This window comes from Xiphophorus maculatus, chromosome 12 (assembly GCF_002775205.1).
Source record: "Xiphophorus maculatus strain JP 163 A chromosome 12, X_maculatus-5.0-male, whole genome shotgun sequence".
NCBI lineage: Eukaryota > Metazoa > Chordata > Actinopteri > Cyprinodontiformes > Poeciliidae > Xiphophorus > Xiphophorus maculatus.
The window spans coordinates 12,952,667-13,056,870 of NC_036454.1; the positions used below are offsets into that span (position 1 = coordinate 12,952,667).

The 104,204-nt window shown below is 37.9% G+C and overlaps 4 protein-coding genes across 10 annotated transcripts; 1 reads left to right on the forward strand and 3 right to left on the reverse strand.

The window, feature by feature from the left end:
• Positions 1 to 245: 245 nt before the first annotated feature.
• pgm5 (phosphoglucomutase 5) lies at positions 246 to 19,575 on the reverse strand. 3 transcript variants are annotated; one of them, XM_023344008.1, is made up of 12 exons: positions 19,473 to 19,568; positions 19,048 to 19,352; positions 15,829 to 15,991; positions 15,593 to 15,739; positions 15,350 to 15,475; positions 15,069 to 15,259; positions 14,205 to 14,359; positions 9,536 to 9,651; positions 6,019 to 6,154; positions 4,594 to 4,777; positions 1,098 to 1,235; positions 246 to 656 (listed from the first exon to the last, which is right to left on the reverse strand). In XM_023344008.1, exons 2-12 carry the CDS (start codon positions 19,303 to 19,305, stop codon positions 567 to 569), a joined length of 1,704 nt encoding a protein of 567 aa, XP_023199776.1. In that variant the 5' UTR covers positions 19,306 to 19,352; positions 19,473 to 19,568; the 3' UTR covers positions 246 to 566. The 3 variants fall into 3 exon arrangements, with proteins under 3 accessions (XP_023199776.1, XP_005794957.1, XP_023199777.1); XM_005794900.3 differs by having other exon boundaries at positions 19,048 to 19,570; XM_023344009.1 differs by lacking the exons at positions 246 to 656; positions 1,098 to 1,235 and adding an exon at positions 1,242 to 3,221 and having other exon boundaries at positions 19,048 to 19,575.
• Positions 19,576 to 21,753: 2,178 nt separating this feature from the next.
• LOC102228774 (forkhead box protein D5-A-like) lies at positions 21,754 to 24,558 on the reverse strand. Its single transcript, XM_005795036.2, has 2 exons — positions 24,501 to 24,558; positions 21,754 to 23,099 (listed from the first exon to the last, which is right to left on the reverse strand). The coding sequence occupies exons 1-2, from the start codon at positions 24,556 to 24,558 to the stop codon at positions 21,754 to 21,756; spliced, it is 1,404 nt and encodes a 467-aa protein (XP_005795093.2).
• A 95-nt stretch (positions 24,559 to 24,653) lies between these two features.
• Positions 24,654 to 39,435, reverse strand: LOC102238175 (COBW domain-containing protein 2-like). Of its 4 annotated transcripts, XM_023344244.1 has the most exons (17): positions 39,347 to 39,435; positions 38,893 to 39,005; positions 38,301 to 38,387; positions 37,536 to 37,632; positions 36,382 to 36,473; positions 34,508 to 34,567; positions 33,848 to 33,885; positions 32,363 to 32,409; positions 31,223 to 31,309; positions 31,076 to 31,120; positions 30,459 to 30,515; positions 28,620 to 28,671; positions 28,448 to 28,540; positions 26,528 to 26,596; positions 26,360 to 26,425; positions 26,127 to 26,253; positions 24,654 to 25,120 (listed from the first exon to the last, which is right to left on the reverse strand). In XM_023344244.1, the coding sequence occupies exons 2-17, from the start codon at positions 38,990 to 38,992 to the stop codon at positions 25,047 to 25,049; spliced, it is 1,191 nt and encodes a 396-aa protein (XP_023200012.1). In that variant the 5' UTR covers positions 38,993 to 39,005; positions 39,347 to 39,435; the 3' UTR covers positions 24,654 to 25,046. The 4 variants fall into 4 exon arrangements, 3 of the variants coding, with proteins under 3 accessions (XP_023200012.1, XP_023200013.1, XP_023200014.1); XM_023344245.1 differs by lacking the exon at positions 28,448 to 28,540; XR_002753635.1 differs by lacking the exons at positions 24,654 to 25,120; positions 26,127 to 26,253; positions 26,360 to 26,425; positions 28,448 to 28,540 and adding an exon at positions 27,239 to 27,334 and having other exon boundaries at positions 26,527 to 26,596.
• Positions 39,436 to 41,086: 1,651 nt separating this feature from the next.
• Positions 41,087 to 103,999, forward strand: dock8 (dedicator of cytokinesis 8). 2 transcript variants are annotated; one of them, XM_023343436.1, is made up of 48 exons: positions 41,087 to 41,370; positions 52,849 to 52,948; positions 58,566 to 58,741; positions 59,033 to 59,104; positions 59,220 to 59,328; positions 66,301 to 66,510; positions 66,802 to 66,887; positions 67,558 to 67,624; positions 70,307 to 70,456; positions 70,670 to 70,750; positions 70,913 to 71,078; positions 71,809 to 71,945; positions 72,207 to 72,300; positions 72,622 to 72,784; positions 73,366 to 73,483; positions 73,584 to 73,654; positions 74,101 to 74,245; positions 74,349 to 74,450; positions 74,794 to 74,889; positions 75,032 to 75,266; positions 75,411 to 75,575; positions 75,670 to 75,848; positions 76,641 to 76,733; positions 77,230 to 77,325; positions 78,321 to 78,470; positions 78,752 to 78,865; positions 78,988 to 79,143; positions 79,410 to 79,543; positions 80,346 to 80,509; positions 80,862 to 81,013; positions 82,568 to 82,750; positions 82,952 to 83,078; positions 83,437 to 83,524; positions 83,638 to 83,734; positions 84,789 to 84,923; positions 85,138 to 85,290; positions 88,840 to 88,998; positions 89,086 to 89,186; positions 90,361 to 90,553; positions 91,098 to 91,241; positions 92,464 to 92,595; positions 92,820 to 92,954; positions 93,318 to 93,407; positions 94,008 to 94,244; positions 95,412 to 95,555; positions 97,586 to 97,692; positions 101,816 to 101,986; positions 102,555 to 103,999. In XM_023343436.1, the coding sequence occupies exons 1-48, from the start codon at positions 41,318 to 41,320 to the stop codon at positions 102,604 to 102,606; spliced, it is 6,282 nt and encodes a 2,093-aa protein (XP_023199204.1). In that variant the 5' UTR covers positions 41,087 to 41,317; the 3' UTR covers positions 102,607 to 103,999. The 2 variants fall into 2 exon arrangements, with proteins under 2 accessions (XP_023199204.1, XP_023199205.1); XM_023343437.1 differs by lacking the exons at positions 41,087 to 41,370; positions 52,849 to 52,948 and adding an exon at positions 55,673 to 55,923.
• Positions 104,000 to 104,204: the final 205 nt, after the last annotated feature.

Consider the following 104,204-nt stretch of genomic DNA (forward strand, 5'->3'; position numbering starts at 1 on the left):
CAACAAGGAACTTTGAATATGATTTTATTTCCTTACAATCCGAATGTGCACAAAGGTTGATTTATGAGAAAGCTATAACTTTTCTTTCTCGTTTTGGTAAAGAAATTACTTATAATCTGTAATAACAAATTATATGTGCACTGTAAAATGTTCAATATTAGTAAAAGTTAAAAAGAAACAATCTTGTAAAATGAATAAGCTTCCACTGAGTAAGGTGTAATATAAAAAATCAAGAAACATTGATATTCTGTTGTCACTTTTGTGTTTATTGCTTTTATAGCTACCACTATGTAGCTACTGCATCATTTAAATTTGCTTCATGTTTATCAATATCTGACTTTTTATTGTGAACAAAAATGAACATAGATGTGCAGCTGTGACATTTTTGTCTTTGAGAGGCAAATTCCAGCACAAAAAAAAAATAAAAATTCTCGGGTTAATAACTGTTCCAAGCAAAGTGAAGCTGCAGAAATAAGTATAATTCATCAGTGTGGGCATGATAGATGCATATAACGTGTGTGTGGGCGTGGGCATGTGAGTGTGTATCTCCCTCATTCTCTTTTAACTCATGTGATGACGTTTGGGCCGCGCCGTCCTGTTCTCTCATGAATGTTGGAGATCTTCAGGGCGATGGCAATGAGAGGACCCAGCACCACCTGCAGAGAGAATAAAGCCCAAAGTAAATATGTAGGGAGATCATTGTTTCACTCTGAAATGAATTAAAGAAAGAAGCCTGGTTTTTATACCAACTAAACACCTCCAAACATTTCACAATACTGTTATTCCTCGGTGGTGGGAGCTTAACTCCTCTTCAACAAATGAATAAATAAAAAATGAGTAGCAAAATAAATAAATAAATAAATGGCAAATAAATCCATGGGTGATTTGTTTCTTATGCATGCATAATTCTTACTCTCTTAAATGTTAATGATCCATTCACGACAAAAACGTTCACAATCCTAAAGTCAAAACAAAAGGTTTTAATGAAGACAAAGTAGTTGTAAAGCGGTTTGCCCCTGTTCCAGGTTGCAGGTGAAAGCAGGAGGTGTGCGCAGGTCCTTCTGCGTGTGTAAACAGATAACACACAGCTCCCCTACCTGAGTCTCCCTGCTGTGTCTCTCAGGGTCTCTCTCAAAGCTCTCAGCATAAATGCGTATGGTGGCACCCGTCCCTCCACCGCTGCCGCTCATCCGAAACACAAGGCGGGAAGAGTCGGTGAAGATAATCCTTAAACCCTGGAATAAAATAATAATAATTAGAACCTTTTCATTATCTTTTTCCAATTAATTTAAATGAGTCTTTCTGACTAATATCTAAGTAATTTTCTTTGGTTAGCTACAGTATATAATTCAATTTACACAACATATATAAATAAATGCACTTTAACCAGGATTCCTTATATCTATTTTTACAGTTGCCTCCCTGATGTGCATTGGAAGCAAATTTCCTCTAGATGTCGCTGTCACTGTGCCGTTTGTTGGGAATGAGTCATTTTTAACCATGTTCAGCAGTTGAACACAGCAATATCCTAAAATGATATGGTCCTAAAAAAATTTCAACTATGATGCCAGATTTTTTGGAGCTACTGAACTAACTCCAGTTTTTTTTTCTTTCTTTTTTTTTTTTTGAGAAAAGAACATTCAGTGACCCGTAGTTTGTTGTCGTCATCTATTGAGCAAACAGGATTTTACTGTGATAGGTTAGTTAACCATTTCTCCTGCATAGTAACATAAACATAATAAGTTTACTTAAACCATTATATTTGAGAAAGAAAATTGTAAGGACTTCAACATTTGTTTCTGTGCTGATAAGTTTAACAACAGAATACCTTTATTTCATCTGTTAGTTTTTCAAAGATTTGTCAACAATATTCCCCACCTCAGGCATCAAAATGTAACAACAGTTCAGTTCAGTTTTATGGATTATTTTTAGAACAAAAGTCACATGGGCTCTCCAAGCAGTCAATGAGGGGAGAACATTTTAGACCCTTCGCTGATAAACAGAAACCTCTGGAAAACTCCAGTTCCTGTCCTTTATCATGACTCTGGATGTTAGGAGGGAAGTGGAAGCAAATGTTAAAAGAGAGTCAGTGATAATGAGAGATGTCCGCCTGTCTGTCTGTATCTGGGAGTGTGCCGGCTCATCTCTAACAATAGAGCAGCAGTTATCAGCGGGCCGTCAGACTAATGCTTGTTAAAAACACGATCTGCTGCAGTGCTCAGAGGCTACGTCTTTAAATGATGTGGATTTTTCAAAAGATATTCACACCCCATCAAGATTTTCCACATTTTGTCATGTTACAACCACATCTTTCAATGTGTTCAATTGGGATTTTATGTTTTTACGGACAAAATTTTGAGAAGTCTTCCCCACCTTACCCTGATACTATAAATAAAATCTAGTGCAACCAATTGTGTATGAAAACACCCTTCACCAGGCACAAAAATTGTAAATAAAGCCTACTTGTGTGTCATGTAATCTCAGTTTACATCTCAGAGGTTTGTTAGAGAACATTAGCGAACAAACAGCATCAGAAAGATCAAGGAACACAGCAGACATCTCAGGGAGAACGTTGTAGAGAAGTCTAAAGCTGGGTTAGGTAGAAAAAAAAACTAGCTTTGAACACTTCACAGAGCACTGCTCAGTCCAATATCTGAAAATGGAGAGAGTTTGGCACAGAAGCACACATACCCAGACAAGGCTGTCCACCCAATTGACAACTCTAACTAATGCATGCTATGACTTAAGAGGCAGGACAAAAAATCTAGTTGTTGAAAGAAAGTCAGTGTTCTCTGCTTTTAGTACCCATGTAGCTACAATGATTTGCTGAGAGATTTTGCAACCTTATGGTGATTAACTTAAAACATCAGGTGAACAACTACAAATCAAGTAAACATAAAAAAAAGCTGACCCGTGTAATGCAAATGCTTTCATCTAAGACAAGTTGATTATAAATTTATCTTTTGAAGAAAAGTGGAGATGAGAACTGAAAGATGAACATGTCGGTGCCACATTTCCCAAAAACAGACAGCTGATCTAGGGGCTTAAATCCATCCATTCTCTGTCTGATATGCAGACAATGCCAGATGAATTCAGTAGCCAACAACAGAAATGCTGCCATGCAACTGCAGTGTAAATCCTCCAAGCATTGTCTGGCACATTTCTGTTCGAATGCGTTTGTCTCTGCGCGCCTACTTCCTCCCCCCTCTGTGATGGAGACCCTGCAAGAGAGACAACAGCTGATATAATTTTGTCTTGGGAGGAATGTGAGTCATTAGGGGGTGACTGGGTTGCTGGGGATTTACCATTTCGGGGTGACTGACTAACTAGTGGCAAGACCTGCTGTATCCATACTGAGATGTGCTTTTGCTTTTGAAACCCTAAACTGAAAAGCTCAGAGTGTGTGCGTGCATGTGGGTTGACAATATTCTTGTTGGGAGGAACTAAACCTGCTGAAAGGAGATTGAGTAAATACTAGTTGTTGTAACATTAGTTTCTAAGAAATAAAAATGATCACACCTTTGTTTGCGTAATAAGAAAGGGAAAAGTAGATTGTGAAAACTTGAAAGACAGCAAGTGAGTTAAAAGGGTTGTGACAGGAAGGTTGTACTAAGCAAACATGTTACCAGTGTGTGTGGAGACCTAAACTGTATGCTGTGTGTATATAGACGAGTTTATGATTTAAAACTAAAGATAAGACGTGCATATCCAAACAAAGCCTCGCAGTGGGTGGTCTGTAGGGTGGGAAGGGCAAGTGTGAGACCTTCTTGGTCCCATTTAGATTTTTTAAGATGCTTTTTAAACATTTTATCTTGTTTCTCAAAAACCTTACCAGTATATACACAAACTTCATCAAATGTGGTCGAGTTGTGTATTATGAATGCAATTTTCATTTCACTTTCCACTTTTTATTTCTATGTTTTCAACATGCAGTTTGTGTCCCTTTTTAGTGACACTTTCATTGAAAAATGATTTTTGAATGAACAACCTTTGCAACTGGATTTATGTTTTCATTGTATAAAACATGAAAACATAAAGTCACCGATTTTCTTGAGTTTTAAAAGTTTTTGTATGAAAGAAATGCTGCCAATTCACATTTTAAAGTTCATGAAATACGTCAATAAAGAACTTTATTTATTTATTTTCAAAAGGGGTTAAAAAGTTAGAAAATATATTATTGCTTATTTAAGATGAGAACAGAAGTTAATAATGGCATTCACAAAATGCACTTTCTGTGGCTGTCTTTAAAAGAGCCTTATTTGTATCCATTACAACCACTGATGGGTCAACCGAATAATACTGTTTAGATTTTCATTATGGCAACTGTTAGGGTGGGATATATTAGGCCGTATCCAGTGAAAACCAGATGATAACTGCTACGTTTTTTCCCCTTTGTTACATATAAATATTGTGTATTTTACCAAAGACTACCTAAGGTTTTAATAAAACATTATTTGTTTTAACATTTTTGGGAGTTTTTTTTTTTTTTTTGTAGTTTGCAACTTTTTACAGTTTACATTTCTTCAGTCCTCAATTTTATCTCAACTTATTTTTTCATGCGACATCCTACATCTGGAGCTGTCTCACACTGACCTGGTTCCGAGCGACTGTCCCATCCACTGGGTCAATGTACTCAAAGTTCTCTGCCTTCTCCACGCTGTAGACATGATCTCCAACAGCAAACTTCTGATTGCTGAAAGCCTTGTCTGAGATTACGGTCTCTAGATCCCTCATCAGGTAAAAGGCTGCACGTGGGTCCAAGCCTTCATAGTCAAACCTGAAAATCACAAACAGACAAATGGACACATATATTCAAATGAGACATCGCTAGGCTCGGGGGGCTGAAAAAACTGAATTCTCAGAAATGATTAATGAGGGTGAATGACTTATATTTTTTTCCAAATGCTGACAGATGTTTTAAAAATCATGATCATGCATGGCCCTTATCCTAACTCATTTGTCCTTGCCATTTATGTCTTGTGGGAAATATTCATCAGTTTATAAAAACCTTCTGTGGGAATATGCAGAACAAAGCTAGAGCAACTATCACTGGGAACGCTTTCTGCACAAACTGTCACAGGGGAAAGGGTGAAATAAGGACAAATTACATCCAAGTGAGATGTTGGCCTACAGTACTTAATTACTGTAGGCCAACAGACTGGTAGGAGAATGGAAAGCATGGTTACTTAAAAAAAAGGGATGACAGGGGCTTTGGTAGTGAGCTTGGCCGAGCAATTCTGTTTTAAGTCAGAGATCATGTTATCAATAGCAACCAAAAATCAAGATTTTTAGCTATAATTTTAAACATCAGCAAATCAGCTTAGCATGCTGCTATTAAAATAGCCTTGGAAAAGCAAGAAAATGGCTGACATACTAGAATTATCTGATTAAAAAGCATACTGTGAGCTAACAGAATTAAGTTATGCTATGTGCTATGCTAACATCAACTAATATCCTTTTACTAAACCAACAGAACCCTATATTCCATCATTAGTCTCACCTTTTAACTTAGACAGCATTACATCTAATATTGTTATTGTAGCATTTGTGCTATCAGTTTCCATAAAATGCTAACATTACCTACAGCAGCAACATTAGCATTATGGCTAACACGTTAACATATGCTAAAAGCAGATTTTATACCATCACTTGCTTAAGATGCTAAAATTTGCAAACAGCAGTATTACAATACAGTGAACATATTAGGTTCTGTGGATCCTTTCTGCCACCAGCCACAACAAACTTGAACATACTTGGATTATGTGAGTTATGCAACATTTAATTTTTCTTTAGGATAAATAAAGTTTTATTAAATTGAATTCAATGTGAAATCTATACCTAAAATGCTGACATTGGCCTTTTGGATTTGAATTGCAAACATTTACTTGTTAGTTCACAATGCACTGAATTGCTCTTGAGTCATTGGCATAGCATTCATAATTTGACTGGAAAGATGAAAACACAACATTATCACTGCATTCAGAAACGGATGACTGAATGTCTTTCAGAGATCATCACCTGCAGAAGTAGTTGCGTCCAAATCTGGCCCAGTGTTCCCTGACAATCTGCTCCACGCCTTGTTTCCTGGCTGCTATGATGGACAACCATGCCAACACTGACCACAGGCCATCTTTCTCACGAATGTGGTCAGAACCTGAGGAAGAAAAGGAAACAGAATATCACATTTCTCAAGAAATTTGTTGTATGGTTTCAGACAAAGCATCCAAAGAGAAGCATTTGTCTCCCATAATCTTGATGTTAAGCAAACTATGGCGAAATAGCTTATGTTACTCTCATTAAGATAAATGGCAATATTTAAGCAAGAATGCACCCAATGAATTCCTTTAAAACATCTAGTCTAAACATCTAATGAGCACCCTGCAGGATGCTCGACTGCCCAATGCATGGGTGACTTCCATATAGCTTGAGGTCACTGACACAGAAAAAAATATTGACATTTTTGAGAAAGTCTGTGATAGATCCATGGTTACTTTAGTAAAACAATGCTAAACCATTTTGTTGACTTAGAACAGACAGGGTTCATAAACAACCTTCCTGTGTCAGGCTAGCCTGCCTGCAGCTTCTTTCCAATTAAAATCATACGTCTCATCTGATGTAGCAGAATGCTGAACATGGACTTAGACAAAATGGTGAGGGGCAAATTTACCCATAATCGGTCTCTGTTGGGAGTTACAAAGAGTGGCAAAAGACAACGCCAAACATGCCAACACAAGCAAGGTCTGCTGCTTCCACTAGATACAGACATTCACACACACCAAGAAGAAGATCACCCCCAAAGTCTCTTTCACAAGAAGGCTTTCAACAGAGACAGCTGCACCATAAAGGTATCTCAAAGGTTAAGAATGTGACAGTAATGTTTCCATGCTAGAGCTAGAAGTGGGAAAAGGACTCCAATGTTTATGGGTGTCTTTCTAAGTTCATTACATCTGTGAACAGAAAAAAAGCATCTTTCTGTCTCTTCTACTCTGTAAATTAGCCTATACAGTTATTTTCCTCGTCACGGACTGAAAAGATGAGAAGAACTGTTGATCCCTGTGTCCGGCTCCATCAGCGTACAGTTGTTAGGAAACTGACAGTTGTGATTATCTAAGCCCAGCTTTACTGTCTGTCTACCCTTTTGTCTGTCGCTCATTTTCAAAGAGGGTCACCCTGTAAAACAGATTGAAGATCTGTATCCTCAAAGCACAGCTGCACTCATTAATGAGCGCTCGTTGCTGCAGTGATTTTCTTTTTAGCTCAGCTCTGCCCCTTCATCACCTGCTGATAGATAGCCCTTAAAAACATGTTAACATAACTTTTCTCTAATGTTTTGACGAAAATATTTTTGCACAAACTCTAGCAGATGATTCATTAATAGTTTTGCTTTTTTTATCTTAAGATCAAAGGCCTGGATAATGAGAATCCCAGTGTACAGGAACGTTGCAGTTCATTCTAGTGAAGAGCGGGAGCGGAGCACAGCTCTAATGATTCACTCTGCAGGGCTCTCTCGCAGCTTTTTGCCTTACAAGGATAGACAACGAGTGAGCTCCCAAAATCCTCTGGGCTCTCAAACTCTCTGCTTACTTTCCTCTCATCTCGGTCGACACTTCTTCAGTTCAGACTCGGCCACCGTCTGTTTTCTTCTCTCATGTTCTCACCTCCTAGAATCCTTCTGCTTTTACCTTCACAGTTTTACTCTGTGATCCATAAAATTGAGTGGACCAGAAAAAGACAAAAATAGAAATGTACCCTAGTGGGTCAGATTTAGAATGACAAAAATCAACAGCAACAATGCTCATAATTTGCAGAGAATTTAAATTGTTAAAATATAAGTTAGAGTTAAAATCATTTCTGGCATCTACAGTGTGTTAACATGCCTCTGAATTTGCATTTACTAAAAAACATTTCCCGTGGGGGTCTGTCGGCATGTTGCGGTGATTCACGAAGCCCCGGTCTCCTTTTATAGCAGAGGAATGAGGATTATTTACACATGCGGTCAGGGTCACAGCCCTATCATCTATTAGAGTGCTCTGACCAGGGCTGAAGGCGACCAGGATGTACTGCTTACAACTCTAGACCTGAAATAGACTGAAAGAGAAGCAAAGCTACGACACTTAGGCTGACATACGATCACTTGCCCGTTTGGCTGTTCCTGCTCTGATAATTAGATCCCGTACAGTGCTTTGCAAAAGTGTTCATATACATACCTTGAACATTTGCACATTTTCCCCAATATACAATAACAAATGTCAATGTATGTTTCAGAGCTTATGCGGTAGAAGAACAAAAAGAGGAAAATAATTGTGAAGTGTAAGGAAAATGCTTTTCAAATCTGAAAAGTGTGGCGTGGTGTTCCCTGCTTGGATCCCTTATGTAAAATCTAACGTAGTCAATTGAACTCAGAAGTCAGTTTTGAACATCTCAGACCTCTGTTCAATCTATTAACCAAAAAGGTAAAAGGTATGACACAACTTAAAACTTACACTGTGACCTGGGAAAGGAGCAAAGCAGCCAACAGGCCCAATGTAACTCTGAGGGAGCTGTAGAGATTAATAGCTCAGGTAGACAAAGGTCAACTGACTAAACCTCCACTCCACAAACCTGACTTATAGAGTCAAGAGAAAAGTTCCTGCTTAAATTAAGCTATAAAAGTCTCCTTTGAAATATATATTTTTAAAAATGTAATGGACACAGGAATGGTGGAAGATGATCCAATTGGAGAAGACAAGAATTCAGCCATCTGGCCAACTGCAGTAACACAGTTTGGTGGAAAACTAAGCTTTGGATCCAAATGTATTGACAGGATTATTATTTATTGCATTCTAAAAATTCTGGCAGACAGGAAAGAAAATGAAGAATAATTGAAAGAAAGCCATTTCATCGTCTTTTTTCAGTATTTGCCACAAGCCATGTAGAGAACATAGCATGCATAAAAGGAGAAACAGGTGAAACAAAAATTTGAAATGTTGTCCTCAAAGCAAACAGTGAAAAACAAACACTTCTGGAGTCTAATCCTATGCTGGACTCTTAGGTCTTTGGATCTTTTGTTTCCACTGATGCAGAATGTCTTATGAAGTAGTATTAAACAATATAAAGCAGGAAAAAGACTTTCAGAAAACCTACGAAACTCTTGATCAAAACTCAGAAACTTTACAAGAAAGTTTATATCCTTAGATGAAAAACATATCAGATTAAAAGAGGTTGAAGACTTCTGCACAAATACATTTGGAGTAAAGTAAAAACAGCTCTGTAGAAGCTGGTCAGTGCAGTACTAAAATGTAGGATTGTTTTTAAGGCACCTTGACAATAGTTGATCCACTAGGGAAGGGGGTGAGGGGGATTTCTCAAGCACAAAACCTCACAAATTCTCCAAGCCAATCCACAGATTTGCATCTATGATCCGTTCTTTCCTGTCCAACAGTCCGCTTCTGCTTTTGTTTTTATTATTTTAACTGCACAAGACATTTTAGCAATCACAAATTTCTCTTTATGAGCCTTTTATGTTCGGAGTGTGTCCTTGTGTGCTAGATCGTACCAGTTCCAAAGCTCTCCTCCCCACATAGGGAACAGCGCCCAGAATCCATCAGGTTCCCAAAGTACCTCCAGCCTGTGGGAGTCTCATAAAGGGCCAGCTTCATGGCTTTGGCTACCCTACAAACAGCACAGAAGAGAGAGACACAGAGAGAGAGAGAAGCAAAAACAAAGTTTGTACCTTTGCTTTTATCAGATCAGAAGGGTGAGTCTGCAAGCAAATCCTCTGACCTTTCAAATAAAGCAAACCAAATGCTGCATGACAGCAGCTATCTGCCAACAGTTCATCCAACAACTTAATAAGGCAAAACACTGCAGGAACAAAATGAGTCAACCTTTCACTCTATGTGCTCTGAACACAGGCTACAGTATGTAGTCACCAAAAAACAGAAGAAAAGAGGGATTATGGGCCCGCATGTTTATACATCCTACAATGGGGTCATGAGGAGTGAGCTGTGTGTTTGTGTGTGTGAGTGTGTGTGTGTATGTCAAATATGTGTGAAAAGAAAGGCAAAGGAGAATCAGGGACGTTTCCCACAGCAAACCGTTTTTCCTATGAAACGTTTTTTTCTGTAAGAAGAAAAAATACTGATGTACAAAAATAAAGTCAGCGGAAGCAAAGAAATGCAAGAAGATGTTTAAAAAGAAGTTTTCATTTTTATGACATGTATGTGGTTCTTTCATGCTGTGAGAGAGAGCAATACTTCAAGCAGAAAACAAGGAGGCAAAATAAAATATAACAAAGTTTGGCTACAGTAGGAATAATAAAGTGCAACGTTATCATCAACATGATAACATGTTGCTACCCACACACCATCGATACGTTCTCTATGATCACAGCAGAATATAAACACTCATGCCTACTCCAAGACTTCTTGAAGCAATATTCAAACCAGCAAAACAGATGTTTCAACCAAACGGGCAAAAATGTAGACATGTCAGTTCTTGAAAACCTACTGGACTATGTCTGAATGTGGGTGGCTTTTAGGGTTTTTAAGTGGTGGTGAAAACATCTGCATAATAATCTTAGACGTAAATAAATCCCTGCAGTGTTCGGTGCAGTTGTTTACAAGTAGAAGGGATGAATTACCAAATATGAGTAAACCCGCTTGATCTCCCTCTGGGGATGCAAGCACTGGAACGGAAAGCCTGGCATTCCTTAAAAGAAAACAAACAGACCCCTCTGATGAGCCTGTGCCGTTTTAAATAGCACGTCCACTGGCCAAAATAAGCCAAGAGTCTCAATGCAGGAGGGTCGGCTTTCAAGCTAAATTACAGACAACAACAAAAAGTGTGAGAATCAATTCTCTTTTGCCCTTATAACTGCACTGATTGATTGACAAAAAAAAGTCCAGGACATAAACAGTTCACAGTTAAAGTAACTGCATGCCCCTTCGATCACTGTGGTGCGCTCAGTTTGAGCAGCTGATGAGTGAAGGCACAGCTCTTAATTTTGTCTTGAAAGAGGAGCTGTAGCTTGTTCCTTATCTTATTACACATTTCCAGCACCATCTTCAGGGTTGTCACTACCTCTTATGTTGCTCTGGTTTCAACAGTGGCTTGATTATATTGTCCTGCTGCACAGCCCCAAAATCAGGAGCCTTTGAGCCAAGTGAGCCTTTAGGGCGGGGAGGGGTATATCTGCTGTATAACCACCTTAAGCGTATTTGACAAACACACCATGCTATTTTAGTCGAGTAAACAATGTATGCCAAAGAGGAACAGTAGAAGGTTTCTATTTACATATTCAATCCTCTGGTGTTATTTTGAAACTAGTTTCCCACAATAGCAAAGGATATGCAATAAGATAAATGTCATGTGTGATTTTGTTACAGTGGTTGCCAAAAGTGCACGTGCATCTTTTAAAATTCACAGTTTTTGTGATGTAGGAAATGAGATCCGGATTAATCTTTTCAAAGGCAAAAGCAGAAACAAAAAAAAATTGGTTGCAAGGAAAATACTAAAAGATTAAAAAAACAACCAGGATGCATAATCATGCACAATCTTAAACAATATTTCGTCACCTTACAGATCTTCCAGATATAGTTCTTGATCTCAGGCTACACCATTTCAAAACTTATTTTCTTGTGGTTATGTTATTGATTTACTTAAAAAAATAATGCTTGGTCACACTGCAGAGTTGAAGAATAAAATAAATCAAAGGTTTTGGGTCAGATCTGGCAGGAAATCAAAAACTATTCATCAATTTTAACCAAAAAAGTGGTACTTCCATCACAATGCTGCTCTCACCATTTTTCACTGTGTTCATATTATTCCTTTGCAGATGTACAGTGTTGCTTTTTGTGCTGACAATACATTTTAGAATAATAGCCAAAAGTTCAAGTTTGATTCAATCAGACCATGACTGAATCAAGGCTTTGGGAGGTTTTTAGTCAGGCCTGGATGTTTTCTTTATAAGAAAAGTGTTTTATTTTACAGCCACACTCCCTAGGCCAGATATTTGAACAGCTGGTTGTTGTCATTATCAGGAAGTTTTTGCAGCTCCTGTGTCTTGTCTTTTAATTAATTCTGAAGGAATGTCCAGCTTAAGACAATATTGCCCACACTTCTGTTGACAAACAAAACAAGGAAACATTTTCAAGTTTTCAATGGTTTCATGAGTTGATAATACAGAGAACTCTAACAATACCGTTTGGAAGAGAGTATCACACATTCTTCACCATACGGTGGGCATAAGTGTCAGGATCTGTGTTTTTCTATGTGTCTTGAGTTTTTCTGAGTCTCTGTGCCGTCCTGTCTCCCCTTGATCATTCCCAGGTGTGTCTTGTTTCTGTGATTACTCCCTGTGTATTTAACCCCACCTGTGTTCCTTGTTCCTCGTCGGGTCCTTGTCAATTCAGTGTCGTATGCACCAGTCTGTTTTGCATTTAGCCTGTTTGCTACTGACGTTGAGCCCTGGCTTCCGCTCAGTGGTGCTGCCTGGTTTTGTGGACCTTTTGGACTTCATTATTAAAAATCATTTTCTCTCATCTACCTGGGTCATCTGCGTCTGCCTCACCACCTCACACCACCGTAATTCATAACAATAAGGTGCTTTTTAAATGACAAACCCACAGGGAGTCTTTGTTGCAGAATAGTTTACCGGTCTGATCGGATAAAAATGAATGGTTCCAGGAATAGTCTAAGTAGCTCTTAAACTCCATGTGTATTTTTTTAATGATAAAGCCACTGCAAACAACCAAATGTCATGTAGGTAATTTAATTTAATAATGCCAGTTGAAAATCCATGCCAGTGACTCAGTCCATCCCTACATTCTTGAAGTTAGGGCAAGCAGACGTTTCCTTCAAAATGTACATACTGCTGTCCTCTCCTCCATGACTGTATCAGCTGTTTCTTTTTCAGTTTGTGTCAAGAATGACACAAACATAGTCATCCCCATAGGGGTTAATATAGCTGGAAAAACATGTCACCTTTTCAGCTGATAAATTCCTTACATTTCTTGAGTATGACTGTACATTTTTCAAAATACAAACAATTGCATACAGAATGCACCCGGTTGCGTTTCTACAACACTGTGCTTGACTAGCCAGAAACACAGAGCAAGGGGGGAAATCTCAGTCGAAACTCCCAGAGACACCATCCTAAAAAGGCTCACACTTGGGTTGACTCCAACATTGCACACACCACACGACCAGGTATTTCAACACTTCCTGGAGTTTGTCAGAGACATGCAAACTTTTCCCTGAGTGTTACATTAGGAACATGAGAGGTAGCAGTGCAACTGAGAGTTGAGCAAAGTGAGTGTTGCAAGTGTAGTGGGTATAAAACTATAGGTATGTGCTGCTTTATGAGAGCACAATGCAAAGGAAGGTAAATTATTCTAAGGGATATTTCTCTTTTTGAAGTACACAAGAAGTTGCATAAAGGCATTGCAAAGATGAGAAAATGGGCTAGCATTTTTCTTTTACTCATTTTTGTCTCTTTCTTATTCAGCACAACAAACACTGTCTCTAAAACCACTTTGAAGCTTTTAAAGGTCAAATTTTAAATAAATGCAGAGCTTTTCAGGTATTTCATAAATATGAAGGTCCACCAAACACAAAAGGATAAGATCAAATATGGTCTTGCTGACAGGGACAGGACGTTTGTATTAAAGCAGGACATGATCTAAAGTTCTTGTTAAAAATTCTCAGTAAGAGTTGAGGTGGTATCTACATTTAATTGCAGAACATCGGCCACTCATCACAGTTTTAAATGACAAAGACTAAGATTTTTTGTACAGTTTGCAGTCAGTAAATTAGATTTCAACTAATCTTGTTAGAAACACTGTTTTGTGAGTATATTTATAGGTCTGACTGTCTGACTTGTATCCCTTCTGATTAGTTAACTCTATAACAACCTGTTTTCTACAGGCAGCACTCAGAGGAGAGCTCCTCTGGGACTTCTCCGGCTGAGAAAAACATTAATGGGGATAACTTTAGCTTCATCGCATGCGTTTACTCAGCACTCTTTGCTCGACTCTTGTTTTAAATGACAGGCAGTATTTATGGACAGAAATAAAATCAAGGGTTTGTAGGAAAAGGATTTTTATGTGAACTCAACATGGTGAGCATCTCTTTTTCAGATTTCGAGCTTCTTAAGAGTTCGTGTAAAAAGTCATTGTATCCTCAGACGACTCCTTCCTTAGTGTGGGTTTGTGTGTTTGCTGTACCTGTCGAGGGCTGCGCTGGTGGCCATACTCCTAGCAAAGCCTCTGGCGCCATGTTGTCTGAAATAAGGGATGGTGGAGAGGTTCGCAGCTATGACTGCAACCGAGTCCGAAGGGTTCACAAAGAAGCCGTTTTCTCCGAGGATCATGTACCGGTCCTGGTACAGACACATCATGCAGAAAATTAGGAGTCACATTTAGATAATACATATTATCTTTTAACTTCTTTTAAACAAAAACGGTAAAAATTATATGCATAAAAACGAATCATCAACAAACAGATAAGGTCTTTGATGCTCAGACACTAATTCTGCACTATGAAACTTGCTCCTTCTGAAGTGTATTTTAGGCATGACCTGGGCAAGCCATCTGACTGTCATAAATACTTACTAACTCACCAAACATGTAACTGAAAATATTCCCTCCATTTATTTATACCATTCACTCTCTGCTTATTAAACACAGGCTTGTATAAAGCTAAGAATGAGATATGACTCTGTATTCCTCCATGCGGGGCATGTTAGGGGAAACAACAGGTACGTTTCAATAAAACAGAAAAGTCTAATGAAGGAGCATTCACCCTGTCAGATCTTTGAATAATAAACAGCATAGATATGATAGAAATTTCATTACGATGTGATGAACAGAACAAATTTTTGCATTATTATTGACAAAACCTCATTGGTTTTTCTGCCTTTATGAACAAGCAAACAATTAAAAATAAGCATTAATTTCTGTTTTAGACCTGGAGGCAATGTGAAAGTGATTCCTGTCTCTGTCTGACTTAAAATAGTCAAGTCTGATCACTATCAGGCCTGCAGCTGATTTAGAAGCCAACAAGTTGGAGTGTTGATATGAACACCTTACCCCATCTGCATCAAATGCCGCTCCAAATCCAAACTCGCCCCCTTTCATAGCGTCTACCAGAGAGGTGGCGTAGGTCAGGTTAGGCTCCGGTGGTCGACCACCAAAGTCCTCTAGGGGGATGCAGTTGACAGCAGAATTGGCCGGTGCCCCAAGCTCGTCACACAGAATCCTTCTTACATAGGGACCCATCACTATGCCAACCAACAGAGGGAATATGTAAAGCAACTAGTGAAATTATCTCGATTTATTGTAAAGTTTATTACACTGGGTGCCTAACTCACCTCCATTCATGGCATCTATGTGTATCTTCAGCTGATCTGGTCCTGTGAGGAGACTTTTAATGGCAGAGAAGTCATAGATGTTTCGCAGCATTTGGAGGTAGACTTCAACTGAGTCTACAATCTCCACTGTAAAGACAGAGGAAACTATGTAGGACTGTGCAGAATCGATTTCTGACTTATCTCAAATATATATTATTCCACTTAGAGGAGTATATATTTGCACATCATGCATGAGCTTTGTACCTCTAAAAGGTTTGAACTTGTTCTCAAGATCAAACTCTTGTCTTCCAAGCCTTGAGAGATCAATGCGCAGTTCTGGGCAGATGGCATACTCCTCCAGAGTCCGACTCACCTGAGAGATTCTCTCCATCACCGTGTCAGTAGACGGCCCTTCCAGGCAAAATTTTGATTCAACTTAACACCCAAAAACCAATGATTTCAACTACTTCTGATGTCCAAAACAAATGCAAAGTCTTCACCTCCGTTAGCCACGTTGAACTTAATTCCAAAGTCTCCGCCAGGACCTCCGGGGTTGTGGCTCGCCGTGAGGATTATTCCACCAATTGCCTTGATTTTCCTTATGATGCATGACACAGCAGGAGTGGAAAGAAGGCCATTGAGACCGATTACCAGCCGACCAATCTGAATGGAAAAGATGGCCATTAGAAAAAAAAAACATCTTAATTTTACTTGTTATACAGCACTTTGAGAACCGCTCATCCCCTTGAACACTTCCAGATTTTGTTGCGCTACAATCTCGAACTTCACTGTATTTTGAGGGGATTTTATGAGATAGACATCAAAGTGGTCCATAGAACACTGAAATTATAAGTATGTATTTTCAATGAGTTTTTTTAAGTGATGTGAAATAAAAGAAAATGAAGATAGAAATGTGAGAGGCAAGGAAGGAAGGAGTGTGGAAGTTTTTTTTTATAACAATGTTTCTAGACATTTTTTGTTGAGATTTTACAAAGACCACCACAAATTTATGCATAAATAGGAAGCAGAAGGAAAATGACACAAACTTTCAAACTATTTTTTTTTCAAATAACAAAAATAAATGTGGTTTGCATGATTAATACCCACCAACATGCATCATAGTATGATTTTGTGTCCAGGGTGGATGGACAGCGGTAGTTTTTCAATAAAACATTTGATTTTGCATGCCTTTGACCAGAACACTCCTTATATTTGCTGTGTCCTCTTCATCACTTGTGACAAACCATGACCAATTTTCGTTCAACAACTGCTTTATTCTTGCTGCTCTGACAAATGTCCTGTCATGAGATTCATCCACCAAAGTTGTGGATCTCTTTATTTCCTCCAGAGTTACTATGGTCCTTGTGGCCGCTTTTCTGGTTAATGCTTTCCTTGGCCAACATGTCAGTTCAGGCTGATGCCAAAGTCTTGATAAGTGATGGATCAAACACAAATAGATTTTTCAGAACTTTACCCCAGACCTGTCTGCAGATGATACCATTTCTTAACTCATGCTCTCTAACAAACCTCTAACGTCTTCAGAAAACAGCTGGTTTTATCTCTTTCTCTCCACTTCTCAATTATGAGCTACTTTGTTGGTCTGTCACTAAAAATACAATAAAAGTTTTGTAGTTGCAATATGACAACATTTGAAAAATCTACTGTTAACACTTTAAGAAGGCACTCTATAATATATATATTTACATAAAAATCTCTGTTTTGACCCAAAAAGGTTAAAAAGAAAGAGCTCCCAAAATTGTATCACTTTACAGGGACTAATTTACAGTTAGCTTTATCAAGTAAATGATCTCCACCCAAGTGGGTGCAAAAATATCAAGGCCACACTCACTATTTATACTTTGCATGCTACTTATAAAGTGCTAATACCTACATCCTACACATCAGCCGCTCTAAATAAGAGTTCCCTCAACACAAAGGAATTCATCCTCCTGAGAAAAAAATTGATTTTATAAAGGATAGCTTGGGGTAGTGAAAATCTGAATTGGTGTGAACTCGGCTATGAGTGTAAATTAGAAGGGGATGGAAGGCCTGGGTTTGTGTGCCAAGTGGTGATGCTTCATAGTTGGGTCTTTTCCACACTCTGTGACAGGGGTATCCCCAGTGTGTACAGTTCAGCTGTGGAGAGGTGTAACTGGGCTGCGGGGGCGAGCTGCTGGTGTGGCCGAACGTAGGCAGGAAAAGGAGCAGGATGGATGGAAGTGCTGATAAGGCTGACATCAGGAGACATTTGGCCAAGGTCAGCAGAAACATAAGGACTGATGTCAACAAAAAATTATATTCCCTTTTGCTCTTTTTTTCCTTTGGAAATAGTCCAAGGTAAACTTCTCACAGCACAGAATTTTGGAAGCAACTTGGGGAGTTTCCTCTGAGTTTTCTTAATCTCTCGTCATATTTTTGCAATCAACAGCTGACGTTATTACAAGTTTCTTCTTGTTCTGTAAGTGTTCTCTAAGACACCTTGGAGACCTTCACATAACAGTTGTATTTATGTTGACATTTACTTACACAGATGAGGACTCTGTTTAACAATTAAGATAATTTTTTACTACAATTTCTTGCGCTAGATTTTATTTGTGTCATCTAATCTGAGTTTGAGGACAGACCAAAGTCCAAGTTGTAGGCCAGGAGGATTATGATAAAGCATATTTAATGAAGAATAAAAAAAAAAAACACGTAAGGAGTCAGGTCACCAGACCAACAAAGGGAAACCAAAACAACAGTGCAAAAGCAAGAACCCAGCAGTGTGTGAAGGAGAATAAGGAGCTTAAATACTGAGAAGGATGATTACTAGACGAAGAAAAGACTGGAAACAGAACGAGGCTGTGAGGAGAGACTAAGCAGGAAGGTTGAGGAAAGGAGGTAAATGAAAATGAAGAGAGAAGAGGAAAAAAATAGCCAAGGGAGAAATACTGAGCAAAAGATAAGGCAAGAATGAAAGCATAAGCAACTAAGTGATCAAAAGTGGAAACAGAAACAAACTCAAAGACAAGATCATGACAGTTTGGGATTATCAGAATAAATATGTCACTTTTTTTTTTTTTTGGTTGTAATTTTTTCTTTTTGAAAAATAATGTTCTTTCCACCTCACATTACTCACTACTTTGTATTTTTTCCCCCTCCACATTCCTTAACGAACACATTTATTATAAATAGGGTAACTAAATGTGAACCAACCAACTGTGACACAATGTGGGACATGTGCTGAAAGGTGGTGTGAAAATTTATGTTTCCAGCCTAAAAATAAACACAATCAACAGGCCAAAGTCCTTTAACACTGAAACACACAGCCTGATAATCTCAATCTACTCATTTACTTTTAGTGTAGCGATTGCTTTTCATAGCATTTTATTATTATTATTATTATTATTATTATTATTATTATTATACTTTATATTTATTGATTAATTGTATAGCTTTTGGGGGGATTTCATTGGTTGTGGTGTCTCCAGGATTGTGTGAATCCATTTAGATTTTTTATTTTTCTAAATATTTGCCTTTGGGCGTTGGAGACTTCCCTGCTTTATTCATTTATTGGATATTAGCCAGATATTAGAACACAATTTATTCTTATGTGCTGCTTAAAAAAACGTAGAGCCAACAATTAGGTGGGACATAGTTTAAACTTTGGACCAAATGACTTAAGTACTGCACGCCCAAATGACGTCTAATATTTAGTGAACTTCTCCAGCTCTCCTTACCCCATTGGCAGCTGCCATCTGCACTATCACCTCGATGGCAGCCCGGCTGAAGTAGCGACCGTCGCTGCCCACCACCATGGTGCAGCCCTGTCTGTCCCGCAGGTCGATGGAGGACAGGAGGCTCTGGATGTAGTTCTGCAGGTAGTTCTTCTTCCCCTCAAACACCGCAGTCTTCCTCCGTAGCCCGTTGGTGCCGGGCCGCTGGTCCTCAAAGGGAGCGGTTTGGACCGTCACCACCGGGATGGGGCTCGTCTCCATCCTCCTTCTTGTTTTCTATCGCGACCCAGCGGGGCTGAAGCAGGCGGCTGGGAATAACCGATCACGAAGTAAAAAAAAAAAAAAAAATTAAAGTTGGAAAACAAAAAATTGTGGAGTCCAGGTGGCTGCTTACAGCTGAGGAGGAGAACGAAAAAGTTTATTTTCACCTTGACAACTTAAGCCAAGAGAGGAGCATCCCTCTATCCAACTGCAAACCTCCCTCTTTTCCTAATAAGAATGAACAACTGACAACAAGAGGAGAGGAAAAAATCAGGGAGGGACTGAGCTTTCAGTGTTACAATCAGCTGAGCCTCACGCCAAAAATAGACATCTGACTGAAGGGAGTAGAGGAATTGTGCTGGGGCCCGGAGTGCAACCGGACACTATATCTGTGTCTGTACTGTCCTGACACCCCGGTGAGAAAACACACTTAAAAAACAAGTGGTTAGACCTTAAGCAAAAAAAAGGAAGTGTCACGTTTTGATTTAGGTGGTGAGGCTCTCCACCCAGAACGGCACTGCCTAGGGGCCCATAAAACGAAATATTAAAAATCATCAAGTTTTTTGCACCAAAATGAGTCTTCTACAGCTTATTTGCAGGTCCAATCATTACAAATGGGCACCTATAGAATAATATTGTTATTCACCTCAGGTGACCAATGGCCCTGAAGTTGGTATCTAATTTCCAACTTGAGATTTCAGCCTGTGTTAAAGGCTTCCTTCTGTATGGAGAGAAACTGCACTCATTTTAAAAATGAATTGTTGGTCATACCTGGTCATCTCAAACAGTCTTCAAAGCACTATTTAATATTTATTAGTCCTGTATTCTATTGTTAAAACACAAAACTAGCCTTTTAAGAGCTCTTTTGGCATTTGGATTGATCTATTCTTCACTGTTTGCAGATGTTTGAAACATAGTTTCATTTATTATTGTTGGGTAGAGCTCCTTTGGTGGTGAGATCAGTGTAGCTGGTTCTGTGTAGTGTTTGAATGTAGAGGAAGGGACTTCCCCAGGACAGCACTCATCCAAGAACCACTTATGCCTATAAAAATGTAAATACTTATTACTTACATTTGAGTGAATATTTCTTTGCAGAAATTTTGCAGTTTTACAGCTAATAATAGATGCGTATACCTTGCCAATATTTTAACAATTTTTTAAATAAGTAGTCAAACATACAGTAGCTTCCTTAACAGTTAAGACATCTGGGTTACTTATCTCCTAAAGGACTGACAGGTAGCAAGAATAATAAAGAACCACCATCAACACAAATAAGTCATTTTCACTGTGATATTTTGGTTTAAATAAACTCTCAGATGTAGATAAATGTAAGTTAGACAGACAGAGTGAGCACCCAAGAAGTTGTTCAACCTCAAAATATGTGTGGGAGAATATAACAGTCCGCAAGGCGTGATGGATCTAACAGTGAGGAATATAGCTGTTTTAATTATTTTATGTCATTCACTTCTGTAAAAGTTAATGCAACAGCCTTTTTATTTATAATTTTTATTTTTTTATTTGTAACCTCGCCGCTCATCTTCAAATCTATGCATCTGTTTTAAGAAACAGTGCTGCCTAGTGGACGCTTAGAAGAAGTGCATCTTTTTTTCTGTTCAAATAAAGATGCATTCTTCATATTGGCTAAATGATTTCATGAAACCTAAACAAAACAAAAGAGTTTATACAAATCTTGCACTACGCTGTCTTATTGACAAATAAAGTAAAAAAAAGAAGGATGGCAGCTAAAACTTTAAGAAAAGGCTGGTAAAGACATAACGGAAATCTAACAACCTGTGTAGCCAGGATGCAGGTTAAAATTGTTTATTAATGTTTCTGTTACTTCTTTAGCATAAAAGCATGAAAGTACCAACTTCAGTTCTTTCTTTTTTTCATTTTTGTATTTCAAACTCCATCATATTCGCGTTTGGAAATATTTTTTGATATTTAACTGTGTCGTTTTTACTCTGTATGTTTTTGTTTATGAGTAGGCCTCTGTATGTGTTTTATATTTGGTCATTGCTACCAATGCTACTACATTCTAAAGTAGTAAACACAACAAATATATTTTTAACTTTTCTCCCTTTTTTCCACATCAACCAAGTAAAAACCAACTCAGAAAAATATTTTATGAAACAAGAACATTTTAATCATAAATACACTTTTACAGGTTTTTTTTTAAATCCAAATTTCATATTTGTTTTTTGTTTTTTTTCCAAATCATCACGAAACATACTTCTCAAACATTTATTTTGACACCCTAATTGGTAGGAAAACAACAAAACGGCTCTTTTGTATCACCATCCAAAATCACAGATATATTATCACTCTTCTTATTTACATTACTCCCTTTAAAGCTAAAGGTAAAGCACATAAATATCATGCAACCAAAATATTTCTTTAAGAAACAGACAAAAAAAAAAAACAGACTGTAAAGTGTCTCAGGCGGCCTCAGCATTGAGTGACGGAACGTAGGAGATGCTCGTTTATTAAAGGAGCAGTGCTCGGCATTGCAGGCCTGTAGTATAGGGGAGTCTTTAAAGGCTGCAGGAGCGCTGGTACCAAACGGGATGCCGGGTATGACATCAGATGGCCAAATCCAAGGCCGCCGTCAAGAGAGTGAGGTGGATGTGGGTTTTGTGCACCGCAGGGAGATGGTCTGCTCATGATGCTGTCGATGCTGAATGAGCACTTTGCTTGAGCGCCAGACTTTGGCACTGTTACGCACGGCTGCGCTCTGGAGTCTTTAGGCCCGCTGCGTTTCCCGTTAGCGTTTAGAGCACGCGGTAAAAGATGGTAAGAAGAAGGGGGCATCATAGTGCCATCCTGAAGGGGTATGTACCGAGCAGGAGCAGCGGGCATGAGATTTACCTGCCCCTGTGCGCTATACGGCTGTCCGTACGGCCTGTAGCTGCTCAGGTTAGAGTAAAACAATCCGTCTCTGCTGAATTCCGGCTGGTTCCTCTTGAATCGCTTTCTCCTGCGCAGGAAGCTGCCGTTGTCAAACATATCCTCAGACGCAGGGTCCAGAGACCAGTAGTTACCTTTCCCCGGGTTCCCGGGCTCCCTTGGGATCTTGATGAAACAGTCATTGAGAGAGAGATTGTGTCTGATGGAGTTCTGCCAAGCTGGGAACTTCTCCCCGTAGTAGGGAAACTTGTTGCTGATGAAGTCGCAGATGCTGCTCAGCGTCAGCTTCTTCAGTGGGCTCTGCAGGATGGCCATGGTGATGAGGGCGATGTAGGAGTACGGAGGCTTTACCGAGCCACTCTGAGCCTTCCTGGGCGCCGGAGCGTCCGTGCTGAAGCTGCTCTCGCTTTCCCCAGAGGAATCGGGCTCTGAGGAGTCAAACTCAGCACCAGATTCTGTTGAAAATCCAGCGTCCGTGGAGCACCCGGTCCGGAACACCAGCGGGTGGACAGGCTCTTCACCGCCCACTATATCAATTTCGTGCTCTTCCACAGACAGTCTAGTTTGGTGAGGCGCCTCAGATTCACCGGACAGAATCATAGTCGCGCCTAAACTTTGTATGCCGAAACAAGCGTAACGGTGCGTCGTGCGTAAAAGCGCGTTTGTGGTCTGCCTGTCTAAACACAAGGCGGTTTGCGGTAGTGAGCGAAGAGGTTTTATAGACAGGGATGCTTCTGCCCTGCAGGCCAGTCCCATTAATCCTTCGGACCTATCAGAGCCCCCTCGCTGCAGGGGGCCACAGTAAGATAGGGCGGAGGGGAATGCCTGGTTGGTGCGAAATGTCCTTTCACCCCAAGAATGGCCGAGTGAGGCATTCTTTAGGATACCTGTTAGTGGGGAGATAGTTGGAACAAGTCGAAGAAAGAAAGTAATTACTAACAGAGGCGCATCCAGAAGTGTTGGAGAGGGTAACAATGTGGGGGCGCCTAACAATGCTGAAGGCTGAGAAGAACAGAATTTTGCCGTTAAGGGAAAAATCCTCAAGTTGAAATTACCCACGTGTCACAACATTTCTTTTTATTTAATTAAGATGCAAACACAACTTTGTTGTGATTTTAAAAAAAATGTTTATCTACTCAGGAATTAAGTAAACATACAATATTTTATGACACAAATTGACTGTTGTAGGGTCTTAAATTAACCAAGTTCAATTTAAGCTTTCCCAAATAAAATAATTTCCCCCCTTCGTTATCTGTAACAAATTTTTATTACAAATGACCACATTAGTGAGGTGGGGGATGTGAGCAAGATGGAAGTGCTGGGTGTTAGTGATTCGATGGTGACATGTTGTTGCACTTTGGAGTTGCCATTGAATGCAGCAACACACTGTAGGCCCCAGTAAATAACATCTTGGCCGTTATAAAGAATAATGTATGTCGTGATATTCAATTATCACACAAGACATTTTTTATTGTCCTATATATTTTATAGGCTAAGATCAAAGACATAGCTGCAGAGAGGATACGTGAAACCAGTTTCTCTGCTTTGCCTCTTCAAAATAATAAATAAATAAAACACCATCTTCAAGCGTGAGGTGTTCCAGGTGGATTTACAAACTCACACCTAACTCGTGATAAGAAACCTTCTGTAGGGCTCAGTTTTCCACCTCTGGATGCCCCGCGGGGGGTGTGACCGTGAAAAAGGTCGTGGGACGGGGCTTCCTGCAGCCAGCGGAGAGAACAGGCTGTATTTGCTCTTAATGAGGCCATCAGCATGAGAATTAACAAGGAAGCGGTTCAGCTGCGTGATGCGCTCCGCGGTGACACGGCTCGGGTTCGGAACACGGAGCTGAAAAGGCAGCGTCAAAGCAAGGAGCTCCAACAGCGCCATCGACACGAAAAAACGAAGAACCCCCAAAAACACAAACAAACAAACAAACAAATAAAAAACACGCTGTTAAAGTATCTACATTGCAAATAACCAACGTGGAAGGGCCCCACCTATTTCCTACTGGGCCTGTTGTTATTCTGTGCGTGACAGGGCTTCTTCTCACATGACCTCTCAAACCAACGCTCCCATGAAGAGCAAGCGGGAAATTATTTGCAATCACAAACATACAACCAGTATGCATGTATGTGATTTAACTAAAACCTGCAAATGTTTGTAGTCCTTAACACACCAGAGTCCTAAACTTGATCGATGCTGGAATGCTCAGCAGTTATTTTATTAATAAAACAGAAAACCTGCCACTTAGTTCAAAGAAATCATCTGATTTGCTTTTACCGTACAAGTCCTGGAGATCTCTCTGGTCTTCTGATGGTATTTTAAGTGAAAGCTGAAACTCATTCTTTTGTCACATTTAGAGCAACTTTCTTTCAGAACAAAACATGTTCATTATTATCACGTGATGAGGTTGGAACAAAAAAAAAGAGACAGAACACTTAATTTAATGAAGAAAATTTTATTTAAATTAATTCAAAAATACAGAACTGATAAAAGTCTGACATATGGATACAAGTCCAATTGAGTATCAGAAATGTAAATACTGTAGTGGCAAGCTCATTTAAAAAGTGCAATATGTTAATCACTCTCTTTAATCCTTTAGGAGTTAGACATTTTTTTCACTATTTCCTACTCTAGCCCTTTCTTTAGTAGAGGTTGTGATTAAATATCACAAGTTAAAATAGTTGCAGTCATTTTTACTTACTATTCTTCCATTCAGTCATCCATAGAAGAAAATAGAGTTTGAGAAGCATAATCAGTTCTATGAAATCTGCCATCACCTTTTTACTACACAATCAACTACAGAGATTTTCACAAAGGAGCTTAAAAAACTACTTTTTAACTCCATCCATCACAACAGTAGAAATAAAAATCTCCTGCAGGATGTTCTTGTCCAGGTTCTTTCCTGCAATTTAAAGTAAAGGCAAACAATTAATTTAAGACAGCAGAAGAAAAACACAATCATGTTGGAAAAATACTGAACACACACCACATTTCTGCTACATTAAAGTACTTCGATGTATTTTGGGAAATTTTGTGATAGTTTGACAAAAAGTAGAGAAGAACTGTCAAATGGAAGAAAAAAAGTGTTTGAAGCTTTGGATTAGTGCTGTTGTCCTGCTGGAGAGTGAACCTCTGCACCTGACTCAAGTCTTTAGTTCAGGTTTTCATAGAGGATTTACCGGTATTTAATATGATGCTGCTACTGCCATGTTTCATTATGGTGATAATCTGTGCAGGGTGATGTGCAGCATTCTTCTATGAAGGCCACATTTAATTTAACATTTAAGTAGCAATGTTTCTACATTTTTGAGAATATTATTCTTGCTACAGTGTTGCACACTCTTTATCTGGAATGACAAAATAAATTTTAATTTGGTTTTAAGCAAATAACAGTTATCCATCCCACTGACAGTTTCTCCCACCTGAGATCCAACATAGTCAGAGTCAACATAGACCTCTTATCTGCTTCTGTGGCTAATATTGTTCATGCAATAATAAAATTTAATTCTAGCTTGTGGTTGTAACTTGATAAAATGAGAAAACATTCAAATGGGTCTGTGTACTTTTGCAAGGGAATGTACCTGCAAATCCAACCTTCATTCTACAACGAACTTTAATGACACTAATCAGTGTAAAAAGTAATGCTAATAATAAAATTATCATTTAGGGTGATTTTGTGGGATATGTTTTAGGAAGCCAAAGACTATAGAAAAATGACTAAAATGTATTATTGTGAAATAAAATCGAAAACATCATGTCATAAATTCACTGAAATGCCCCCCAAAACAACTTTAAGTTCATTAATGACTTTAATACATTTTTTTGACAACAATGTCTAAAAAGGCATCAAGATGTGTGTGTACATGTGTACACACACATCTTATAGGTAGGTATGTGAGCTTACCTACCTATAAAGACCAGCCTGTTTGTGTGTGGGTTTTCCTCCCAAAGTTGTGGAGTCTCATTTAACTCATATAGCTCATGGACCCCCTGCAGCATTACTTGGTGCGCTTTGCCTGCAAATGATACTATACCCTGAAAACACACAAGTCACAAGTAAAACATTAAGCTGCCTCAAATGAATAGTCTAACTGGTTAATAGATAATAAAACCACCGGGGAACTATTGTGTACTGCCGAACCTTCAACCGGATGACACTCATGGGTTCCCCTGCTTTGTTACAGAACTTCTTTTCCCAAAGCAGATCCTGTCACAGTGGAAAATGAGTGTTTACGTTTCAAAGAGTGTAATGGTACCAAAACTAATTAGCAGTGGCAACAGGGACAAGAATAATAGATTGTCTCTTTACTTGGATGAAGGTATTTAGGGCATCTTCACAGAGGTCTCCCGTCACCTCAAACGTCGCAGTTAAAATACTCTGTAGGTGATAAAATAAAAAAATAAAAAATATATATATACATGCATATATACGGTATATACAGTATATATGTAAATACGTTACATCACAGTAATTATACCCACAAGATATTAAATTTACTGGGTAGAGATATCCTGAAAAATGCCATGGAGTGGATGAAAGGTAGATTTATGTTGTTTTTAAAAACATAAATAGTAACCATGACAATAAAACTGTATACTTCCATATGAAAGGCAAAGCTCTATCTGTATTTGATACAGAATTTGTTGAATAGCACTGCTGCTTTAATAACTTAGGATTCTTATTTTTAGGAGCTAAACATTTATTTACAAAGATGTTCTCAGTTTAATGAGACTAATGGTGAGCTCTGAACAAAAGATGCACTTTTTACGCCCCAGCTGAGGACTTTGTCAGTGAGCGTGTCAAAACCCACAGCCCCATTTGGCACCCGAAATGGAGCGACGGTGTCTCGCTCTTTGCATCTTTCTCACACACACGCTCGCCCCTCCCTCTTTGATGCTTCCTCACAACATTAAAAAGGACACCTTGCAGATATTCGGGGGCGGTTTGGGTTTTAGTGCTGAGGTTACACACTTCCTTGTCATTTGGTATAACAACAGAAAAAGCGGCATTCTCATTTACATGAAAAGAGGGGTGTGATGGAGGCAGTGGTGGTGGAGGTGTGGTCGTGTGTCAGGGGGGTCTGAGGGACAGTGGAGCTTCATGCGGGAAAAGGAACTTGAGAGAAAACACACAAACAATGGTGTTATTTACCCACCCGAATAACCCCGGTCTATCCTCATCCTGTGATAAAAGTTCATGTGTATAAAGCACAACTAACTGCAGCAGAGCATCATTTCTCGTGGTGCTATGTGAAAAAATATTAAAGAGGTCCAGAAAAATGATGGCTGATAACATTTTGAGGGCCTTACAAAAATATTTAGTTCCGTCTGAACTTTCCGCATACTTTCCAAAAATTCAAGAAAAGAAATCTATGTATTTTATTGGGATTATATATAATATATCCATATTTTCTCTATTTCAATACCCCTATGTATTACAGTACAGGTATTTGACATTTCCGTTGGTGTCCACATATCTCTGCTGTTGCATAGTGAGATATGTGGGAGTATGGAAACATCTGAAATTCCCACCTACAGGAGAACTTTTTCTTCCATCTTTAATCTCTACTTGTGTCGATGCTTAATGACTTCCCTAAATGGAGTTGCAAATGCTTTAGAAATTTCAATACCCCTATGTATTACAGTACAGGTATTTGACATTTCCGTTGGCGTCCACATATCTCTGCTGTTGCACAGTCACTTTTTGTAAAAGTTTTTTTGTTTTTTAAAACTCAAAAATACATGCACATTCTCAGCTATTTTTAAAAAATGTACCTACCCAGTTGCACATTTGGACTACGCTACTCTTTAATAACTATATAATATTTGTGTTGAAATTTTGACCTCATTGTGCAGCATTTCGTCCTTTATTTTGTTGTTACATATTTTATATTCTATCTTTGTGTGAACCTACTTACTTTGATCACCTATCACTTTGCTGAAGTAGAATTTCTCCATTGTGGCACAATACATAAATTTCAATTCTGTTTTATGTAAAATAAACCATCCCCACTGGGAAAAAATAATGCAATATCTTGCTGCAGAGAGGTTGAAATTTGTGGTTTCAAAGTTACAAATATCTAAACAAGTTTAAGGTGGCTGGGGAGTTCTTGCTAATCTAGAGCAAAGGTGCTACAGTGTTTAGGTTGTTTTTAGCTCAGATTGACTCCATTTGTAATTTAACACGAAAACATCACACGCATCAAGTTGATTGCAACACAAAAAGTACAGCAGGGCAGGAGTTTTCACTGAAGTGTTGAAGCCTCGGGGTAATGCAGGGCTCTGAGAGCGCATTCCCCTTTATCCTGCAGGAAACGATGTGCTGAAATAAATTAACAAACTAAAAATATGGTAACACCGTCAGAAATGCACAAAGCAAACTCAGATCGGTGTAAACAAACCTTGTCCAGATGTGGTCTGGTCGGTTTCGCAAGCTGGAGCTTCTCAGTGAGTCTTTCAGATCAGAGAAACAAATAGACAATAGACTTGTTTCAAAATGTGATCCAACAATTTCATCCAACGCTATTTTTAAACACCTGACAACTTGAAGAAACATTTTGAAGTTGTTAGGCTGTGTTAGATTTATTAACGAGCAGATAAACCAAGCTTTTGTTTCTGATAGTTTGAGTTTTACACTGCAACTCATGTTTTATTAACTACCTTTAACATTAAAGATGCTTGCTTAGTTAAAAAAAATAACATATAATACATTACTTTTTTAAAAATTTAATTCTATAATAATTAAAAATAAAAGGTGTGGGAATATGGAAACATTTGAATTTCCCACCTACAAAAGAACTTTTTCTTCCATCTTTAATCTCTACTTGTGTCGATGCTTAATGACATCCCTAAATGGAGTTGCGAACGCTTTAGAAATGGCAATTAAATCCTTTGGGATACTGACCACAGCTCCCAAACAAACTATTACCCCAGTTCCCTCTGACCTCACAAGGAGGCTAAATGTTGTGTCCAGCTGCTTTAGCCCTCCGTGCTGCTAGTACCACACAGGCAGAGCTGTGGGGAGGGGGGCCGCTTCAAACGGCCAGCATGGGGCTGAAAAACGAGGAGGGGCCAAGGCTCAAAAGGCAGGAAGAAAGGAGCTATCTGTTGGGACAAGGAGGACTCACTGGGTGCCAGTGGACACACACAGCACTAATCCTCTGCAGCTGGTCAAGAAACACGGACTTGGGGCACCTAAGGGAGCTTTAACGCCGCGGCCGGTTCATTCATATGAAGGGATGAACACCGATTCTATTCATGAGAATGAGATTCAGCTGGGGTATACAATATGATGACCGTCCTGCGGTGTGATGGGGGGACGGTCAGTCAAAAAAAAAAAAAAAAGGGAGTCTGTTAATTAGAGAGAAACATAGCAGCAGTATCAAAGGCTGCTGTCAGACAAACTAGTAACAAAAGCTAACAATGGAATACAAATATTTTTACCCTGCAGGTTTTACAAGAACGCCATATTATTAGTTCATATGTTGCATAGTTTTAGAAGATAAATACCGAAGTCACAAAATAGATCATTTTCTTTAGTCGTGAAGCATTTCTCAGACCTTTTTGTTCCCACAAATTAAGTGTAAATAAAAGAAAAAGTTGACGTGTTGATACATAAGGGAAAATCAAATATCTTCACACTGACTAATTTGTTAAATCCAACTCTCCTCTGACAGATGTCAGTTTGGGGACAACGCTGTGCAGAAAGCAGCTGAAATACTACTTATTAAATTTGATAAAGTTAGTTTAATGATGCAGCAGAACAATTTTTCCTGTCCATTTTTTTCTGTACACAATTAAAAGTGAGCTGAAAATTTTTACGAGCAGACTCACTTCAGCTTGTGTCAAAACAGAGTGAACAATCTCCCAGAATTGTAGCTTTTTCATAAATCATGTTTTCTGCTTCATGAAAAGACCATCAGTAGAAGACAGATGTACATTTACTGAAGATGGACACAGATGTCTTTTTTCACAGAAAAAGCAGATGTTAAATGCAGTGCATTATTTTAGTGCATGTGAAAAGTTATTATTTTAAAGAAGTCAGTACATGTCCAATCTTAAGTGAGTCAGATCATCATCAGGAACACTTTTCAATTTAGACATCCTTAGTAAATATATAACTACCGGTAGTACATTACTGCAGTAGTTTGTAAGGAAGTAAAGCTTAAATCGTGCATAAATTACTAAATTGTACACATTTTTCTGAACAGTAAAATAAAAAGGTGGCAAACCAAACTTACTTTGCTCCGTCCTGACAGTCAAATGAATGCAGATCCAGAACGTCACAGAGATCCACTCTGCAAAGAGGATAATGTTTTCTTCCATTTCATTTAAACTTAAAACGAACCACAAGAATAATTTGAGCTTTGGTCCTAAACTAACCTTAAAGGTAACAGCGAGAACTAACCAACAATAAATGCCTCCACAATACTGTTTCAATTAACCCCTCGCTGAACGGCCTTTCATCTGTTCACCCATCTGTTCTGCAGGAGGGCGGCACAGAGTCCAAACACACCCGACCTTTCATTTACACCACCGTGTGTTAGACCTCTGCGGGCTGCTACACACGCATTTGTGTGTACGCACATTCAACATGGAGCCACCCTGCAGGCCCTGGGGTCAGAGGGCAAAGACTTGTGGGTAACTGGACACCAACGTGGGGTTGATGTTTACTCAGGACGGTGTAGTTTGTGTTTGCTTATGTGCACGTCTCCTTGTCTGAGCTGCTTCATCTTTGATACAAAGATCTGAGCAAGAGCTATGATGAACACAGCAGGATAGTTGGACCACAGAAAAAGCTACTTAACCTCATCTCAGAGAATTACCCTTTATTTGTTTGAAAAAAAAAGGGACTCACCTTGATCTCTGGGTCTCTAAAATCTTAACAAGACCATTTATAGACCTGAGGTGAGAGAAGAAAAATTACGATCGTTCGAATTGACAGCTCAGCCTTACTTTTAAACCCACGTCAGTGTTGGAGGATTGGTTGTAAGAAGTTGTGGACCTGACAGTGTCTCGAACTTGGTCCAGTTCCTCCTCCTCCACCAGATCTGTCTTATTGATAATGGTGAGGTCAGCAAGAGCAACCTGTCTGAGAAGATATTAAGCAAAGAAGAGTGAATAAGATAAAGGTTCCTTTATCATCAACAAATCTTTATTCTTAAAATTCAGAAACACTGTTCTAGCAGTAATAATGGACCAGGATAAAGTTTTGCCCAGTCATGTTTTTCATAGTTTTAAGGTAGCTTTTGAACTCGTCCCTATGTTTTTTAAAAGTTAAGGGAAAAAAAATATTTTAGTGCATGTGCCTGACTTAAATAGCATGTTCTCTAATCTCTCCCATTTTGAAGAGTAGCAAGGTCTGAGAAGAGAAGAGTTGAGCAACCCCAAGAATAATACTGTAGGTTGAAAAAGAAACAGCATGGTTTTCTCCATAAAGACATGGATTAAGAGGAGGCAGCGAAGTTTCTTTTCAGACTGGGCGACTCAAACATGTTCTTCTTTTCTGTTCTGTTTGTGCCATATGTTCAGAAACAGTACAGAGCATTAAACTATAAGCTTTGCAGAGTTCCTATGAAGTAAAAAATAAATATTTTTTTCCCCCACCTTTGTGAATCTAAACTTAGCAAAACAGAAAAATAATAGTCAATGATCCAGAAGTGTGTTGATGCAGCAATTCACCATCATCATTTTGACTATATATAAAAATCTATCTAAGTAGGTAGGAGTTAAAGAGTGCCTGGTTGGGATATATCATCTGTTAAGATTATTTATATGTAAAACAGAGAAAAACCATGCAAATTAGACATTTAGTGTTTTTTTCATACAAAAAGCAAAAACTTTATATCTAGATGCTTGAACTTATTTTTGTATAATGCTAAAAAGAGTTTTTTCTTATACTGGCATTTCTTGCAAATTAACTTAATAAGCTGAATTTCAAACTCAGATCAGGGCTGTTCATTATAGAGCACTGGTGTGTGAAAGACACACTCCATCAATAGTTCAAAAGTGAACGACTGAGGATTTTCAGCTTTGACCAAAATATAACTATTGTTTTTTTAATAGTTTGTATTGATACTATTTAGTGAGCAAGAGCAGCAAAGTGAAAAAAAGAGAAAAAATGCATAAACTTCAGAAGTCAGACCTGGATGCTTCATTGACAAGTCCTTCTGCTTTTTCCTCTTTTAATTGCTATAAAAGAAGAAATAATAAAGATGTTACAAACAAATTCTCAAAATTAACTTTACCATATTATAGGAGACATCCCTACAAATAAAAGAATTGGAATTTCGTGTGATAGACCAACATAAACTAGTGTGAAATTATAAAGTGGAACCACTATATTGTTTTCAAAGATTTTTGCAAATAAAAATGTGTGTAATCAGAACCACCATTTGCAGGAGTTACAGATGCAACTCTATTGGAGTATGTCTTTACCAGCTGAGCATACCTAGAGGTTGAAATGTTAACCCATTCTGCTTCGCAAAATACCTCAAGCTCAGTTCAATGTTTACAGGGTTGAGGAGTCTTAATAATTTGGCAAGACACTGTGATAACAGAACATTAGGGCTGCATGAATCACTAAGATCACTACGATGATCTCAGCCACACTGTTATGATCTCACTTATTATATATAAGTGATATACTCACTTATTGGTGAGTGAGTGGGCCAGAATAAGCCCACTCACTCATCTGATTAATTTACAGGTTTTGTTTTGAAATTCATAGTTTAGTAATTTAATTAATAAGTTTATGTTATTTTGTTGTTGTGTGGATGCTTTGGTCAATTCGCTATATAAAAATCTTCTATTTTCAGTAGAATAATATTTAGTTGTCATTTTTATAGGTCCACTGATTATCTTTTGGGATTTTTGAACCACTGGAGTTTTTATCCACAACTTGAAGTGGAACTTCAATAGAAAGGGGAGTCCTGTTTTATCGACAGCTGAGTCCTGTTTTATCGACAGCACTCATTCGCTCATCTAACATAACACAATATGTTAGATAGATAGGTACATTTCAGGGAGGTGTGGGGGGAGGGCGGTATTTTTAGATCAATATCAAAAAATAAATGCAATGGGAGGTAGGTAAGAGGACATGACAGCCCCGTAGCAATGGTCATTCCTCTGATGTCTATTACTCTGCCAACATGAGTTTGATTCCCTTCTATCTGTCAGGATTCCCTTCATCTTGCTTCACAAAATGCCATGAAATGTGTCACTTCACTGAGCATGACACCTCTAAATTAGAGCCCATTATCTGGGTGTCACTTGTCTTGTTCCTTTTAAGTAGCACAAAAGAGGCAGGATGTGTTTGTTCACTGAAAGGAGGGGAATGCAAGAATCTCGGAGGTTAAGCAGACCGCTGCGGATGTAAAAAAAAAACGAAATATATATACAAATAAAATACAATTTCAGCTCTTTCTGCCACAGCACTCTGGTAAATATAACAAATCTTTTCAGGTTGCCTGATTAAACTGGCAAAATTGCTATTTTTTCTTGTTTTATTGTGAAAATCAGAAAAACTACTAAACTAAAGAATTTACAGCAGAATAATCTTTCAAATGAACGCTTAAAGAGTATTTATCTTGTGTTACTATTAAAACATCACATCATCTCCATCACATACCTGAAGCCCATATTTGGCATCAATGACAGTCACAATCCCTGCAGTAGGAGAAGCAAAAAAATATCAAAGCATGAATCGAACACTTTTTGTTCTGAACCAAACCTCCATTTCGGTGTTTGTCAGTGATTCTTTGAGTTGTTCAGTCTGAACAGAGGACTTGGTGAATGAGCTGTGACAGAGAGAACAGCTGAGCTCATTCATTCAAACACACACATCCCGAAACGAGGCAAATAAGCAAGACAAGTAGGAATTGAGAGCAAACTAAATATAATGTACCATAGTAAATATTGAGTTAAAACTGTGGCCCACCTATGACAACTCAATTTTACTTGTTCTAATGGTTCCAGTGTATGGTTAACAAGTCAGTGGATACTGACCAAAAAAAGAACCACATGCATCAAAAGTGACACCATTAGGTTCAAATAAATTTAGCAGCTTCACACAAATATTGAACTGTAAAGTAAAGCAACAATGTTTGGATGACTCTGCGTGAGGTTTTCAAATTTAAGATCTACCAGCTGTTAAGCAGGGTGGACGCAGGATCATGCATAATGGGGCACTACCTTTGGATTCTCAATCTTCACCCCGCATCAACAGGAACATGGTTGAAACACAGGGGCTCACGAAACAAGGAATTAAAATACAAAAACAGATATTCACCATCTAAGTAGACATCACTGCCGAGCTCTGCGTCGACCCAAAACATGGAGGCCACAGCTCCTGCGAAGAGGAGTCAGTTTATTAGGACCAGGAGAAAGGAGGGAAAAACGGGAAGATTAAAGCTGAACTAGAGTGAGAACAGAGATCTAATTCATACATAACCTTGCTAATATGCAAATATACGCTAATATAATATTCCAGTGTTATTGTGTAAAATTATTTGTGCACATTATCTCAGAAACCAAAGGATTTACATTAATCAATACAGAAATTGGCCTAAAATTTATGGCAGAAGCAAAATTTTTATTTCCTGATTCATTAAGGCTTTAGATTTTAAAATAACAGAAGAAGATAAATTGCCATAACTTATGAAAATGACATCCTGTGCTTCATTTGATGGACAACAATACTTCAAGTAAATGTAAAAAAAAAATACCAGCAAAAAGAAATGCAACTGGAGCAAGATAGAAAATATGACATTTACTTTTGTTCTCACTTAAAGTGAAAAGAAATGACTTGATGTTTGCTTGCTCTTATTTAGAAATTAATCTACTTTGGGATTTTCTATATCCAAACTATTATTTTTTTTCAGGCAGAGCCCAGAAAACTGGATAAAAGCAATTTCAGAAGCCATCAATTGTTCACGTCATTCTGGTACATTTGGTTTGTTTCCATTTCGCACTTTTGTCAAACTGTCAGGTGAGGATAAGAAATAATTGCAAATATTTGATGGATGCATAATGCAAATACAGTTTTTGAATGGCATGTTTCATATAAGTCATCCAACCTCCTGCTAGAAAGAACAGAGGAGAATCCTCCCTGGAGTCTTTATGATTGACAGCGCTGCCGGAGCCAATGACAGGCCTGTCGGGGGCCATAAAGAGCCAATGACGAGGAAGAAGAGTCAGGCCAGCCCCAGTCTGAGTCTACTCTGTTTGTTTTGACCGAGAGCTGGGGTAGCGAGTGTCTGCCTGTGACACTACCTCCTGACACCTGTCACATAGCGACACGCCGCAATGCCCCCCCTTTAATAACCTAACGCTCATTTCCAGATTGGCAGCAAAGAGATGAACGGACAATTAGATGCTTTTCAGGATTCCCCTTGGTGTTGCTGTCACAGCAACATGACTCTGATCTTCGGCTTGTCAGAAAATGTCCAACTTTTGATGTGAGATTTACAAAGTATGCGGGGAAACTATCAATTTGGGCACACAAACAAAAAGAAAAAAAATAACATAGTAAACGATGGATTCAAAATTAACTGAAATGAAGAAAACACACAGTTTTCCCCTTTTGTTTAACTCTTGTACATCTTGTAACATGTGTAAATTAATCTTTTATTATAATAGTATTAAACTGAATATTTTAGAAAACCCAAAGTTTTAAGTGCTGATAGGAGAAGAAAAATACAATGTAAAAAAAAGGTTTTGTTCAGGCTTAAAATAAAAATCTTCCATATCACCCCTAACATTCCCTTTAAAATAAATGTAATTATGGTAAATGCTTTCTTAATTTAATCTTTCCTCTTTGGAGTTAATCACTAAATCTGGAACATTTTTATGGTTTCAGATAGTATAAACATCAACATAGAACAAAGACAAGAAAACATACCAGTCAAATAGATACAGATTGGTGTTGGTTTCCATAGATCAATAAACAGGTACGTTGCTGCATTTATAGCAGTAAAGTTAAGTGACTGATGTCTAAATAGACCATATGAACTGTGAAAACTAAGACTAGAATAGGAGCTCAGTGATGGAGAACTCAATGGACAATGTGACATCCTGGGGTCATCACTTATATATAACACAATCAGCCAATCAGGAAACAGAAATTTATAACATCTTGCCTGAATTTAGCTTCAAGTGCGTTACCTGGATCAGCAAGTCCTGTTGTTTCTAAAAGGATGTAGTCAAACTTTCCTTTCTTCTCCATCAGGTTTTCAATGGCTTTGAGCCCGTTGTCCCTAAGGAAAAATAGCAAAAGAATCAAGCGATAATAATGAGCAGGTAAAAGCCTTGATTTGAACAATATTGAAGAAATCAGCTTTTTTTAAATAAAACAAGCAAATTTAAGTAAAACAAAACCCATTAACAGTTTACAGATATTTTCAAATCAGTTTCAGTGAGCTTAATGCCTTTATTAGCTGATAGTAGAGAGAGATGAAATGTTTTACAAAATGTAACATTGTTTATCCAGAATATTCTAATTCCATAAGGTAGAACTATGATGACTACATTATTTTCCTTAAACTCATGAGCTAAGGTAAGTACATGAAAATAGTTACTGGACTGATTTCATACGTCACATTTCCAGTCTAATGACCACCAGAGCAATTGCACTCGCAAACATGCACACATTTATACACCGATATTCAGATCAGTAGGCTACTTTGGGTATGAATTTACTATTTTAATTTAATTTTGGGGAGTAGGAGGATGAAGAATCTGCAAAATGTTTCCAGTTCAAATTTCCAGTAATTAACTGGGCAGTTATTTCAACTGCCCAGTTAATTTCTGGGCAGTTGAAATAAAACATGGACAACCAAAAATAAACTAAAGATCAACTTGAAAGGGCAATTGAAATTGTATTATTATATTACTTATTTTTTTGCTTTTAAAAAAATTCCAGACTCTGCAGTGACACTGAATTTTTTGACTACGTTTGCTAATTAAGAGGGAGAGTTAGCAGAAGCATTTTTCATTTTCTGTAAAGAGCTGCACAAGATCTTTTTACAAAAGAGCACTTAGATCTGAAGAAGTTGAATGAAGTAGTTGGTTGTTGCTGCATGTGCTAAGAGAAACTATTCAACAAATTCCAGAGGTAAACATCTTTTTCTTTCACAGTATCATCACTTTTTAAAACACATGATATACTGTACATACACAAGAGATACCAAACTAAAACATGTTTTAATGTTAATAAACAAGAGTATAAATATTTTTATTCTTCCATGTGATTTTTTTTAGTTAAAATATATTTGTGACAAAAAAGTCAATATTTTTATCAGTGCATTTCCAATGCATACTTGACAGAGCAGCAAAGGCAGCCATTTCTCAGCTCCAGCCACTCCTCATACAGCTCCCCTGCCTGACTCACTGCCAGCGACTTCTCAAGCGCGCTCCCTGCAGGAAGGGGAAGGAGGTACAGGGGGGGGGAACAGAGGTACTGTAAAGGCTTAAATGACATTTCTAAATATTTTATCAGTTTTTAAACATCCAGGGCATTTCAGTGAAAACCATTTACTAAGACGGGGTTTTCCTTATCTGTGTATTCCATAAACACATAGACTCAAATCTCATATTGTCTAGAGCAGGGGTCTGTAAACTTTATAATACATATAGGCATTTTTGCCTGTACCTCAGCTACCTAAAGTTCATTAGGTTTAATAACCTATCAAAAACTAAAATAAGTTTTAATAAAAATCTGCAAAAAATGTGTTGTAATTCTCAAAGAACTACCATTTTGTAGGTTTTAAAAAAGAGAAAAAACAACATATCACTCAGTCTTCATTAAGAATCACAAGTGAGCTTTCTGCTCCTAATCACTGTTGCATTTTCCTGTAGATAAGTATTCATGTGTAAATCATAGACATTTCTCTATTTTATTCTCCTGTGTTTGCTCTAACCTAACACACAAATCCCTTTTTAGTTTATATTAGTCCAATGAAGTAACGTACTTTTTTCTTTGCACCTTAGCTGCTCATAGCACAAATGCAAGATGTGACTCAACCACCTACTAAACAGGCTGCATATGTCTTCAGTTAGGTTTTACATCATTTCTTCTCAATTACCTTCTCCAAACTCATTGAGAATGACAGCAATTCGCTTATTGTGTTGTTCCGTCAAGATATAATTCAGCAGTGTGGTTTTCCCGGCACCTGTAAAACAATTGATTTTATGTTAAGGTTTTGTGCACACACAATGGTACATATGCAAGTCCCATCAGTCATATTTATTATTTCAGAACCAGAGTCTGTGTTTAGAATCTGCTAAACACTTAAGATTGGGGAGGAGGTTCACTTTCCAGCAGGACAACACTAAATATAAGGGCAGTGTGACGATGGAATTGTTTAAATCAAATAATGCTCATGTGTTAGGTTGTCCCAGTCATAGTCCAGACCTAATCTGTGGCAAGACTTGAAAAGAACTTTCACAAAGACTGAATATAGATTTTTTTGTATATAGTAAAAAAAAAAAAAAAAAAAAAGGACAACCACAAATTACTTTTTATTGGCCCATCTCATAAAATAAAATGATAAAATGTAAAAATGTTCAAGGGGTATGAGTACTTTTCCAAGGTGCTACATGATATTAAACGGTCTGAGTTAACAGTCCTGCAGCTTTGTCTGAGCTTTTAATCTTCTTATTTAGTCCACATCTCACCCAGGTAGCCGGTGATGATAGTGACGGGGATCTGCCGAGCTGGGGGACCAGGCTGGCTGTCAATGGGCACCAACTCTGGACAATCATCCTCCTCCTCCATTTTGTAAGCCTAACTGGGAGTAATGAATGAAAAAGTTACATTAATTAGGCCCCATTAATGTAACATATGTGCATTTACAAACAACTTATATAAATGTTAATATCATAAAACAGTTGGAATGAAGGTTTTCTTTCTAATATTACTCAAAATGAGGCTTAGTGTTTCTATAACTTAATTCCAGGCAAGGATGTTAATAAATGCAAGCCTAAACAACTCATTCACTACTATATTAGTCGAAATCTAATCAATGATAAAACAATGATAATAAACATTACATAGAGAGATAATCCTCCTGCCTGGTGGGTGATCACGGAAACATAAGTTATTAATTTACAAAAAGCGTGAAAAATCTACCTCGGATTGGCAACTTTGCTCCCACAAAGAGCTTTACAACCCCCTCGATTTGTAGTTATGACAGCGTGCCACGTTAAATATTGTCCGGTAAGATCTTCAAGCTCCAGCAATGGTTCCGCTCTTTTCTTCTTCTAGTAGCTTTACAGTTCCAGAATCACCAACTACTAAAACTAAAACTACACCTCAAAATGTACATAAGCTGCAAGTTTTAAAAATCAAAACTTGTTTTCGAAATTAAATACACGAGAATTTCGTTTTTCAGCTTGTTTTGGCAATGGTTTGACAGAACCAACGGACTTAATCAATGTACACAGTGACATAAATCAACCAGAAGATGTCGACAAAAACATTTTAAATGTTCCTACTGAACTCATTCTCATGGCAGGAATAAGCACCAAAATGATCGGGAAATGTGCAAATATTGTTCTTACTAATACATTATAATGGTCTTTCAAGACATTGCATAAAATATATATTTATCAATCACAATTGTTTATTTTAGTTTGTCATATTTAGTTAAGTTATTTTATTATTTATTTATTATATTATTTTTATTTTTTAAAATAAAGGAATATCAACAGTCAATCTAAATATAGACATTTTAACATATGATGATAATAACAAAAGGGCTTCATATAAGAGAGATCTTTTTCTAATTTTCTGTAAAGATTATTTATCAAAAGCGACATTAAACCTTCAAATGTGATTTGAGTAGGAGGTCAGTATGATGCCAATAGGATAACATATACAACTCATACACTGCTGCTCAGTCAAGCTCAAAACAATTGTTTTTATTAGATTATTTGTTTCCTTTCCGATCTTAAAACGTGACTGAAGCAGGTCAAAAATTATGTTATAGGTTATCATATGCAACATATACAGTATGAAAATTATTGAGTGTATCAATTTGGATGAATATGAAGTAAAATAACTTACAGCTTCTTATGGATAGTTGTGCTTTCTAAGGGTTTTCTAAAATGTTTTTTTTTTTTTAGAAATGGTTCAACCCATCAACAAAATGAGGGTACAAAGTAGTAAAGTGGGGATTTAACCAAGAGCCGCTTAAGCTGCAATAATCCACAAAAAAGCAGTCAAAATTTGTAGAAGTTATTGAGAAAGTGTTAAGAAAAACTATTAGCCAGGCCACTTTAAAATACCACCTCGCAAAAGTAGGTAAGACTTTTGCGCAGTACACTCACAAAAGGCAGATTGGAGTGAAATAAAATCTTCCCACATGCCTCAAATGCCTTTTAAACAAGAAAGACAACTTTTCTTACTATTTCCATTTTTATTTACGTTAAACCCTTTTGAATTGTTATGCATAACGGGGCTCCGTACTTTTCTTAAATAAAACAATATACAAATATATATACATTGAAAAAAACATATTGTAAGACGTTTCTGCGGTAGCCTACTCTTTTGTAATCAAGAAACACAGGCAGAGCAAGATGACGAATTAGCCATTTTAATTAGTAAGCGGTTTGTACAAAATATATAGATTTTGTACTCCTCTTGAGAAGGTAACATGTTTGACATTAAATGAGTATTTTAGTATTTTAGTCTAGCTGTGTTGAGGACTGGAGTAAATCATTTCAAATAAATTTATCTAGTAAATAAATAAATAAATGTCTGGTAACGCTCATGTCAGCAGCGAGGGAGCGCATGTGCCTCATGCATCCACCCTGTCTGTCCCATTCTCTTCCTCCTCCTCCTCCTCGTCCTCCTCCTTCTCCCTCGCCGCCGGTGTCAGTCTGACTCCCTCTATCTCGCACTTACTCCCTCGACGGGATACCTCAAAGCACATGCGGAAGTTTCCACCCCGGACAGCAGCTGCTGCCTCCGCCGCGGCTCAAATGAGCTTCTGACAGTTGATCGGTAGGAGGGGAAGCAGTGACAGCGAGGAGGTGGGCGAGGCGACACCGCCAGGAAGCACCACAGCCGGATCCGCTGGACTGGACCTCAGACCCGCGCATGGCTTCGCTCGGCAGCGCAGAGCGACGGGCTTTCGCTCTGAAGATCAACAGGTAAGGAAAAACTAAAACCTTATGACTTGTTTTGATCCTTCGGGACGAAAAGAGTGAATGTAAAGCTGCAGAGGAATAATGGGAGGGTGCAGTTTGTTCAGCGCGGAGCAGGCAGCCACATGTTGTGAATAATAAAAGCTGCAGGTTGTTTCACTCTGTCCCGGAAAAAGGCAGCCTGAAGGGCTATCAACTGTCCCAACTTTTCTACAACTTTACTGGAAGCCTTATTAAGACCTGTTACGACAGGCTTGGTAATATTGACAATGTTACCAAGTTCACTCTTATTTCGATACTTTTTTTTTCTGTCCCAGAAAATGGTATAAATTTAGGAAACAAACCTTGTGCTTTACATCTGTCCGTGAGTGTCATTTCCTTTTCTTGACCATGCAGATTCTAATGTGATCATTTCCTGTGGTGAGTTAGCTCTGACAAGTCCAGAGAATTGGTATAAATGAGGGATGTGTGATCATAGTTCCTACTGTGACGCTGACCAGGTGGGAAGGAAGTATGCATATGGAAGTCTATTGTGTCCCATTCCTTCTCTGTTTTTGACTTCTATTATGATTAGACCTGCAGTGACTCAAAAGCTTGTGTGTTTTGTGTAATATTGCAGAAGTCTGACAGTGCACTGGCGTTCATTCACATTGTGAAAGTGGATATAGAGCAGGGGTTATGTTTTCTTCATATTGATTCCAAAGTATTTTCTTTTTTCCCTTTTGGTTTGTTGCAGTGAAAGTAATAATTCTCCGCAGTATTTGCAAATGAACGAGTAGGTCAGTGGTCAATGGGATCTCTTCTTTGTTTCCCCATGCGCAGTAATAATAGAACTGCATTGCTGATTGAAATAGCCAGGAGAAATCGTGGTTCTCTGTTTTTGTGCTGCGCTGTGCAGAGCTGAGCTCAGCGGTTGGGAGATCAGAGAGAAGTTGGGCCAGAGCCTGAATGCAGTGATGAGCCAGCATCTGGGCTGGCTAGACCATGTGATACTGTAGTATTGCAAGGTGTTTGAACAGATTTATGTATTGACTGCGTAGTTTCATTAAGCCTTACTGAACCATTTGAATGCAATAAAACTCTGCAGTTTGCACCGATTAGCACTTAAGAGATTTTTAGTTGTTGCAGTTTCAGAATGTTTTATGTTGCTTTAAATCAGCTTTCTCTCAACGAAGGTGTTCTTATTGCAGTTGTTCCATAGATTGTTATTTTATCTTAACCTGGTTTAAGTTTGTTCACGTCACCTCTAACTTGTCTGTTGTGTTTCATGGATCTTCATGGTATTGTTTGTTCTCTATTGTTCACTAACAACCTTCTGAGACCTTCATGTTACAGCTGTATTTATACTGACATTAACCACAGGTAGACTTACATTTACTATTTTGGTGACTTCTGAAGGCCGTTAGATGTACCTTATGGTTTTATCTAGGGGTGTCGGAGTAAGTGGGGGTAAATATGATATGCTGGCAAAGCATTTCTACATTTTATTTGCTTAAAAAGTACGTACTTGTTTCCTTTGCTGACTGTGCACTGTGAACCTCTCACAGAAAATCCCAATGAAATAAGCTATAGTGCAAAAAGGTTTAAGGTGGAGGTATATTTTTCCTCTTTAGAGCACTGCAAATACCTCATGTCAGAAAGAAAAACCTGAAAAACAACTTAATAAGAGAGGGCTGGTAAACTCTTATCAGAGCAAATCTGTAAACATTAGATAAAGAAGAGTTGTCAGATTATGGAAAATTCATTCTTCCAGGAATGCTTTCTAGAATGAAGCCCCACATGTTTCCTTGTGATCTGTTTGGAGATGGTATAGTGCAAAGAAGCTAGAGGAAATATAATATGAGATAAGGAAACCTCTGATAAGGGCTGCAAACTTATATGTTAAACTGTTCATGCATCTCCTGTTGCTTGAGCAAGTGCTACTAGAATTGGTACTATAATGCAATTTGATTATTGATCGGGAAGGCCAGGTCAGTCCTAGGATTCCCCTCTCGACCCAGTGGAGGTGGTAAAGGGTAAAGAATAGGAACACCCTCCTGGACAATCTCTCCCACTCGTTGCATGCTACAGCACTGGAGAGCTCCTTTAGTAACAGGCTTCTGCATCTTAAACGGACATAAGAGCATTATTGTGGGTCTTTCCTCCCTGCAGCTGTTTCTCACTCAATAAACTGTTTACATTTCTGCTCTTCTTACACAGGTTTCAGTAATCAACAATTAAACAGCACATTTTGTATTTTTTTATTTTATTTTATCCCAATCATCTGTACATTCCTTAAAATCTACATCTTCTACATTTGCTATTTAATTAGAATTCTAGTTATCTTACCTTTTTTGTTTGATATTACTATACAGTTTCTATTTTATTTGTTTGTCACTGCGGTTACAGTTACATTTTCCCACAAAAGGATAGCAAAAAGATTTCATTCTATTCTATTCTATTCTATTCTATTCTATTCTATTCTATTCTATTCTATTCTATTCTATTCTATTCTATTCTATCAGAGTGATTTATTTGTATTCTAGCCACCTTGACTAATACTCACGAATCAGACACTCAGTTTTTCTGCCATCACATCCATGGCCATGTCATGGGAAAATGGTGCCTCCGACTAGTGTAGTGCCACTTCATTGTGGATTTTGTTTTACTGTTTAAGGTAAACCTAATGTTTACAAACTACTAAAGTGGATTAAAATAAAGCAAGATAAAATCTATGAAGTGTAAAATGTTTTTACAACAAAAAAGATTTTATTCTGTATGACTATCATGCTCTCACATACAAGGACACTTTTGGCTTACTCTTTGTTACAAAATTATTTTGGTTCCTTGAGGTTTTCTGGTTTAGCCCCACCACAGCATCTCATTCAGTTTGTTGTTGTGTTGATGACCCACTTTTAGCCAAGAATTAGTTGTCAGGCTTTATATATTAAGCATTATATTTAGATATCACATAAAGTCTGATTTCAGGATGAATTAGCTACTTGGCATCTGTTATACATTTTTACCACTTATAAATAATCTTTTCTCATTTTAGATCAGATTTAGACTGTTTGGACATTGTCTAGCTTTTCCCCAATTATCTGGCAGCATGTTGGTCAGAAGTTGGCATACTTTTCCTTAGTTTTTGTAGATTTATCTTTGAACTGTATTGCTTGGGTCTAACATTTTGAATAACCTTCCACAAGCTTCTCACAAGTTTGCTGTAGTTGTGTCATTTCTTATGACAGAACTGGTGCAAGTGAGTCAGTTTTGTTAGCCACTGTGCTCACACACACAATTTCAGCAACACCCAGAACATTTCTGGGTGTTGCTGATTAGGACTTCATGATGACAACTTTAAAACCTTTATTTCCTTAGGCCTCTTTGTAACTAATTTGGTTGTGTGTTTAGCACAGTTGTTTATTTTGAAGAGCTATTTTTCCCTAAGCTTATCTTGAAATGTTGTCTCAATATTTTCCTACAATAATGTCTCCTCATGATACTATCTGTTTTGTGAGGTACACCAGTCCTTCCTGCAGGAAAACATACTTAAAACATGATGTTGTCCCCTTCGTACCTGACAGTTGGGAAGGTGTTCTAAGTCATGCAAGTTCTCCCTTTTCCTCTCCAAATGTAACAAAGATGATCAAACACTTCAAATTGAGTTTCATCAGCTCACAGGACATGCATCCACATGTAGTGCTTTGTCCCTGAGTTCAACTGTAAACTGTAATCGTTTTTTTATGTTGCTTTGGGATTAGTGGTCCCTCCGAGGGGCCTTTTAGAAGTTGAAGTTGATGAACGAAATAAACATATCTCATTGATTTAATTTTAAACTTTGGGTGCATTGGTCAAATAGCTGCTAAATACAGCAATAAACTAAAGGGGACTTGGAAAGCCAGTCACAAAGAGGAACAGCAGCCACAAGTTGAAACTCTAGAGTTGGAGTAAGATGGAAATATCTTTTTCTTATCATTTACACTGATACACATTTGTAGACATGGTTTCGTTGTGCTTATCAGGCTGAAACAATCTTTTGTTTATACACCCCATAAATATTCTATAGTCCCAGGAGCACCTCCGTGCCTCCACATCTTTCTATCAGCACAGCATGTGCGAAGGAAATCCTACAAACTGAGAACACACCATCACTCACTGGTATCACTTCAGTTTTCAGTTAGGACAGGAAATGTGTTTCTTGATATAGGCACCGAAAAAAGGGGAATGGAGAAGAAGTTTGCCTGTTAACAAATGCAAAACATTCATCATATAAGAGATGACTGCTGAGTTTAGCTGGAAATATAAATATTTAATAATGTCCATTTGAACTTGATGTGATTTAAGAGCATATGGTAACAGGTGTGAGGACAGCTGTGGGCATGCAGCCTCTATTGTTCAATACTTCTAAGTGGAGAGGGGGGCTCTGGATTGTGTTTCATCTGATTTCCTGTGGGTTTTCGGCAGATGTCATCTGTTGACCACCAGGTCTGTTGGTGGGCCGCTCTAGTACTTCTCAGTAAAAGACTGAAATAAACATATCTCTTCAAATCCAAGAAACTTTAAGCAAATTCTGCCTTTATTTTTATGAAAGTCTCTTTTGGACCCAGGTTTTCACTTGAAGCCTCCAGCGACACAATTCTTGCAAATGATGGCTATGTTAGTGTGTGCCTCCCTTCGAGAGGAAGTTGAGTTGTGATGTTGCCGATAGCAGTAAGACTCATTAAGTCTGGAGACATATGATAGGATGAGACACACAGAGGGGGCCATGTATTTGGTTCTCTCACTTCTCTTGTCTATGCCACTCTGCTTTTCTTGATCTCCTGTCTTTTCTTCTTGGCTTAGATTAAAAGAGAGAACTTTGATTCTAAGGAGAAGGATTTTAAGGTTTAGGGAAAAACTCCTCTCGTAGACAAACGAATAGGACTGCAGACAGTTTTCAGAACAAATTCTCTCAGGAGCTGACTCGTTAGGAGTAAAATTAATAGTTTTGTTTACGTCTTTAAATTGATCTAAGACATTATCAGTTATACTTTAAGAATTCGCTGACAAATAGTAGAAGTCTTCCCCCAAGCTGTTATTTTTTTTACATTAAGGCTATGGTGCATAAAGTTTATAGGACAGGAATTTCTCCCCCTTCAGTTCTGTTTGAAAGATAATTGAATGGAAAAAAGTTGAAATGATATAAAAGTCTTTGTGTTTTTTAAGTAATATTATATTATACAAGTTGAATAAATATAAACAAACCCTAAAATTTAATAAACAGACAAACAAAATTATTACTCAAACAATGGAAAGAAATACAATCATTCAGCCACTTTTATATTGGCTTTAGAGCAGAATTATTGTAATTTCTTACGTGGTTTGTTTTACAGATAATTGGAAGTAAATATCAAATTGGTGGATGAATAAAACTTTATGTTTGATAAAATATTTTTAAAATGTATAGATTAAAAAATAAAATAAATAATAAAGGATCAGCTTCTTAAATGTTTCACGCCTGAGGAATAAAAGTCACCATATAATTGCTTTAAAATAAATCTTAAAAGTGATGCGATGAGCACATGAAATACATATACAAAAATACAAATGTATTAAAAACTAAAATAATAAACCATTAACTGAATAAAATTAAATAATTCCAGCACTTTTGTTATGTTACATTTTTAAGAAGTATCTGTGCACCATTAAATATTTCTAATTTCTTGTAGAAAATATCTTCTTATATTTGGAGCAGATATCATATTGGCTTTCCATTTCTGCTGGAGAATGTAGTGACCAGTTTCGGGTTTAGCGTTGTAGGTTAGTTTCTATGCATGACCATAACTGATTAGAAATATCCTTTATTGTCAAACAGTGGAGAAATTCAGATGTCACAGCAGCAAGTTAAAGTAAGTTGGAACATGTATATTCACATTAAGGCAACCCCCCCCCAAAAAAACAAAAAAAACAACAACAACAACAACAAAAAACTGTGCATCAAGGACAAATTTACAACATAAGAATAAAGATTCTGTACAATTATTAAAATAGCATACTCAGATTAAATGAATTGTGCAGCTTAGTGGGGTGATTTAAAGAAACAAAAATGCGTACTATATGCATGTTTGTGAAAAAATGCTAAAACAGCATTATTTATTCCTGTTACTTTAGATAATGTGTATGTTATCTAAAATGACAAAAACTTCATGTAACAGCAATAACCTTTTGAGTTTGTTGGGAACAGTCATGGTAATAAAATCATATAGGTGCTTGAAGGCAGGACCTGCAATAAAGCACTTGTGTGCACCTAGGATGCAGCAGTCTGTCAATGAAGGAGCTCTCCAGTTCAGCAACAGCTGAAACAGAAACAGACGGGTAAGTGGACAAATGTTAAACTCACAATTTAAAGAAATGAGTTCTTTAGCATTGTGTAAAGTAGAAGGTTTAAGAAATTCTCCTGAGGAGGTTTACCTTTTTTCATGTGTGTGTGTGACTAAGAAGCCTGTGAGTGGTTTAAGAAATATGTTAAATGTCTTTGTGTTCAGTGCCTCAGGGAAACTGTAAATGTTAATTCGAAATCATATCTGATTTACAAGTACCTAAATATGTGGCAGTAGGATGAAGTTGTATGTGGAAAAAACACACTTTAAAGCACCACATTTGCAACTTATAAACATTTTATAAAACAAAAGCCCCAAACAAGCAGTGATGGTTCACATTCAGCTTGAACGAGAGGTTTGGGAAGGATGCCAGAAACGCTGACAGGAACCCACCATACACTCAAACAGCAAGTGTCGGCCTGCCATATGTGACATAACAAAAAACTCCCAGCATGTTTCTACTCAGATGCATAGTAGATGATTTTAGGCCCACAACATATGCTGAGATGAGGTATCATGGAAAATTTCCTGACACATTTTGGAAATCTCACCACTATGACGACGGATGATCATTTTAGGAATTTGTCCTCCAGTGACAATCTCATGCTGTCATTATCACAGCACTGGATTTCACAAGCGGGTAAGCTTACCAGTTTGAAACTAGGGAGAGGTGAAGGACATGGTCTACATGCCATAAATATTTCACATGAAAGCTGTGCATGCATTGAAATTATTGTTAAAAATTCTTTGCTCTATTGCGCATGCCCAGTATATTGCCATGAGGCTCCCACATGGTCTGAAAAAATCTTGAAAGAATGGAAAAATTCTCTAAAGATCCATCTGTCTGTTTAAAAAGATGAGCTTGTATGTCTTATTGTCCTGAAAAACAACATTGAGATTGGCCAGAATTAGCAGGTCAGACCTCCTAATCAATATTGGTCAGGAAAAGGCTGATTGCTGCATCTATTGACTACAACTGAGTCCACTGTATACAGAGTGGTGAGTGCTGGAGCAAGATAGTGATTTCAGATATCAGGGACGAGTATTCCAGTCTGAGACTTGGAGGATGCATTAGGCCCCACAAGATTCCACCCTGGGTGGTTGCCCATGTCACACATATCAGAAACCCACTGCCATAAAAAACTGTAGTTCATTTGTGAATTCCTTTATTGTGACTTTTATGTTTATTGCAATACATTTCTGATGACAATATTGATAAATATGGTGAAAAAATTACATACAATACATACACGTAATGCAAAATTTTTAAATTGTTACATCTCTATTACATATAAAGTATTGCAGAAATTAAATATATACCCTGTAGAAATGAGGTATTATTGGCAGACTCATTGATTTTCATCCAATAAGACGGAAATCTAAGACTTGACCTGTGAACATGACCGATTGACATATTTTCAGTTTAATTAGCTAGTGTCTGATTTGTTGAAATATTCTTGTTTTTATTACTTTCTTTTTAAGTTCAGATGACATTATGTCATTGAAGGAACAGTGATAAAGTGTGTGTTTTAGAGAGTGCCACTTTGACTATTTTCAGAGATTTGCAGTAAGGCAGAGATTTTGTGTTTTGATGAGGCTTAACATCCCAGGAACAGCTTTTTTAGACCAAAGTGGTTACATTTTTTTTTTCTTTTGGCAGTGGGGTTTTGACCTCATTTATATATTTCATGGACTTCTTGTCCTGTCATCCAAAAGCTCCAGATGTACTTCAAATTGTCAAATACTTCTTCACTTGAAGTCTTGACTCTGGGTTTGGATCCTCACAAGAACTCATGGTTTTGTTTTGTTTTTTCAGAAGTTTCGATGCAAGCTGCTTTTGGTAAAATGACAAAATCCAAAGCTTTTGTTTTTATCCTCTTGACTGGAGCTTAGCTTTTATATGACAAAAGATGCCCAGGGAGAGGCCCGCTGAAGAGAGAGACAGCTGTTGCCTGCTGTCAGAAGCTGTTTGCTTACCAGTGGTAAAATAATGTCAGCTTGGTTCTACTGGCAAGAGCTGATTACAGTTTTCATTCCCTGGTCTTTTTATAGACAGGCCCCTAATGTCAGTCATTGTTTGTGACCTAACAATCTCCCCTGTGCATGCCTGCAAGATTTTGTGCCTACAAATTATACATTTTGTACATGACTTGTATTGAATTGTAGGTTGAATCATTTTGGTCTTTGTAGGACTGATGAAACATGTAGAAAGGAATTAATGCCAGTGTTGTTAGGAGGTTACTTTGTACTAAGGATGTCTTCTAAGGGAGTTAAGGGAGTAATCTTTCAGATTTTTAGTTGTCTTTTATAAAAACTCAGCTTAAGCACCAAAGAATAAACCATTATTAAAAAGAAATACTGTTTTTGTTTCAAAGTTTTTATGTTAACAGTATAAACTAGAAAAAATAAGTCTAAAGTTTAAAAGTATATATTTTCATATTGATCTGGTAAATTATGGAAGCAGAATTTATAATTCAAAGGCAAGTCAGTTTGACTTAATACAAGAAAGGCTTATAAAAAGTATTCACCTCCCTTAGTGTTTCACCCTTTTCATTTATTTTTGCAAATTAATCAACAGAATTTGCAACAAAATCATTTACAGAATAACCATGAATACTTGACACAAAAATAAGTAATTGCACCACTTACCGTCTTCAAAATGACTGACCTAAATCAGCAGAGGTCCAACCAATTAGAGCTAGTGGTTTCACAAGGGGTAGAATGGAGATTTTCTGAATACAGTGATTTTAGTCCAAAGACATCTGTGTCTAGAAGGTCCATGCACTGGTTAAACAATATTCCTGACTGTGGTTACGGAATGAAGACATCAGAACACTCTAAGGAGATCAGAGAAAAGGTTATTGAAAGTATCACTCAGGAGATGGATACAAAAAAAAATCTAGCATACTGAGCACCCCATGAAGTTCAGTTAAATCATCAAGAAATGGAAGGAATGTGGTTAATGTGTAAATCTGCCTAGATCAGGGGATTGATACTTCTCATAAGCACTGTATGAGTCTTGTAGGGCACAAACCAGAAATGACTTGAATCTTTTTTAAATTTTAGTTTTCTTAAATATTCACTTCTCTTAAACTTTTGCGCATATTTTGACATTACTACCACACGCCTCATGGTATTTTACTTGTAAGTTCTGTAATAGAGCAACAAGGCGTGTACATACTTTTGTAAGGGACTAAATGGGTTGTGGCATTCCTCTCAGAAATCAGAAGCATAAGAAGTATACGGTGAGCTTGAAGAGCATGATAAGTTCCTGACACAATCATTAGCCGGTCTGCTTTGGTGCAAGGTGCAAACATGCTGCTTCGATAAACTAGTTAAGTGACCAACAGCATTGTGGTTGTTTGCAGAGTCAGGTTGTAAGACCTTGTGTGCGCACTGTTGTGGGGGTCGGATCTGATGATTTCAAAGCAACTTTTGCATTAGTACAAGCTGCAGAGTTTCATTGTTTGTCCTTGTAAATCTTGTGGAAACAGGATTTGTGTGTACGTGCTGTTATTTGTCCATGGTAATAGCTTTATAATCCCATTTTTGGTGTATTTCTTGAGCTCACCCTATACAACTGTTTTAATCTTAGTTGTTTTGCTAAACGTTGTCTTCAATCTTTTTATTCAACCATTTATTTCAGTGGCAATGTGGCTATATGTTTGATTAAATACCGCTGCCCTGCTGGACTTTGCTCTTTGTGTAGATTCGTTTGCACACCACCCATGTCTTGACCTTACTGTACTGACTCAGCTTATATCGTGATTTATAGGGACAGTGGAACAGGAATTGAACACCTTCAATAATAATCAGCAGTTGTATTGTGAGAGCAGATATGTCAAGAAACTAATAAGCAATATTGGATCTTACATAACATTAACTGTGTTTACATGCAAATGAAACTGAATGAAGCTGTCTTTCTGATCTGCACATAATGTGTTTTACTACAGCTTCATAGGTTTTAGTGTTCTGACACGCTCTCCTAACATTTTGTTGTCTATGGTTTGTGGAGATAATTAGTAACAGTTATGTTACAACAGGCTTAACAAACTCATGAGACTGACCAGAGGGGAAGCAGCCAGCAGTGTGACTCATTTGCTCAAGTCTTTTGCCCTTTAAATATTTGCTGTGTGGATGTATCACAGTGAAGCACTTCTGACATTTGATAAGTAACACAGGCACTTATCAAACCTGACACAAGTAAAGGATTTTTTGTGGAAGGTTTGGTCAATCTCCAATCTCCTATGACATGGTAGATTAATTATGAAAAAATAGACGATGAACCCACTCTGAGGATGTGGAATGTGAGGAACAAACTGGGGCACTGTCTCCCAGTTCTTGTTCTCCCTTCCTTTTATAGGGGTAGCTCTAGGAAAGCACAGACAAACACTGTCTGCCCAACATTTCTGAATACTCCTTTATCCATCTGTCATGTTGATTTCCTGCTTGGTTTGACCCTTGAATCAGAGTGCCATCATTTAATCCAAAGCTGGTTTATTTTCAACTTGACAAAGCATTTCAATGTCAGTGGAAATTTGCTAGTGGAAGCAAAAGCATAGATAGTCCAACTCAAAAATTAATGGAACCCAATGTGTTTTAGACAAAATTTGGATCTAATATCATTTAAAGATACATTCTTTCTGAAGGAAATGGATGAGGTTTTCAGAATTTTTTTTGTAAAGTCTGTATCTGTATCAAGTCAGAAATGCACTAATGTAAGATTTTATGGCCATTTTATAAACAATAATTTTATTTTTTTTATATGTGATCTTCAAAATTGATTTTTGACCAGCTCCAGTTTTCTTTTATGAATGACAAATAACAGTTGAATATTTGTTTTAGTAAACTCTCGTAATAAAAGTCTAAAGTAAAATGAAACAACAATTTCTCCCAAAACAGTTTGTTGCCTTGTCTGACTTATTTTCAAACATTCCACAGATGAGGAAAGTCTTCACTCAGTGACAACTTCCAAACCAGGGAATGTTGTTGTTAATGCAACATAGAGTATTTGCATATGGTGTGTTGGCTGAGCGGAAGCTAATTTCTTGGTGCATCTACAGCACAGATAAATGATGCTAATTTCCTTTTTTCTGCCTTATGATCATAAAGCCTTACAAATATCTGTTTCTTATTTTTATTCCAGGCACAGTTCTGCAGAGGTTAGACGGAACTTCATTGGGAACTATGGCTTATATCACAGTCGGTCCAACTCCAATTCGTCTCCCACGGCCTACGTCAATGTGGTGAGTTTCATTCTGTAGGAAAATAATACATTAGTGTTTGAGTTCAAACCTGTTTATTCTATTGATATCCCACATCATCATCTTAAAATGTGCCTTTGAAATATTCAACTAATTCTGAGGTAGCATAACTGCATGCAAGGAAATGGAATATTTTATTTCACTGATGTTTTTTATGCTTTTCCTGCTATTTAATATAAACTTTAAGGATCACTGTAAATGTAATCTGTTGTAATATTGTTATGGTTTGCAGAATTTTTTCCCCTAATGCAGCACTCTAACAGCTTTAGTGTTTGTAAGCGTATCATCCTCACATCCTCTTTACTGTCATTAGCCTGGAGAAAGACTGACTCAGTACAGTGTCTAGTCTTGGAGATTATTCTTTAAGTCCAAAAAATCTTCAACAAAACAAGAAAATGCCTTAGCAAAGACGAATGTTTGAATAATCACAGTGGATGGGAATAAGCAGGTGTGTCCAGTAAACATGCAAAAATAATTAAAACGTACAATTATTTTGCTAATTCAATTTAAAATACACAGCTCGCATATTAAAAGGACTCTTCATAAATAGTGATATCTTTCAACTGTTTACTATTTTTCATTCACACTTTTATGACTGAAAGATAATGATTACACAACATCTTGTTTCTAAGAAGCTAGAATATTTAATCAGACCACTAAAAATGAAAGCAATTTAAAATGATTTTTAATGATGCAATATTGTCTGTTCAGAAGATGGCAAATAAAATCCTTCAGAAGGAGAAAAGATGCCCTTGCTAATGGAGCTAGTTGTTCAGAGTGCTATCCAAACATTTTAATAGAATGTTGGATGGAAGAACAGCTTTGGTAGAAAACAGCCTTTAGTAGGTTCAAAGCAAAAGACCATTTTAGAGTTCAGAGGAGATTCACAAAATGTGGACTGGACTGGAGTCAGAGCCTTGAGAGCCACCACATACAGATCTATCTAGTTCATGCTCTACATTGTTCTGTTCTGCTCCTTCTGTTAAATCACTCCTGAAGCAAAGATGTTAGAAGTTTGTCATCTGGTCTCAAGAGAAGAAGGAACAGACTATTTCTGAGTGATCCAAAGTTCTTTTTTTAGATGAGGGTACATTTTGGTCTTATCTTTGGGAGCTACATTTCTGAGAGGGACAAACAGTTTTTACAATCCATGATGGGCAAGGGAGCCAGGTCACCTGCTGGTGTTGGTCCACTGTGTCATCTTAAGTGCAAATAAAGCACAGACATCTGTCGGAAAGTTTAACGTTTCTCTCTGGCAAGCTACATGTAAATGCTGATTTTCACATTTTCCAACAGGACTTGACACCTACCCACTCTGCCAAAAGTACTAATACCTCCTTAAATGAGGTATTAGACTCATTTAAGGAGTCTAATACCTCCTTCAATGAGGTATTAAACTCTATGGCATATAGTCAATCTGAACCTCCATTACATCTCAGGAGAGCCACAGGCTAAACACCTCCATGCCACACTGCATTGTTGCATTAATTCATGTAGAAGGAGCCCCAACTAGTATTGAGTCAATGTCCTGTGTTTCTGTATCTAAGATCCTTTATTTTTTGGTATCATGTATTTTTGGCATTTGCTCAGAAACTGAATTTTTTTTTATCATTAGCTCTAAGCCATCATAATTCAAAATAACTGAAATAAATTCTTTAGGATATATCACACTGCGTAGAAAATCTACATGAGCTTCTGAAATATATTACCTTTTTCATATTATTGTAATTCAATGAGATGTACCTTGATAACAATACATGTTTCCTAAACAAGGTTTGGAAAACTCTGGATTTCTTTCTACAAAGGAGTGACTAGCATCATTGCAGGTTAGAGCATAGCAGGTTGTTATCACAGTTCTTCTGAGCAAACAAACACAATGCTGTAGTCTAATCCTGTGCAGGGATTGGTTCCCACACTACGCTTCAAGACTTTCTGTGGGACCCTTTGAGTCCCTGTCTCTGCCTTCCAGTGTTTTATCTTCCACTTCCTTCTTCTTTTTTTATCCTAGCTTTTCTCTGTCATTTCATCCTACTCTGCTGCTCTACATTTTTGTCACTCAAAAGTTTACTAAAGCTCTTAAGTGCTAAGTCTCTTGACATATCTGTAGCGTGACTTAGCTGAAACCCTGTTATACTTCCCTGGCTTTGATCCTTGAGCTTCTCAGCTGACGTGGTTTCGGTTGCACTACTTAGACCATTCACCCCACTCTTCCACCTCCACCTGCTGGCATCCAACACTGTTAATCTGTAACCTGCTTGAGTTGGGAAATGGGTCAGCGTCTAGGCTGCTGACTGGCACTGGATGGGGCTGTTTACCTTGCAGCTTATGAGGGGGAGCAAATGTTTAATATGTCTGGATTTGGCATGCAGGGAGAGAGGTTTTAATGCCATAATCTCTGGGACAGTGGTTTTCTTGTTATTCAGCAGTGAAAGCTGAGGGATGAGTGAGGGATATTCACTGTGTCAGTTGTGCTTGGAAATTTGTGTGTTGCCAGTTGAGTGTTATTTTAGTTTTGCTGCAAAAACGAAGAGATTAAACGAAAAGCTTTGCATGATATTGTGTGCTGCTCTTGTTTGCCCCTGTGCAATCTGTTCCGGTGTTGAAACACTGGTTGAAAATGGGAGCGCTTCAGTGATGTCACTTCCTACAAAGCGTTGGTGGTTTATAAGCATGTTCAAGTTTTTAGTCTGAATGTCAGCTAATAGAAAGCAGATGGTACCATCTTTTGCTTCAACTGGTCCTGATGTTGGTTGTTTCCCTCCACAATCCTCTGTAGTTTTCGTCTTCTATGAATAAGAGGATGAATGTAAAGAGGATCTGTTTGCTAGCTTGTGGTTTAGTTTCAGTAAAAAGCAATCAGCGTCAGTAGAAACGAGCAGTAGTGCAGGTTCCCATATCCGGACTGCGCCATTTTGTACACTTCCTCTTTAAAGTGGCACTTTTCAGTTGTGAGCAGGGTAAGTCTAACATATCTGTTTGAGTTGTGCAGGTACTAACAGAGACTTTAAAGCTATGTTTAAACGCTCATATGTCTGTGGTGAGGTTAAATTAAGTTCTACATTTTAAAAATGTTGCTTGTCTTCGGTTTGTTTGCAGTCTCATCTGGCTTGACAGGGTGGATTATAATAGCAAAGTGTTGGAAGGTTCATCAGTTTCTTGAATAATCATATCTGATGTATGCTGAAAATGTTTAAATCAAAGAATTCATTATGTTAAATCTTGGAGTATTTTTTCTCTTTTATCCTAATAATGAATCATTTGAAAGCTTGAAGTTTGTATCATCTGGTCAATCTGCTTTAGAAAGTAGATTTTGCAGAAATATGATCATCATCATTGAGAGTTGATTGAATACTTGAGGAGTTTTCCTTTCTCCCTTGTGTTAACTCTGCAGAGCATCATTCACAGATTACAAGCATGCATGCATTAGCATTCATTATTTTGGGGGGGGGGGGGGTTCATGCTCTGCACTAAAATAGAGAGAGGCTATGCTATGATGGTTGTTCTAGTTCTGAGTAAGAGTGCCTAATTTGGAATTTTGTTGAGGCACACACCATCTCTGTAGAATCAAGGTGCTTCACCTGTGTACACAATATTATACCGCATAGCTCTTTTAAAATTGCTATATTTTGTAGCTTGCTTACACAGGTGCTCGTGTCATTAGTTGTGCAGAGAAATGCGCTTCAGGGTGCGCGGATGTGCAAAAACATGTCTGCAGGCAGACAGAATTTGCTCTGCCTGTAAGAGTTGCGTAGAGCAATGACTCATGTTGTTGCTGCAAATTTCCCCACCTCTCCTCTGTGCCCATACTGCTCATGAGTGCGTGCATGACATTTGCAATAATACCTCCATACTTTTATTTTTCTCTTTTCCACCTCCCCTACACATAGTTTTAAAAATACACTTTTTTAAGTGTAGGAGCATAAGCAAGATTAAAAGCTTGGAGGTTCTTTTGTAAGCTGTTCTGAATATTTATATGCAAGAAGATGCTATTTGTCTTTTTTGCATTTGTGCATTGTCTTTGTAAACTGCTTTTAATATTTCAGAAGAAGACTGCTGTGTTTCTGTAAGCTGTCTGTTTCTGCACCCTGTTAACAGATTGGAAATCTGCCCAATTTTCTGTTACTTTCCTGCAGGTTCCTCTTTTTACCAGCAAACCAGCTTAGCCTGAATACTTTGTCTTTCCTAATCAGTTGGACATTTTGCTTCCAGTTGCCTTACAAAAAAGGCTCACTTAAACATTGATCTTGGGGATTTGTTAAAGTGTGTATTGAAGTGATTATGTTAACTATATGCAGAATTGCCTTTATCCCTGTATGTTGAGATAATTATAGATTTCCTTTTGATCTGCCTGAGAGGAGATTGGGGTTTTAGAGTTTCTGTCTAAAAATAGACTCACTAAGAACAGAAAAGGCCCAGCTGTCTAATACAAGCCAAGTTTTTTCCAGTTACTATTTATGTCTGTTTGTGTGTCTTTTGTTCCGAGACAGGTATGAGCTATTAGAAAATAGTCATGATTCAACTTGTTTGGTCCTACCGCCCCTTTAAAAAAAAAAAAAATTCTGCACTGTTTACAGTAAATTACACAAGTATACTTGCTAGCTGAACCTATTCACATATTCTCAGATTACTACCATCAACTTCAATGTATTTTATTGCCAGTTTGCACAATAGGTCAACATAAGTAATGAATAACTATGAAGTAGGAGGATAATTATCCATGGTTTCTCTTTTTACTAATAAAAATGTAAAAAGATGTGATTTATTTTATATCCACCTTTTTAATCTTCCAGATATTTTGGGATATGTCTCTACTTCCTTTGCAACATTTTCACCCATTCATCCAGTTGTGCTTATTCTTTGCAACAGATATTCCCACCTGAGCTGTGAATATCTGCAGCTTCTCCAGAGTTACAGTGATCCTCTTAGCTGCTTTCCTGATTAACTTTTTCCCTGTCTAGATTAGATGAAAGTCTGTGGTTCTCATATTTTCTTGCTTTAATGTTGTTGAATGTTGCCATGGTGATCCCACTTCTCACTTTAAGCTCACTCAGATCAGTATCATGTGAGGGTGTGAAAGTTGCATCCAAATGGACAGGGGTATTTGTTTTGACATCAAGTTGCACGCAGCAGACTCTTATCAGCCGTCTTCTGAAAGTAAATTTGTGCGACTGTGTTTAATTTCATTTCAAAGTAAAGACGCCGTAATACATTTGTAAGCTGCACTTTTCAGATTTATGAAGAATCCTGAAGGTATTCTTTTCTTTCATCTTCACAGTTGGTCCACTGCATTACTTCCATGTAAAATATATTGAAAGTTATGCTTATAATATGACAAAAGTCCTGCACAAACTCATTAGCCAAAATATTAATAATTTATTTGCATCTTTACCTAGGGTGTTCATACCTGGAAATATCTGATCCTTTAAATAAATCACATATAATAATTTTTGGGTAAATAATTAATTTCTTTGGAGATGTAAACCTTTAGTGCTTACTTAAAACATTTGATTATATTTGCTGCTAAAATGCCTTAAGATTTCTTTAGTCTCCTTCCATCAGAAAACATAACTTTCATATCTATGACCTGTGGATTTCTCAGCCTCCGGCGTATGACGCAGTGGAGCCATTGGACCTGGAGGAGTTCCTGATGTCACAGTTAAGAAGTGAAGATTCAGATCTGATGCATGAATTTGGAGACTTCCCTGACGATGACATGAAGGTGGAGCAGGTGGAGAAGGAGCGACGTACCATCCGGCACTCTGTCCCAGAGGATGGGTGGGTTATGAGCCAGAAAACATCAAAGGGAGGAAGATTTATATAATGGCCACAGTTTCACAATCTCTTAGAGAAAGACTTTAAGACACCAGGTTTTTATTGGAATGTTTTCTTTCATTTCTTAAACTATTTTGTAATTTTATCTTGCTAGACATGTGTGTCCTGCACCTTGACCATGACTTTCAGATAAGCTAAGAAGTAGAATTAATGGTTTTCAGATGTCTTTGAATGTCTGCTTACATATTTGCGTGTCTACATATTTTTTTTCTCTTCTCATTCCTTTCCTTTCAGAGGCGACTTAGATCCACATGTGAGAGATTGCGTGAAGAGTTACACCCAGCCATGGCTGGTTGTTTCCAGGAGGTAAACTCTTCAACTTTGTTTCAGTCCAGTGATCTCCATGTTTCCCTGAATGACAAATATCAACGTTCTTTACATCGCATGTTAATCCTTGTTGTCTGTGTTTGTGCATGTAAAGGTGCCAGGGGGATGGCTGGAGTGCATATTCAGAGCGAGTTGGCCTGCATAAAGTCCTGCATAAGCAAATCTTTGAGTCTGATTTCCAACCAGAAAACAAAGACAAACCAGTAAGAAGCCTACTTACTTACAGCACTCCTTGTATAACGTTTTAATTCCAGCCTCTTTTGAATAGTCTAAGCACCAAATAGTCTGTTAATCAAGCTAATGTGAAAGACACTAATATTTGGCTGATTAACCTGGTTTATGGAAGGTTTTTGACATTTATTCTCTTTTCAACAATGAACAAAGTTTGCACAGAGTGGCTCAATGCAAATGCAAATGTAGTATTCCTGGCTGGAGTGAATATTCCAGACATCACAACATCTGTTTTATCACATGACCACCTAGTATGTAAATATATTTGCATGTTGGCCACTGAAAATAGCTGACAGTCAGGTAGACACGAAGCCTGGGAATCATCTCTGCATTTAGCTGATGTGATAATGCAGACTTCACATAATCTTTTTCATGTGTGCATGATTAGATGTTTCATTTGGTATTTTAAGTAGCTATTGACCCTTTAGAAAGATGCCAATCTCATCACACTGTGCTCCTCAGCATTCACTCAGCGTGCCACAATTGTTGCTATTCACTTTCACATTGTTATTATGCCACTTGCAGTTGACTCTGGACTATTTAGTAACAAGTGAACTTTATTACTGGACTTATACAGGTAGCATCCTTTCACAATAACACATTTGAATTCCCTGAGGTCCTGAGGATGACCCACACTATCACAAATGTTTGCAGAAGCAGTCAGCATGCTAAAGTGCTTGTTGTTGCACCTATGAAAGCAAAACATCCCTTGTGTTTTCAGTTGGTACACACAGCTGAACTGATCTCTCAAAATCCAGCTTGCTCCCATGTACATGTGTATGGATAAATTAATATTTGTCCACTTTCCTTGTAATCAGACTGTTTTTTTAAAAGAGCTGCAGGAAAAGCATAGTCTCTTTATTTAAAGTGTCTTTTGTTGAAGACGCTTTACTAAGAGCAGTATGGCAGTCCATACTGATGAAGGCCTGAGAAGCATGAATGTGAAAAGCAAGGGGGTGGGTTCTTTAATGCTGAACACAACAGTGTGTTGTTATTCTTATCACTCCCTCCACTGTGAGAATGGCTCTTTCAAGTTTAGTTAGCCTCGTTTGCACAGAAATAAAATGTACTATTTTCCCAATTTGTTTTTTTTAACATTCTTTATTTAGGAATATTATAAATCCAACATATATGCATATGTATATTTTATACATGCACTTACATAAAAATCACTTACAACAAAAAAGAGAGAGAGAGAACGAACAAAAAAGGGGGTGGGGGACTCAGCAAACATTTAAATCCATTTCGTCAATTGATATTTCTTAGAAAGGTCCTCATGGGCTCACATGAAAGGGAGGCGTACATATCCAGTATCTTTCATTGAAAGAGAGAGATATACAAAGGGGGCTGACACAGCTTTTTTATGACCCAAAGCATCTTTATCCGTGTGGCCATCCAAAGTGGGAAATAGCTGGGGTCCATACACTCAGAAAAATGTCAATTTTTACATGAAGTTTTGCTGTTATCTTTTCCATTATATACACATTCTTAAATTTTTCTTGCCATTGTTGAAGGGTGGGGGGCAAAAGCCAGGACAGAGTTATCATTTTCCTTGCTACTAGTAGCAGAATCTGAAGTAACTGGACTTTCTTTTCCCCAATATCTTCTCCTAGGGTCAAACCCAATATATAATGCAGTGGGTTCAGTGGTAATGTGAACCTAAATATTTTTTAAATTTCTGTCTGAAACCCCTGCCAGAATGGAATCAGTACTGGGCAGTCCCAAAAAATGTGGGTGTGATCCCCAATCTGATTACAGTTCCTCCAGCACAAATTTGTAGCATTTCTGTCGTATTTTGAAATACTGAAAGGTGTTTTGAAAAATCTCATTCTTAATTTCCAGTCAAATTCCTTTCAACCTGGACTGTGGGTGATCTTAAAACCTTTCTTACAAATCTCCTCCCACTCCTCATCTTCAATAACAATATTCATTTCTAGTTCCCACTTTTGCTTTATATCTATAGAATTGTCAGATAAATGCATCTGTAAATATTTATATAGATTAGATATAATATTCCTCTTATTATTTTCCTCCACACATTTTATCAGAAATATTTCTAAAGGTAATTTATTTTGTTTCAAGGTAGGCCATTCTTTGTGTGATAAAAGGTAATCCCTTAATTGTAAGTACTTATAGAATTCTTTTGAGCATAATCCATATTTATATTGTAACTGCTTAAATGACTTAAGGGTTTCTCCACTGAATAACTGATTTATTCTTATTAATCCTTTCTGTGCCCATCTCTGATAACCCGTATCCAGTTTGTTTGGAAAAAAGTCAGTAATCTTGGCTATTTTTGTTATGCGTGATATTGTTAAAGGTGCTCCCATTTTCTTCCTCACTAGAGACCAGACTCTGTATGTACAATTAATCCACTCATTTTCAATTTTTAAATCCTTCCAATTTTTTCCCTCCATAAATGGCATCGCTTCAAGAGGTACCAGTGGGCATGCATTGTTCTCCAGACCAATCCAGTTCGTCTCCTCATCCTGTACAAGCCACTCGACCACAACACGAAGTTGTGCTGCCCAGTAGTACAATTTCAGATTAGGCAAACCAAGGCCACCTTTTTCTCTTGGGTTTAACAATAATTTCTGTCTGATTCGTGGTTTCCTCCTTTGCCAAATAAAGCTATTAATAATTTTATCCAAAATTTTAAAAGTGGAGGGAGGTATCCAAATAGGTAGTGCCTTAAATAGATACATTAATCGTGGGAGAACATTCATTCTCACTGTTTCTATTCTGCCCAAAAGGGACAGAGGAAGAATCTCCCATCTAGACAGGTTTGATTTTATTTGTGTGATTAATCTACTATAATTTCTATTAAATTGTTGCGAGGTTTGTGGTGTAATCATCACACCTAAATATTTGAATCCCCTCTTGGACTAATTAAAAGTGACCTCTTTATCTAAACCTGTAGGCCATTTTCCCACCAACATCATAACTTCAGACTTGGTTTCATTAACTTTATAGCCTGAGATTTCTCCAAAACCTTTTAAACTAGTCATAAGCCTAGGGGTTGAGCTCAGAGGGTTAGAAATATATAACATAATGTCATCCGCATATAATGAGATTTTATGGGTGACTCCACCTGCTGTTACTCCATGAATTCTGGGGTCTGTCCGTATTCTTTCTGCCAGGGGCTCGATACTAATAGCAAATAGTAGAGGCGAAAGAGGACATTGCTGCCTACTTCCTCTTTTTAAACCAAATTTCTTTGAGGAGTGTCCATTCACCCGTACTTTGAATGTGGGTCCAGACTGTAGCACACCAATCCATTTGATAAAGTCTCTATGAAATCCCATTTTTGCCAGTGTGTGTTTCAGATACTGCCAGTCCACGCTATCAAATGCCTTCTCAGCATCAAGGCTGAGAGGCATTGAAGGATCCTGTTTTTGTCTCTCCATAGAGCTCACATTTAAGGTTCTCCTTATATTATTTATCCCTAGACGTTCCATTATAACCCCTGGTTGGTCTGGTTTAATTATTGTGTGGGTAAATTTTTGAATTTGGTTTGCCAGTATTGTAGTTAAAATGTTCAAATCACAGCAGAGCAAACTTATTGGTCTGTAGGGCGAGCAATTTATGGGGTCTTTGCCCTCTTTGGCAATTATAGCTATTATTGCTTCTGACCAAGACTTTGGGGGATCCTTATTTGTGAAAGGGCGTAATTAAATACTCTTTGTAATACTGGCGTGACCTCAGCTTTAAAATGCTTATAAAATTCCGCAGGGAATCCATCAACTCCTGGCACTTTATTGTTCTATAAATTTTTTATGACCTCCTCAATTTCCTGTTTTGTGATTGGATCTCTCATTGCCTTGGCATCATTTTCAGTTAATTTTGGTAACTTAATTTTACCCAATAAATTCTTAATCTTCTCTATTTTACTGTCTATTTCCTCTGAATCATAAAGTGTCTCATAGTGAGCTGAGAAAGCTTCTGCAATGTCTTTAGAATGGGACAGCATTTTCTTTGCAAAAGGATTCATTATCTTTTCCACTGTGTGATCAGCCTGTTTCTTGTGCAGCTGAAATGCTAGTAGCCTGCTGGCCCTATTCCCTGATTCATAATACTTTTGATTGGCAAACCATAATGCTTTCTCTGCCTTGTGCGTCAACAAGATATCCAGTGTTTGCCTGTATTCGCCAAGAGATTTTAAAGTAGTTTCATCATTAGTCTTTTTATGTTCCTCCTCCAATTGTCATATGCGATTTTCTAACTCTGCTTGTTTTTTATCGTGTTCTCTTTTGATTTGGGATGACAAAGAGATTAACTTCCCCCTCAGCACAGTTTTTCCAGCTCCCAAAGAGTTGACACTGATACTTCCCCATTTTCATTGTGTTCCATATACTCAGTCCAGTCTTTTTTAATTCTTTGAACTATTTCTGGATAATTTAGAAGTGAAACATTCATTCTCCACTGTTTAGGTTGGTTATTGTTCTCTAAATTTATTGTCATAACAACTGGACCGTGGTCTGATATTGTTATTGGTTCAATATGGCAATTTGTAACTTATGTGGATCCCTCCTTAAAACAAAAAAAGAGATCTATTCTGGAGTAGCTTCCATGGACCTTTGAAAAAAAGGTGTAATCACACGCCTTGGGGTGGCTTTGACGCCATATATCTACTAGCCCCATTTCTTCAATCAAACTGGGCAGAATTTTAGACTTCTGGGGCTCTGGTCTCTGTTCAAATGGGTATTTATCCAATTTGTGGTTCATCACACAGTTAAAATCCCCTCCAGCTAGTATAAATCCATCAGCTTTTGCTGTCAGAAGAGCTGAAATGTCCTTGAAGAAGCTAGGATCATCTTCATTAGGCGCATAAATGTTTAAGAGGGATATACTCACTCGTCTAATTGTACCTACAGCCAAAATATAGCGTCACTTTTTGTCTTCATACGTGTTCTCTACAACGAAGCCTAGTGATCTATGACATAAGAAGGCAAATCCTCTTCGTCTGCCCCCTTCACATGAAGCACTGTAAACCTGCCCTACCCACACCCTTCTGAGTTTTTTATGTTCTGTCTCATTAAGGTGGGTCTCCTGAAGCATTGCAATTGAACAGTTCAGCCTTTTTAGCTGGGTCAAAATTTTATTTCTCTTTATTGGATTATTTACTCCATTTATATTATATGTGATTACTGTTAATGTATCCATTTTTGTAGCTTAAGGTTTTTGAGTTTTCCCCCTCCTTTTCCCAATTTGTTTAACGAAATAAGTTCCCCATGTTGTAAAATGTGGAAAATTATAAATTCACCAACCAACCTGCTCAGGTCACTGCCTCATTTTCCTAGTGGTGATTTCTTAGGCCAACTTCCCATGCTGGCCTCTTTGTAGTTTTTCGGTCACAGAGTGACCAAATCCCTGGTTCCCACAGTTAGGCAGTCCCTGCCACCCAGCTCCCTTAAAGCACCACTTCCACCCACTGCTTGCTCTGGTTAATCATCCAAACCCAAAGGCCCCCTATTACTGCTGCAGGCTTCCCATCATGTCTATGCCAGAGAGAGAGAGGGAGAGAGAGAGAGATGGGAAGAACAACACTATTGTCCCCTGTCCTTGGTCCAATCTGTTTCAACAAAAGCCCCGGGTATGTGGTGTGATGGACTCCTGGAGCCTTGACAGGGTGAAGCTTTACTAGGGTGGCTGCTCGGTCAGTCCTACCCTGTAGTGTAACAGCTTGGATCTGGGCTTGATGGATGATGAGAGTGAAAAAGACAAGAAGAGAGGGGTGGCATGAGAGAAGGTCCTCATCATGCAGTGTGGCTGCAGGGGAGTCATGCCATGCCCAGTAGCTTGGTGTTCATGCCAGGAACAGAACTTTCTCTTTAAACACAAAAGTTATTGAAATTAAAGAGTATTTTCTGTTAATCATTTCATGTCATCATTTGAATTAAACTGATGAATGAATGAATTTCTTTACTTTGCATGTACATCTGCAAAGAAACTGTCAAAAAAAGATAGATTGTCTTTTTTCAACTCAGGCTTTTGAAAATGTAATCTATAAACTTGGCCTTGTCTCAACACACCGTCTTCTGGTGTTGAAATCCTGGGGTTGCTCCAAAGAGCTCTTGTGTAAACACAGTTTAGGAAATGACCTAGCTATGATTGAACCTTTTAAGAAGGCTGTATTATTTTAAGATGGCTTCAACCAATCTGGAAGTAATTTGATACTGCAAATGGGTTTATTATTCAGACATGATCAAAGATGATCCTAAAGGGCCTCCGAACATATCTGTATATCACAAAAGGAAATTCACTTGATTAGTGGAAGTTCCTGATGCTTTCTTCAGTCCAGATGTGTTGCTTGCAGTGTTCTGGTTATCAAATAATCATCAACTCCAGAAATAAATGAACAGATCAGTTCTGTACTCTGTGCTGCTCAGGACAAATTGACTACATACCTCCTGTGTGTCCTGGAGATAACACTAGAGACAACTAGCTTATTTTCACTTATTTTATAACAGTGGTTCTTAATTTATTTTACTGAGAGACCACTTTCTTGCATTTGTACACATATGCACTTATAAAGTTAATCATAGTAATGGAGATCTATAGATAGCCACGGAAAATGCAGCTAAACACAAGCGCTGGCCTATGAGCATTTTCTACAGGTAGGAAAAGAAAAGAAGATGGATTGAAAGAGAGCAGTAGCTTTGACAATGACTTCAATCAGAAAAGAAATGACACTAAACACAGAATTGAGCCACTAGTACTTTTTATGTAAACAATGTAACATTTCAGTTTTATTCAATTTATTTATATAGCGCCAATTCACAATAAATATTGCCTCAAGGCACTTTACATAAAAGATGGTCATCTTTTATTCATCCATAATTTTTCTCTCAAGTATTTTCATTCCTGTCACATGAATGTGATTCTGCTGCTCCCACCTGGACCACGCCATCACGCTAACGTGTCCTCCTCCATCTTTGCCTCAGGTCAAGTCTCCAACTCTAGCAGGGCTGAGCGACGACTCCGACCGCACACTGACCTCGTGTGATTTTAATTTGCGAAGCCTGGCTCCGGACCAGAGGGTCGAAGGACTGCTGGCCTTCAGCAGCCATGAGGAGCTGGATCGCTTGCACCAGGAGGCGCGGCATGCAAAAAGACATCCTGAGGTGTTTGCGCTTTACCCGCCACCTGATGAGGTAAAGTATTCACTATTTAGCTATTTAAATATGCATAATTCACATATTTAAACCAACTAAATCAAGGTTTTATTTATGGAAACTTATGCAACTTTTAATATAAATGTTGAATGTTGACCTTAACTCTAAGCAGATTTGAGCTTAGTTTTAGTTTCCACATTTGCAGAATCTCAAATATTTAGGAAAATCGTCACTTGCGTTGTGCAAAAACATTTTTCTGAAAATATAAATTTTCTTCCGGCCCATCTACATCTGCTTTTCATTTTTTGCTTCTTTTTGTTTTTGTTCTAGGACGATGCGGTGGAAATCCGGCCCATTCCCGACTGCCCCAAAGAACACACTGGAGAACGCATCTTGATTCGATGCCAGGCCATGAAGTATGTCATACATTTTCATTATATTGTGGGAGGGAGAATGGTTCTATCATTTCATCAGCTGCTTTCTGTTCATTGTACACGGTGGGCAAAGAGCCAGCAGTTGCTTGTTTTAAAGTGAAAATCTTCAAGCACCCTATTATGTATGAAAGTAAACTTTTCTGTTTTATATAGCAAATAAGGTACTGATGGATTTAACATCTGATTGTTATTTATGAGTCTAAGTAGATTAATAAAAAGGAATTCATTGACAGACAAAGCAATACATCAGGGTGGAGGACTGCTCTGTGGAGGGGTTCCTCCCTAAAAAGTCTGTATTCCTCTCTCTACTTAGTGAATTTTTCTCTGTCCTACACACACACATAAATACGCAGACCACTCACATTTTTCTGCCTTACACTTTTCATAATGCCTGTCCCTGTGCAGCCCATACAGCTGCCAAATGTCTGGGTTAATTTCTCAAATTGCAGTGGTTTGGCATCATACTATCTGACCCCCTTTTTTTGATCCCTCAGTTCAGCATGTCATCATTTAGCGTCGGGACAATGGGTTCCTTCCTGTCATAACTGCCGTTTACAGGAAGAAAATATATTCTGAGCTCAACTGTAAAAACAGAGTTCCACTCATTGGCCATACTTAATTTGCATATTTCCTCTTCTTCCTCCACTTCAAGGTTTGAAATTGACATTGAGCCCATTTTTGCCACCATGGCCTTATATGACCTGAAAGAGAAAAAAAAGGTAAGGAAACTCATTATTTTTGCAGAGTAGCTATTCTTATTAAGTAGTACTAGTCTGCCGGGTGTGTCCCAGTGTTCTCATGTCTACATATGCACAATGGTATTTCCTCACATTAATTCTAATGCTAGGGATAGTCAGTCAGCTATATCCTTCTGCCGTTCTTCTCTCATGGTTTTTGCTCTCATGGTTTTTGTGCTGCTTTGCAAGATTAACAGCTTGATGATACTCTAATGGGTGGAAGAGAAGAACTGAAAATTACCACCACAGAAGGAGATTTATTAGCTTATATTTCAGGATGATGCACCAAATAAAAGCTTCTTATTGCCCACCTCCTGGCAAAGATTAGTAAAAAGCCTGAGAACAAGTTAATGTTTTATTGCTGTTGTATGCAGGAATTGTATTTAGAATTGTATGTCAAAGAACATTTGGGAAAAAATTGAGACCCACCCTACAGATTCCACACAGTACTTAACAGTAGCTATATACTCATCATTCAAATTGCTAAGTATTTGTTTCTGAAAAGTTTTAACTTGATCTCATCAAACCAAAGTGAGCAATTACATTTAAACAGACAGCAGTGTTTAGCAGACGCAGCCTGTTTATGTTTGTGTTTCTGTCCTACAGAGCGGGATCTTTCCTGGTAGGTCTCTCAAATAATCGGTTGACATGTTGACAGCTGGTATTTAGACTATGTGACACTCTGATTGACTTTAGGAAGTAAAGGTGTTAAATCAAAATTGGAGACAGAATAAATTTTAGGGGTCCCAACAAATGTGGCAATACCCTCTCACCTTAAATAAATTATATTGAAAGTTGGTTTTCAAAATGATAGTTAAAAAATGCTGATTTTCTTTCTAGGCTTTTTAAATTCACCTTTACCAGGAACGCCAATAAGTCTGGAGAGCATATTAAGTTAAAAAAATGATTGCAAATAATGTGAAGTTGCTATTCTGATGGCGTATCTTTGTGGCGGTGAAACAACTTCCTGTCTATTGCTATGAGTAAAAATAAAGGCTGAAAAGTCATGAAGCACGTCTCTATCTGCATGTTGAGGAAACTGTCGCTCTTGTTTTGTCAGAGGTGATTACAGTTGAAACTACAAACTAATCACTTTTGACCTACTTATCTTTAAGATCTTCCCCCTTTTTCCTCTATATATTTGTGAAGCTCTCCTCTGTGTGCTTGTTTAGCCTGTTTTACTCTGTTTTCAGTGTTGCGGTTAAAAATAGGGTTGTTGCTTGTGTTGTGTTTTTTTCATGCACCTCTCAGGCTGTTTTACGTTTGTGAAATCTGCAGCAGATGTTCATAAAATTCCACTTAATACTCTGGGTTATTAAAAAATGTCCTTCTTAGAGCACAGAGGCAGGCTTTGGCCCAACAAGCGGCCTACTTAGGATTTAAAATGTGCAGATGTAAAACAGACAGAGGTTTTACATTAGGCATGCAAGCAAATTAGCTTATTTTTACAGCAAGAAAGAAATTGATTCTTTACAAGTATTCCCTATTATGAATGATGACCTTTGTTATTTTGTAATAAAGTTTACCAAGATATATCATTCCTTAAGAACATTCCTCTGTAGTCAGCAGTATAAGGTCAGACTCATGCAGTTTATGCATAAAAAATATATTAGCAGGCATGGTAAATTCTTTTTTTCCCCAGCAGTTTTCACAAAGATTTGTTTTGATTGAAGCGGTTAGAAGAGGAACGTGCCACGCAGATGCTAATTCTAAAGCACCAGATGTTCTTCGTCTGACAATGCAAAGCTTGTTGGTGCAAGGCGGACTCTGTGATCAGAAACAACGTCACGTTGAAGAGGGGTTATTACATTCCATGTGTCATTTCATCACAGTTTAATGGTGATTTGCAATAATGATTCTCTCTGAATATGAACAAAGTGAACCCTGGGCCTTTACTTTTAGTGAGTGAGTGATGCATGTCTAACTGTAGAAGTCAGTTGGCTCATATTAGCAAAAGATGAATAGTTTTTTAAAATGTTTCAAAAGTAAAATAAGAAAAGTATAGCATGCAATTTATTCATTACAGTTAGTCTGATAACCTGAAATAAAATACAGTGCAACTAATTACCTATAGAGGTCCATCTAATTGTTGAGTTTCCATGTTTTCTTTTGGTTTCTTTCCTGCCACTCACTCAATGACGGCTGAAGATAGGCACCAGCTCTGTGGGTGATCCTGCATATAAAAATGGATGGATGTCTTGCAAGAAGGCATATTTGCCATGAAGAAGAAAAAAAACAAACATTTGCAGTAAAACCAGTCAATATGTTATGAGGTGTTTTGTGATAGATAAACTAGATTAGACAAAAAGACTTTGGCAAAATACTTATCTAAGCATGCAACCCGATCAAAGTTAATCTTGATGATTTCCAGCTACCAAAACACGGCAGATTTGCTTTGTTTGAGTGTGTGCTGCTCTGGTCAGTGCAGTATTATGGACAGAGGTTAAAAGCCCTGCAGTAAATAGGATCACATGACACGCAGCAGGTTTGGTCAGATCAGAACATTTTCTTTCTGCCTGCAGGCTGTAATAAAAAAGGGAGATGAGAAATTGCTGAGTGCTGAGTCAGCAATGCTTTTTGATCAATTTATTGAGACTGCTGCTTGTCTAATATACTACTCTTCTCTTTAAAAAAAATCTATGTTTCTTTCATTTTATCATCCAGATATCAGAGAACTTCTACTGTGATCTCAACTCAGAGCAGTTTAGAAACTTCTTGAAACCTCACACTCCACATGTGGATCACTCCACCCTGGCTAGATCTGCCATCTTCTCTGTCACTTACCCGTCCCCTGATATATACCTGGTCATCAAGGTAAGAATAAAAACCGATGTCCTATGACAATCATGTGGAAAACAGCAGAGGTTCCTGGTTTTAAAGAAACCCCATAGTTGAAATCTAAAATATACTGCGTACCCTGTAATTCAATGCATTGTGAACCTTTCCCAGCAAGATATAGATTTTTTAGAGGGGCTTAAATGTTGCAAGCTTCTCTGATTACTTGTGTACTTCCTGTCTGTGTTTCAGATTGAGAAGGTCCTCCAGCAAGGAGAGATTAGTGACTGTGCTGACCCCTATTTAACAATGCGGGAGAGTGACTCTACAAAGGTAAAGTAGCAGAGCAATCTGTTTGTTGTGTCACCAGACTCACTTCACAGAAATAAGCTGGCCTGTTTCTTTCTTCCCCTGGTAAAGCCAATGATTCTTGTGGGTTTATTATTTAACTCTAAAATGAAAGTAAAGATTTGTGGCTTTCTTTCTTTATTTCAGAACAGAGACAAACTTGAGAAACTGAAGAGCCAGGCAGAGGCTTTCTGCCAGAGGCTGGGCCGCTATCGCATGCCTTTTGCTTGGGCAACAGTTAACATCATGGAGGTCATCTCTCAAACTGCTGCCTCAGACCGCGATGTCACAGATTCTGACAGCCTAAAAGGAGGTGTGTACGAGTTTGTCCACAGAAGAACCTGCTCCTGCTTAGAGTCCTGCATGTGGTTTTTCATCATATTTTGGAGCTTTACCAGAAGATCCAGATTATGTTTTATTCTAAATGAGTACAAAGTAATCTTGGGCACAACTTCTTAATGCGTCCTTCACAGTATATTTACATATTTCACGTAAGAAACACATTTTTCAAATGAGAATTTTAAATGAGCATAGATGTCCTGTCAAATCCTTCCTATCGACAGTATCAGTATATTGCTGAAATAAAAAAGCAGGAGAATGGACTAGAGGGAAGAAATGTCAGACCAAAAAGATTTCTGAAAGTTGTGTCTTAAAAAAAGATAAAAAAACAACAACAAAAAACAAAACAGCGAAGACCAGCACAGGAACTGGTGAGATGTGGAAATTAGTGCAAAGCCAAGATGGAAAGGGAATGGCAGTGATCTTCTAACAAAAGTAATTGTCTATAAAACTGTCTAGGGCTTTAGACCCTTTTCGAAATTAGTATGTCTGGATATTCATAAGTGATATCATAATTTCTCAACAAGTCATCTCCCGCATGTCAACTTTTCAGCTAATTGCACTCACTTGTTCTCTGGCAATATTGTAAAGTGTTTCCACATATTGTAAAAAAAAAAATAGTTTCTTTCAAAAATCTGTCATAATGCATTCATTATTCACTGAGTTTATATTTATTCAATCTTTATTTTTTTCCTTTCCTGAAGGTAAATCCAGCAGCATGGACCGGAAAACGCAGCTCCCCAGGAGGAACTCTGAGCGTTTCACTAGCATGGAAGAAGCTTGTTACAACGTTCACACTTTCAAACCTGCAACTATCACTATCACTACGATTTTCAAACAGGTTAGGCAACCAAACACAGAAATCAAGCTTTGTTTCCTTTTAAAGCTAAACTCAGCAAGATAAATGTCGCAAAGACGAGGACGTGTACCAGCTTGTCCCTGCGGCCTATTATGAAAAGAAAAATACATATAAATGCATAAAGCTCTTTTAATGTTTCTGTTTTGTAGTTGCACCTTTTGTATATTAATTAATTTGAGACCTTTTCACTTTTGCCATTTATGTAAATTTATAAAACTAACATTGTGTGTGTTTATGTTTCAGGAAGGGGATCGTCTTAGTGATGAGGATTTGTTGAAATTCTTAGCTGATATTAAGAAATCCTCAACTCCACAAAGAAGGATCAAGACAATACCAGGTTTTTTTCTCATTGCATTTAACTATTTGATCTGTTTACTGAATCTCATGCAGCAGCTTTTCTTTTTTCACAGAGTAAAGAGGAATAATGCAGCTAACAGTTCTCCAATTTAATGCCAGTCACACTGGCATCAAACTGATTAAAAAGTTTTTTTTCTAAAATAGAGGTATTGATCTGATATCGTTCATGGCCAGAAAGTGCATTTCACTGAAGGGAGTGTTTTTTTCCCTTCTCCCTTTCTAATTATTGGGTGTCTGTTTCTTGGCTAATGCAGTATTTAATGTGCCGTATAAGCAAACTGTAAATGATCATGTCTTCCAGGTTGCATTAAATTGGACATGTCTCCCATCCACGACACGCCGCAGGCCTGCTTGTCCACCGAACTCATCCCACTCATACCCGTGGCTGAGAAAAACATCCGTCCCGTCAAAGAGGTGCTGGAGTTTCCCTCCAGTGAAGTATATGTCCCTCACAACATTTACAGGTGTGTTTGACGTCTGTTAAAATAGAAAGCATTTAACATAATTGTATACAACAAATTTTGTCGGAAGTACAACAAAATTCAAAGGCTACATCAAAGTGCTGTTTGGCTCTACTATCTGCTAAAAGTAAAAGAATAAAAAAGTGCTGTTTTGTTAACATGCTTTGCTGTGCTGAGGCAGTGAAGACTCTAATTGCATTTTAGAGAAGAGAGACTGCAGCCCATGATCTTTTGCTCTTTCTTGATTGCTGTCTCTTCCAAGGCACAATAGGTTAGGACGATCTCTATGGAGGACCGACAGAATGTTATCAGCAGCTTCTGGTCGATGTTTTCCTTCTTGAGCAATCTCAGGAAGTGCAAATATTGCATTGCCTTCTTAATAACAGCCGTGGTGTTAGCCAACCATGAGAGGCCAGGAGAGATTTTCATCAACTTACCACCAGATAGCTAAGATATATTTGCTACAGGAGCGCCATCTAGTGATTTTTTTTGTAATTGCTTTCTTTCACTCGCATATTTCTTTGGATTCTTTTCTTATGTTATAACCAGGAGGTCTCATCCTCATTTTCTCTGTTTCTCTGTAGGAACCTGCTCTTTGTCTACCCTCAGAGACTAAACTTTGTCAACAGGCTCACATCAGCAAGAAATATCACCATCAAAATCCAGTTTATGAGTGGAGAGGACCCCAGTTGTGTTCTGCCTGTGAGTGTAACGGTTTAAAATCATTTAACATGTTGAAAGTTGACATATTGTGAAATGCATTCATGTTTTTATTCCTTTTTATGTTCCTTTTTATTTTTAGGTTATTTTTGGGAAATCCAGCAGTCCCGAGTTGTTACAAGAAGTTTACACGCCTGTTACATACCATAACAAGCAAGTACATGTTATTGCATATAACTCTGATTCCTTAAATGTCAGGCTTTGCTGTGATATGTAAAAAATATACATGCAAGTATGAATGAATAAATAAATAAATTATTAAAACTTGAAATTTGGGAGATTTGCTACTGTAATTCATTAGCATGTATGTTTTGAAATATTTAGTCCATAAAGCATATTTATTTCTCAGTTGTTTATTTTGTAACATCTTCCCCTTTTAGTAATCCTCTGCTTCTATCTTTTCATTGTTTTATAATATTCTTTTCAAAGGACTTCAGTCTCCGTCCTCACTTCTCCCCTCACTTCGCCCTACTTTCTTTTAATACTTCTACTTTGATAAATCTTTTTATCATGTAAGTATTTGTGGATTTCATGTCTCTTACCCTCCATTTTCATCTTCTTTTCTTTTGTGCTTTCTCTTGTTTTATTGTCTTTCTCAGGTCTCCAGACTTCTATGAAGAGGTGAAGCTTTCCCTTCCAGCCCGCCTGACGGAGAGGCATCACTTGCTGTTCACTTTCTACCACATCAGTTGCCAACAGAAACAGAACCAGAGCGGCAACTGCGAGACCCTCATTGGATACTCTGTGAGATTTAGCTTTTCTCTGATAACACTCCTCGCTTCAGTCTTGAAGTCTTCAGTCTTCAACTTTGCTGATCTAATGAATCTGGTGTTTGCCTTTGGTGCAGTGGTTGCCCATCCTGAGCTGCGACCGGCTGCAGACTGGACAGTTTTGTCTGCCCATCGTTCTGGACCGACTTCCTGTCAACTACTCGCTACACACTCCAGAGGTACACACAGTTAAATATGTGAACTGCAAATGTAGTCATACCACTTGAACTTTTTCACATTTTGTCATGCCGCAGCCACAATCTTGGTGGAATTTATTATGATAAAGCTGGCAAAGATGCATCATTTCAGGCACTAACACATTTACTTTTGAGTTTATTGACTTTCAACAAGTCAATAAACTTGAGTTAAATTGATATTTAACTTGATGGAGTTAAATATCAATTTAAAGGTGTTTCTAATAAAAAAACTTTGGTGGATATAATGCGTATCTATTTACAAATTGCACATTAAGAATGTTTTTGCAGACTGAAATAAAAAAATTTTCTGCCGTGTTCCTTGTAGAAACTTCCACCCCAGGTCCCTCCGGTCAAGTGGATGGAGAGCCACAAAGGGCTTTTCAACCTTGAGGTCCAAACTGTATCGTCTGTTCACCCTCAAGTAAATACAAATTTCAAAGTTTTACTTGTTTCACAGACCAGATAGATCATCTTCAATTACAACCTGTTTTTGCTTTCTAATATGCCTTTCTGCATTCTTTTATTGTGACTTCTCTGAAACAATCATCCCTTTACTGCACCAGGACAATCACTTGGAGCGTTTCTTCACCCTGTGTCATGCGCTGGAAGGTGGAACTACATTCCCTGTGCGGATCAAGGACGAGAAGATTCCCGAGAACAAACTGGAGCACGAGCTGAAGCTCAGCATCATATCTCTGTCCTCCTCTAATTTAGAGCCTCTGGTGCTCTTCCTCCACCGGATACTGGATAAACTTTTCACCCTCATCATGCAGCCCATGGTCATAGCTGGCCAAACTGGTGAGATGCCACTTAAAATAAGATGTTTCTCATATTTTTGTCATAGTATAACAAAATTGTTTTATCTTTTTACTTATATTTTCTGATTTTAAATTTCTAACCATATCTATGTGCATATTTGTGCACATGTCCCCTTTTTTTTAGCCAATCTGGCCCAGATAGCCTTTGAGTCGGTGGTGTCTATTGTCAACAGCCTTCATAACAGCCAGGAACTATTCAGGGACCAGCTGGGAAGAAATATCCTCTTAGCAACCTACCTTTACTGGGTCTTTCGTCTTCCTGATCCCCCCCGAGACACACAGAATGCCGGTAATGTCCTCATCATTTCAGTCACTGAAGTGTATTTACTGCCAAAATCTCCAGATTTTTTATTTCTATGCTTTTTTGGGGACCTTGCCCTCAGGTCCAGCAGGTTCAGCTCCATCATCAGACAGCCGTTACATGACCATAGGTCCGGCTACGGCCGCCAGAGTCGGCAGCATGCTCCTCCAGTCCCGGATCCGCAGCAGCAGCAACCCCGACATTCCTGCTCAGCAAGCTTCTGATGAAGATGCAGAGATCAAAGACATTCTCTCTGCAAAGGTAATGATTAATTTGACCAAACCAGATGGATTTTGAAGTGTCAAGAGATCTATCTCAGTTTTCACTGAATGTATATCTTTTACCTGATTGTTAGACAGATGTAAAGAATCACAGGGTATGGCTTGTACAGTTTAGATGAGATGTTTACATATATGTCATAAAAAGACCCTTGAACTAAATTTCCTCACTTTTTAATAGTCATACGAAACTCTTCCTGTTTTTGTCAGATGGGATTAACAAAAGTATTCAACTTGCTAAGTATTTCGTTTGTGGAAAAGTGACGTCTTGCATGCTGGGTGAATTACAGTACATGTCAGTACTGTGGATAATGACACTGTCCTGCATTAGCTTTAGCCAGCATCTTCACAAGGTCTGTTGCTTTTGCGTCTCTTAGACACAGAATGAGTTCTGTGTCTAAGAGATCAGACACAGAATGGTCAGACTTAATACAGATGAATGTTGCATTTTCTGGAAAGGATGAACCGAGCTTGTGGGGGTCCATCGTTATCTTCATGTTATCTTTGCTGATTTCCTTAAGGGTTTTCTATGATGTCACACAAAGAAAATGGATGTTTACAGCCTTACACTCAAATTGTGGCATAAATATTCTTGGTAATCTCTGACCTGATTTAATGTGAAACAGTTGGAGGAAAGAAAATCTTATGCATGTTTGACAAAGTGTATGTAAATATGTGGTTCTGTCTGTAAACACCCCAACTTTTCAGTTTATACAGAATTTACTCTTCAGCCTGAAAACATCAATCATAGTTTGATGGAACATTTTGCCTGCAGGGCCTCAACTACCCGGGCAGCCGCGTATCCACCTATGTGGAAACCAGCAACTATCCAAACTCTGCAGGAAGCACAAGGCCCTCCAACAGAAAGGTACCGACTAGAAAGAACAGAAAGGCTGCAAAGCATAAAATCTAGTGTGATATACATGTTCATTTCTTATACGGTTGGTTTATTTAGAGAATTAGCAGAAGAGAGAATTGTTTTTGGGGAAAATAGAATAAGGATAGGATACTATACAGAGAGTTCAAACAGCAGCTACTGGTCATCTGAGGACTCATTTCTTCTTCTTGCAATACGTTACTATTATCAACAATTATGTGGTAGTTAAAATATGACTGCATTCTTTGTGTTGGACAAGAGGACTTGACTCTTTTAGGAAATAACAGATTTAAGTTATACTCTGTACACATACAGAGGAAATGTATGGAAAACCAAAACGAACACCTACAGTCTGGAAAATTCACCATCCATTATCCTCTATTAGCCACAAGGTGGGAGTGTAACGTTGAGGACATTGTGGTTGGTCAGAGTTCAGTGAAACTGTAGATGCACTATTTTTCACTACATTTTATTTTCTCTATTACAGCAATTTCACGAGGAGCTGGCTCTGCAGATGGTTGTCAGCACTGGCGTCTGCAGAGAAAACGCTTACAAATATGCCTGGTTCTTCTTTGAACTATTGGTCAGTGTCAAATTTTTAATATTTTTTACGACTCCATGTTTGAATTTAACTTACAAGGCAAAAAAGTTAAATAAACATATGACTTTACAAATTGGTAATAATTAGGGTTAAAAAATCAAAAGGATTCAAATAAAACATTGACGTTACTGTTGATACCAACAGTTGCCGTTTTTACGGTTTTAGGATTGCACAGCCTGGGAGGGGGGACATGGAGCAAAGGAAAAAGGAAAGGAAATATCTTTTGTGTAGAATAGAGTTTTGTATTGCTCATACAGATCCCCAATAAATTCTAATGGCAAAGAGAAGAAAATATTCCTGTACACTAGTAACATTGAAATTGGTGTATGACTTAAAATTCAGAAATAAACTATTGTTTCTTTTAAGGAGTCTACAATGTTCTCTAGCTCAAAATGTTTAATGTTCAGACCTAAACTGAAGGATTTTATTTGTAAGAAATTCTTTCATTAAAGCAAGATTTAAGATTTGTCAACCCTTTCTTGTAAAAAAAACCCAAAAAGATAATTTTTCAAACTTGAGTTGAATTTTCTGTTGTGACTACACATGCTATAAAAGTCAGCGTATAGGTGAAACCACAAATATGCACTATAGTTTATTACATGTATTGTTAAAATCTTTATATTATTTAATATCATATTTATATTATAGCACTTATAATTGTACATACTATAATATGAATAGGGCAACATTTTTGCTGGGTTTGCCTCTGATAACAGGAGAGTTTAAAGCCTTTTCTTTATAAAATGCCTTCAGTGTTTATTTTTCATCAAAATTAAGGTGTTTCTACTCCGCTAAAAATGGGAAACTAAAATAAGACAATTCTAACGTTTAACGATATGTATCTTAATATCTCCGTGGCGTCAACCAATTTCCGTATACTGTCTGTGTGGTTGCTGCATGTGTTTGGCTTTTTTTTTCTCTCCATGTTTTCCTGATGTGTGATTCCTGTTTGTTTCCTGTGTGGCTTGTGTAAACAGGTGAAAAGCATGGCTCAGCATGTGTCTCAGCTAGACAGGTACACTGTCCCCCGAAGGAGCCGCTTCTCTGACAGATTCAAAGATGACGTCACCACCATCGTCTCTGTGGTCACAGCAGAGATTTGCACAATCCTTGTCAAACAACAAAAGGTGACAAAATATAAAGACATTTATCAGCTGAGCTAACTGAAGCAGATTCCCTCAACTCGAGTCCCAAAGCTGTTTAATAGAGGACCCCCTCCACACCTTCTGATCTCTTGAGTTGGGCTGTTTGAGTGTTCATCTTCTCTGTGTCCTCTAAACAACAGGGAGCTGCAAGTGCTAATTAAATTTGTCTCTGTGGTAACAAAAGCTTGGCTTGCTCAGCTAGATGCTTGTCGAGATCCGGTCAGTGGAGCTTACTGATTGCTGTTTGTTGACTGTTGTTTCAGGAGGTAGAGCAAGCAGAGAAAATCAACATCAGTCTGGCCTTCTTCCTCTACGACCTGCTGTCCCTCATGGACCGAGGGTTTGTTTTCCAGCTTGTGAGAAACTACTGCAACCAGGTGAAGCCGCTGTCAGACTCATGCAGAAGCATCATTTTAGATTTAATATATACAATTTTGTATAAAATAACATGCCTTGAAGGTAATATTGACCATTTCTCTTCTTTTTTTTTCACTTGTAGATGTCCGCTAAGAGTGTTTCAATGCCAACTTTGATCAGCATGCGCCTGGAGTTCCTGCGAATCCTCTGCAGCCATGAGCACTACCTCAACCTGAGCCTCTTTTTCAGCAGCCCGGCTTCTGCGCCCGCCTCTCCCTGTCCGTCCATTTCTTCACAGGTGTGCCCACTCGAGTGGAAGATTTCGAATTTGTATCTAAGGCCATCGAATTTAATGCAATTTTAAAGCAAAGCACGTGTTCTGCATAGCACATCATGGCTGTAAATGCAAAGTAACAAAGCCGTAGACTACTTTATTCTGGAAATATCATAACGAGGAATGTAGAGACAATATCTGATCATTCAGTTAACATGTTTTCAAACATTGTAGCTACTCCTGGCTTCTGACTGTTTCCCTCTCATTTCATTGTTTTTTCTTCCATTCAGAGTTCTGGCTCCTACCAGGAACAGCAGAGGATCTTGGCGTTGTTTGATCTGTCTCAGGAATTCAAGCAACAGCATTACCTCACCGGTCTGCTCTTAACAGAACTTAGCGCGGCACTTGACATGGAGTCAGAAGGGTAGGGAGGAACTCTGTCAAATTGTTTCCAATTGTTTTTTTGCTACTTTCAGATTTTTTTATTTGAAAGCTGCATTCTGAATCTTCATCAAATGAGGAAATGTTTCACTTTTTGTCACAGTAAAACCAAAAAACCCTGGATTTTAAATGATTGTCCAGTGCTGGGTAGTGCATACTAACGACCAAATGAAATATAAACCTTTTTGCCTATAACTCGGTGTGGCAGAAAAACTAACATAGGAAACTCCTTAAATTCCCAGGACGAAACATGGTGGTGGCATCATTATGGTGTGGGAATTCTTGGAGAAAAGTTACTAGATGTTGCAAAACGCTTCCAGCAGGACAGTGATCCTAAATACAAACAGAGCTACAGTAGAATGATTTAGTTGATGCATATTGTATTGACTGGCCCAGTCAAAGTCAAGACTTCAATTTAGTAGAGAATTTGTGGATAAACTTGAGAATGAGTGTTTACTCTTTTCTCTTCTGGCTGAGCTTGAGCTCTTTTTGTAAAAAATAATTCTGAAAAAATTTCCACTGACTAGTTGTGTAAATCTGGTTCAGATGCACCCCAAATTACTTTTAGCCATAATTGTTGCAAAAGATAATTTTACCAGAATGCTGATAACAAAAGCATACCACACTTTTCAGATTTTTGTCTGCAAAAAGTTGTAAACCGTCACTATCTTTCGAAATTATTACACTACTTTGTGAAGGTCTATCATAAGATATGCTTTTTATGTTTGTAAGGAATGTGAGGAAATGTAAAAAACACAGACTGACCTTTTTTTCTCTGCTTGCAGGGGAAAGGTTCAAAGAAAGGCTATCAATGCAATTTACAGCTTGCTGTGTTCCCATGATCTGGATGATCGCTGTGTTAAAACTGATGTCAGGGCCAAGGTTTCTGCTCTCTACCTCCCCCTGGTGGGGATTATTATAGAGTCGACCAACTACCTGGATTTCACAGGTATGTGGAAAAGTATCATATCATGGATTGATGACAGTTTTTTTCAGTATTTGGGATAAAAGACAAGAAAACACTCCAAGTGTTGGTGATTAAGATACTGTGGAACCTCCCATTAATGAGGTTTAAAAAGGTGGAAGGTTCATGCCTTTAATCCTCAATTAGCCACAATGAAATAACTTTATTTTTCTAAATACCCGTGTTCATCCATCTTTCTTCACCCTGACATAAATGTGTTAATGCCGGACTCCATTGTCTGTCTTATGTCTACTTAAGACATGGCAGTGCTGAACTTACAGCTGTAACTCCTCTCTGCTTCACTTGAATAAGCCCGGCTCCTGTTTGTCTCATTCAGTTTGTGACACACGCGCCAGCAAGAACAAGACCGGCGAATCCGAGGATGACCTTGAAAACGTGCCGCCTATCAATCAGTCTGTTGCCATGGCGATTGCTGGGAATCCCTTCAACACATTGGGGCGTAACGTTCTTATCTCCATGGCATCCCTGGTAAAGTTTATGCTCCTAATTGGAATGACGATTGTAGAGTTTTAAATGGGTTTAAAAACTTTTGTCTGGTTTTGTATTGTGAGTGTTTTGCTTCCCAACAGGTGAGCTGGGCAGATGCTGATTGATTAGCTGTCAGAGCCACACATGGACTTCATCCATCCTGCAAAAAAAAATAAAAAAATAAAAAATCACTCATTCACATAAACACGCACATCTGTGGAAGATGGTTTATGGCCAGGCATTGCCGATATAAGTGAACAGGGCCGTCCTCCTTGACAAACACATCCATCAAGCTGTGGCTGCAACAACAACAGCACAGGCACCAAAACTGAGCACCGCCATTCTCTTCCACTCCAGAACATGAATCAGTTCCCTCCGTATGTTGTTACGAGAAAGGCTGTTGTGGAAAGAGCGGTTTTCACTTGAATGAGCCCATGGCCTGGTAGTTGTCAGAAACCGGAGGAGCAGCAGCCAGAGCGCTGGTTCCTCATATTCAGGCAGCTTGCCTTCAAACAGAATATTCATGAATCATTTAGTCACTGCAGGAGAATTGACAATGTAGATATTCAAATAAACAGTGACACGTTTTTGCTTACATGCGACGGTGTTCTGTGTCGGTTCTGGAGAGGATTGACTCAGTTCAACTCTGGACAAAAAGAGACTTGAGTAACCGGGTTGTAGGTGGGACACATAGGGCAGTGGGAGCTTAATGGCTACATTTATCAAAACTGCCACACAATGAAGCAGCAGTAGTCATCCACAGCAGTGATTCATCATCACACGAATGAAGCTAAATTAATCTGCAGGAGATTAAAGGCCTGTTGAGATGGGGAGGAACCATACTTCTCTGACGCCAGAGTGAAAGAGCTGACCAATCACTTCACAATGGGGTTTAAAGAAGCTTGTGAATGATATACTATTAGATACACTTATTGATGTACCTCAGGTCGACCCTTTAGAAAGAGGAGTGTGGCATGATTTTGAGTTGGGTTATCTATAAAAGGGATGCCCAAAGATGCATGCATAGACTTGTATCTCATAAAGTTCCCAAATGGGGATTAGAACCAGAATAAATGGGAGTGGTACTTAAAAATATTTCAGATGGTAATACATAAATATTGTCTTGAATTCAATTCATTAAGCATTTTAAGAAATGTTATCTATAGGTTTTGTAAATACTTAAATGCTACAGAAATTAGCATGATATAACATTTTTACATGTGTATAAAGTGGTTTCCTTGCAGATCTGAAATGAAAGAGACAAAAATTTTGTACCTAAAATACGTAGGTACATAATGGTCTTATGAATTGACAAAGGTGTGATTTCACCAGGAGGCTAACCAGACGCTTTATCCATCGTGTTTGGTTTGAAAGTGCAGCTCAGACAGAACCAACCAATGACCCAAGCTGAACTCAGTTTATGCACACACGTGCTGCTGCAGACTCCAACCTGGGGGCTCTTCAGACATATAAATACGTTATAAATCAAACTTATGTCTTCCTTTATTTTGTAAAGAATATAATTTGTATCTGTCTGTCTTCATGTGTTCCCAGCAAGGTAAATCTGTTGCCACCCTGGCTGCAGACACCAGTCGCCACCTGCTAGTTTGTTTCCTCTGGGTGATGAAGAATGCTGATAGAAACCTTATCCAGCGCTGGACTGTGGATATGCCTCCTTCACAACTCAATAAACTGCTGGAGCTCCTCACTATATGTGTATCTTGCTTTGAGTACAGGGTCAGTTATGGGCCTTTTTGTTTCTTAATAGCGCAGACGGAACAATTTTTCTTAACTTTTATTTAAAAACAAAAAAAATAATAATTCTAGTTGTATTTTTTGAATTTCATGTCTGCATTTATATATTTTTATTACAAAATATTCAAATGGTATGAGTTGTGCTTTCAAACTGGTGATTTTGTTTTTAATGTGCTTCTGCAGGGTAAGCAGAGCAGTGATAAAGTGAGCACACAGGCCTTACAGAAATCTCAGCAGGCCAAGCTGCAGCTAGAAGAAGCCCTGCTGAGAGGAATGGGAGCCCGTGGAGAAATGATGAAACGGGTTGGAGGTAACACATTTGTTGTTGTGTTTTTTAAAAAAAACTTTATTTTAAGGAATACAACATTTATTTGATGCCTTGTTATATATATTTTTAAAAAAGCAGAACAAAGCCTGAACAATTTTCACACAAACTCTCTTCAGCATTAAGGTTTAATTTTTTTATTTTATTTACTTTTTCCAATTAATGAATTGTCAATTAGATTTTTTTTTAACTTAAGATAGCCCAGTGTAGGTTTGCAATAAATATGCATCTTACATACAAGGACGGCTTCATATACTGAATAAAAAGCATAGGTAAGTTTGTTTGACAGTCTTCTTACTTTCTCTTCCTGTTTATTCATAACCTCCTTTTGAATTCCTGACAGGAATGGACAGAACTGTGGGTCAGAGAGAGAACCTGCGCTGGAGGAAAGACCTCACTCAGTGGAGGCAAACAAACGATCGACAGGATAAGTACGATTACCATATGTGACTTCTGGTTTTACTCTAATTACCAACCCTATTTCCTACAGTCAATATGTTTATTTTTTTTATTTTTGTGTAACCTTTGTATTATCGCCTTTCAGAACAAAAGCAGAGTTGGACCAGGAGGCTCTCATCAGTGGGAATTTAGCCACAGAGGCTAATCTTATAGTCCTGGACCTTTTAGAGACCATTATACAGGTTGGAAAATGATCTTTTCATAATCACATTAGGACTGTCACTCAGCTTACTGAAGTAATATAATTTACGGCAAATTACTTCAAACACAGATTCAAAGAATTGAAGAGAAACAAAATTATAAAAAGAAACATTGAACTGGCAGGAAAACAAGGAAACAAGTTATACAACTGCTGATCTAAAGGTTTTTAACATGAAATCCAGCTTTTCCAACCAAATAAATTATGGTTAAGATTTTCTATAATTATATGTAATTATTACACTTGTAAGTCTTTTGCCAGTTTTTTAGATCAAGTGATGGCATGGAAATGTTTTTTGGTGTGGGTGTCATCTCTTCCCTAATTTATTTCAAAGCGTCTTCAAAAACCTCAAAATCAACATTTGGATAAAATCTTCCTACTTGTTAATGTGGAATAATTTTGGCAAAAAGGTTCACAGCAATTTGCTTGGATTCAATCCCATTTTGTCCCTCTTCCCTTATTTTTAATACTGACTGGATATGTTTGTACTATAAGGAAACCTCTATTAGCTGAAGCTTTCTAGCCCTTAGAAATGTGGCAGGAGCGAGGCTTTCAAATACTGTCACAAGCCTATAACAGTAATTAGAAAAGTATTTTTCTATTTTTATTTAGGAATTAATGTCTTGTGCCCTGCAAGTACTTTCAACTTTACAAATTCAGCCCATGCTGCGAAAAGTTTTGACACCACCGGTCTGCACTCACCTGGAATCTTACCACAAAGTACAACATTTTAAAGTATAGACCTACGTTTTTGTTGCACTGGCAGAGATCAAATTTGTGTGTTGAGTCTGATCATGGTGAGCTTTTTGAAGATGATACCAAAGTACAAGGAAAACCTCAAGGTAAATCAGGGTAAACCATCAATCACTCCAAATGATAATAGATAACAGTGTAACTGACTCACCAGATGTTTTAATCTCAGTATGACATAGTCGGTTTGTTGTGTTGTGTCCTCTCAGTGTTTATTTACTGGGTTCCACCCGCAGGTGTTTCTATCTGCATTTTATGACTAATTTCTCCATCTGCTCTTTGTGCAGGCGGTGCCGTTAAATGAGTGTAAAGATAGCGTTGTTGGCGGCGTGTTGAAGGTGTTACTCCACTCTCTCACCTGCAACCAGAGCACCACTTTCCTCCGTCACACCTTCAGCACACTGAGAGCACTTGTCGTCAAGGTAGTTGCATTATCATAATCGTGTGTGTGGGTCTGTTTTTCTGAAAAGGATGCCGTGTGTGTGGGTTGGTATCATTACACAAACATTATCTGAGTCTAAATTAGATGTTCTTATTTGTTTGTGTGGGTGTCAAACCGCTGATGTAAGCTAGAATTATAGATGTATGTAAGCACACCGCCTTGTAGAGCACACCTGATGGTTTGCTTGCGTGCAGTTCGGAGACCTGTTGTTCGAGGAGGAGGCGGAGCAGTGTGCAGATCTGTGCCAGAAGGTGCTTCAGTACTGCAGCAGCCCTGTTGATGAGAACAGGAGCCAGGCATGCGCCACGCTCTATCTCATCATGAGATACAGCTACAGTAATGCAAGCGTAAGTTAATACACACACACACACACACACACACACACACAACAGAGCATCCCATAAGCTTTGTAAAAATCCTGCTTTAAAGGTCTCCCTGTGCAAAGATTAATTCATAGTTAGTCTGTGAAGTTAATTTACAGCGACTTTCAAATGTTTTTATACCTCTTGAGCTTTTTTAAAATATCTGATACCTCAACATTTTTTACTCATATTTCATTTGATAGGCTATCATAATCTAGTTTGTAATTGTGAAATGGAAGAGAAATTGTGTATTTTTTAAATACATTTTAGCAAATCAAAATCTAAAACGTGTGGGATGCTTTGGAATTAACCACTATAAACATCCCTACTCCATGTCTGTGCCACCACCATGTTTTACTAAAATGATGGTGTGTTCATAGTGCTCTACGGTGTTATTTTTCCACTACTCAAATAATTTACTAATGACACAAAGTTCTGTTCAGGCCTCCACTGACCAGAGCAACTTCTTCCACATGCTTGTTGCATCCTCTGTATAGCTTGTGGAAAGGTGCTATTTCTTATTTCTTTTACTCAACAATTTGTCCATACAGTCTGCCCCACCTGTGGACCTCTGCGGCTCCTCCAGAGTTACTAAGAACTTTGTGACTGCTTCTTTCATCTATTCTTTCTTTGTTTGATTGGTTTGATTGGGTGTCTGCAACCTTTGCAATCCCAAAAAATATTTATAAATATCCTCTAATCTAAATTAGCTTATGGACTTTTTAAAAACTATTTATTTACCTGTATTTTCTTTTTGTCAGACTAAAGAAAAAAAATTAAGCTTTAAAAAATGGTAATGAATGCAATTTCCACCATTGAATATTTGTGAAAATTACATCAGCAAAACACTTAAGTTGTGACCAAAGGACAAATATTTTCTGCACTTAGTCATTCTGTTGTATAAATTGCAAAAATCACATGAAAAGACTGCTAGGGTTAGAATTTCTAGCACCTCATTCCTTAGCTCTTTAAAATGTTTGGCCAGAGGTGCCATGTGGCTTAGAGATAGAGCAGACACACGGTATATGGAGGCTATAGTTCTCGATGCAGCTGTCCCTGGGTTTATTCCAGACCCCCAGTTATTTACTGCATATATCCCTCTTTCTCCCTCTGCTCTTCTTCCTATCAAGTTATTCATGAATAAAACCCACTAGTGCCACAAATTCTTAAAAAAGAAATTAAGCCGACATTAATTAAAGCAAGTGTTAAGGGCCCAAAGAGTCACCTGTGGCTGTGTAGCAGCAGGCTGCAGACCCGTGTTTTTAAGTGTAGAAACATAAATTACAGAACCATAAATTAAATTCTATGACACCAGATTCTATTAACTTGTCCCTCTGATAACTTCTCAAATGTTTAAAGGTCACCACAACACTTTGTAGGTGCTTTTCCTTTTACTTCATACTTATGTTCTAAGTTGTGTTGGTCTAAAACCTCAAATCCCAATAATACACAAAGTGTGTGGTTGTAATGTCACAAGTACTTTTTGCAAGACATTGTACGTTTTGTGCCAGTGAGACTTCAGAATGGCTCCCTGCTTCAGACCCATTGAAGCAACGAGTCACTCAGATCTGTATCCTATCTGCTCTCCCTCTCTGCTCAGCTTTAATGTCTTTTCCATGTCTATTTTGAGCGTGCAAGAAAAAGTTCCTGGTGAAGGATGTGTCTCTTAAGTAGAGAGCAGAGAGATATGTTACTGTCTGTCTCTCCATGTTCTTATCCCTCTTTAACTAATGACATCCCTTCTATGTGTGTGTGTGTTTCAGTATATAGGCGTGTGTACGCGTTTGTACCACATGTGGAAGGAAGAGAAGGAATTTCATAGGACCCAGAGAGAAGAAAATCTTGATGAAGATAGAGGAGTGTTTGTAACAGAAGTGAAACAGCAATAGTGGGAAATGAAAAAGACAGATCTAAAAGGAGTAGCGAGCATAAGACAGAGTATCTTCTTTCATTTTCTTCATCGGTTCGATAACTGCTGCTGCAGTCGATATTTCCTGTGTTTACAATCTGTTCACTTTAATCAAAGTCAGGCGCCTGTCTATGGAACACGCTCACACGCACATACATACAGTATCTCCACTTTCTAGGGAGTCTTGCCCTTCTTCGTGTCCCTGTTTATGTTTGTTTATACAGTGTATACAGAAGGAGCTGTGATCTGAATTAGCGTAGCAGCCAAATGAGTCATCCATACAATGTTTACCATCTACCTCTTTCTTTGTTTATGGTCTGATCCTGTTTTCCACCCACATTTTGCTCTCCATCTGTCACAGACACCTATTTTTTCATCTCTTATTTACCCTTCTTTGTTTAATTTTGGATTATAACAATAAAATGAGAAAATACCAGGAACACACATCCAGTTCCAGTTCTGGAAAAGTGAGAATAATACCCAGACATAGAGGGAAGAGGGTCAGATGAAGCTAAAAAGAAAGACAAAGAGGTTTTATGTGTTGACTTAAACTGTCATTAAGTCCGTATTGTAGGGCAAACACACGTCTGCACACGCACACACACACTGAGTTAGAGGGCAGTGATGAGTGGTGAGCCCCTGGCTCCATGCTCAGTTGAACAGAATGGGGCCGTAGAGATGATCCATGGGTGATTATGTCTCTGCTAATGGGAGATCATTTCCCGCTTAGCCAGTCATGCTGGAGATGGATGGGACATCTCGTAAGCATGGGCACCGTCTCTTTCGCACATTTGCTCAGAAGATGGAAGGGTGTTTGTCAGGCTCTTGTTCTTGGACAGGTAGTGTGAAAGAGGAGGAGACAAGAAAGAGAAGGGGGGGGGAAAAACAGATATTTGTTCTTATCCCAACTGTTTTAAATAGGTTTGGTTCATAACTGGCTGTTGTTTCAGTCATTTATTTACAATTAAGTTAATTGTAAGCAGATGTAGATTTTAAATTATTTCCATTCAACCAAGAAATGTGTTTCTTGTAGAAGATTAAACAGAAAAAAAACAATAGAACAGTCTAACTGGATTTTTGAACAAAATTATGCATTTTGATAAATAAACTACATGATATTTTACCCTCTTCAATAATCAAAGGAAGAATTCTATATTGTCATCACACCAATGAAACCCTCGTTAATTCTTTACCAGTTTTCTATATGCTGTCACTGGTATTTTAACAATTCGTCTTTGGCGATGAGCTCCAGTTTCATGAAGTTGAAAGGCCCCCTTGCATAATTTCATAGTTCTGCTCCCATTGATTAGAATGTTTTGAAATGACAGCTTAGTGGTGATTAAGGTTGATGTTTTTCTTGTTTCCTCTTTTGTTTGGATGTATTGGTGATCCATTTCTTTGAATCTGATTCAGTAAATTTATTTCTAATAAATTGGCTGCTTTCAGATGTGGTTGGATCTTCGCTTTTATTCATTCATTTATCATTGCTTATTATTTACATAGTGCAGACTTTTGTTCTTCACATGAAAGTGAAGGACAAAGCACCTAATTCTATAAATATTCGTTGTGAATCCATGGATAATTCACATTGTATGGTTAATTGTTGTGTTTTTTGTTCTTCTCAGAACTTTTCAAGGGTGAAGATGCAGGTCACCATGTCACTGGCCTCACTGGTGGGCAAATCATCAGACTTCCAGGAGGAATATCTAAGGCGCTCCCTCCGCACCATCCTGGCTTATGCAGAGGAGGATGCCGAGATGCAGAACACCCAGCTTCCCTCACAGGTGAAGGCTTAAACAGTGTCAGAAACCATGAGCAATCCTGATTAAATGTTCTAAAAAGCATGATCTTACTTATGTCTGGATATTCAGGTGGATGAGCTATTAAGAAACCTCAACAGCATCTTGTCAGACACTGTGAAGATGAGGGAGTTTCAGGAGGATCCTGAAATGCTTATGGATCTCATGTATAGGTAAGAATGAGAAAGAACCTGATGTGAAAAGAGGTACCTCCTTCTTTCAGTCTGCCTCTCTATATCATCTGTTTTTATTTTGCTTATCATTCTCTTTCTTCTTCCAAACCCCTCAATGCTGGTTCTTATTTCTCTGTGGTCTGCACTGTTTAGCCCCTATTTGCTGTCTTCACTATGGTAACCATGTGGTAGCAGTTTAGTCCTCTGATCTGGTTTTGTGTATATGCAAAACTAAACAGTGTGCATACAAATGGGAGAGTGCTTGTGCGTGTTTGAGAAGGAGCAAGTGGGGGATGCATCGAAACAAAGAGAGCATACATGTGCTACTGATGATTCTGGCACTCTACCTTGTTGTGACTCAGTGATGTATCGCATCTTATTCGTCATGCAACTTTCTGTTCAGGCTTTGCCAGTCACCTGGTGAGTGGCTGTGTTGACAGTGCTGCAGGAGGACCTTCACATACAATTTTTTTACATATATCTAAACATGTGCACTTAAAGTAGATGATTGACAAATATTTGAGATGCGGAATACAATTTTACTTGTAGTACAGTGATTCACTTGCTTTTTTAATAAATAATAAATGAGTCATTTCAGATTCAGAATATATATATTTTTATTTTTCTGCACTTGACTATAGTAGCTGAATTTTATGTTACAGCTCCCACACTGGTCCACATTTTGCTCAAATATTATCAGTAGGCTTAACATTTACTCATATTTTGTACATTTCATTTTGAAGACGTTTGATTTATTTCTGTTTTTTCTTTACTTTATGTGTAGTGGACCTGTGTCATACTCTTTATGTTTTCATATGAGGATTTGAACTGTGAGATATTTAAGACGTTTATTATTTTCAACTTAACAGCTGTGAACATCATTTGGTCTATCTCCTAAAATCACAATAAAAACCTTGAAGTTTGGGATTTTAATGTGATGAAACAGGGGGGGAGCTTAAGAGGTTCAAAAATTTTGCAATGTACTGTAAATGTGCTTGGTACTGCATATACGACTTGTTCCCATTCAGTGATCTTGTTTGTGCTGCATAGTAGTTTTTTTTCTCAGTTGAGTTGCTCCCAAGGCAGATTTTAATCTTAATTAGACTTGTAAGCGATTAAATAACGGGTAAAGAAAAAGGAGGGAAAACGTATGCTCTTTCTCTTTACCCTCCAGGATAGCAAAGGGCTACCAGACGTCTCCTGACCTCCGTTTGACCTGGCTGCAGAACATGGCAGAGAAGCACAACAACAGGAAGTGTTATACAGAGTCAGCCATGTGCCTGGTCCATGCTGCTGCTCTGGTGGCTGAGTACCTCAGCATGTTGGAGGATCACAAATACCTTCCTGTTGGAAGTGTCACCTTTCAGGTATGCAGAGAAATGGCAAGAAACATATTGAATGATGCTGGAGGAAGTAATTTTAACATTAACCCAACAAAGAGACATCCTGATCAAGACTTTGTCATTGCCACCTGCCCAAGTCATGTTTTTTAGACATTAGTCAAGTTGGCCTAATTAATGCCTTGAAGTCCTTGGGAGGAGGGGAGAGGGGAAGTTGAACGCTTCTACCATCAAGACAAGGTCCATTGAAATATTTGTCTTAAAAACTGAAGGAGGACAAAAATGCTCATTTTGCAGCCAGCTGACCTAAAGTAAAAACAAATGGAATATAAACGGCTACAACGGTTCCAAAAATGATGGCACCATTAATGAGGCGTTTCTCATACAAGACCTCTGTAGCACTCTAATAGCACAGGACACTGAATTCTGTGTCAGTTAGCAGTTCATTGATTGAATGATAATCCAGATGGTTCCCTCTCACCACAGCAGGACACATCCTTTTAAACCACTTGATTGATTATTTGATTAAGTGGGCTAACTAATTGATTCGGCGACTGATTTTTCTTCACAGAACATTTCCCCCAATGTGCTTGAGGAGTCAGCTGTGTCCGATGACATCCTGTCCCCGGACGAGGATGGCGTGTGCTCGGGACGGTACTTCACGGAGAGCGGCTTGGTGGGATTGCTCGAACAGGCTGCTGAGCTTTTCAGCAATGTAAGACAATAAAGCTATAGCAATGCAAAATATGTACCACCATCTGATATCATTGTAAAAATTACTGTAATTCTTCACAATTTTGAAAATATATGGCTACATGTGTTCTAAGTGAAATGCAAATATTGATGCTGTTAATTTTATTTGCTAGATCTTACAATTAATTACATTTTATAAACATAATATTATCTCAGCCTTTAATCTGAGAAAAAAATTGTGAAGACAAAATATTTCGTATTTTTTTTCAAAACATCTATAATTTCCTTTAAACTATAAAAAAATAAGTACATGCTACTTTTAGGGTAGTTAATGGGAACTTTTCATGAATAATTCACCACTTCCTGTTATTTTTATCCATTTGCCAATCTGGTAGATGAGGAGCCTTTATTATTTAGCCTCTATTTGCACTGAGATCGGACCAGTGATTGAACTGCTTCACAGAGTGTTGTTTTGGGGTTTAGAGTTACCAAGTCTCCATAACAACCATCGTAAACTAACTACTAAAAATAAATAAATAATAAAAAAAACATTACTATGTGATGAAACAACCGTTTCACAAAACAACTGTTTCGTCAAACAGTTGTGTGTGAGGGAAACATGGAGTTTGTTTAAGTCTGACTTGAACTGGAACCATGTGCATTGATAAGAACAAGACTTTTTTAGTGTAGTTCCCCAATAAACATGCAACTAAAGAACCCCCATTGTGGGGTCAAGAAGAAAGCATTTAGATCATTGAAGGAAAGGATGATATAAAAGGGTCTTAAGATTGAGCTTTTCAGCACCAGACACTCAGGGGATCAGATGCAGTCTTGTTTCTATTCAAAAGTCATATTTTAAATAAAAATCTAGTATGCTATAACTGTATACTGAAAAAGGGTCTTCGTTGGGTCCTTCAAGAAGATAATTATCCAAAACTTGTAGTCAAATCAACACAAAAATGTGAGTTCAAACTCCTATGGCCTTATCAGTCCCTAGACCGATATCCTATTGAAAACCTAGAGAGATTACGCTAAAAATAATTCCTCATTGAAAGAGGAATCATTGAAAGAATGATTCCTCAATGATTCCCCTTTCTATATGATCCAGTCTTGTTAAATGTTCTAAATAAAAGGCTGAGTGACATCCTGTGGTACAGGGTGCCATTAACTGAGTCACATGTGACCTTGACTCCATCTTTATAGATATATGGTTCATCTTCATGCTATAACGTGTTTTTTATTAGGGTGGTCTCTATGAGGCAGTGAATGAAGTGTACAAGATCATCATACCAATCTTGGAGGCTCGAAGAGATTTTCGAAAACTGGCTTCCACACATGACAAGCTTCACAGAGCTTTTGATAACATTATCCAGAAGGTAAAGACTATAATGAAACTTCTAATTTATTCATCTAGGTGATGTTAAACATACAATAGAAAACCTTTTTGTGAGGCTGGGAGCCATTTTATAAAAAGCTTCTCATAATTATGGCTCTCAAAAGGAATCCTCATGTAAAAATAGAATTTGACGTAATAAAGAAAACATGACACACGTGCCATAGTGATTAAGCTGATTTAAACTCTTCTTGTTTTCCCCATCAGGGCCACAAGAGGATGTTTGGCACCTATTTCCGTGTGGGTTTTTATGGAGTCAAGTTTGGAGACTTGGATGAACGGGAATTTATTTACAAGGAGCCTGGAATCACGCATCTGCCCGAGATATCACACAGGCTAGAGGTACAAGGGACTGAACTGTATGTGTGTTTTGTCTGAAATGAAATGGGAAGATGGTGCCCAGCTGGACTGGTAGAATCCCATAACAGCAGAGGGACTTTGAGTGAACAGCATGAGAGAGTGCAATAACTAGCAATTATCCATCTGTTTTTCGTGAGCCTTTTAGGAGCATGGAAAAATCATTTACATGCTTGTGAGGGGAATTAAGTCCATATAATGTCAGCATCAAGCATTCATCTCACCAGGGAAGCCGCTATGCTATGCTGCTATGCTTTATAATATCTTTCAAACATCAACATGAATTATCCCAAAATATTCAGTATTTTATAAAGATTATATTAAGTTAAAAGCTTTTCCTATTCTCAGAACTTTTATAGCCAGTGTTTTGGAGATGAAACGCTGGTAATGATTAAGGACTCTACACCTGTGGACAGAAAGCAGCTCAACCCCAGCAAGGTAGGTCACTGTACTACTGTATTACACAGTTTTTCCACTGATGTCTGTCAAACATCAGTGAATAAGTATGAAGTTTAATGGTTACCACTGACCAACAGATAATAGACACTAAGCAGTGGCACTGCCAAACACTTTTCTGCTTTGTCTTGGTTGTTTTGCTTCTTTCCTTTCCAAAATAAACCAAATTTATTTTCATTTAATTGACGATCCTGTCCTCACTCATCAATATATTTTTGCAAAGTAATTACAAAGTCTTTGGTGTGTGTGGACTGGATATCCAGAGGGGATTCAAGACTATGGCCCACTTTGTGCATGGTCACTCTCTTTACACATGCTCCATGTGTCCATTTACACATGCTCACTCTCTAGGCTAGTAAGGTGTCAATATAGCGCCCTCCTCCTACATACATAGGTAAAGTATTCCTTACCCATATGCAGTCCACACCAAGTTTAAATCCTCACTCAATTTAAACTATTCCATTAAGAATATTTTCAGTTTTCAATGTACGTGTGTGATGGAAAACATCCAAGCAAAGCAAAAACCTGAACTGTACAGTGCACTAAATCTCAGTTCTCAAATAAACCACCACTTCTGTCTAGGCATATATTCAGATCACATATGTGGAACCCTTCTTTGATGACTATGAGATGAAAGACCGTCTAACGAACTTTGAGAAGAACTTCAACCTGAGGCGGTTTATGTACACTACGCCCTTCACCAAGAGTGGACGACCTCGGGGTGAGCTCAACGAGCAGTACAAGAGGAAGACCATCCTCACCACCATGCACGCCTTCCCCTATGTCAAGACACGCATCAATGTCATCCAGAAAGAGGAGGTCAGTTCCATAAAAGGGATGGGCTCTTATTTAATTTTTTTTTTTGACAATGTAAATGGGCAGGAATGAGATTTTTACAATACAAGCACCTTGAGTAAAAATATGATAATGACAGTGTGTACTGAGCAAAAACAGTACACACTGAACATTTTCAGTCCTAAATTTGCTAAGACAGATTAACAGATTGAATTAATATTTGTCATTTATATCATGTATTTATGTGTTCTGATACAAAGAGTAACTAGTAGTTTCTAAGCAATTTCAGCACAAACTGCTACACATATTTGTCCTTGTCTTGTTGAGTAACAGAAATATGATAAACTGATATCATCAAGTTTATTAGTCTGGCTAATTGCACGGACGGACTTCTTGGGTTTGACTTATTTACAGACATGATGCTTTAAACTTTCTACATGTAGTTTTAAATCATCCAGCCATTACCTAACATACTTACGCTTGTGAAGTTGTGAGGGGGGGCTGGTATTTATCCCCAGTGGTCCATTGGCGAGAAGGGGGAGTACACACAAGACAGGACACCAATCCATTGCAGGGCAAAAAGAGACAGACAGGACAAACAACCATATACACACACACTCACACTTAAGGAAAACTAAGAGGAATCATTTAACTTAACGGTGATGTTTTTGGATTGTGGGAGGAACCCAGAGTACCCAGAGAGAGCCAAAGCGTGCATAGGAAGACCATGCAAACTCCATGCAAAAAGACCTTGTGACCCTGTTCCAGGATTCATGTGATGGGTTGGGGTCCTTTAGTTTCTAAGTAATAACTGTTTATGTTTTTTGGGACTGGAATTGTTTCCAAGCAGCTTAATTTGTCTTTCTTTTGGGAAAAAGCCAAGTCAGTTTGTCCAGCAGCAGACTGACAGTGCTCAATAACAGGTATAAGAGGGGCAGCACTGCATAACCTTACAGCACCATACTGCTGGAATAAACAACAGTTATTACAGCCCTTAATCATAAAAATGTTAAGTATAAGAGCTTTTTTAAACCATGAGTGGTTTCAAAAAAGCCAGTCATGGCTTTTTCACACAGTCATGATCAGCATGAATGTGTGAAACTTTATTGTGGCTTCATACCAGAGACCAACCCATGCACGTCTGACATTAACACTGACATTGCAATAATTTTACCCCTCTATTCCTTCTAGTTTGACCTTACTCCGATAGAGGTGGCCATAGAGGACATGCAGAAGAAAACTAGGGAGCTTGCAGTTGCCACACATCGGGAGCAACCTGATGCTAAGATGCTACAGATGGTGCTACAAGGCTCTGTGGGAGCCATTGTTAACCAGGTAAGCAGGGTTTCAGATTTATTTTTTTTATTTTTATTTTTTCCATTTTCTTTCTCCGAAGAGTTTTTGTGGCGCTAGTGGCTCGTATTTTTTTGACAGTAGGCAGACAGGTAGGAGGGTGAGGAGAGGGGGAAGACATGCGGCAAAGGTTGTCGGGACCGGGAGTCGAACCCGCGACGTCCGCGTCGAGGACTAAGGCCTCCAAACGTGGGGCGTGCTAACCCCCTGCGCCACCACAGCACGCCCCTCAGATTTATTTTTTAATGAAAATAGCCCCTGGTCTGATGTAATGCTTGCTTTTGTGTGTGTGTGTGTGTGGGGGGGGGGGGGGGGGGGGGGGGGGGGGTGTATATATACAGTACAGACCAAAAGTTTGGACACACCTTTCTAATTCAATGGTTTTTCTTTATTTTCATGACTATTTATAAGGCAAGAAATCCCACTTATTAACCTGACAGGGCACACCTATGAAGTGAAAACCATTTCAGGTGACTACCTCTTGAAGCTCATCGAGAAAATGCAGAGTGTGTGCAAAGCAGTAATCACAGCAAAAGGTTGCTACTTTGAAGAAACTAGAATATAAGGGGTATTTTCAGTTGTTTTACACTTTTTTGTTTAGTGCATATTTCCACATGTGTTATTCATAGTTTTGATGCCTTCAGTGTGAATCTACAATGTCAATAGTCATGAAAATAAAGGAAACCCATTGAATTAAAAGGTGTGTCCAAACTTTTGGTCTGTACTGTATATATACTGTATATCACTATCTATTTAAAATATAAAAAATTTGGTAGTAAAGAGCTTTATTTTGCTACTATGTTTTAGATTGTTAAGTCATACATACTGTTATTGCTGTATAGGAGCTAGAACTGCAGGTGATGTCAAATAGTGTGTGAGAGAATAGCTGGTGTTAGACAAATCTGAAGTGTGTTTCAAAACAAAATTATTTTAAACTGTTAGCATCTTAAATTAGGTTTACCATGATAGACATTATTAATGCGGTTGGCAATAATAACTCTAAATACCAGACTCTATTTGAAAGAACTCCTAAGATGACTCCTGCTCTGCTTTGTCATACAATGAATATATAACAAACTAGATCACCTTTATTTCTGTTATTACATTTACAATTTTTATCTTAGTCCAAGTCTTCACGTCAGACAAAAGACAGTGATCACACATCAAAGCTTTCTACCTATCTATAACCTTAATCCTTCCTTTGCTTCCTCTTGATTCAGTTAAACGTCAATCCATGGACCTTTACTCCTTTCATGTCTCTGCTGCATGGCGTGTTGAACCGGAGGTCTCTTTGATCTGATAGCTTCCAGGTTCTGCCAGCATGGCGAATGTTGGAGTAATGACAAAGCAAGCTTCAGTGTCTCCATTTCCTTTCTCCCCTTATGTTTTATCTTCCAGTGTCTTAATCTGACAGTTTCTCTCGCTCTGACTTGATGGTTGTATACATAACGCTAATGCTCAGCAGCTTGGTAAACATATAACTCCTGACTGTAATCAGTGCAGGAGGCTGGATTTCTGTGTGTGTGTAGATCTGTAGCTCAGACCCAGGACTGAGGCCCAGACCCAATGCATTTATGATGCTAATCAGAGCTGTTTAACTGTGCTTGTCGTGATGTGAGCTTAGTGTGAGCGTTCTGTGGTTTTATGATGAATATAAGTTAGGATAACAAGATTTCATGCTGGGGAAATGGCAGCCAAATGGTGGCGGTACGCAGGCTTGGCGGGGACTTTAGCCATTCAGTACGCTAATCATGCCTCCTTCTCTGATCTGATCTCTTCCTCATGCTTTGGTTTAGTGCCTTGTTTCCTAGTTGCATTAGACAATAAGTTCATTTCCCCCCATTTCTAAACGAGAACCATTCTCATCCCTTCTTTTGTTCATATACTCCCAAGCACTTCCTCTCATTCCTTCCTCTGCCATGTTTTCCTTTCTCTTTCTTCCTCCCTCTCTAACTTTGTCCCTTTGTGTTTGTTCCTTCCCTCCACTCTCTCCCTCTCCGCCCATGCTGCAGGGCCCGCTGGAGGTGGCCCAGGTCTTCCTGAATGAGATCCCGGCAGACCCCAAGCTCTTCCGTCACCACAACAAACTGCGCCTGTGTTTCAAAGAGTTTATAATGAGGTAAGACAGGAGCAAATGATCACCACCTTATGATACACACCACAGCAGATTCATGCAAAATTGAAAAAGGCAGCATAAACATACTGTGCTTACCACCACCAGTGTGGAATGACTGAATGTAGTGTGACGTGTTTTGGGCTCCTCTGGACTTGATACAGGACTATGCAAGCGCAGGTCATTTACTGTATGTAGATGCTTTTTAGGTGAGTGATAAAAGTTCATGAGCCCTTTTTCATTTCACCAGTTAGTCTGTTTAGTATTTTTGGTTAATGGCAGCGGCTGACAAGATAAAAGAAAAAAGAAAAGTATCAAACTTCAAAGAGACTTTCTTTGTAGAAATGACAATATTTTTTGGTGACGACATGAAGAAAGTAAAAATCCTCTGTAGGCTTTGTGTGGTCTTATTGCTTAAATTATGTTAATGCAGAAGGCTAAGGATTTTTCTAAATTAAATCAAGATATGATTAAAGAATATAAATTGACAAGAATTAAGTTTTAATTCTTGCCATCCGACTTTCTAAATGCAAGTTTAAATTTGGGTCAAAGTGTCAGTCATCAATAATTAAAAGAAAGGCCTTTATTGCAGCAGTAAAATATTACACTAATACATTTGAAGCATCATATCTTTATTAGAGGACAACAGTAAAAGAAATCCCATGTAAAGAAGTAACTGTTTTTAACCAAATTACAAGTGGAATAATTGTTTCTATCACTGCTTTTAATGCTTGGTGCAGTTCCCTTTTACCAAATGACAGGATTTAGTCTTTTCTCACAAGGTTGCAGCATTCAGAGGAAGAGATCTGTGGCCATTCCTCTTTACGCACTCTTGCTAGGTTTATCCAGAGTCCACTCTTTTTGCTCTTTCTACTTTTTTATTATGTTGAAAAACATGTTTTCAGTTTTCATGCAGAGCTCACCACATGTTTTATTAAAATATCCTGCTATTTCAAATAGTCTGTAATACCATGAACTCTGAAGCACTTACTGGAACCTTTGAAAGTGAAACAGACTCCTAGCATCACAGATCTTCTGTCATACAATGACACTTTTTGCCTTCCTTGCTATATGTGATGGCAAATAAAATGTTTCTCATCCAGCCTCGTTTGTCACAGTTTTGTTTTACACTTTTTGTAATTTATTTTTTATAGTTGTTTACTTACAGCTATAGTGTCTATTAAGGTAGACACTATAGATCTACAATATATTGCTAATATATCATGATGGCAACTTCAGTTTGCACAATATTCATATTGCAAAGGACTGTTTGGAGTGCAATATTAGTTGGCTGGTATATTCATCCAACAATATATTCCAAGTAGTACGAACTTGAATTTTCCATGCTAATGTAATGTATACATTTTCACAGAAGCAGATGATCACACTGGACACGAATGATATTTCCCAAAATGCTGAAGGTCAGAGAGTGATGGAAGCATAGAATAGAATAAGGGGAAAGAAGAAAAAACATATTTTGTTATCATCATTGCAGTATTCACCAATATTATCACAATCGCAACATTTTCTAAATTTACATATCTTTAACAGACACACATGTGCCTTTTGAAATGCAAAGATCTGTCAAATTTTGAACAGTGACTAGTGGCTGAACTCCTCCCCTGGTGAAGGTTTCTGAAAGTCAAGGCTGAATTCTTAAAAAAGTTCAGTGTGAGATTATGCTGCTGAAATAAAATATAATATATTGTAAGACTTTTTAAACCTCTTTGCTGGAGGTTCCAATGTCTCTGAAGGGTTCTGGTTTTGTTCAGACTATTTCAAATTGAGTTAAAATGTAGAGTTTTTTGATATTTTATATATTCTAAATGTAATCTTAACCCTCCTGATGGTGTCAGAGTGGCACTGTGAATGTTTGTGCACGGGTATCTTCATGTTTGTGTTTGTGGCCACTCATCTCCTGTGCATGTGTGATTTCCCTCCAAAAGATGGTTTACATTTTTCTAACCAACATGTTACATCCAGCTGCCTTGATTGCTACAAGCAGGTTGGCAAATATTTACACTAATTTCAGAAAGGTTTATTTTTCTATTTTAGATCTAAATCCAAACAAGACCACATATGATGATTAGTGTCCTAATCTTCAACAACAACAAAAAACTGCTCTTAGTTTGTTGTATGACTTTTACTTTACAATAGATTTAATGTGTTGCACCTTAAACACAATGTCTGTCCATTGCACAGTGACCGATACTATATCAGATAAACTGTGTGTGAAATCTCCAAATGGTTATGAGTTATAAAACCAGCTCTAGATATAAAAAAACTTTTACATAAGCTGTATTTAAATTACAAGAGTATGCAAACAAAAAAACAAACATTTAAATAAAACTGGCAGCAAAAAGTTAAATCACATGCCCACTATGATCCAGAAAATAGCATTTCTCCCTTAGCTAATAAGCAAAGGCAAAATGTTTTTTGTTTCTCATTAAAAAGTCAAAAGCTGCTTCCCTTCTTCTCCTCAGTGCCTCTTAAAAGCAGAAACTTGTTCTAACCTGCTCTTGTAAAATACATAATTGTAGAGATTAGGACTTAAACAACCGGGATTTTAGAGGGGCGTTGATTGATTAATGAGTATGGGCCTGCCTGTCTCAAGCTTTGTGTTGCTGTGACTGGTTTGTAAACTGCCTTTGGCATTAAGCTATTAAGCTGGAGGATGATGTTTGACGCATAATGCAACAAAATGACGTTTCTTTCAGACCTAATGCTATTGACTTAAAAAAAAAAAAAAAGACCATCAGTAGTCACATGATTAGTAAATCAAGCCCTTCTGTGTGTAATTTAATCTCAGTATGAGTACCGCTTTTAGTTTTTGAAGGGTTCAAATTCTTCTGGGTATGAAGCATTTGTGAACAAATAAAGCATCATAAAGAATCCCAGAATCCCAGTCTGGGAGAGCATTAATCAGAGAAGCAGCCAAGAGGCTGAATATGCGGCAGTTCTGGAGCAAAATCTTGTAAGAAGCATCAAAAGACTTGAGACTGGGGCAACAGATCACCTCACAGCAGGGCATGAACCCTCCACATACACCCAGAGTCAAATAGTTGTCTTCAAAATATATGCAAATACTAAAACGGCCCAGTCAAAGTCCAGATCCTTGTAAAATTTGAATAGGTGAATAGGTACAAATTTAAATGTACCTATTTAAATAAATAAATACTTTTCAAATGCACTTTTCCTCCATCTTGATTTTGATTGTGAGCTTGCAGTGCTGAAGAATTTTTTATAATTTTTTTTATGTCGCCTAAGAAAATACAAGGATGATGCCTGTACTTGTGCAAGCAGATTTTACTGTAAAAGACCATCCTTATCTTTTGATTTACTGGCAGAGTGATGCCAAATATCTAAAATGTTCATCAGATGGAACGTTGTTTAGTCAGTCAGTCAGTCAAACACCAGCAGATGTTTTGTGACTCTACCATCATTACCGCTTTTACTGAACATTCTTACGCAACCCTAGCGTTTCCATATTACCTTCATTAAAAGCTAAGAGATAAACACAGACATGTGTTTGCAATCAGCGCCTTCTTTCTTATTTCCTACATAGGGCTCTGTATGTTGGCCGTTAGACATGTCGTGATAGAGCGCTGTGGAGAGAAACCACACTCCCTCTATGCTCCAGATCCTTTTAGTGCTTTCCTTCATAACAAGGCTTTGTCCTTTTTCTAGCACATGAGGGAGGCCAAAATGTTTTATTTGTTGGTTAGTTGTTTTTCCTCTGCTCTGTTTAACTTTGCTCTGGGTCATGCGCGGTCTGTTTCACATTTCAGCAGGAGTATTTGGAAGGAATCCAATCAACATATGGAAATTCCCAAGAGTCTAATAAACTGGAAACCCATTTAGAGATCTGGTGTGGAAAGGACTCAGATTTATGTCAAGTAGTTACAGGACATTGTTAGCATGGAACACTGCAGTTATTCTTGAAGGTTTGAGTGGGAGAGAGGGGATTATGAATAGATCGGCTGCTCAGGATTACTTCTGGAGCTCCTTTTAGCTCTATATATATATAAAAAAAATGCAGTAGCGATTGAACTTGTTTTTCATTTCATGCTGTGGAACCAAATTTTGCTTATAACAGCTGTCTCATATTGTTTTGCTCTCTGTCTTTTAGGTGTGGTGAGGCTGTTGAGAAGAATAAGCACTTAATCACATCAGACCAGAAGGAGTACCAGCAGGAGTTGAAGAAGAACTACAACCGCCTGAGAGAAAACCTGAGGCCCATGTTGGAGAGAAAGATTCCCGAGCTTTACAAACCCATTGTCAGGCCTCGGCTGGAGAACAGGTGAGCCAAGCAGGCGTTTTTGGTTTTTTTTTTTTTTTTGGTTGGTAATGAGGGAATAAAAAGAGACATTTTATTTCGAGAGTTTAATGTATTTTCGCCAATAATGCCAACTTGTTGAGATTTTGCATCAATACCAAATAACTTTCTACCACATTTTCAATAAAGACTGCCACTCATTAAGTATTTTTAGAGTTAATCATCATAAGCTTAGTAGATCTTTCACTAAAATTCAGGTTGGTTTCTGTGCATGTCATTAAACAGCGTCTGTGAGACAGTTTCTCTATGCAAACTGCCTGGTATAAATGTGCTAAAATTAGAATATTCTCCTGATTGTTAAACATAAAAATGTGATTCCTCATTTTTTCCCCTGCCTGTATTTAAAGAAGTTAAAAAAGGACATTTTCAAAATAATAAAATAAACCTTTTTCAAGAAATGAATATTAATGTGGCTTTTCTATGAACTGATATTGCACATCTTTATAAATCCCATTGTATTTTCTTTGTAGCCCTTCTAATATTATTCCTTGTTGTATTTACATTTTTCACGTCTTTTCTGATCCATTGTCAGGGACTCTTTCAAACGCTTGAGTTTCCGCAGAACCCTGGAGGAAAACTCCTGAGGTGCCTCAGCTTGCTGGGAAGTACTGCAGAAAGGCGAGGGAAATTGTCACAAAGTCTAAGGCATAAAAGAAGATAAGCTGAAAAAAACTGCTGGTGACACCTCGGAAAGTATCTGAGGAAAAAGGCATGTCAACATGGAGGACTCACCTTTTTTTTTTTTTTGTAAATTCAGCATTGTGCATACATGCATGACCACTTTTGTAATGTCATGTATGCTGCATAAGAACAGAGCACAGAAAAAAGGGTAAATGGTTATCCTTAGCAAAGTGTAGCTTTTTAAATATTTCACTGTAAAATCAAGTCCTGATAATGCTGCAAACATTTTCTCGTGGTCAGCAAAGCTCTTTTACTGACCCAGTGTTCATACTATGTATATTCTGCCAATGATTGTGTCCTGTATGTATGTACATCTCTGAATGAACATGCTGATTTGCATATGGCACAGAATAAAAAAGTTTGAGTGATCAACAGTTCTGGTTGGCGCTACAGAACCTCTGGGTTTCTATGCATGACATTTTTTAGTTAAATTTTTAGTTTAATTATTTATAAAGTTCAAATAATTGAACTTTATAAATAATTATATAATTCAATTATTTGTACTGGATGGATTATGCACTGGAGAAATATGTACAAATTTCTGCTTTAGCTTGCATCCTTGTCTTGCTTTCTTACTCCTGGACATCCAGCACTTAACAAACAAACAGGAGCAGGAAATCCTCTCTGAGGTCTAAACTGCAGTCCACAGATGCATAAAAGCCACTTTTTCTGTATATAGTTCCATTTACAAAAATTTAAAAGTATTTTGCATTTTATTTGATAGCAATTTAACTTTTGTACATATAGCAGTTCCAGTGCCAAATTTAAAGCGTTTCTTTGTATCATATATGAGAAACTTCAGAAGAATTGCAATATTTTTTAAAATCCAGCCAGCACAGGTTATGCTGAAATACTTTTTCAGCAAAGGTTTGCAAGACCTGCTTTTGAACATGAAATATTGCTAATCTTATTATTTACATACATGACAGCTCAACCTGTTAGTTTTATGTTCTAGGTCACAATGTATTTAATGTAAATGTGTTTATTTTTCATAAATAGAAATACATTTTAAATACATTATCATTGCTCAATTGATTAATTGTATTTATTAGCTGTTAGATTTTTTTAATGGTTTAGTAAAACAAAGTTATGGAACTTGCTGTATCAACTAAGTATTAATTAAAGTGCATTTCTATTTTTGAACTAATCTAAACGTGTGTTGTAAGATACATTTGTGGCATTCAAATCTGTTGTTTGTTGTCTATTTGTTCATACAGTTTGTTTTACTAAATTAGGAACATTTGTCAAGCACAGTCCTTTTGCAGAAAGTTAATAAATTTAACATATGCATATTTCTTTTCTGTCTATAATGTCCAGTTTCTTTGTTGGTATAAAAGCACTGAGTCCTGCACTAAAAATTACTCTAGATCAAATGTCTGTGTTATGAAAAAAAAAAACAGTATTTAAAGGAGCATGACTTACTACTAAATACATTAGTAAATCATTTCTTTAGTGTATCATAGGATGATTGAAACTCAGCAAATTGGCAATCATTTAATAA

Coding starts and splice junctions, on each gene's coding strand:
- pgm5 (XM_005794900.3), bottom strand. CDS start 19,305: ATGGAGACGAGCCCCATCCCGGTGGTGACGGTCCAAACCGCTCCCTTT. Junction 9,652..14,204: donor ACCAGCGCAGCCCTCGACAG/GTACAGCAAACA, acceptor TGCTGTTTGTAG/GGTAGCCAAAGCCATGAAGC. Junction 4,778..6,018: donor GGACGCAACTACTTCTGCAG/GTGATGATCTCT, acceptor TGTGATTTTCAG/GTTTGACTATGAAGGCTTGG.
- LOC102228774 (XM_005795036.2), bottom strand. CDS start 24,558: ATGAGTTTCAGCTTTCACTTAAAATACCATCAGAAGACCAGAGAGATC. Junction 23,100..24,500: donor CAGAGAGATCTCCAGGACTT/GTACGGTAAAAG, acceptor CCCCACTAACAG/GTATCCTAAAGAATGCCTCA.
- LOC102238175 (XM_023344244.1), bottom strand. CDS start 38,992: ATGGAGGAGGAGGATGATTGTCCAGAGTTGGTGCCCATTGACAGCCAG. Junction 36,474..37,535: donor TGCCTTTGCTGCTCTGTCAA/GTATGCATTGGA, acceptor ATTTTTCCTTAG/GGACAACGGGCTCAAAGCCA. Junction 32,410..33,847: donor ATGCCAAATATGGGCTTCAG/GTATGTGATGGA, acceptor CTTCTTTTATAG/CAATTAAAAGAGGAAAAAGC.
- dock8 (XM_023343436.1), top strand. CDS start 41,318: ATGGCTTCGCTCGGCAGCGCAGAGCGACGGGCTTTCGCTCTGAAGATC. Junction 82,751..82,951: donor TATCTTGCTTTGAGTACAGG/GTCAGTTATGGG, acceptor GTGCTTCTGCAG/GGTAAGCAGAGCAGTGATAA. Junction 91,242..92,463: donor CTGCTGAGCTTTTCAGCAAT/GTAAGACAATAA, acceptor GTTTTTTATTAG/GGTGGTCTCTATGAGGCAGT.